The 144,179-nt window shown below is 41.0% G+C and overlaps 1 long non-coding RNA gene across 1 annotated transcript; it reads right to left on the bottom strand.

The window, feature by feature from the left end:
* Positions 1-59,370: 59,370 nt before the first annotated feature.
* LOC132652392 (uncharacterized) lies at positions 59,371-129,684 on the bottom strand. The gene is made up of 2 exons (XR_009589926.1): positions 129,541-129,684; positions 59,371-60,544 (listed from the first exon to the last, which is right to left on the bottom strand). It is a non-coding gene; the product is annotated as an uncharacterized LOC132652392 (long non-coding RNA).
* Between the last annotated feature and the right edge of the window lie 14,495 nt (positions 129,685-144,179).

The following is a 144,179-nucleotide window of genomic DNA, read 5'->3' as shown; positions in this document are numbered from 1 at the left end:
TCTTGGCTGATTAAAAAGGATAAACAGGGGAATGGGGTTGGCAAAGGGAGGCTAGGTTTAATTAGTGCACACGGCATAGCTGTTAAAATACTACACTGAAATTCACTAATATGAATAATTATTCACCTTCACCATATTTTAATTTTGATCTTTCTAGCTCTGTCTCTTTCTCTCTCTGTGTGTGTATGTGGTATGTGTGTGTATGTGTTCATGTGGTGTGCATGTGTGTGCGTTTAGGTGAGAGAACAGTTTGTGGGATTCAGTTCTTCAGTTCTTTCCTTCTATTATGTAGGTCACTTGCTCTTCCTGAGGATCTAGGTTCAATTCCCATTATCCACATGGTGGCTCACGACCCTCTGTAACTCCGGTTCCAAGGGACCTAATAACATCCTCTTCCGGCCTCCATGGGCATCAGACAAGCATCTAGCGCACAGACATACACTCAGGCGAAACACCCACACACATAAAATAAAATATAAAATGAAATAAGAAAATGAAGTAAAAATGTAAGCAGAAATAAAGGACCTAGACATCCTGACACGGAGCCAAGAAAACAGTAGTTTGGAGGCTCTGAGACAATACTGATAGGTTCAGAACATAAAGACCAAGGCTGGGTCAGAGCGAAAGAGGGGAAGATGAGCACAGGACAACAGGCCAGGCTGTCTCACAGGTAATCTGTAGGCCGAAGTGAGATGGTCTAATTTTACTCCAACTGAAATGACCAGAGACCACTTAATCTTTGAGAAGAGAAACATCTGACTTATATTAACAACTTATCATCCAACTTCCCCTGCATCAGTTGTATTGCCTACAAAATTCTTAGACTAGCAGCTGATACTCTGCATGTTTTTGAGAGGATCTGATATATTTTTGACAACTCAATGTGTTAATTCTGTCATTATTAAATTATAGACATAGTAGAAGACACTTTTAAATGCAAGTCATGTCTATGCTTTCAATCATTTTCTTTTTCACAGAATTTAGTCTTGCTATTCATTTCTTTCATTTTCATTTTATAAGCACATCTATTTATTATGTGTGTGCATCTGTGTATGTGTGTGCACATGTGTTTAAGAGGGGGTGCTTGAATGCTATCGTATGTGTAGGAAGGTCAGAGGACACCTTGAAAGAGCTGGTCCTCTCCTACCACGTGACCCCCAGGGATTTCCTTTAGATACGAATATCGTCCTGATCACAGTTGAGAATCCTGTTATGTTATTAAGAACTCTCCAGCTCCCTTCAGACCTGTGTAATGATACAGGGGTGAGGGTATCAATGAGGCTTAGATGAAATAAAGATGAATCAACAGAGTGATTATTCTTCAAGAAGATAGAACATTCTTATTGTTTATCAAGTGTGTATTCTGTGCTGTACTCTACCAGGCTCTGTGACTATGGTCCCTGCTCTGGAGGATAATAGAATATCACTGTACTGATAACACACACACACACTGCACACACACACACAGTGCATATACATATACACAGCACATACAGCATGCACACATAGACACACACCATACCCCCCACAAATACACTCATGCATCACACACATGTACCACACACCTGCACACATATACCACAAATACACACACACACACACTCACACACACACACACACACTCATGCCTCACACATGCACCACACACACTGAAAAATAATATGTCTCCATTTCATAATGTTACCAGCAAGAAAAATAAATCCTCCAAACAGGAGAAACAATGGCCAGCTTAGATCCGGTGTCCTCCCAGAATGTTAGACTTTGTTTCAGTCCATCTGAAAACATATTGTCATATTTGAAGGTTATTCCAGTGAACACCACATTTCTGCTGTTACTTCAAAATGTTGCAAATCCACCACCTCAAAAACATGTAGCCGACTATAACTGGACTGAGATTGTATTGTTTCCTAATCGGCTTAGTATGCTCTAGGAGGCAATCCACATCATCACTGTGGTGAGCATCCGTAGCTATTGGTACCCTTGGGAACTGATTTTTCTTCTCAAAACCAAGTTTATTTATTATTTTTCTCTGTGATTAAAGAAATATTCATGATGGAAAATTGCAGAAAGTAAAAACAAGGGAAGGTAAGCACTTGAGAATCAACTTGTCAGTCATCTATATGACATATAATATACAGCTAAACAAAATAAGATGCCACATAGCGATTTGCAACTTGACGTCATTTCCTACTTCATACATGATGGCTACTGTCCCATAGTGGCAACAGTCCTGCGAAATGTTAATGTGTAATATTTAATTTTCTGTGGGTTATACTAGATCAGAGCCAATGCCTTATATACAGTTTGGTCTCAGGACTTCTGAGTCCACATCTGTGGAAAGAAATAAAGAAGAACATTTATTACAGGGAAGACATGTATGAAGCGTTGCATAGGAAGAGCAAAGGAGAAGTTAGCAACCAGATACTTTACTGGTCGCCATGAGCAAAGATGTGCATTTCATTTTAAGCGAAAGGTTTTCAATGTCCACAGTTATTTTCTTAGTTCCCCCAAATCCCCTTGCCTCCCACCATGATACATCTTCCTCTCAAATTCATGTTGGTTTTTTGTTGTTGTTGTTTTGTTTTGTTTTTATGTAACACGCTGAGTCCAGTTAGTGCTTCCTTGAGCACATGAGTATGGGTCATTCACTGGGCTTGGGCAACCTAACAAATGGCCAATTCCCCCCCCCCCCCAAAAAAAAAAGGAAAAGTGACTCTCCCTCCCTCAGCCAGCTGTCAGTTGCCAATAGCTCCTTAGCTAGGGTAGGGGTGGGTCTCGTGAGCCCCTCCCTACCCGACCTGTGATGGATTTTAAACTCTTTTGATGTTGTACAGGTTTCCTGCAGATAACCACACCTTCTCCAGGTTCATGTACACAACAGCCAATGTCATGTTCAGAAGACAGCATCTCACAGCACTCTCCCCCCACCTTTTCACTTTTGCATTCTCTCACTTTTGCCGCCTCTTCCTTGATCTTCCCTGAGCCTTGGCTAGGGGCGGGGGCTTTATGCAGAGGCCCCACTTCAGGCTGAGAACTCTACTCACTTAGTCTCAGAATTCTGATCAGTTGTGAATCTCTGTATTAATTACTGCCTGCTGCAAAAAGAAGCTTGTGTGACCAAGATTGAGAACAGCCTTGGGCTATGACTATAAACATAAATAATTATAAAGCATTCTGACAATATGACCATTTAGTAAAATAACAATAGCAGGTTCCCACTAGCCTCTATGACCTCCACAACTACATGCTTTTTGTTTAGGTTTACAGCACAAGATACATATTCTTTCCCAGTAGAGCAGGCCTCAAATTCATCCAGAAGAGGCTGGTTACGCAGAGTGGTCCTGCCACTACTGCACCACCAGCATAGCGTGGCTTGAAGGTCAGGATTGCAGCGTGCAGGGTCCGGGGCTGGGTAGGACTACAGTCTGTTCTTCACAGGGAACCTAAACCTAGCCAGCAGGGCAAGTTCCCCAGTTAGTCCGAGATTTATTCCCCTATCTCCTGTAACCAAAGTGTGCAGCATCTTCCACACGTAGGCCCTAGTTCCGGTTGGTAAGAGAAAGCAATGGCATTAGGCTGCGTTAATTTGCAGACTTCTGGGACCCCCCTCCCCCCGCATATTTCCTTAATAAATTCCTATGACAACACTGAGGCAGAGCATCTTCAGATCTGGTTCTTATTGTTTATTTTTGAGATTCTATTTTAATCGAACCATTTCTTTTTTCCTTTCTCCCTCTAATTTTTTTTTCCATATATCCCTCCCCACTCTCCTTCAGATCCATGGCCTCTTTTTGAATCAATTGTTATAGCTTGCATATATAGAAAAATGCTCAGAAAAAGTGTCTGTGTTTTAACTTAGGCCTTTCTAACTGGAAAACACACACTGTCAGCGGTAACTGTATCTACTTCCTCCATGAGCAGGTGGCATGGAGGGCAAAAGGCAAATGAACAGTTAAGCTGGGTAATATAGAGGAGTATGATTTTGAAAATAAACATATTTCTTAGAGATTAACTACTAATTGCGAAAGTATTATTATTTAGAAAGTTTTAATTTCTCTACTAGATACTTGGGTCATCGAACATACAGCAGTGAGATCATGACAATGACATGCAATTATCTGCATCATACATGTCACTTTTGCGTAGATGAGTTCTGCTATGTTGTTCTTGTTTTTACTGTAATGTATTTCTATTCATGCGTACAAGTGTGTTTTATAGAAATAGGTTTATTGATGCATTGGTGGGACTATAATCACATGCAATCGCTTCCCTTTTTGAGAGCTATTATATGCATCATCGCCACTTATTCCTTATGAAAATTCCATGAGGGTAGGTGTTAGCACCATTTTACAAAGAAACTGGGGAATAAAGAGGAAAGTTAAATAGGAAAGAGGCTTAAAGTGGGGAAAAAGTAGGACAAGCCAAAACCTATATCTTTTAACTGCTTTCAGCTGCAAACATGAAGCTTGCTTTTTCTTCACTTTTTTTATGCAGCACAGCAGAAAGAAGCTATCCATCAGACTAAGTGATTGGAATGGAATTGATACAACCAGCATCCCCAAGAACCATCATCCTGTAGCCTGAAGTCTGTGAATGCTTCCCACCAAGGACAGCAACTCTGGGCTCAGGTAGCATCTGGTCAGTGTCCTTCTCCTGTCCTGGGACAGTGACAAGCCAGAGCAGAACAGACATTGTGTTCTAGAAAGCTTCCCTTTCTAGAACAGTATCAATCATTTCAGAAAGGTTGGATTATACAATATGTTGGAAATACATAGCACTTATTTCTAGAGTTGATTCTGACCATTGGCTTGGATATCAAGTTCTGGCATGAAGCCGTGTTTGTAGAAACAGAACAATTTCCTGTGAGAGCATTCAAAAAGTAAGCTTTGGTCATAACAACCTCATGACAATTATAGAAGATATACATGGTGCTTCAAGCATAGGTCACATTTTATAAAATATATGTAATGTGCTTAAAATGAGACGAAAATTCAAATTTGGAGATAAGGTTTTGTATAATATAAAATAGTTTCATGTATAAAGCCAGAAGGAGAGCTCATATATGTGTACATGAATAAGTATGCATTTTAAAACACATGGGTGAAGTGTAATGATGTGATAATCTATTTAAAAATAAATTACATGCACATGTACTCAATATCATCTGACCCTTTGCTCCTGGGTGGATATGAACCAATGTGATCTAAACCCCAAATCTACAGACTGCAGAATGTCAAGTAATGAGTTCACATTGTCTGTGATTTGGAAAACATCCCATCAGTCCCCTCTCTTGCTTGTCATACATATCATCTCAATTTCATGTCAATCCAGGCACTAAGCCCTGTCTTTCTGGACAATTATCTCACCTTTCTTCCCTCCCCTTCGCATCCATCTACACACAGCACTGTAAATATTAGCACCTTTTCCAATGACTTAGGACTTAGGCCTCTAATATTACCCACCCTCTTTATTTCTTCCTTCTCTTCTTCCAGATTCAATAAGGAAAAATATTCCTTTTCACATGATAAACAGTTATACCCAAGCTCTCTCAGTCTGTCTGTCTAACACTAAATCTGCTTTTTATATAGCAACTGGGGGAAATGAAATAATCCCTTCTTTTTTCATGGGTACTACACTGACATTGTAAGGGTGATTGTCAACTCTTTAAGCTTTACTGTTTGCGGGATGACTGATTTCCTGAGGATTAGAGACCTGGCTCTAACTGACAGAAGCATATAGAGGCACCTGTTGTCTCACAAGATTAAGAAGTTCACTGTGTGCTAACCTAAAGAACATCTGATGCAGGGGCTCAAATGAGTGTCCAGAACCTCTCTGTATCGTGCAGCTCTGCCCTCCCCAGGGAAGGCCCTTACTATTCAGAGGCCTTAAAACATCCAATCCAGTCCTGAAAGGAGGTATACCCTGTTATAAGGATCTAACATTTGGTTACATACTGCTTGCATCGTCTCGTACAGAGTTTAAGATATTGCTTGGGGTGTAATGAGAATCCAATAAATATTTGCCAAATTTAATTGTTTACTTAGCTGATGTTTATTTTATACCTGTAGTACCTTATACCTTATAGTAAGCTGCATCAAGTCTCTGGTGTCTCCTGGTGGGTGTTACCTTGGAGGATACAGGTAATAAAGTTCAAATCTTCACATGGTATAAAGCCTACATTAAACAAGACACTGGTGACAGTCATTGAGTAAGGCGCAGCAGAAGAAGGGCTCCCTTAGGCTGATCAAGGAGTATGTTTAAGAACAAATATTTAAGCTTAGGTCTAAATGGACAAGAAGAAAGCATCTGAATGAAGATAGAGGAGGACATTTCAGCTAAGGGCAAAGCGCTGTGAAGACCCGGTAGCAGGAGCGGGGTTGGCAGGTTGAAAACAGAAGGGAGAGGTATACAGTGGCCAACTGTGGAGCACATATATTGTAAAATCCACTCGGATTTTACTCTGGTAGGGAAAGAGAAGCTACCAGAAAAGTGTGTATGTGGAAGTGATGTGATTGGACATTTACTTTTTTATTCCTGATAAAGTAGACATAGCATAAATCTAACTTGCCATCTTAACCCATAAACCACTTAGTACCTCTAAGTGTGTTTATTCTGCAGCCAAACCCTACGACTGTTTTATCTTGTAAAACTAAAGCCCACATCTGTTCTATAACTCACCATTTTCCTAACCCCTGGAAACCACCATTCCTCTTTCTTCATAGATGTGCCTGCTCTGTACACTTACTGCTCATTACTGGGTTCGTACAGCCCGTGAGTTTGGGTTATTGCCTTATTTCATTTAGCATGTCATCAAACTTATTTGTAGCCATTCCATTGCAAGTAAGGTGGTATCATTTCCTCAAGGAATATATGCACTTATTTTCCATCTTCAAATCATTTGATAAGTCTGTTCTAATTCTTTGTCTCCCTTTTAACAGGGTTATTTTTTGTTGTAGAAGTTCTTTATGTGTTCTGGATAGTAACCCTCATGGGACTCACGATCTAAAAGTATTTCCACCTTCCTGTGGGATGCCATTTTATTCCATTAATTATGTTGCTTGATCCTTAAACGGTTTTCATTGGATGTACTCTGATTATTCTATTTTTTTCTTTAGTTGGTGAAGTTCTTGGTGTTATATACAAGAAGTGTTATTGCTAAAGCCAGTGTCCTGTAGCTTGTTTTTTCTGCCTCTCTGTATCTGTGTCTCTGTCTCTCTGTGTCTATCTCTCTGTCTCTCTCTCTTTGTGTCTCAGCAAGCCCCAGCGTCTTCCTATTTCCAGCTTCCAAGCACTGAGATTGTAACAGCATACCACCACACCTGGCTCTATTTCAGGTCCTCACAGTCAAGGTCACATAGCAAGGACTTAACTAACTGAACTATCTCCCGACTCCTCCCCCACTGCACTTTTGCAGGAATGTTACAGTTTTAGCTGTCACATTTAGGTCAACTTACATTTTTAAAAATTCTCTTAGACTAGAATAGATGGAAGGGGAGAAGGACCTCCCCTATCAGTGGACCGGGGGAGGGGCATGGGAGGAAAAGAGGGAGAGAGGGTGGGATTGGGAGGGGATGAGGGAGGGGGATACAGCTGGAATACAGAGTGATAAACTGTAATTAATGAAATATAAATAAATTAATAAAAAATTCACATAGACTCTGTTGGGAAACAGACTGTAGAGAGGGAGGCCAGTACGGAAGATCTCTTTGTAGTAAGAAATGAGATGATGGTGACTTAGATCAGAATAGCAGCATGGAGAAGATTCAATTCAACTTAACATGAAGCTTTGAGTTTATTTCCGTAGCTGTATCAACTGCGGGTGTTGTGTGTCAGGCTGTAGATTACTGGTTGCTTTTCCTGCTTAGGATGCCTAAACACCTCACCAAAATATTTACCTGCTCAAGTCCCTTGCAGTTTGGGGAGGTCACGTGGAAAGCACTTGCACATGAAACAAGAAATCTAATAGCAGTCTTGCAGTTACGTTTTGCTTCCTTGATAAAAGTGCCACATTTGCATTCTTCCTGAACAAGATAAGATATAAGACTGGCAATGGAACATCCGTTTGTGATAAACTGTAGGATGTGAAAGGCAAAGCAGAAAGGGAGCCAGCCCAGGATGCTAGCCTGGACATCGGATTCTACACAGCACTATGCTCTTTTCTCTGGACCTTCTAAAATCCAAGGATAACAAAACGCAGCTGAGTTCAGCCACCTGTGTGGAGTTGTGTGACATGCATCTGGACAGAATTCCCTCTACGACACAGGCATGTGCTAAACACTTAGACATATTGCTTCTTTGAAAAATTTCCTCCTTTTTAAAGATGGTAACACTGAAAGTTAATGTGTACAGCTCTGTCCCACATGTGACACACTGGATAGAAAACAGAAAACTTAAACATTAAAGAAAGATATAAAATCCAGGCATATCTTAAGTTAAAATAGAAAAATTAAATAATGAAAAAGGGGGAGGGTGTCATCCTTTCCTGGGAAACTACTACTAATCTGTTAGCTCCACTTAAAAAACTTACCCATCGCTTAGTAAAACCTCCTTGGGTGTCTTGAGATGACATGAGCTCCCCAGTCACCCGATTACACATCTTTCTGTAACAGCATTTTGCTTTCTTATAAATGATTTTCTTATATGTCTAAACTGTGGGTGATTTGGGGTAAATAACCAGGTCTCAGTCTTTCAGAAATGACTGGTGTAGCAAGTCTGGTGCATGGCTTCAAATTTGTGAAGCCCTCGTTAGTAGCCTTAACCAAAATTCCTGAAGTTTAATTGTTGTTAGACCAGGAACCACAGAAAATGATGGTCTGATACAAGCAGCTCTCAGAAATGAAGAAATTACTAAAACAACCACAATAATGCAAATTAGAACATCACTGGATTTATTTGACAAGATGGTGGCCTGTAGAATTTCCAGGAGCTTGAGCCATGTCTGCTTTAGTTTTTGTTAGGTTGTTAAAAATATCTTTTTTGTCCCCCAGATGCTTTAATAAAACTAGAATTTTGAATACATTTCTGCTTTTTCTTCTATGCAAGCTCTCCAAAAGTAAATATTTGAATATTTTGATGTTAAACAAACATGGAAAGGTAGATCAGGGATCATCCATCCTGTAGGATATACACAGGCTTATTATTCCACTGAGAATATCAAGGCACATAGCAGAAGATCCATGCTAGTTGGCATTGATCCTTCAGCACTGTGTGCACTCTAGCCTCCGTCTTCTCTAGTTCACCGGAAGCAAAGGTGGTGTCGACCTCGAGCCTGTGACTCCGCTTTCAGACCATGTTTCAGCCATGTGGGAGCTGGAATTCCTCCACAAATGACCTCAGTCCTATTTCTAGGGTTCAAGTGGCTCACTTGGGTTGGCCCTTTTTTCAAAAGACTAGGTTATATCTTCAGGATAGCCAAAAAGTAGTTCCTGATGAGGTGTGGCCAGATGAACATGCTTCTACATGAAGGTGAAATGTCACCTGGCCAGCTCTGAAGATGCTTTCTGGGGACATGAGGCACCAAGAAACACATCTGATGGCACCTCCAAGCTGCCACGTTCAGCTTTTCTTCAGATGTACAACTAAAATCTCAAACCCTGCATTCTAAATTATTTTTGGAAAAGTTATATTTTTTTTTCAAAAAAGGAAGATAGTAATAGTTTACATGGTTTACTTAGTTGGTTGTTAAGATTTCTAACTTTCAAAGTGGGCAGACATAGAAACTAGACTTCATTTGTACCCTTGCCTTGGGCACCAGTAACATTAGGCATGAGTCATAACAGTAGTTAGTAAATATAATCGAGAAGGAAGAAGATAAAAAACTTATAAAAGAGTATTAGACTAAAAGTTCTTTCCCTCCAAAACCACAGTAAACATGTACTCTGGGATGAGAGACGATCTCAGATCCTGCCCAAGAGCCATGACATAATATAAATGTTTATTAAACACTTGTCAATAAAGTAATGAAGAACAAGCACGCTCACTGCTGTTCACATATATAAATAGCACTAGAATATGACATAACTTGAGGGATGCAGGCCAAGATCAGCATGGCCAGCCAGGCCCCCTCAACTCTCTCCTACAGGGTCTGCATACAGACTTACTTTGTGCCCAGCCACACTGGTTCTCTGAGTCCCTCAGTGCCTGATATCTCCACAGTGTCTTTGATCTGGTCCTTCATTCTTCCTCACCCTAATCTAACAGCAGCCAACCCCTGGAATTCCTAGCCCCTAGAAACGACCAATTCTTGCACCAATCACCACTTCACCTTACCCATCCATTACAGTGGCACTGAGAATCCTTCTCAGACATATGTAAAAATGATGGTGTTTGCATTCCCACAGCACCTAGCACAGGAGTTTACACCCGGCTAGCATGGAGAAAAAAAATGATTGAATAGTCACTGAATGGAGTTTGAATGCAATAAAACTATTTCCAAACGGGTTTTTGTCCATGAATTTGTGTCTGAGTGTTTTATGCTAAGGACATAGATTCTGGCATCAAGCTGCCTGGATTTTTATCTTTGTTCTGCTGTTTCCATGTATGTGATCTCAAGCAAGTCAGTCTGTCTCTTTCTGATATCAAAACCAACACATTTTAAACTAAAAGTCTTGATACATTGATAAAAAATAAAGTAAATATCAAGAACCAAAACGGCATTCTTGTTTTCTTTACGTTTTTCATATATATTTTTTTTATAATTTATTTACTTTATACCCTGATTGTAGTCCCCTCCCTCATCTCCTTCTGGTCCCACTCTCATGCCCTCTTAGACCACAGAAATGGAGAGCCCTCCTCCCCTATCATTTGACCCTAGCATATCAAGTCTCATCAGGACTGCCTGGGTCCTTTTTCTCTGTGGCCTGGCAAGGCTGCCTGGAAGTGATCAAAGAGTGGGTAACAGTGTTCATATCAGAGATAACCCCTGCTCCCCTTACTAGGGAATCCACATGAAGATTGAGTTGCCTATCAGCTATACATGAGCAGGGGATCTAGGTTCTCTCTCCGTGCATGGTCTTTGATTGGTGCATCAGTCTCTGGGCCCAGATTTTTTGGGTTTTGTTGGTCTCCTTGTGAAATTCCTTTATCCCCTGGATCCTTCTATCCCTCCACTCTTGCATAAGACTTTCAGTGCTGTGCCCAAACTTTGGCTATGAGTCTTGGCATATGCTCGATCCCCTGCTAGGTGGAGTCTTTCAGAGAACATCTATGGTAGGCTCCTGTCTTATTCACTCTCTTTAACCACTCCTAGTATCTATTCCATTTTCCCTTCTGAATGAGAATTAAGCATCCACCCAAGGGTCCTCCTTGTTATTTAGCTTTTTTAGGTCTGTAGATTTTAGTATGATTATCTTGTATTATACAGCTAATATCTGCTTATAAGTGAGTTGATACTATGTGTGTCTTTCTGGTTCTCAGTTACCTCACTCAGGATGATCTTTTCTAGGATCTTTTCCATCCATTTGCCTGGAAAATTCATGATTCCTTGTTTTTAATAGCTGAGTAGTATTCCATTGTACAAATGTACCACAATTTCTGTATCCATTCTTTGGTTGAGGGACATCTAGGCTGTTTCCAGATTATGGCTATTACAAATAAAGTTGCTATGAACATAGCTGAGCAAATGTCCTTGTTGTATGGTGGAGTGTCTTTTGGGTATATGCCCAGGAGTGCTATAGCTGGGTCTTGAGGTAGAACTATTCCCAATTTTCTGAGAAAGCGCCAGATTGATTTTGAAAGTGGCTGTACGAGTTTGTACTCCCACCAGCAGTGGAGGAGGGTTCCCCTTTCTCTACACCCTCTCCAGTATGTGTTGTCACTTGAGTTTTTTTATCTTAGCCATTCAGATGGGTGTAAGATGGAATCTCAGAGTTGTTTTTATTTACATTTCCCTGATGACTAAGGATGTTGAACATTTCTTTAACTGTTTCTCCACCATTCCATGTTCCTCTATTGAGAATTCTCTGTTTAGTTCTGTATCCCACTTTTAATTGAAAAATGCAAATAGATCCATACTTATGACTCTGGTCAAAATTAAAGTCCAAGTGGATCAAAGACCTCAACATAAAACCAGACACACTACATCTGTTATAAGAAAAAGTGAGGAAGAGCCTTGAATTTGTTGGCACAGGAGACTACTTCCTGCACACAACACCAACAGCTATGGCTCTAAGATAAACAATTAATAAATGGGATCTCATGAAACTGTAAAACAATGGACACTGTCAACAGAACAAAATGACAGCCTACAGACTGGGAAAATATCTTCACCAACCCTACATTTGATAGAGGGCTAATATCCAAAATATATAATCAACTGAAGAAATTAAACACCAAAAAACCCCAAATAACCCAATTACAAAATGGGGTACAGAGCTATAGAGTGTTTTTATGCGGTAGAGAAGACATGACTGAGAGGACAAGAGAGCAACTGAGCAAGGGGACTCTGAGTTATGTTTGTATTGGCTTACATGATGCTGTGATAAGTTTGAATGCTAAGAATGGGGTTCAAATAGAATTTTGTCACCATGTTCACTTAGCAGGTATTGGGAACAGAATACATAGCTGGTATTTACATTACAATATTTTCCCCTGGCTGTTGGGGTTAACGTGTCTGCTAGAAGCTTAATTGTAACTCCCACATTTATATACAGGCACGCAAACTCAGAACATCATAAAAAGTATATTTAGAGACTGAGTCTTCAAAGAGATAATTTATCAGAAATGAGCCCATTAAAGTGGCTCTAAGTCCCACATGACTAATGTTCTTAGGAGAAGAGGAAATGAACATTTGAGACCCTTGGAATATAGGTCTTGCATTAGAGGTGTGACCATGAGGAGACCCCATAAGAAAATGGTAATCTGCAAGCCAAGGAGAGAGGTCTTTGGAGAAAACAAACCTACCTACCCTTGGATCCTTGAAATCTAGCCTCCAGTATAGAGAGAGCAAAGTTCTGTTGGTTTAAGTCCCACAGCCTGTGCTATGTTGTCATAGTTCAAGCTGACCAATATATAACTAAGAATTGTGCTTCATTCTATAGTATGAGAAAGTCCATTTGTTCTAGAATATAGGTATAATTACTTCAATAGGGAAATACATTGGGCCGTGTAGGTAATTGTGTTTTGTGACAATAGTTCTAGTTTGCCACCTTACAGCTTTTAATTAATTTGTAACTGTAGAAACGGTGCTAAAGGGCAGATGAAATTTTGTTAATTTCCTTTGCAATTCTTGAAATAGTTCAGCAGACTAAAATGTCTGTGCTCTTCTGTTACAGGTTAAAAAGTACAAAAGCAAGATCATTAATCTCTGCTTTAAACAGATGTTTAAAATAGCATGTGTAATAAGGAGGATTGGGCAGAGTCTTTAGCAATTCAACTTGCCTCCCCATCTTATAATGGGGACATACAGGTACTTGTTCAAGCTGGCCTTTGCTCTCACAGCCTGGAACCCAACATGAGGTGCTTTGGCTCTCAGAGCAGTGCACTTGCAACACCATAGTCAGTGAAATGCATGTTGGGAGCCCTGGCTTTAAGAGTGCTGTTCATCCTATACCTGTTCCCATGCTTTTCTTGCGTCATAGGCTACCTGTCAGTCACAGCCATTGCAACATATACAGATTTCTTTTTGGTTTGCTGATGTGTATTTTCCATTGCCCAAATCATTGCCATGATAGACATTTGCATACAGAAATGACCATAAGCCCTTTGCAGCTGTGACTTTGCAGTATGAGTGAAGTTGGCACCTTCTGCTATGGTCTCAGATGACCCTATGACAAGTGGCATTCGAAGTTACTCCATGCTGTTCTGTCCAAGCAGATTAAGGGTGGAGCTCAGTGGAGGTTGTGGTATTTCTGTACCTGCTTTGCTTTGTTTTACTAAGTTCCTGGGTGTTCTTTGCTGGTGGTCTTTTCTGCTAACTCATTAAGAAACACCCCAGTCTTATTGCAAAAAGAACATCATGGACATACTTTCGGTTATGGGGACAAGTATGATTATGAAGATGAAAGATGAGCTTCACAGAATTCTCATTAAGCTCTTCTTACACACAGATCTTATCTCGATACAGTCAAGAAGTTACAGAATATAGGTCATTAGAACAAGCTACAGAATTCAAATCATTTTTCTCTTTTTTGTGTGTGTGGTCCACCCACACTGACTAAAATTATTGTGCACAGATGTCTCTACTAGGTCTTCTTCTCTTTGGAGCTGTAGCACCCAGCTTGAGACACTGTGCAACAGTCATGGGTTGGGGTATATTGTCCTGGGTCCTCAAGTACTGGTGTCTCATTATAAAATCTTGGTAGAATAAGATATTCTTAATTCAACGATTCTTGAATAGTCATTAGACCTTGTCCAGTGCCTCGTGACTGAATAAACTCATGAAGAGAGTCACCTTTGAAGGCAGGTGACGCATTCCAATGTTGGAATGACTCTGTGTTCAAAAGATCCTCCATACACCAAGCTCATATTCTAACCTGCAACTTCAAATTGTTCCTGTGTCTCTTCTGCAGTCTTCTCCAACTGGCATGAAACTGGAATTTTGGCCCATTTAACATGCAGCATGTAAACAACACCAAACTCCTTTTCTTCTCTGGTGTAGTGACACCTAAAACAAACAGCTGATCCACAGAAATCTTAGTGACTGCCTGGGAAATTAGAAAAATTCAGAGAAGCAAAGACCCAAAACCATGAAAAAATATCATCAAACACCACAAGAATGTGTTTTTTTTTTTTTGTTTGTTTGTTTTTTTTGACTGCAAATACTTTGGTTGTGTCTGTTGTATACTAAAGGGCAATTTTGGAAACTCTTATGTTCAATGCATGAGTCTGACCAAAACTTGATGAGCCCAAATATGGAGGATAATGGAACCAAAGAGAGGTCACATGTGGGTAGTGGGTGAATCAGGCAGCAGTGGCGGCTTCACTTGGTAAGGGTTACAAGCAGAATGAAAGGCAACCTCCATACAAGAGCCAACACATCAAATAGACAGTCTGGCTACAGACAGAAGAAAAGAGAAATACTAGAGAGAAGTGGAGGTCAGAGAGTATGGTGGAAAAAGCAGAGACTGCAGCATTTGCACACATATCTCTCCCAGAAGCTGGCCCTGGTTACCCTCCCCGCATCAATACCAGTGTAGAGTTTGGATGGAAGCCTTACTCCATGTACTCCCCAGTAGCAAGAGCCATGGTGTAGCCTGTGCCTTCCCCATCACAGCACGTTTTGGGTGAGTTGCTTAGTCTGCAGAGCATTCAGGGTTTTTGTTTACCGGGAGGCAGTGGATGGAGGATGAAAAGAGCGGTAGTTCAGCTATGACAAAAGACCACAAACTAGTATACATCATTTTATCAACAAAGTGAAAACCAGTCTCCTCTTTTTTAATAGCATTTTCCATCCTCCTAAGGCCCATAATACTGTGTAACTTAGATGGTTCCCCAAATCACTCAATCTAGCACAAACATGCCAATTCATCTGTAGGTAGACAAGAGGGTATGGAAAGTAGAGGGGGTAGAAAGGAGATTAGAGAAGGGACTCAGAATAACACTGTCCTACAACTTGATATTGTGCCTTTGTAATCAGGTTCAGAGTCACCATGTACGCTGTTTTTCCATAATTGAAAGGTACTTTACTGATTTTACAATTTCTGTTTTGAACTAGCAACTTAATCTAATGTTAAAATAAATTTGCCAGCCACAGATTCTAACAAACCAGCCTAAGAATGACTTTTGCTCCCCTCTCCCCAGATCCCAGTATTTACCAAGTAAGGAGAATCCCTGTCTAACATATATTATAACACAAAATTAAAGGGATGTGATATTTTAATTCACCTGCCTTCAAGCCTCACTGGTTCTCTGTTGGGCCAAGGTCTGTTCTGGGTCATAAATATTCTAGGTCAGTGGAAAATTAGATCATTTGAAGCAAGTTAGGAAATTGAGTGAATTATGGCTCTTTGCCAAATCACATGCCCAGGAGACAAACTTAGACTAACCAGGATGGCATTAAGTCCTTTAAAATTGATCATTAAAGTACTCACACTTTGCATTTGCCTGTCAAATATGGCAAAGGGATAGTTTCCTCTAGGCTATTATATTCTGAAGCAGATTCTTGGGAGAAATGGTTGCACCCTCCATTAATACCAAATGATGAACTTCTCCAAAGAGAAGCCAGCCTTTGATCTACCTCTAAGCCCTGTGACCCTGTTTGTGGTTGAATGCATGACACTGGCATTCTCCTACTGTGCCACTGAGACCAAGTAAAGAGCTGCCAACAGTATGACATTTCTCCTGCCAAATCACAAGATACAGCAACCTTACACTTTTTCTTTCCCTCTCTCCCCAAATGTGTTATAATCCAATAGACTATCATAAAATATTCAAGAACATTCTTTTCTTCCCTAACATGAATTAGTGATCAAAAAGCATGTCTTACCAACTGGACAATCGCTTCTTTGGAAAGCAACTGGACAGCCAAATCTCTATGATCTCAGAACAGCTGCATGTGCCTCAGAATGGGCTTTAAAAGGTGAGCACTCTGGTTGATGAGCATCTGCTAAGCTGTTCTGGGTCACCTGCTAAGACCCTTCCTCCCTACTCAAGCCTTTTGACTATGAATCTTTCAAATTTTCTGTTCTCATTCTCAAGAGAGCCACTTCCTTCTGCCTCCTGAGTGCTGGGATTAAAGGTGTGCCCACACCACCACCAGCCTGTCTGCTGTTGGTGTGTTTGTTTGTTTGTTTTTAAAGCAGTCATCTACGAAAAAATGAAACACATAGAACAAAAATAGCCAAAAACTCTCTCTCCTTACTTATCATAATTATATGATTTCTATTTCTAGGACTCCTTATCTACCTCCATATGCAAATGTTCCTGTCTGTCTGTAGATAGTCTTACTATGCTGTAGAATCCCAGGAACATGGGGAATTAACTAACTTATCTCTGTGTGTGCCATAGAAATCAAATAACAACTGAAAATTTAAATTACATACAATTATTTGCCACTGGCCTACAGGCCAAAACCCAAGATACAGATTGCCAATCATCTTCCTAATACTATTATTATCATTACTGATTAGTTTGATTAGAATAAATATAGTCCTATGAAATTACAACACTCAACGTTTAACAGGCTACAACAAATATTATAAGTAATAAAACAGCATGTGAGCAGACTTTATCATTTTATCATTCAACCTATCATGCCCCCTTTACATTAGAAGACAACACTTGGAGAGACTAAGTGTCCCGTCTTAGAAAACCAAGTGAGATGAGTCCAGGATCATCTGAAGACAGAACACTATCTATGCAATGCTCCCAGTAAGATTCAGGGAAAACATCCATTGATGTCCTGTATGGATCCAAATGTATCCTGGCTTTATATAGTTAATGTATTTATATAATCATTCTTTCTAAATGTTGAATATTATGGGCTATTTCTAAAGTGGGGAATTAATTTATTACCTTAATATTTTCTTATAAAACCATGAGTATTGCTAGTGCTGTGTAACAGAAACAAAGAGGGTTATTTCTATTTCCTATCACTTGTAGTAATGGATACAATAAGGAATTCTTGAGGGTTATATCTACATAAGAAGTACACCCATAAATAATTATTATTGCAAGGCAAGATAACTTTTCCAAGCCAAGAAACTACTGGGTGACTAGTGGGAAAACAACCTGTGGGTTTGCAATAGTTCCTCAGGCACAGACACTCTTTGTCGCCATTCAAGCACACAGCGCACAGAGCTTCTTTTTCTACCCGGAACCTCGCCTTCAAACACTCTGCTAGTACTTCTAGCTACTGGAGCCAGACGGATTTTAAACTGTAGATCTTAATGGAAGACTGTGATGAGTTTTGCCTACTGGGATCTGCCCCACAAAAATTGTATAAAACTTGAAATTCTAACCTTCTGCATAGAAAAACAAATGAAAGCATTTGTAGAAAAAGTGCTGGCAAGTTTTATGTTGCTGTGACAGAGAGCATAGAGAACAGCTTAAGGGAGGAAGAATTGTCACCTTTCAGAGGATTTCAGCCCACCATGGTGAGGAGGGCAGAGTGAAGGTCGTGGTGGTGGGAGTGTGTGCTGTTTACATCACGATAAACAAGGAAGCAGAAAGAGAATGAGCAGCATCCGGGGCTAGCTGTGGTCTTCAACGCCTCATCCTTTTCGACCTATTCCTGCAAGAGAGGCTCCCCTTCCTAAAGCACCAGTTCTCAATCTTTCTAATGCCACTTACCCCTTTAATACAGTTTTTCATGTTGTGGAGACCCCGAAACTTAAAAATTATTTTCATTGCTTGTTTATAACTAATTTCGCTATTGTTATAAATCATAACATAAATATCTAGTATGCAGGATGTCTGATGTGTGACCCTGTAAAAGAGTCATCCAAGGGGGTTATGACTCACAGGTTAAGAACCACTTTCTTAAAGGTTCCACGGTCTCCTAAAAACAGCACCACCTGCTAGGAAGCAAGTGTTCAAAACATAAGCCTATGAGGTACATTGTATATCCCAAATGCACAATGGGTCCACGGTGAATTATGAGAGAAAAGTAGCTACTACAAATGTTAGTTCAGGAACCACAGAGTAGAGAAAACCATGTAAAATAACAAAATCTATCTTACTTGAAGGAAGGAAAATCTAATAAGAAACTGAAGCCAACCCAGTTCTTAGGAGTTTGGGCAAGTCTATCCTATCTATTCTATCACTGTTTCTCATTGAATTTGTTGCTTTTTTAGTGAGTGAGATAATGACCTCCAATGGTATTTCTAGGTCAGTATAAGCATCACTTTATTTGGAAAACAAAGGTATATTGTAGATCTAACTACATTAACTATCTTGATATAAAATCATCCTAGATTACCTCAGTAGGCCATATGTCAAAGGTCCTTGTAGGAGACAAGAGAGAAGATGACAAACACAGAGAAGAGTGATGATACGATTCACCCAGATGAAGAATAGAAAACAAAAAAATGCCCACAACTAACAGGAAGATGAGAGAGGCAAGGAAGGATCCTCCCCACAGCTTCTAAGGGGGACATGTGGCCCTGGCCACACACACTGGTTTTTGTGCTTGTAGTTTGGGAACTGTGATACAATGAATTTTTGCTGTTTTGAGACACCAACTTTGTGGTAATTTTCTGGCAGCCCAAGAAAGCTCAAACAAACTATGAACAATGTTTGAAAAAAAAATTCCAGAGGAAATTGTCCTCAGTAGCGGAAGTGTATTGGAACAATTTAGACTACTAAAAGTGACAGTATGACCTCCCCCAAGAGCTACCCTCAGTTTCTTGGCAAACAGGAAAGAAGTCAATGTAATTCTTAGAATGGAAGAACAATGGTCATGTAAATAGACACAGGGTCTGGAAGGCCTGGAAGAAGCCCTGCCAGATGTCTTTGAAGAAGCTGTAGTCCTCTCATTCAACTATAGAAGCTTTGTAAGTTGCATAAAGGAACATCTTAACCTGCAAAATGCATGAGTGTAGACACTAAAGTGCCCTGTGGACAAGAGCTGATCCTGCTGAAGAGTACCTGAGACGAGGGTTAGAATGAAGCCCTGGGACTCTGAGGTAGCCATAGAAGACTGTCACAGAAAACTCAGGGAAGCTCCACCTAAGAACACAAAGAGAGCCCCAAAGGGTCTGCACATGCCTTTAATCTCAGCACTCAGGAGGCAGAGGTTGGCAGATGCCTATGAGTTTGAGACCAGCATGGTCTACAGAGCAAGATCCAGGATGGCCAAGGCTGCATAGGGAAATCTTGTCTTGACAAACAAAACACAACCCAAAGAAACAACAACAAAACAAACACAAAGGGTTACAAAGCAGTGCAAATGCGGGCTGGAGCCAGGTGGGTTTGATATGTTTCTTATTTGTGTGGGGAAAATATCCTAAATGCGTTTCATGTGAATGTCTTTACGAAAGTGTTTTGTGGCTTGGGATCTTGCAGGTACTATGCATCATTTCTTCATTCCACTGCAAAGCTGTCAATCACTTACATCTCCTCAGTCTCCCTTATAAGCAAAAGACAATGCCTGAGGAAACTTGTCCCATTTCCTTCTATAATGATTTATCTTTATTTTTAATTTTTAATGTTTAACATTTTTTTTTATTAAAAGTTTATTCACTTTGTATCTCAGCTGTAGCCTGCTCCCTTGTCCTCTCCCAATCTCACCCTCCTTCACTCATCTCCTCCCATGTTCCTCCCAAGTCCACTGATAGGGGAATTCCTCCTCCCCTTCCTGCTGACACTAGCCTATCAGGTCTCATCAAGAGAGGCTGCATTGTCTTCCTCTGTGGCCTGGTAAGGCTGCTCCCCCCTCAGGTGCAGGTGATCAAAGAGCCAGCCACTGAGTTCATGTCAGACACAGTCCCTGTTCCTATTACTAGGGAACCCGCTTGGACACTGAGCTGCCATAAGCTACATTTGTGCAGAGGTTCTAGGTTATCTCCATGCATGGTCCTTGGTTGGAGTATCAGTCTCCAAAAGATCCCTTTGCTCAGATTTTTGGTTCTGTTGCTCTCCTTGTGGAGCTCCTGTCCCCTCCAGGTCTTACTATCTTCCCCTTTTTCATAAGATTCTCTGCACTCTGCCCAAAGTTTGGCTATGATGATTTATCTTTAGTGAAGCTCAAATATTTCTGAAATTTAAGAGGGTTGCTCTGTAACAAATATGACCAGTCTAAACTGTTACAATGTCCCAGCTTTGCCCAGTTCAGCCTGTTAGGAGTTCCCAGTGTTGAACAGCATATTCACCCTTTCTTTCTTGCATATTCTGGATTAACAGCATTGATGACATCATTTGTGATGAATGGTAAGCATATCTGAGGAAAAAAAAAAACAGCTGTTAAAGTATATTGGGAGAGGATTTGGTTAAACCTGTTGTCACTACCTCATTGTTGGGGGATGGACCAAGTGGAGTTCAAGAGGCATGGCTGGTCTTGAAACAGAGTGGTCACCTAGATGTCAATGCAAGCTAATGTGATTTTCAGCCTAAGACAATGGTGGGGGCCTATCAGTCAGAAAAGCCATCTCAGGTATCAGAGCAGGAATTTCCTGCTTATGGACAAGATGGGAAAATAGAAATGGAGAGTTTAAGACCATTTTTTACATGGTGCTTGCCACCTGTATAGGCCAGTTCAACTCAACAGCGTCAGGACCAAAACCAAAACCAAAACCAAAACCAAAACCAAAACCAAAACCAAAACCAAAACCAAAACCTTGAGTAGCATTCTAGTGTCTGAACCTCACCTAGAAATAAATAATGCTACCTTTATTTTTGATAATTTCTTACTGGAGGACAATGAAGTTTGATCATACTCCCCATCCATCTACTGTGTCAAAGATGGATGAGATAATATAAATTGGCTGACTTTTGAATAGAAAATAACTGATGTCTGATTCAGGAACTAATAAATCTGAATTCATTTTAATTATGTGTATATTAATAAATAATTCTTATATCACCCAGTTAATGCTTACTCTTCATACTAAGCCAATAGATATCTATTATTATTTTCACAAGATTAACTTGCAAATGCCTCTCATTTTTCCCAGTGGTCAATTTCAAATTCTCACAAACTCGAGTAACGGATAATGACTCTTAGTTGACTTGTAAAACAAGAACAAAATCTCTCAAACCAAGAAAAAAAAGTGCTTTGTAGAATTTTATAGGATTCTTTTAACTGTTGCTATTGTTATCTTTCTGACATGTACCAAACATGATGCTCCAAGTGCTTTTGAAATGCGATCATCTTTGACATTTTCGGAAAGTAAAAAATCAAGATACATCTCGTCTACCCTGTCTAGCTCCTGTAAGGTGCCCCTGGAGACACTGAACATGCTAATCCAAATAAGGGTGATAATCCGAAAGGATCCTGAGGCTAGAAGTGCATAGATCAAGCTGGGAAACAGAAGCTGTAGAGTAAAATGATGTAAGATGTGCAGCAGAGGGAGGGATGCAGCTGGTGGGCAAAGGAGTCCTGACCTATTAGTGTTTAAAGCTGCTGGCCAGAGAGAAGCTAGTAACTCAAAGCCAATGTTGGATCAGATTTGCCTCTATGTCTTCAGTTGTACCACAGGTCAAAATTAGAGGAAAACATACAGCTCTAATCCAGGTTGAGGGATGGGTAGCTCTTTGTGTTACAGAATGACCCCAGAATAAGAAAACTCATGGAAAGAATGATTATGGAGGATTTAATGGTAGTCCATGGCAACAGTCTCCTAAGTATTTGTCTAGTTTTAATATATTCTTTAAAAAATTGTGTGTGTGTATATTTGTATGAGGGTATATGTATATGAATGCAGGTGCTTGAGGAAGCCAGGAAATGTTATCAGATTCTCTGGAAATGAAGTTACAGGAGGTCGTGAAATGCTGGAGGTGAGTGCTGGGGCCCAAGGTCCTGCCTTATGAAAGAGAAGCATGGTATTATAACCACAGAGCCACCTCTCCAAACCCTTCTCCAGGTTTTGCATTCTAGGGGTCCCCTTGCCTATTGTTTGAGTTGCATCCTGAATTACATTAAGTAACAAGTTTTTTTTCTTATTTATTTATTTATTTTATTAATTACAGTTTATTTGCTTTGTATCCCCCCTGTAGCTCCCTCCCTCTCCCCCTCCTAATTCCACCTTCCCTCCCTTTTCCCCACCTGTGCCCCTCCCCCAGTCCACTGATAAGGGTGGTCCTCTTCCTCTTCCCTCTGATCCTCCTCTATCAGGTCTGCATTGTCTTCCTCTGTGGTCTGGTAAGGCTGCTCCCATCTCAGGGGGAGGTGATCAAAGAACAGGCCAGTCAGTTCCTGTCAGAGACAGTCCATATCCCCATTACTATAGAACCTACTTGGACACTGAACTGCCATGGGCTACATCTGTGCAGAGGTTCTAGGTTATCTCCATGAGTGGTCCTTGGCTGGAATAGCAGTTTCAAAAAAGACACCTGGGTCCAGACTTTTTGGATCTGTTGCTCTCCTTGTGGAGCTCCTGTACTCTCCAGGTCCTACTATCTCCCACTTCTTTCATAAGATTCCCTGCACTCTGCCCAAAGGTTGGCCATGAGTCTCAGCATTTGCCTTGATACCATGCAGGGAGGAGCCCTTCAGAGGCCCTCTGTGGTAGTCTCCATCCTGTTCCCTGTTTTCTCCCTCCTCTGATGTCCATCCTCTTTGCCTTTCTGAATGGGGATTGACATGGCTTGGCAGGATTAACATAGGAAAAACGGCCATCTTACCAAAAGCAATCTACAGATTCAATGCAATTCTCACCAAATTACCAGCACAATTCTTTACAGACCTGGAAAGAAAAATTCTCAACTTCATATGGAATAACAAGAAACCCAGAATTGCTAAAACAATCCTCTACAATAAAAGATCATCTGGAGGTATCTCCATCCCTGATCTCAAGCTGTACTATAGAGCAACAGTTTTAAAAACTGCATGTTACTGGCATAGAAACAGAATCGTGGATCAATGGAATTGGGTAGAAGACCCAGAAATAACCCACACACTTATGGACACCGGATTTTTGAAAAAGATGCCAAAACCATGCAATGGAAAAAAGATAACATCTTCAACAAATGATGCTGGTCAAGTTTTAATATCCCTGTGAATAGAAGACTTTTTCAATTACGACACTAGTAGGAGTAGACACTCTCTGATAAGTAATATAGAACATGTAGAATTCCAACATTAGCTGGAACAATTTCTTAATGAACATCCTGTGTCCCGGGCCCTGATGTACAACAGTATAACTATAAACAAGGTTATCTCCATATAATATCAAACTATCTTTAAATTCTTATTGTTTTTATCTATCATCTATCTATCATGTATGCATGTATATATGCATTTATTTGTTTGCTTGTTTGTTTTCAAGACAGGGTGTCTGTGTATCTCCTGGTTCTGGATGTCCTGAAACTTACTCTGTAGACCAGACTGGCCTTGAACTCAGAGATCAACCCGCCTCTGCCTTGTGAGTGCTGGGATTAAAGGTGTGTGCCCTAAAGAAACTAATCAAGAAGGAGGATGCCCACTAAAATGCTCAATCCCCATTCAGAAAGACAAAGAGGATGGACATTAGAAGAAGACAAAGGGAACAGGACAAGAGCCTGCCACAGAGGGCCTCTGAAAAGCTCTACCCTGCAGGGTATCAAGCAGATACTGAGATTTATGGCCAACCTTTGGGCAGAGTGCAGGGAATCTTATGAAAGAAGTGGGAAATAATAGGTCCTGGAGAGGACAGGAGCTCTACAAAGAGAGCAACAAAACCAAAAAATCTGGGCACAGGGGTCTTTTCTGAGACTGATAACTCCAACCAAGGACCATGGAGATAACCTAGAACCCCTGCACAGATGTAGCCCATGACAGTTCAGTGTCCAAATGGGTTCCATAGTAATGGGAACAGGAACTGTTTCTGACATGATCTGATTGGTCTGCTCTTTGATCACCTCCCCCTGAGATGGGAGCAGCCTTACCAGGCCAAAGAGGAAGACAATGCAGCCACTCCTGATGAGACCTGATAGACTTGGATCAGAAGGAAGGAGAGGAAGACTTCCCCTATCAGTGAACTTTGGGGAGGGACATGCACGGAGAAGGGAGAAGGAGGGTGGGAGTGGGAGGGGAGGAAGGAGGGTTTTATCAGGGGGGGGGATACAATGTGAATAAAGTGTAATTAATAAAAATTTTAAAAAAGAAATACGAAAGAAAGTGTGTGCCACCATGCCTGGTTCTATGTATTTATTCACATGCTCATGCCTCATCAGAATATTATTTTTGCAGTACATGCTGGTTAATACAGAGACTCGCAACTGGTCACAAAGCATAGTGTACATGACTGTGGAGTGATAAGCCGTAAGGAGACACCTAAATCACAACTCCTCTCTCTCAAGGCTCAGGAAACATCATAGAAAAAGATTAGGAAGCCCGTAAGAGTCAGAATTTGGGGATGGCTGCTGTAAAATGCTGTCTTCTGGATATGACAGGACCATTGCATTTCTGAACTCATACCAGACATGGTTGTCCATTCAAGATTGGTACAAGATCAAGCCAGACAGCACTTCAGAATGGTTAAGTGGCTCATGTGGCTCCATCCCTATCTGAGTGCTATGGTTACTTGACAGCTGTTGGGGGACAGAGAGCTAGTTTTCCTCAGGATTACGGTCCATAGTAAATTTCCCGTGCTCCTAAGATGGTCCTATCTACATGGACATGAATGAGTTACACTAATTGGACTCAGTCAGTTCTATGAAATAGATAGAAGAGGGCATGAAATAGGCAGGCGTCAAAGCAAGGTTGGGAGGGAGTATAGAACGCATATGAATAAAATTATATTGTCAACATATATGAAATTACAAAGGAAGACAAAAAGAACTATGGTCTTCATCACTGAAGAGCTCACACAGCTGGAGTGGGAGACAGAATAGAACATTTCAAGTACGTTTGCCTGTCTGGAGGATACAGTGTGGATAAGATGAAAGCTGACTTGGAGCCATGTTTCTGGGTTTGTCCTTTGGCTCTGTCACTTCCTAGGGTTAGTAACTTGTTGTCTTTGGACCTCAGCTTCCTCTGCCATGAGGAGGGATAGTGAGAATACTGTATATACTGGGGCAAAGGATGAATCAATGCAGAGACAGCACTCAGGGCTGGTGTGGCACACAGAAAACATATGTGTGCTAGTCCGTTGGAGGATAAACTATGGAGGCACACAGGAGATGCAGAGCCACTGATACATGGGAACCAGAGAGCTTCCTCCCAGAAAATGACATCTCAATCAAGAGGTCATGTGGGGAGCTGAGACACTGTGGCTTGAAGAAAGAGCGAGACAGCATACATAAGCCTGGAAAGGCATAAAACTGGCACACCTACCTTCATATAATTTAATGTTCTCATGTTGCTCGATTCATTTGGCAAGAAAAATAGTTCATAAGTTTGCTGCCTTTGCAAGATGACAGATGATCACTTCTCCAACACCTCCTCTGTGAAATCATACTTAGAGACTTGCTTTGTTGCTCTTGAGGCCATGTTGCCAGTGCCCTTGATGATGTTCATCATACAACACAGCAATCATATTTTTCTGTCCACGCTGTCATTTCCAGGATGGTCAGAAATGTTTTTAATGCATATACGTTGGTGTCCTCAGCATCAGAAGCAAGATCTGATTTATAATATATTCTCATAAAATCGTCCTGAGTAAACAACCCGGCATACTTGTGCAAAACAGAGCCTCACTGAAATGCTACCACTGAGCTTTAGCCTTTGACCAGAATGATATCAATCTGTCTAGTTCCAGAGGCTACATCCTTTTCAGAAAGAACATTTAATCTCTTGCAGGTGTAAATGTATGGGCATGGTGTTCCATTGTAATTAAGCAATTAGCATTTTATTGCAGTGAGGTAAGCATTACAGAAGCAAAAACAATTAAGGGTATGCATTCAACTCCAACAAGTCTTGAGTTGTTGGGAAACTTGTCACTCATGAAAAATAGTTTTTCAGTATTTGGCAGCAATGTAGAAGAAAACCTCCCACTGAAGTCTCTTGTGAACTTGGACCCATCATTCAGGAACCTTACTTTAGCATCCCTTAGGTTGTCTCAGTTAATTCCCACTCAAGAATTTTCCAGGAGCCAGTTCAAAGATCCCATGACCAACACATTCATGGATATTCTTTTGGATCTTTCTCCGTTCTTGAAACTGGATTTGGGAGTTCAAAGCCGGGAAGCATTGTAAGACAAGGAACATTTTCTTCTGACTGAGACAATGAAGTGCCTTCATGAAATTTCCTAAGAGAGCATTCAAGGTCCAAGAATATCCCCATTGTATAATTTTAAAGTCCATTTTAATATTATAAATACTAGATCTTGTGAAAGCAGGTGAAGATTATATCTGATTACATGATATATTTACACTGCTCTGAAGAGGGAGAAGCCTCCTTAAGACCTTGTCATTGGTGGAGTTAGGGAAGTGGCTGTCTTTGCATACATGGATGGTGTCTCAAGACTGCCAGGGAAGGAAGATACAGAACTGTTCTGTTATTTACTCATGCTGTACTTGGTGCCTGCTCTGGCCAGATGCTGAGGATACAGCACACAAAAGAGAGACGAGAATTTTATTCTCAGGGGGTTTCATATATTGATAAGACAATAAGCACAGATGGAAGATAAACCAACAAGATAATTCCAGCTCGAGACAACTGTTCTTAAGCACAATATTCAGAAACATTAGTTAGTAGTAAGTGGTTAAGCCAGAGAGCTGTGAAGCTAGGGTGATTGTGGAAAGCATTTCTACATAGGTGACTTTTCATCTGAGAAGGAATGTTGAGCTGGGTCCAGTGATATGAAGAGGTGAATGAAGAGAAGGTCATCGAAGGCAAAAGACTGGGCCAGCTACACTGTTTGCTCATTCCAGCTATGGTACAAGAATCACAACCTAACCCATTCCCATAGTAACAATCTCCTGTAATGCTATGCATTCTCTGTTCTACCAGTCTTCTTTCCTTTCATCAGTGGAATTAGGGTCCCAGTAGGAGTGGTTGTCTTTGGGAATGAGGTAGAAGAGAAGGCTTCTAGAAGTGTAGCAGAATAAACAGCAGGGAGAATGATTTGAGCTGTTGCTGCTATTGAGACAACAATAACCCAATTGTTATATCATTGAACTGATCCCATCAAATGCACTGACCCATTAAATAGGTCTATCATGCTCTCCTTTTATAGATGAGGGAATTGAAACTTCAGCATAATATAATAAAAACTCAAGAGGATGCAGAAAGAAAAGGAACTATTGGTGTGGAGTAAAGAGTATAGTCAGTATGGAAATCAGTACAGTGTTTGCTCAGAAAATTAAAACATAGGGCTTATTCATAGCTCTGTGCTAGAACATTTGTGGAAACCTGTGCTGAGTCATTTATGCCACTTCCGGGTATATATATCCAAAAGAATAAGTCAGTACATTGTGGATACACCTTTATAGCCATGTCATTATAATGGTAACTATATCATTATCGTGGTAACTAAGCGATTAAATCAGGCTAGGGCCCATCAATGTCCAAATAGATAAGGAAAATACAATACAGCTGCATAATGGAGCTTTAATCAGCCACAGAGAAAAATAAAATCACATCATGTACAGCGAAATGAACACAACTGGAGATCATCATGTTAAGCAAAGTAATCAAGAGTTAGAAAGATATATACTGCATATTTTCTCTCAAATGAGAAAAGGAGTTTTATTTTAAGGACATGGAAGTTTATGAAGAGTCATTTTTAGGAATGTGGAAGAAGAACAGAGAGAAGAAATCAGGAAGAAATATATATGTGAATGCCATGAAACACATTTCTTTGCACAATTAATAGGCATGAACAGAAAACAAATGGAACCTGCAGTGAGAGACAATAGTAAGAACACACAACAAAAGCACTGAGCTGGAGCAGCAGGCAGTGGCACTCCTGACTGGCTTTCCATCATCAGTTTATGGAAGTTTTTTTCTTGTCTTACAAGGACTTTCCCTTCACCTGCTTCCTTTAGCCTGGATGCATCAGAATGAATCCTGTGGATAACACTTTCTGATTTGACTTAAGAGTCCAGCATCATTGTATGGACCATTCTTACTATTTTTGAACTCTTTTAGATATGTTAATACTGACATCCCTTGGCACATCAGTCAGCCAGGAGACTATGCATGGGGGTAACAGGGAAGTGTGTAAGTGTGCGTGTACATGCATGTTTTATGTCTAAATAATTATATTCATATTCCTGCAAAATTAAATGAATGTGCTCTCATTTAATGCCCAATGTGATCAGTGAAAAGGGCAGTTTATTCTTTCTGTTTAGTATTTTATCCTCTGCCACTGTAAAGTTGAGGGTAAATTTCAAAAAGCCAGGGCCTGTGTGCAAAAATTTCATAAGGAAGAAACATCACAGGCATGCATCTTCTCCTCCTGACATTTGTAATCAACAGTCACACATCCTAGCTATAATTCATCTGAGATTCAGGATACTAAGGTAAAGAGAGAAAAAGATGTCTGAGTTGTACTACAAACCATAGGCTATAATTTCACATCCATCTCATTCTACAGCTAGTTAACAATTCTAATTCAAGTCTTGTATCAGTTATAAGTTAAAGCTATTTATTATTTATGGAATACTTTGTATTTAAACATGGATTTGAAATTATTTTTTCCTACTTGTACAATATGCTTTGCTCATGCCTCACAGAATACTTAAAATATCTAGAAATGTCTAAAAGAAAAGCAGACCTTGAACAAGTCTACACAGTGTTGGAAACCACAAAACCTGCACACAGCCTTGTGATAGGCTATGCTTGTATTCACATACATCAATTCCTTTACTTTTCAAACTTCCCCCATCATGTGGGTGGTTACTAATGAGTATTTTAGAAAACCCGTTTTATAGATGAGAACTCAAAAGCCCCAGGGTATGACAACATCTGCCTGAGGTCTAGAACCACAGACATTTGAAAAGATGTCACTATCTTAATTCTTCTAACTTCAAAGTCTAAGTTGTCCCCAAAGATGTTCTGTTGAAAGCCGGGTCAGCTGAGCATGGTTAACTTGCAAAGAAATCCTAGTGCTGCCACTGTCTTCCTTAAATCCACACTGGGACCCTGTAACAATAAGTGGCTTACAGTTGCTATAGCAACAAGGCCCCTCTGAGTCCCCAGCTTACCCTCGGAGACAACTATTCTCTTGTTTGCTCAAAGCAGCCTAATTGAAGTAATGTTTGGTGAACACTTAAGTGAGATAAAGTTAATTAGCTAAATTGGGCATGAACTTGAGAAGGGTTTCTTTGGCCTCTCGGAGATTCACTGAAAGTTCTAGTCTTGAAGACCTAGTAGGACAATGTTATGAAGTACTTGTCACATTTACTCAGTACACAGAAAACATGATACACTTTTTCAGTCTGACGTCTTTCAGGTGGGTTCAGAGGGCAGTTTCTTTGTAGTCTCTAACTACTGTCTATTGCCTGAAACCTCAGCTATGGGAGAGTGATACACAGCACAAGTGATCTACACAGACTGAGCTGAGTGAAACCAAACATTAAGAAACACAGAATGACCCAGTAATTTAAAACAAGGAAATCATGAAATTTGCAGGCAAATGATGGGAACTGGAAAAGATCATCCTGACTGAGATATCCCAGAAGCAGAAAGACACACATGGTATAAACTCACTTATAAGTGAATATCAGACATATAATATAGAATAAACATACTAAATCTGTACATCTAAAGAAGCTAAACAAGAAGGAGGACCCTAGGTAGGATGATCAATCTTTATTCAGAAAGGCAAATGTGATAGACATTTGAAGAAGGTGAAAATAAGGAACAAGAGAGGAGCTTACCACAGAGGGCCTCTGAAAGACTCTACCCAGCAGTGTATCAAAGCAGATGCTGACACTCATAGCCAAACTTTGGGCAGATTTCAGGGAATCGTATGAAAGAAGGGGGAGATAGAAAGTCCTGGAAGGGTCTGGAGCTTCCCAAGGAGAGCAACAGAACCAAAACATCTAGGCCTAGGGGTCTTTTCTGAGACTGATACTCCAACCAAGGACCACTCATGGAGATAACCTGGACCCCCTGCACAAAGGAAGCCCATGGCACCTCAGTCTCCAAAGGGCTCCCTAATAAGGGGAGCAGGGGCTGTCTCTAACATGAACACAGTGCCTGGCTCTTATATCACCTCCCCCTGAGGGAGGGGCAGCCTGACCAGGCCATAGAGAAAGACAATGCAGCCAGTCCTGATGAGACTTCCTTCATAGGTGAGGGTCAGAAGGAAGGGGAGGAGGACCTCCCCTATCAGTGGACTAGGGGAGGGGCATAGGAGAAGAAGAGGGAGGAAGGGCAGGATTGGGAGGGAATGAAAGAGGGGGCTACAGCTGGGATACAAAGTGAATAAATTGTAATAAATAAAAAAATTATATTAAAAAAGAAGGCAAAAAAAGAAACACAGAATGATGATGGATATAGTTTTATGTAGGTACTTGTTGGCAGGATTGGCTAGGAGTAGGATGCTATAGTATCAAATAGTTTGACAAAGGAAAGATTAAGTTACTCACTTGTTTTATCCCTTGTTACTAGAAGTCTCATAGGCAAATGGCTTTAACACTAATTGTAATTTTAAGCAACAGTTTTGTTGGCATTTGGAGGCACAAGGGCGGGAACACAACATCAACCTCAAGAGTTTTAGTTGCTACAATAAATGGTTTAAAAATTTACGTGGAAGAGTCAGGGGAAGGATAGAAGGACCTAGAGGGGACAGGAACTCCACAAGAAGACCAACGGGGACAACTAACCTGGGCCTAGAGGGGCTTACGGAGCACCAACCAAGGACCATGCATGGACTTGACTTACGCCCCTTACACATAGGTGGACGATGGGTCGCTTGGCCAATGTCGCCTAGAAAGGGAAGAAGAGACTGTCTCTCACATGGACTCTGTTGCCTGCTTTTCAATCACTTCCCTCTGACCAGGCTGCCTCAACAGGCCACAGGGGAAGAAGATGTGCTGAGTCCTGATGTGACTTAATATGCTGGTGTGAGTTAGTCAGGGGGAAGCTCCCCTTCTCTGAGGAGTAAGGGGAAGGAAGATAGGGGGAAGAGGGAGGGGGGATGGGAATGGAGAGGAGGAAGGGCCTATAGTGTAAAGTGAATAAATAAATAAATTAATTAATTAAGAAATATGGGCTTGAGTTCTTCCTAATGACCACTAAATCTGTCAACTAATGAAAAACAAAGATCACATAATTGCCTAATATAAGGAAAGCAATTTGGCTCCTGATTTAATTAGATGGGTAGCTTTGATTTTGCATTCAACTGGCTCCAGCCATCCTTATTACTAACGGAGCCCAGTCTCCAATGTGGTTAGACAAGTGGCAGGCAGAGATCTGGGTACTAACAGAGATGCTAACCACATGGCAATTAGCAGGAATCTGGGGGAGGCTTCAAAGTTATATTTGTGGTTAAAGTCTTGTGTTTGGGTTTTCACAGGCCATCTCAATGCCTGGATGAGCCAAGGCACATATATTATATCCTCACGGTAATCACAACAAATTGCTCATTTGCTCATCACCGTGGTGTAAAATTCTGGGTGCTAAAGAACTGTCTGAATATTAAAACACATTAAATGACAACTTAGAATGTTCCAATCATATTTCCTCATTACAAGAGCCTAGTTTTCCCCAATGCTAACAGAATAATTATTTTAAAACACAGATGTGTGTTGGCAGATCCTGTGCTATCCCAAAAGACAGTGATTTCAATTGCCTGACAAGGGTACTAGTCCCTACTCTGCTTAGCTATCATAAATGCTAACAAACCAGAGTACCTGGCCCAGGCCTAGGACGGATTTGTGGGATGTAGGCCAGAGAAAAGCAATTTGAGTTAACTAGGTGCTTCTGGCTTCGTCTCCCTTCTTCTAACTTGTATAGTAGTGGTACTAGAGATAAGCCAGGTATGGTGGTACGCACCTCTAATCCCAGCATTTGGGAGGTGGAGGCAGGAAGATCAGAGTTCAAAGCAAGCCTTGGCTACATAGTAAGTTTGAGGACAGTGTGGGCTTTGTGAGACCTATCAAACAAACAAACAAACAAACAAAAACCCAAGTTAATTAACTAATTAATAAAAGTAGGGATGGTATGTAATTTGTGGCCTGCTAATCTTCATGAGTCAGGTAAAGCATTTAATTTCTCTGCAGAGATCAAGAACTTTAAAGATTGTACTCACCATTCATTATTTGTTAAGAGATTCACATAAATCATCTCATTCAGTCGCTAAAATACTCTGTGAGTAGAGGACTATGGAAATAACAATGGAGAAATGTTACGGACCTTGTCCAAAATCACATGGCTGCTTGGCAGACCCAAGCCTGGAACCTGAGCTCAGGTTTCTTACATTTCAAAGTTTAATGTTCTTAACTCCAGGCTGAACTGCTCTGAGTTTACAGCCTAGTGACCGTTATGCACTGAAGTGTTGTAAAACAGAATGGCAAATAGCTCTGGGGCCTCTGGCTGTCTCTCAGTGCCAGGAGATGGATCTTTGAAACAGACCTTGTGACTTCCAGAGGGAGTATGCTGTAGTCATGGGTCATCCTAATGAAAAGCTTGCCTTTCATCTTTCCCACAGGACTAATGGAAGACCAGGAGCCATGTGCACTCATCCCTGCTTGGCCAGGGCCCTCAGAGTTCCTGGAGGAAATATTGGATGGCCGGGGCTTGAGAAGTTTCCTAATCCCACAACTCAGAGCTTCACTTAGGTCCACAGCATCTGTCTTTATAACAGGCTCTTTCAGCCTCTGAGGGGTGGGGAAATGGGTGGGGGTAGGGAGTTATGTCATGTTCTGTTGCTACCTGACTGTAGTTTCTAGCATGTGGGCCCCCTCTTTCTGGCACATCACCACTTCTGTCTACTCATTCATAAAAGGTAATATGTGACCAGGCAGGGGCCCTTTGATCTTTGAAGATATTCTTCCTTCTTGTTCTTCAGAAGGAGAGCATCTATCACTCTCTCTGGTCCTCCACGAGGCATTCAATGCAAGCTCTTCCTAAATGCACCCTCCTAGGCATTAAGCTCCTTCCTGTCCATGCTACTTGCTGGTGTCTGGGGGTCTAGTACCAGGGGAGGAGGAGACCGGTGCAGGAGGTGAGATTTCATATGGACTGACTAAATCCTGACGGAGACTCAGCCTTTTAGAAGGTGACAGCTCCTGTGCTTATTGAAGAAAAGTCATTCCTCATCCATCTATTTTTAGATTCTCTGAGGACAGTCAAACGTCATTAGAAAGGGGATGATCTCTGTCCTGCAACTGAGTAGCACAGAAAATAACAGAAGCTGCAGACATGTCAGGTGCCTAGAAAGCACTCCCTTTCAGAGGCAATCTTTCTGAGTTGGAAACGGTTAAATGAATACCGTTTACATTCATAACACTACAAGAAACCCTGAGACCCAGTGTGCAGTTGTGACAGCTGGAAAGTATTTGTCAGCCATCATCGTGCATGAGACCTGTGGGCCCTTGCTGGTCCTCCTCTATCCCTATAAGCCTATAAAATACATTTTCTTCTGCTGACACCGCAATGTGAACTCTCCATCGCTGCTTATTCCCACACCACCTGTTAATAATGCCAAGAGTAATGCATTTCCCTCCCTGCACACTGTGCCAAAATGTTTACACAATTCAGCTTATTCCAGAGTTTAAAGACCAGACATAAATCCTAAGCTAGCTGTGTCCTTTCCAACTACTCCGGGAGTTTGTTGCAACATTTTCTCTTTTTTTTTCTGTAAGCAGAATCAGGCAGAATTTTTTTTTTCCTTCCAGCCAGTGTTTATAAAGAGAGGGGTGTTCCTTTGGAGCTGCTCTGCTCGTTGTTGGGGGGCGGGTCGGTTATCAAAACTGAACTGTTTTGCAGAGTATGCCCAAGTACTTGAGCGTGTTTTCAGTGGTGCATCAACTTTATACTAATGTTCTTAAAATAAGAACAAAAATGTCCACATTCACTGTTAATGTGAGTATCTTAAGATTATGTGTTTATAAGTCATGTCTGAATTCATAGCATGAGTCAATGTGTATTTTATACTTTATTGATTATATAGTTTTGCTTTATATTTATTATTGTGTCACTTAATTCTCATGAGAATTCTGTACCTCCCTTAGCAAAACCTGTTTTACTGCTGATAAACCCAAGATATACTATTAATCGATCTGCCCAAGAGCACATAGTTAATGGGCAAAGGGGATGGGATTTACACTCTGATGAATTGCACATAAAGGCAAGACTCTTCCAAAGACACAGTCACTTCCTTTTTACTTTGTGGTATTAAGGATTGAGTCTCCTGAATCCTAGACAAAGCACCCCATCATTGAGTTACATCTCACTAAATTGCCCATCCTGACTTTTACCAGAAGATCCTTCAGTTCTGGCCTCCCATACACCTGGAATTACAGGCCTTCACAATTAGACCAGAATCATGATTCTTCTAAAACAGTTTTCTTGGGAGGCTACATGAGATCTTGATAAGAAGCTATTGATAAGGGTGTCTAAAGGAGACTGTTCCTTGAAAAGGTCATCTTTGGAGCTTACACAGTCACAATGCATATGAGTATACCAAGGGGCCAGGAAGTCCTACAGTAAAGCGACCGACTTAGTAAAGGAAGCTGCTTCATTACACGAGCCCAGACGTCTGCAAAACCAGTTGAGGGCAGTGCATATCTTGTGCCAGGCATCAGCTAACACTCACACACGCAGAGCTGGAACACAATGTGGAGATACTGCACTCACCGAGGCTGCTTCCCAGCCAGGCTGGCTGCCCTCCCTGCCAGTCCCTCTTCTCTCTTCTTCCCCGAGTTTCCAAATGCTTTGTAAAGATGACAAATACAAAGCTATCTCATCTCCCTCCACCCAAGCCATTCCAGATTCATTCATGCCAGAAATTACTTAAGCCACCAGGGTCATCTCCTAGCAGGGTCATCTCTCTCTCTTCTACACATTTTGAACCTAAGTAAGGCAGAGATTAATCAAAGTTCTACTTGTTTATTAAGACAGAGAGGGAAACATTGTATTTTCATCTGAAAACCCCTAGTCAGTCCAGCATAACCCTCTGCTTGAACAAATGTTTTCTTGAGACCCCTACATAGTAACAAAGCCAAAGCGAATTGGTCGCTTTCTCCAGAGAGCTTCTGATTTCATGTACACGTGCCATGCTTCTAAAATGTTGTAACTGCTCAGCAGAAGAGCCAAAAGAAAAAAGAAAGAAACTAATCATCCCAAGAATGGTGAGTATAAATGTTTTCCTGAAAGGCTATTGTTCACTAAATACCAAGCACTTACACACAAAAACAGTCTTGCTTACAATCTAAGTATTTGACAGTTTCTTAAATTCTAACAGCCTTTCCTTTTCCCCCGGATGCCTAGATTATGTAGATACAGGCAGGGAGCTGCCGATCAATTTCTTCCTTTCATTCAGGTTCATTCCATTTGACTTACATGATTCTGAGGGTTTCATATTTCATAGACTGTCTTTCTTAGTTAGCTTCCGGTCAGGTACCTTTAACTATAATTGTTATCTTTTTAATGCCAAGTGAAATGACAACATACACTCACACACAGATGCATGCACACATGCACACATTGGTACACACACATAGCTACACATAGCTAAACTTTAAAAGAACTTCATAGGTTCCCTAGTAAGGGGAGTGGAGGCTGTCTCTGACATGGACTCAGTTGCCTGTCTTTTGATCATTTCCTCCTGGTAGGGTTGCCTTGCCAGACCACAGGGGAAAAGGATGTGGTCAGTCCTGATGCCACTTGATGAGCTGGGGTGGGTGGGTAGAGGGGAGCTCCTCTTTTCTGAGGAATAGGGGAGGGGAAAGAGATAAAGAGGAAGAGAGGGTGGAACCAGGAGAAGATGAGGAAGGAGGCTATGATGGTGATGTAAAGTGAACAAATAAATAATTTATAGAAAGAAATTCATAGTTAAATCTCACTAAAAGATGTAAACTTCTGTTCCAATCCTTTTCACTATTAGCTACTAAACTTACACAATTTCTCTTCCAAGGGATCCTAAAACAAGATTTGAATTGAGAATCGAGGAACCACAGCTTCACAACTTAGAGTGTAAAGAATGAGCAAAACCTGTAAAGCTCTTGACATGAGCAATTTAAAGCCATGAAGGGAGAAGTGAGTTGGCGAAGGAAGATATCAACAACTGACTCAGAGTCCAAGACAGAACGTGAAAACCAAGCATCTAAGAACAGACAAAGGAATCGGAGACAAGGCTGCCCTTGTGGACTGGACTCCATCCAAGTCAACACCAAGTCAGTAAGAAAAATTAGACTCTCAGAGGACCTCAGACTCTGTGTACTGTTTTTGCCAATAGCCCTGGCTCAGCAATCCCTATGGGGTGTGGCCACTGATGTTAAGAGCTAGAGCCCAGAATAGCCGCGTCTGTTATGTTTCTGGTCACTCTGCCTTTTCCACTTCAGAGTGGGCAAATGTGATTTAATTTAATAATTTTTTAATGTTTAGCTTGGCTAGAGTGTTTATAAAAAACCAAGTGCAGGGAGTTTCATATGGGACTATTGCTGTGAGTTCACGGTCAGCCTGGGCTACATAATGAGTTCTAGGTCAGCCTGGACTACTGACTCAAAAAAACACAATGCACCGCAACAAAATGATAATGAAAAGGTAGCTGGAGGTGTGAAGCAAACATTGGTTTCGTAAATGCGAACAAAACTAAATATTGTCTATCAGCTGTACTAGTAAAAAAAAGTGACGTCAGCCATATAGTATATGGATGGTATCACTACATGCTGTGATAATCATCATGGTCATCTCACCAGCAGGGCTGTGATGAGTCCAGCATAATGACGGGGCTGCGCCATGCTGCTGTATGCTTTTGGCTGAGAAGGCAGTCCATCCTTGTAATTTAGGGCACTGTGGAGTTTGCTTTCATTGGACAAACCTGCATTTGCTCTATTTGGAGAGAGAGCAGCATCTGTGAATACATCTTTTTCTTTTTTTTCATGGATATTTGGCTGGCTTTTTGATGCACAATTTACTGAAGTCTGCTATCATAGCATCCCAGAGCCAAGAAGATCCCCAAGGGCTATGAAGGCTGCATGTCCACGCTGTACACAAACAGGGTCATGATGGTCACATCTGGCCACTGCAGCTCATTTATACAGCTGCGGCACAGAAACAGCAGCTTCGCTGTGCTTGCTGTGTCAAACATTCCACAGAGCCCGGGCCTGAGAGAGATATGAGGACCCCTGTGCACAATGTAGGGTCCTACACATCCAGGTTATTCATGGGTGAGCAGATGACCATGTGTTATGATTGTGGAGGAACCACAATTTGCTGTGACCCTAGACTATTCCCATCTGATGGCCCTGTGCCTGGGTGTCCAACCCTCGGAGTTACTCTGCTGGGTACAGGGTGTGGGCTCTCAACCCTTTTGTCCTTTTTGCACAAAGATCCCTTTTATACATCAAAACATTTTACAGATCTCCCACACAATGGTTATATTTTTAGTCTCTAATGACTGTTAGAAGATGCAAAATGAAAATATCTATCGGAAAACTTAGTGGTGCTTTCAGATGGATCCATATCTAATAAATTTTATTGCCTCCTCATACTTGAAGGACAGTCACCCATATATTTAAGGGCTGTGTTAGGTCTAGTGACAAACATGGATTCAAGGATCCCTAGATCCACAATCTTATTTCCTATTCTCTCACTTTATACACTTTTATCAAGATTGATGACCCACTGACCAGGGCTACTAGGTTGACTGTGTTGACATTCTATAAGCTCATATTCAGTGGAATGCTATTGCAAAGGTGCAAAGTAGGCTTGCGGAAAAAAAAAAGAAAGGAAGGAAGAAAGAGAGAAAGAAAGAAAGAAAGAGAGAGAGAGAGGAAGGAAGGAAGGAAGGAAGGAAGGAAAGAAGGAAGGAAGGAAGGAAGAAAGAAAGAAAGTAAGTAAGTTTGGGGAAAGTCGCAATAATTCAAAACCATTCCACTAATGAAAATAGACACAAAAATTCTCAATAAAATACTTACAAAGTATATTCAGCACTCTGTTTATAATGGTCATGTATCATGACTGAGTTGGTTTTATGCTAAAGATGCAGGATAGGTAACATCTAAAAACAATAAACATAATATAGCCTATGGATATAAATTACACAATCATCTCAATAGATAACAAAAAAGACCTTTGACAAAGTTTCAATCCCTTTATGAAGGAAGCCTTGAGAAACGAGGAAGTGAAGGAATGTATCTCAAACTAAACACGTCCACACAGAACAAACCTCCTGCTGACATAACAGCAAACTGGGAAAGAACCAAAAGCATTTCTTTTAGAATCAGAGAGAGACAATTGCACCCCATTTCCTCATTGTGCTGGATGTGGCTCTAGGGATAGATATGACTGGTGTTGTCAAAGAATAAAAAGACAAATACACACAGACACATAGTTAGCATTGGATGGACTCAGCTCTCTGATGGAGAAACTTCAGCCACCCAGAAGCTCAGAATGTTTATTATATACAAAACCCAAATGCATATGAAAGTCTAAAACAATCTGAAGGGCCAAAGAAACCCTAGAAAGAAGTACCAGTGATGGAGTCATCACAACGCCTGATTTTGAATCATATTTTAAAGCCATAGCAACAAAACACAGCATGGGGCTGGCACAAAACAGACCCAACTGGCCAGTAGAATGTAGATACCCAGAATCAAAGCCACATAGCTAGAGCCACCTGATTTTTGACACGGGCATTAAAAACACATTGGAGAAAACGACAGCTTCTTTAACACACTGTTCTTGGGAAACTGAATTTCCACGTGTAGAAGAATGAAATTAGACTATCTCTTTTACCCTGAATAAAAAAAAAAAACAATTAAATATGGATCAAAAGTTTCCAGATAAGACTTTGTGGGTCACCAAGAACTAGAGACCAGATTACCCAGAGACCTTGAGTAAGAGCCGAACACTACAGCTCAAAAAGAACAAAACAAAACAAAACAAAAAAACAGTGTCAATGAAATGAGTCCTGATTATTTTCTACTATTCTCATAGATTAGTGTCTTGTCCAGCCATCATCGAGACCCTTTCTCTGGCAGCAGATGCAGAAACCCACAGCCAGACCTTTTCTGGAGAGAGAGTCTAAATGGGAAGTCTCCATCAAATCCCTCCCCTCAGAGCTCGGGGAATCCCATGGAGGAGGAGGTAGAAAGACTGTAAGAGCCACAGGGAATGGAGAATGCCAGGAGAACAAATCCCCCTAAATCAAATAAGCATATGAGCTCACAGAGACTGAAACAGCAAGCCACGGAGCACACAAGGAGCTGCACCAGGTCCTCTGGGTATATGTTATAGCTGCTAGCTTAGTATTTTTGTGGGACTCCTGACTGTGAAAATGAGAGGGTCTCTGACTCTATTGCCTGCTCTTGGGACTCTGTTCCTCCTGTTGGGTTGCTGTGTCCAACTTCAAATATGATAGTTTTGCTTCAACTTGTTGCATATATTCTGTCATGTTTGGCTGTTACCTCTTAGAAGCCTGTTCTTTTCTAAGGAGTGACAGACAGGGAGTGGATCCAGAGGGGAAGAGAAGTGGAGAGGAACTCGAAGAAGTAGAGGGAGAGGAAACTGTAATCAGAATATATTATATGAGAAAAGAACCTATTTTTCAATTAAAGAAATAAAAGACCTGAAATTCTGACCTGCCAGAGAAAAATGCTAAAGGAAGCATTAGAAGGTATAGGCAAAGGCAAGACTCTTCTAGAAAAGACTCCACAGCTCAGGAAATCACAGTGATAACTGACCCATAGGACTGATAGAGAAGGTTTCTCTGCACACAAAAGGAGCCATCAGCAGAGTAAAGAGAAGCCTAGAGAATGGGAGGAAGTCCTTGCCAAGTGCACCCCTGACAGAACTGAAGGATCCATAAAGACTTCAAAAAGAATTAAATACCCACATCTCAAATAAACAACAAGTAAAAGGGACAGACAGCTCTCAGAGACAAAATATAATGCCCATAAACATAAGATAAGATGTTCAACATGCTTAGCCAACCAGGCTAAATTGCGCTGCAATTTAAACTACAGTGAGAGTCCATTTCAACTGTTCAAAATGCTTGCATCAGGAAAACAAAGAACAATTGGAAAAGAGAAATCTCTACACAACACCAGTGGTAACACAAACTATTCTCAGTCGCTATGGCAATCAGTGTGGAGGTAGCTCAAAAACCTAAACATAGAACTTCCATATGATTTAGCTATACCACTCTTGGGTATGTACTTGGGATATTCTAAGTCACGCCCTCCGCCCCCAATACTCGTATAGTCACTCTTCACAAGATATGGAACCAGCTTACAGTCCACCAGTATATGAGCAAATAAAGAAAATCTGGTGCATATACACAGTGGAATTGAAGATTGGTTCCATTTTTACTTATGTGTCTCTGTGTGGGTCTGAGCATGAGTGTGCAAGCACCTGCCAAGGATGCCCTGGGGCTGGAGTTATGCAAAGTTATGAGGCAACTGAAATAGGTGATCGCAAGGGTCCTCTGAGGAGCCTCAAGTGTTTCTTCCTGCTGAGTCATATCTCCAGCCCCATAATGGAGTTTTATTAGGCAACAGAAAAAGAACATTGCATTATTTACAGGAAAGGAGGTGGAACTTGGATTGTCATATCAAGTTAAATCAGCCAAACAGAGACAAAAGCCACAAAAAGACAAATGTGTGTGTGTGTGTGTGTGTGTGTGTGTGTGTGTGTGTATGCACGTGCCTGAGCACAAAGCAAATGGGAAGAGAGGGAGATATTTGACAAATGTTCTTTGGATGTAATGTAAGATCACTGTACACAGACCGTCCACTGCCTCCTGGATGCAGGGCTGACCTGGCTGTGTGTCCCACACTCTCCATACACTTCAGAGACAAGGCAGAGGTCTTTCCTGGCGCTTGTCCATCATAGCAAGAGTATCACAGCAGACGCAGGCTATTTGAAGGTCGCCTTTTGATGACCTTACCAAGTGTCCCCAGGTTAGAAATCTCTCTCCTGATCTACATTTTCAATCCAGACACCCAGCAGGGCTTCATACTCCTTAAACTTGAAAGTTGGATTCCTGCCTGGGGGAAATTCTAATATTCTCAGAAAAAAACAACAAAAATCTAATTTTGATGGGTCTATCACAACTTGAGTGTGGTACCCAAACAAGCTGTTACAGGACTGTGTGATGAAGCAAAGAGCATTCAGGACTCAGGGAAGGCCCACTGGAGACAGGACCCCTGAGGGAGCCTGTTTTGTCCCAGTTAAGTGGCAAGCTTACACAGCCAGATTTGTTAAAATGAATCAAAGCGTTGGCCATCTGTGTTTACAGACACAACGAAGCTAATGTGAGAGAAAACAGGGGCAATAAGTTAGAAATTTCAAACCCTCGGGCAATTCTTCCTCAGTCGAGTGAGGAGCTGGGTGAGGTTTGGGGATGTGGAATCACTAGCAGATTCCTTTCAATTTGTCATTCTCCTCCTGCATGAAGGCGATGCTAATGAGCACATAGCTGCCGCTCAGCTGTCTCAGTGGAAACATCATTTTGCTTTACAGCCCTCTCACACAGCATCACATTGATCAGTTAATAATTCATCGAGAACCCCCGCCCGAACAGTACAACAAATGTGTGCTATAACACATCACTCCATCTTTTTTCCCAATCATGTAGAGGGCCTCACGGAAAGCCAAACTGCCAAGCATCTGTGCTTCTTCATGGTCTCATTATAATGTTTTTAAGCACTTTACCCACGATTAGAATGAAAGCCATCCCAATTAGCAAGGCTTGAACCAATGTGGTGCTCCTATCAAGGTGTTATAAAACATTTGTTCTGTCAAATATGGGGGTGGGGGAGGACTTATCCTTTGAGACTTTCTCCATTAAACTAGTTTCCTAATTACTACATGCTATTTAAATAGCGTTGACTGTACTTTTTATCTCAGCTGATATAGTTTAATTAGCTTGTAAAAAAATTGTAGGTCCCTACAGACAATGAAATCTCACAAGTCAATCTCCATGAGAGGACACATTTATTAAAACATTCTTATTATCCACTTTTTTCTCTTTCCATCTCATTGCCCCAGACTCAATTCCATTTATTTTTTTTTGGGGGGGGAGGCACTGAAGCATTACAATTCATGTTGAAATCAGCATCTTCTACAATTTATTAAGTATCTACTGAGTACCAGGTAGATTAAAAACATCATTTTACTTAATTATTTCAATAACATTTTAATGTTACAGATATTGTTAGTATTTTACTAGTTAGAAAATTAGATTGGGAAGCAGTTAGAAAGACTTGCCATTGTTCAGCAGATGAAGTGAGATTTAAAGCAGGAATCCATCACCAAATTTATGCTCCTTATTAGAGTATTTGCTTGTTGACTCTACAAATACATTTCTTCAATTTTCTTCCTCTTAGCTAATTAAACAGATAATGTAGGGTCAGAGAAAAACTGTTTTTATTATGTGATTTCTTTTTCCTGAATATACATAAAACTTTGAGAATAATACAGTGAATTCCTGCAAATATGTATTGTCATGCAATCCCAGTATATTTTCTTAATTCATGTATACATTTTATTCATCATATTAAAGGTCTAATTTCAGCCATCACATTACAATGTCATCTGTGTATGCTTCAGTGTCTAGTTCTACCTGGGGAAGTTTTGTTTTGTTGTTTCATTTTGAGACCAGATCTCTCTCTGCAGGGCAGGCTGGACTTGAACTTGCTTTGTAGCGCAGACTGGTCTCAGGGTCCAAAGTTATCTGGAGATAATTTCAACAAAGTGTCCCTGTTGCTGCCATATTTAACCATCTTTGAATACTAGTTTGTATGAACCAGGGGTCTGGCAGGAAATAGTTGGTCTATTTAATAGAAGTAATCAAGAAGATTGTAATACATTGAGTGATTCTGAAGTATAACCTACTGATAGAGTATGTGGAAACGGACATCATCAGAGAAGCAGTAAGTCTAGAGGTAACAGAGAAAAAGGCTTCCTGCAACTCAGAGAGAATCCTTTGAGAGGAATGAAGGTATAATATATAGACCCTTCTTTCACCCATTATCATTGTTTATTTTTTTTCAGCACTTTACATGCTATGCAAGCATCCTACCATCAAACTATAACTTTATTCTTAATGGAACTTTTATTTCCCAATAATGTCTTGCTAATTACTAAAGGTGGCCTCAGAGTTGTAATTCTCTTGCTTCAGCTTCCCAAGCAGCTGAGAGTAAAGGCTTGTGCCATCAGTCTCTGTATTCCTTCCAGCTAGGTGGACGTTGTTGATTGGTTAGAGAAACAAGGTTACCTGTCAACAGGACTTGGCTCATTGCTTCCAGGTTTTGATCCTTCACCCTGTAACTAACAGATCACATGGCAAGGCTAACTTTAGATCCTCACTTTGCAGACATGATAATTGAAAGGTAGCATTAAAACCTTCCAGTTGGACTCATGAAAGGGGCCACATCCTGACTTCATTTTTAAATTCCTCATTTATTGTTTAACTACTGTGTTATGACATCTATTGATAACTGGTTCCAATATTCATTATTTCACCAGGTTCATAAATTGGGGACCTTTTAATTTCATGATTTCCTTCTGAGTTTACTAGACAAAAATTTAAGTAAAGTTTTCTTCCCTTCATTAGCTAGTTATCCTGTCTTACAGTTTACATCAGAAGGACAGGAAAAATGCTTGATTTTAACCGAATGCCTTAGTGGTTAAAAGCAGGATTATTGTGAGTTTGTGAACATAATTTATATTTGATATTTATATATAAAACCCACAAACTGACAGTTTTAGAGCATACACACATACACTACGTTACACTATTAATCTATGTCCCTACTACAAACCCATCACAGACAAATGCACCTTTCTCTCGTTAGTGTTAGGATATATCTGGTTTTGACTTAAGAAAAAGAAGTATATTCTCCCACAGTTCCTGGGTCAGCACACCAGCCCTGACGCGCTGCATCTAGGACTTGTGAGGATATTTATTGCCCCGCCTTTTCCAGTGCCTGGTGGTGACCGATTACTTGGGCTGGTGGACATGTTACAGAATGACTATCTCTGTCTTCCCATTTTCTTCTCTGCTTCTTCATTGCCTCATCACATAGACACTCACCATTGGTTCCAGGGCCCTCTCAATAATACAATACGACCTGAGCAAGATCACTAAGATGATTACATCTTCAGAGAACCCCTCCCCTTTTCAAATAGCATCACATATACATCATCTAGCCATTAGGGTACGGGCTCAAGTTTTGGGGGACCCACCATTCAAAGTACTTCCCATGTGTACTTGTGATTTGCTGTGTGGCGATGGATCGGTTGATAGAATACTTGTTTTGATGACCATAAAATAAAATATTACAAATTTGGAATCATTGGCTGGAATTTTCAGTTATGTCAGTATCATACCTGGTGTGATATGAGACCGTCCTGCTCACCGAGAAGCGTCACACAGAAGATAGCAGTGAAAAGCTAAGAACACTGTATTACCTTGTTCCCACAATCCCTTGATTCTAATGTCTATTTATGGGGGGATGAGAAAGGAAATTTTTGTCAGAGACTGGCAAAAAATAAAAGAATATATCGAGAGGCTATAATTGCAATGGTAATAGGCACCTGAATTGGCTTCTTACAGCTTCAAGGATTCACTTTTCCTGTCTGTTGCAACTTTCCTACTGCATTCGCAGCCCATCTCTTTTATCTAATTGTAGATCAGCTCATCCATTCTGTAATAGCGTAAGAGTGGGGAGAGTCAGAGCACCAGATGCATTTTCTCTGTATTTCCTTGTTCTTTCTCTTTGGGCTTGAAATTCACAGATTTAGCTTCAAAGAGTCATCACGTTTAAGAGACAACCCCCCTGAGTGCATTACAAGCCTGCAGACAGAGGCACTATGTGCTGTCTAAAGCCACACGACATCCATCACAGCCATTACAGTGACAGCAGTTGTGGGCTCTTGTGCCCTCCTAATAGACCCCCCTCCCCTTTTCTAGCAGGTCCAGACATCATGGGCTCATTTTAGTCACTTCCTGCCCTACATCTGAATTTAGCTATTTCTCCCATCAAATTTCATGTCTTGGAGTAGGAAATAAATTAAATTTTTAGAGACCAGAGTGTGAGTGCTATGGATACTCGCTCTAATTGGCAATCATTATTTTATAAACTTCATCTTCTTTAACAGCATGTTAGTGGCTCTTTTTCTTGTAATTGGGTCATCTTATGCCTCAATTGGCCAGGAAGAGTCTCTCTCTCTCTCTCTCTCTCTCTCTCTCTCTCTCTCTCTCTGTGTGTGTGTGTGTGTGTGTGTGTGTGTGTGTGTGTCCACAACACAATTATTGGTGACACCTCTTAAAGACACAATTTGGTTGATAAATTTGATGTGGTTTTATTGGATGCTAAAAGTCGTTTTTGTTTTTGAGTCTTATAGTATCAGAAACATATGCCTTAGTGTCAGACACATAAACCAGCTTCCCCAAATACAAGCTGTGTGTTTTCAATATGTAGCCTTAAGTCATCTTTCATTTCAGGAAAGCTAATTTTTATTGTATTCCTTGCAATTCATAGGACTTCTTTTATGTCATTTCTTTGAATATTTTTTTAATGATTCTAATGACATTATGTTGAATTTTTCTTGTCCATATTTCATATCTTTTCCTGCAGGTTCTTAATTTTTTTTTTTGCTTATGTTCTTTGTTGTCTCCATCTTTAGTTTATCTTATTGTATGTTCTGTTGTCTACTTGCTCACATGCCTTTCATTGTCATCCTTACTCTGAAGTGTTTGACTTTCTCCCCCTCCCCTTCCCCAAGTTCTGAAAGAGCTTGCACACATCCACTGGTTTTTGCTGATGACATTCCCGAGCTTCTCTGCTTGTTCACTGTACTACATTTGAAAGGTTTCAGTGCTGTTTCTTATTTTAGCTTCTTTCTAATACTAATGCCCAGTTTTAATCATCTTAGTGTCTCAATTTTCTCTTCAGCCTTCAGCCCTGGCTCACTTTCCTCTGTCTATATAGAGTTTGAGTGTGATTCTTTTTCTTCTCTTGTCTCTGAGAGACGCTCTCTGTCCTTGCCCTGTTAAAAGGAGGCTCTCATGGAGTCAGGATAGGCTAGTTTCTGAGATTCTGTTTTGTTGCTTTGAAATAGTAAATAGTTCAGGCTTTTAGTGTGACAGTCCTGTTTCTTCTACATTCTTCCTGGTTCTGGAAACACCTCATTATTTTCAACCACTGTTTCTACACTGTCAAACAGCTATATGCCCATATCAGTTTTTCTCATAGTCTCACAACACTCTTACCATTGCAGAGAGTATCATCTATAGTGGCTAGTGGTCCTACAAGGCTCTTACTATGCCACTCATCTGCCTGGTATAGTCTATGGCATTTTACACCATTGCCAACTGGTTGTTTTCATGTCCAGCTGGTGAGAGTTTCACTCAGAATTATGTCACCTTATTTGGAAAATGAGCTTTTTTTGTGGTTCTTGGGACCACCAGAAAATCTTTTATTCTATTTCTGCTAGTGTTTTACAATGGTTAAGTCCCACCTGCTCTGGGCAGGTTCTGCTTAGTGGCTTGGCTTTAACTTTCTTTCTTTGTTTCATTCTTCCTTCTCTGGGGTCTTCAATTTTTTGTCATATCGTTTTGTTGATGGTATTATTATTTGGTATTATTATTGCTTGTATTTGGTGTGTTTTGTATAATAATATTTTCATAACACATTCAAATACTATGCTGCCACAATGATTTGGTTCTGGCTGGAGTTGAAGGTCACTTTTTAAAGGTTCACCTTCACAGTTAAGTTTACAAGCATACCAAACAAGGCTGGATTGCCCAGAATTCACCCCCAAGGAACACTGAGCAAAACACAATCCAAATGGAGAATTGGCTTGCCATACCAGACACAACACAAGTGCTCGCTGTAGTGACCACACTATTTCCAGCAAGATAGGAGCAATGCCAGCTTGTCTCTGGCTGCCTCCCCCTACTCATTCCCATTTCACCGGGGTCTTCAGAGTTTGGGTCTTCAGAGCCTTGCCATTATTTATCATTATTAGGCTAGCCTTATGGGATACAGACAATGTAATCAAAATTGGGTGTAGATGAGAAAAGTTGGGAAGTTTGCCAAAGGCAAAGAGGGATACATCTCCATGCTCAGGTATTCATGAAGGCATCCAGAGGCAGGGTTAGCAATTACTTCTGAAAGCCAATTACCCAGAGTCAAAGTAATGCAAGTTGCTGTCCTGCCAGAAGCCATTTATGTCCCAGTTTGTCCCTGTCTTGGAGGCTCCAATATACAAAGTTTAAAATTCTCTGTGTCTGGTGCTCTGAGGAGTTGTTTCTTATTTTAGCTCCTTTCTAACACTAATGCCCAGTTTTAATCATCTTAGTGTCTCAATTTTCTCTTCAGCCTTCAGCCCTGGCTCACTTTCCTCTGTCTATATAGAGTTTGAGTGTGATCCTTTTTCTTCTCTTGTCTCTGAGAGATGCTCTCTGTCCTTTCTGTCCTTGCCCTGTTAAAAGGAGGCTTTCTTTCTCTAAAGAGAAATAAATGGAGCATCTTTTCTAAATGGAGGTGTATGCTTTGTCCCTAAAGATGGACCTGTCTTTTTCATTTCACTTAATTACACTGTGTACAACACAGCCATGATGTAGATGCTCTCAGGCTTAATATCTGAAGGTCCAGTGAAGACCATCCAGAACAGGAGACTTTAGCTTCCTCCTTTACTCAAAGTACTCCATCCATCTCTGACTACTCTGTTTCATTTCTGATAGGTTGGAGAAAATGGCAAGCTTCCTTCTTAGCAAAGCTACAAGCAAGCGTTTTATAGAAAATACATCCCGACGATCAAAGGAAAAACAAACCCCCAAACCCATGGTTTGCTAAGGGCTTCTGATTGGCTGGGCTCTAGAACATAAGCATCATTCATGTGGTCTAAGTTCACTTTTGCAACAAATTGTGCAGCGAGTATTCTGTTAGGTGTATTTGTTAGTAACATTAACCTCGTTAAGTGAGAATAAAATTAATATAGGGAATGAAATGTTCATGAAGTCATAGGAAGTGTGAACAGAAGAAGCAGGCTATGGGCTGCTCTCAAATGGAGAAGGGATCTCCTTATCACCTAATCAATTATAAAACGTGCAGTCCTCATAGCAGCCTCTTGATTGTTACAGTATTAACAGTTCCCTGGTCGGAGTGTTGGTTGTGTGGCATATTCCTGGGAGGTTAGCTTGTAGCCTGCTTCTTCTGTTCACACTTGCTGTGACTTCATCAACACTTCATTCCCTATACTAATTTAATTCTCACTTAACGAGGTTAATTTCACTAACAAGTACACCTAACAGAATACTCACTGTATAAGAAGCTGCTATGAGGACTGCAGCTTCAGGTCTTCCCTCAGATGTCTTAGGGGATCAGGAAGCCATTGTTGAAATTACTGGAGGGTCTGAGAATGTGTTGCATGACTGTGCTCCACGAGCCAGGGCTAGGCACCAGAAGGACATGTCTAAGGCGCTGCCTCCTTCTCCTCACTAAATTCATCTCCCAGTTCACATCTCATCAGTGTACATCTGATTAGCACAACCCAATTATAATCAGGAACCTTGCTAAAAGGGAGCCATAGAGATGAAGTTTTAAGCTTTGTGGCCTGAGCATCACCGACAGGCACACCAGGAAGGCCTCACCAGTGACCACACTGGGAGAAGTAGGAGTTAACCTAGATTGAAGACCATGTTCTCAAGCACCTCATTCTCTGCCTTCCCTAGAAGGATCTCTGGACAAACACGTGTAGTAGTTAGACTCTTAAAGGCAGGGTAAGAATTTCTACACCAACCTAGTTTTCTCTAACATTCAACTGTTGGTTCTACTCCACATCAGCCTTGCACTAAAGCTCTCAAATGGAGAAGGGATCTACTTATCACCTAATCAATTATAAATGTACAGAACCAACTTTCAGTCTGCTGCACACATATAGGTTCCTACTTGCACCAGTTTATACTGGTAGCAAATCACATTGCTTCCATCTGTCATGAGAAAGTAATTATTTCCAACAGAAAAATTAAGTTTGACCTTAGGCAGGGAATGAAATGGAAGCACAGGTTCCTTCTATAAAAGGGTTTCAGAACATTACAGTTTAAGAAAAAGTGTCTTCAGGATAGCCATTAATGTATTTTAATTTTTTTCCTATACAAGTGCTTATTCGGAGGTTTACTGTATACCTGGACTACACTATCCCTACCTTAATGATGTGTATAGTCCAGAGGTAAAGTCTAATATTAAGTGACAATGCATAGAGAATTAAGATAGGAGAAGAAAGGATATTATAAGAATAACAAAAGAGGCACAATTTTTTCCCATGGAAGCTCTAAGTAGGATTCCGACATGCTGTATAGAAGTTACCAAGGCAAGTGCAGAAAAGTTCAGTATTGAGGTAGAAGGGACTTCAATACCTGAGTCCCTACAAGTGAGAACAAGGTACATTTGGAATAGTCAACTAAGAGGCGTCTGGTTGGAGTATAGAGGCAGGGAGGACAGTCAGCCAGCGCGAGCTATGAGGATGATCACAGGGAAGTCTGATGTGGGAATGTAGGATGATTAAACAGAATAAGATTCCTGCATTTCATTCAATATATCCACTATCAAGTTGGGTCTATTGCCAAATCATGTTGTTGATTAGGCAAGACTGTAACAGAGATTAAAGTAGTAACTGTCAGTGGGTTGGCAGATTTATATTAATGAAAGAAAGCATCCTGGAATTTGAGGTTATTTCCCATATTTTTACGTTGCACCTGTTACCGAGACAGCAAGCTTTTATTAAGATGCACTCCTTGCAGAAGCAAAATCCTCCTGTCCAGAGCAACAACAGGAAATTTCCAATTCTTGTAATAATCTCCTATTTTTTCTGTATTCTAAAAACCAGACTTCTGTTGTTCAATAGTAAGGAATATAAATTTGGATCTTTAAAACGGTTGAATCTTTGCCTTTTGTAATTATTGAAAGTTTCCACCCCATGTTTTTTATAGAAGGTGAACTATATCACAACAGTATATCACAATAGCAGTATGACTGCTGCAGCCATAATGCTTGGCGGTTACTTACAGAGGGGGTGAGAAAATCTACGCTTCTTTCCTTCTGGAGTTTTGGGTTTAGGACTGTCTAATACTGGAGAGGTTCTGGTGATGCAAGGCTATGGATTGCTCCACTTCTAAGCACGAGGAAGAACTGGAGGGAAAATGTGCAAACCAGGGGCATAGGGTAAAGGCCGTCTTCAGCCTGAACCCGAGTGGGACACGCCCTAGAGCATACGATGCCCCTCCCCGCCGAACACCATAGCTCAACACAGCGCTCTGCAGCGCCTCGTTTCCTAAGCTTTGGGGGCTAATTGAGACTGTTGGTTCACTGCCACTACTCAGCAGCTCAGAATTGTAACAAACTGCTTATTGCTGATGCAGAGAAAGAGCAGCAGTCAAAATTCAATGGCAGTCATAATGATGCATACCTCTAATCTGAGGACCGAGGCAGGCTATAAAGCAAGTTCTTGTGATAAACACACACACACACACACACACACACACACACACACGGAATGGTTTCTGTTGAATAGGCACAGGGTTTTTTGTTTATTTGTTTGTTTTGGTTACACCATCATAAAGCCAAAAGCATTGCAAGTCGAGGACTTTCTGTATGTGTAGAGCTTATGTTCCTATTGCAATCCCAGTGAAATCACTGTTTCTCTAAGGTAGACTTTGGTGGAGTCACTTTTTCTTTTCTCTTTCACACAGGGGAGGCGGCATGGTGGTAGGAATATGGTGTCTGCGATCACGAAGCAGATGGCACAAAAGAAGATCCACACGGAGCTGTCAGGAGCCGCCTACGAGAAACCTCCGTTTCATAGAAGCCCCATAACCTAGGGGTTCCATAACCTTCCAAAGCAGGATCATCAACAGGGACCGAGTGTTCAGACTCCGAGTGTTCAGAGTGTTCAGGGACAATTCATATTCAAACACAATGGGGAGGATAAAAATAATTATAAGAAATATTTAAAAGTGTAAAGTACTAGAGTGAAAAATGTTAATCAGGCCATATAACGGTAAAATGGCAATTAGAGGAGATTACCCCGATACTGAGATCTGAGAGACAAATAAGCAGCTTGATAGGGTGCAGGGAGATGGGGTTTTCTGTAGGAAAACCATATCTAGTGCTATCTAGCAAGTGCAGTGGTTCTCAACCTGTGGGTCGTGACACTTTCGGGGTCAAAGACCCTTTCACAGGAATCACATGTCAGATATTCTGCATATCAGATATTTACATTACAATTCATAACAGTAGATAGATAAATAGATAGAAGATAGGTAGGTGAAAGCTAGAAAGTTTTAGAATATTGGAGAATGACAGATGAGTACAATAGAACCATAGTTCTTACTCATTTTACTTTTTTTTTTTCTCAGCAGCAGCATGCACATTCCTGTGAGTCACCAGCAGCAACATATTCTCTGAAAAGGGAGATTCCTAGAGTGCAGTCCGGTTCTGAATTAGGGGCAGACATCATACAAGTACTAAGTACACATTTATTAGAGAGATAAATTAGCAAGGTTAGATAAGTTATTAATAAATCATCTTAACCTGAAGAACTCCACTTCTTTCCTATGGCCACTCAGTGTTGTATAGAGACATCCATTGCAGAATGCCTGAGAGTCACCTTTACGTGACAGGGCAATGACAGCCTATATTCATTGATTCTTACAGGGTCCCTTAGGGATGAAGGATAGCAGTCTGGGTGGTGAAGAGCTCTGAAATGGTCCCAGACATGATGGCTAAAAATGGCAGGGAAGCTGCTTCCAGCTAAGATAGGACTCGGGGGAACATAACTAAATGCTATTAAGCCCATAAAGCTCCACCATATAGAAGACAGAACACATTTTATCTTGCTCCAGGGAGAGAGGCAGGAATTAAAGGTGTCCACAGCCAATATAAAAAAATAATTTTCTACAGCTACCTACTAACATAATAAGCTTTCTTGTGAGATATTGAGCCCATTGTCCCCAGAGATAGCCAGAGAGAAATGAGCTAATAACTTGTTAGGGACACTGCAGAGGTGACTCCTGAAATCTGTAATGATAAGAACACCCGCCATTGCTTTAACACACTGGGCCTGCCTCTCTGCTCTGAGCTTCAGCAATGTTGCCTTTCTAAATTTTCGTTAACAACCCACTGTGGAAAGAACGGTTTATTTTTAAATGAGAAACTTCCGGCTTAGAGAAGTTAAAACTGTTTTATTAGGATGCACAATTAGAAACCAGAGGAAGCAAGGCTAGGCCCATTTCTCACTGACTCTGAATCGTTGATCCTTTACCATGGTGAGCTCTAGTCAACTTGGGGAATTCCCAGACTGTGGCCTCTTTCGTTAGCATTCTTTAAGGCTTTGCTAGAGTTTCTTATTCTACTTCATCCCTAAGGACTAGGAACAGCACTTAAAAGAAATGACTCCTGCAGGCCAAGGTTTGTGAGTTTTCCAAGATGGATGTAATGCAGTCCTGCTGTTTCTTTTCTCTCTATTGCTAGGCAGAGATAGCTCTGAGGTAGACCCCTTTTCTCCCTTTGGCTTTGCCTGCTCCTTTCTAATTTTTACTTCTACAAGCCAGACCCTCAGACTGACATGCACTGGCTTTGCCTGAGGCTGCCAGAGGCAAGCTTATGTCCTTTAGGGATCTATGAGGAAATGAGCAGCCAATAACAGGGTTTGGGTATTCTGACTCCCCAGTCCAAAGTCATCCTGGCCTCACCCAACACTGAACACACATTTCACTCCTTTTTTTACTAAGTGTCTTCCAATTGAAGGACTTTGCATTCTAACATTCTTTGAGTATAGATTATTTCATTTTAGAATCCAGGATAGGGGATCTTTTTTTGATGTGTTTGCCTCCCTGGAACTGAGAGAGAGGAAGTTTGGTTTGTCCTGAACTCTTGTTTGCTTTGTTTCCTGACTCCGTGCAGGAGAAGGGGATATTGCTTATGATCTACACACAACCAAGAAGTCCTCACACTGTGCTTGAGTGTGTCCTATGACGTAACAACCAGAAAAACCTTCCCAAATGCACACGTGATTGATGGCTTGCCGAAACTGTCAGGATCCTGTCTCTTCCACTTCCCACAGTGCCCAGGGCTTCAAGCGGACAGCGCTGGAAGAGCACACACACAGCAGAAGTGTGCTTTAGTCAGTGGTACAAGCTAGGGTGAGCTCTCCAGCCAATGAAAACTAAAGAATCTGTTTCACACAAGCTAGAGAGAACCTGGGCCCATGTAAAAACACAAAATGATAATGTTTATTGAATAAAAAGTTCCACGTCATTCCTTTCACTTATTACATAAGCTCATAAACACTAGCACCAGTACTTCATAGTCATCCATGGAGGCAAAGACACGGGAAGGAGGATTCACCTGTCAGGCCACAAATCAAGCAGCAAACAGCCAAACCAGTGGGTTTTAACACCAAGACTCATGATCATAACCTTACCCTTCCTCCTTGTCCCACAAGGAGCAAATCTGGATGACAAGGATGAAGAACACATCATCAATGATGGCCCAAAGTGAGATGTGGGTCCAGCCTCACCTGACTTTAAAGCCCATGCTCTTTTATTAATGCGCTTTCCTTACAGAAATGCTGATTCTCTGGGATTCGATCAAATTGCATCGCATTTAGCTCCCACCTACATCATCAGACATTGTCTCCAATGTTGACAAAGAGCAACACATAATTTAGGGAGGATGGCTCTGTGGTAAATTGCCTTGAACCTGACGGTGATAACAGAACATCCTTACCCTCCCTTCCTGGCTTCCCTCCTATCTTTATGCCTCCTTCCATCCCACAAAATGCATTGATTGCCTTGTAGTTATCAGAGACAGTGATAGTTGCTTAATTCATAAGCCATATTCAAAGCCTCTTTAGATGCTTTGTTTCTGGGTTATCAAGGGCCGAGGAGGCAGAAGATAAAAGGATCCTCACTGGCCAGGGATTTGGTCAGTACTTACAATATCTGTAACATTTTTCTAGGACATTTAGAAAACATGATTTGTTTTCCCCAGCAACAGACAGGTTTAAACTAGCAATTGGGACTCTTCCTGTCTTCTATCCCTTGGATGCTTTAAAACGCAAGCCAAGTCAGCAAGAATAAAGTTGGTTTTCCTTTTATTCTCAGAGAGGTTTTCTCCCAGGGATAGGGCAGGAATCACACATTTTGGGACAGGGATTTCTGGTTCAGCGTGTGTCTTAACCGGCTCCTGTTACTGAGAAGCACTGAGCAGCAAAGTGTCAAGTTTGAGGCAAGGGTCTGAGTTTACATTTCATTCTGTTGCCCTCACCGGAGTGCACCAGTAACTTAAAAGTCAACCAGCATGCTAGGTGAACTAGCAAAGTGACTTGTGAGATGAGACAGACTGTACCTACTCTGTCAACCTACATTTATGAAGCAAGGCAAGCCGTGCCAAGGCCTTCCTCCTATACACGAAAATAGCTCTGCAGTGGATTGGCACTCCCATGGAGGACACTAATCATGGACATGTAATGATCTGGGAGAACAGCAGGAGGTCAGCAGGAGGTTTTTGGGGAGCCCTCCCTCCACTTGTTCCTCTGGCACTTTAAGGGCGATCTGAAGGAGTGGAGGGATCCTCATCACAGACTTCTCTGACAAGTTTAATATACACAAAATTCCTTCCACCCAACAGTGGTTACAGATGACTTCAAACCCTGGAGTGGTTTACTACCTTGCTTAGGACAGCACAGATATGGAAGATATTTTTGCTCTTTAATCTGACCTGGAAGTATGGCTTTCTGGGGTCTTTGTCTTTGTAGTTTCTCTTTCTCTCAAAGCCTAAATAGCACTAATGGTGTAGTATTAGAATTTATGTTGTCTATCTTAAATCTAGTTGGGTGCATTTTCCCAGTGGAAGTAGGCTGCTGATACCTCTATTACTGTTTATATTTCCAAACATCATCTCATCTTTCTCAGGTACAGCTGTAGTCAAAGCTCTTCCTCCCAGAGTTGTTCTTCCTTCATCTGACTGTAGCTGTGCAGAACCCAGTCTATAGCTGTAAAGCATTCATAGCCCACAGCTGGGCAGGACTTGGTTCGTGACCGTGGAAACTACATGGAAAGCAGGTTGAGGACAGAGATTAGAGCCACGTGGCCCGGAGAATAATAGTTCTGTTAATAAAGATAACGGCAGATATGACAGACACATAAGAGAGGAAAAGAGTTATTCAATGACATGGAGACTTACAACATATTCGGTTGGGACCTGACTGAAGTGTGGGCCAGATGAGGTCAGAATGGTAGTCCTGAAATTTAGAAAAGGAACAGAAATGCAGAGGCTGGTGTGACAGAGCTGTGTTGAGTCTGAGAGGAGATTGAAGACAGAAGGACAGAGTCAAGAGAAGCCTGGGTGTAGCACTGCCATGGAGGAACAAAGTATCGGAGAAGCAAAAGATGTGCCAGGATTATATCAGGTCCCTGAAGAAGGGGGAGAGGAGAGTTTTAGAATACCTAGATCAGTGTCCAACTGTAAATACAGGCAATTAATTAAGGGCAATTATTAAGAAATAAGGAAGCTATTAAAGAGCCACAGAGAAGGACAATAGGAGAGAGAACAACATTGTGACTTAGATACTTCTGTGTACCTCTTACAGATTGCAGACAGTAAAGTTGATGGGTAAGACAGTATCACAAGCTCACAGAATATCAGTTAGGCTTGGTATGATGTTCCAGAAGCCTGGAGTACAGGCATGAAAGATGCGTTGGTCAGAGAGGCACAGCCAAAACTCATGTACAGGACAGGGAGGTGACAACACAGAAAAAGATTGATCTTGATGTATCTACACAAACCTCAACAGAGAAGTTTTGTAGAACATTTGGAGAGAATAAACACATCTTAAATATCCCAGGAGTGACTACTGTGGGTGTCGCATTCCCTAAATGAAGCCAGGAATTTGATGCACAGACGGAACTTTGAGAAGCAGCAAGAACATTCCAATTAGGTGAATCTCTTCTTCTATTTTCAGTTTATTGAAAATCAGGAGCTAAAGATTTTTCCCCCTCACAAGTTGAAGCTGGTATTAATTTGGATTGAACTCCTACTAACAAATCACTCACTGGCATGCAAATCTCCCCCTCCCCCCAGCAGGTAACCCTCTTCTCACATCAGCCCAGGCACATCGTGACATTTCTTCAGGAAGCTTACCTGGACCAGTTAGATATGATTAGAATATTTATTAAAATAATCTATAAAGAAAAACACATATTTTGTACTGTTCTTCCGACTTTGTGAATCATGTCCGGAGGGCTCTGACATGTAAAAACAAACCTGATAGAGACATATTTCAGATCAAATAATTTGAATATGCTAAGCAAACCACAGACTTTTCTAGCATAAACCTGGCCAGGATTTTTTTTTCAGCTGAATCAATAAATTACTTGTTATATTTTGTTATTATCAGTTTTAATTGTTATTCCTCTCATTTGCTCTAAAGCTTTGTAATTGGGCCTCCTCATTCTACCTGTCTAGACCATCTCTTATTTCAAGCTTGCCAACAGTTTCATCTTAAAATCATGAATTTTAAAACATCAATGCCTTATTCAAACACCTCTTCAGACTTAGCAATTATTGTATGAATTTGAGACTTTCTTAGATGTTACAGAAACTGTTATCATTGAGGGTTAAACTATTGATCTGTTGGCACTTCTTCCCTCTGAATTTAACTAGAGTTAAATTGTAGTAGCAAGAGATGTTGCTATTTCATTTTGAAAAGTTATTTTTTTATTTTCCCAAACTCATCTTTTTCACCATACTATTTTGATCTCTCAGTTTAGTAGTTCACGTTAGAATGGAGTTTGTGATTCTGTATGATGAGCTCATCTTTAAAGCTGCTCATTTCCACAGTCGGAGTTGAGTGAAAGCTAGGTTGGTCACAGGTTTATGCTAACTGTTGTCACTATTTGACGAGCATGAATCAGTCTGAGTTCATCTTCTTTGTTGAAGATCTTGCACAGGGAGGAAGTGACAAGCTTTGTCCACAGCTAACCACAAAGCAGAGAATTCCCTACCCATATGTTGTCATGTAAAGAAGAAAACTTCCTGGTGGCTCCTAAGAGTAGGTGGAGAATTTCTTTTAGCCTTTTTCCTGATAGTGTGATCATTAATCTTGGCCATGGAAACAAACCTCTGGGCTTGTCTGTTGTAATTTTTCTAGATCATGGTAACTGAGGGGCGAAGACCCATTCTAAATGTGCGTGGCATCATTCCATGGGCTGAGGTCCCAGACTGGAAACCACCACCACAACAAAGAAAGATAAGTTTGAGTGCTTGGATTAAGCCAGGATTCATAGTTCTTTGACTTTTTTCCCATTTCTATCGGTAATGTGTGTGTGTGTGTGTGTGTGTGTGTGTGTGTATGTAGTCAAGGTTGATGTCAGATATCTTTATCAAGTTCAGCCAATCACCACCTCACCGTATTTTTGACATAGAGTCTTCCACTGAAGCTCACTGCTTTGGCTAAATGCTCCAGAAAGCAAGCCCCAAGGATCTTCTTACCCAGTCCTGAAGCTACAGGCATGGACCACATACAGTTATTTATGAGAGTGCTGGGACCCAACATATGCATGAGGATCACCATCTCAAGCTTGTGTGGCAAGCGCTTCATTGATTTAGCTATTGCCATAGCACCAAAGTCTTCCTTCCTCACTTTTTCTACTCTTTACCTCATCAGTCCCTTACATATTTGAAGACAGTTGCTATAATCCTGTGTCTTTCCCTGCTTAGATGACTTTTCTGACTGTTCTTCATATCAACTATGACTTTTTCAGAGCCACTCTCAACACCACCACATGGGCCACTTTCTTGTGGGGACATTCTGTCTGGATATAGTTCAACAAGTAATGTATACTGTAAACCTCAAGTCATATTTCTTTATCTTGTTTACAATTAGAATACAACACCTTTTCAAATGTTTCAGTTAAATCAAGAAACATTGCATTTATGTCATCTCCCAGTCTACTGGAGTATTTTCCTTCTATAATTAATTAAATTTTAATTAAAAGTCCTTTATACTGTTGCTGTCCCATGTCATGGAATTCCTGTAGTTTTGGATCTGTAGGATGGTCCCTTCATGCACTCCAGATGATCATCGATGGGGTAGATGCTGCCAATTCAAAGCCCCGAATCTGGGCCTGAGACTCACCAGCAAAACCCTGCCACCAGGGCCAGTTCTACTGTGCTGCCCAGGCAAGGTGAATGGCTCACTCCCCTGAGAGCTGCAACCAGTGGGGGACATGGTCATTCCTCCCATTCTCATGACCCCAGGGCCAGCGCTCCTGCCTGCCATAGATCACAAAGGATGAGGGAGGAGAGGAGAATGTCTCTCCCTCATCCCTGCTACAGCAGGGTGGACAAGAGGCAGGGCTGGCTCTCCCACACTCATACCCTCTGGGGTAGCTCACCTACAATGCCCACATCCAGGGCCAGCTCTACAGTGCTGTTTAGGTGAGGTGCAGGAGCTCTCTTGAGTGCTACAACAGGTGAAAGTGAGGTCCCAATATCAATAGTGTAGTAGAAGCCAGAGGCCTCGGACAAGACCAATGAGCCATTGCAATAAGCATTTGCCAAAAGGAAGTGTGGAAAGAGTGTGTACTGTTGGACACGCTGGAGCTTTCATAGCAAGATTTTATTTTTCTCTTTTGAGGGGAGGTTGTAAGGTTGGAGGACAGGTATGCGGAGATGAGGTATGCGGGGTACACAGTGTGAAATTCACAAAGAACCAATAAAAAGTTAGTTTAAAAAGTTGTTTATACAATATACAGTATATTTTTCAGTAATCTAAAGCACCAGCTTTGTGACCTTCAATCCTGGTCACTGATACTGAATACGTGGACCAGTTCTTTTTCCAAAGGCTTACAAACCAGGTACTTTAAATTTTATTCCCGAATTGGAAACAAATCGGTATCCAATAATGAGCCGTAGTTTCTGGAACTTTCTCTTTTGAATTCAGAAACAAAATGTGCCATGTCCTGCTGCTATGCATTTTCACTGATGGCAGATAACTAAGGGCACATGGTGGCTATGAGTCCGTGCTCTTTTTCCAGACCTGCCCCTAGGTCATCATGTGATCCCATGTAACTTGTGCTACAGCTTCATAGAAGGAGTTTGAAGTATGAATTTTAAGAGATTTTCCCACTTAAGTTTAGGCTCATTTCTTCTTTTTCATAGTTATTTTTTATGTGATAGGGCTGATTAAACTCTGGGATCAAACATGTTCTGCCACTGAAGCTGTCTCTATTTCAGGGGAAATAGCCAACATCCAGCAAAGGATGGGTAATGACACTTTTACAAAGTACGGGAGGATGTTAATCAGAGGCCTTGGAACTTAAACCTGGTTCTGTCCTGCGTTTGGCCATATGACTCTGTCCAAAAACTTAGCTTCTGTAAACCATGGGTTTCCTATTTGTACAATGGAGACAACATTACCTACTCCCAACACTGTTGAAATAACTGGGCGGCCTGACTTAAGAAGAGCTATATTTCTATTCTCTTTATCTCTAACTTCTGTAGACCATTTACAGTCCATAGGAAGATTTGGGAGCTTCTGAATATGATGTGATTGTCAGTCAGAGCAGAAATGCCACAGGCCAAGCATCTCAGCAGCCTAACAGGTTTCCTCTGGATTAAACCTAGCCAGAAAAATAAGCTCTTTGGCCTGATATCCACTCTGCAAGGTCAGATATCCAAAAGCAATGTGCTTATTTTCCAAGGCAACGGCAGATACTTGGTACCAACAGAAGGAAGAGGGACAAATGGTTTAAAATAGAAAGCAAGCTCAATTTGGCCAGTGAATACTGACTTCTTAACAAACATTTCGTACTCCCCAAGTGTAGAATTGGCTCATTTTCATAAACTCTGCTCCAGATGTTGTTTGTTCTCACTGGGTAGCCAGGCTGCGTGCCCCCTAGGAACATAGAAAATGATCAAATTTGTGATCATAATAAAACAAATATTGTATGCAGTTTGAATATTTTTAGTCTGCTGGCCTCCATTTGAATATTTGAGTGAATTCTCACCACATGACATATTTCATTCCAGCTCCAACTCAGTGGGTTGCTACAGGGAAAGCGTTCATGATTAATTCTGTTCATAAACACATTGGAAAAATGTGTGGGGGTGGGGAGGGATCTCCAGTATATTGGCATTTTAAATGCTGTGACTTCAATTCAATTTAATTATTTCTTCCCCATGGCTTTAAATTGAAGAGCTTCAAAAACCAGAGTTTCTTCTCATAAACTTAATTACTTTCCCCTGTTAAAAACGAGAATGAATTCACAAACAAAGGGCTCCAAAGTCAAGGCAATGTGGGGAGAGGGAGCGTGGCATGCTGGGCTGAGTGTCTGAAGTTCCAGGCTCAGGGTCTGTCACCACAGTCATGATCTACTCATCTCTGCCTCAGTACCTTTGTCTCTCTCCATTATTCATAATAGGGTAAATAATCTTCAAAAGCTTTTCCACCCCTAAAAGGGTATGATATACAATTGTGGCAACAATATTCAGAGATTGCCACTCTTACCCTGGATCATAAATCTCTCAGTGACACAAGTGCTGGGACAACAGCAGATTTCTGCATTCACAGCCTATTGACCATGACCATGGGGGACGAAATTAACCTCACTGCCATATGCTTTCTTCTCCATTGTGATGACAATAACTGCAGCCTTCTCTAGATGACTCTCAGGACTGTTGTGAGGATCAAAATCAAAATGAGGCAATGTAGGTAAAACAGTCAAGCAGAGAAACACTGTTAGGATAGGAGGACACTGATCCTATCTGGACAGGTGTATGAAGTTTAGGCTTAGATGGTGGTTAAGAGGGTCAGCTGGTAGGATTTTAAGCACATGATTAAATAGCAAATACTGTATTCTCTGCTTTAGGCAAAAAGGGTACATCAGAACCAACTGGGGCTCTTTGATTCTATCCTGCCGTTTCCAGTATCACCTGCTGTGGCCATCTGTGAAGACCCTGAAGAGGGGTCTGCCCAGGATTGCTGTGCACAGTGAAGATGCACCAGGAAGGATGTAACAGGACCAATAATTTTTGCTTGAATTCCCCATTTTCTGTTAGCAGTCTGGGCCCTGGCTTTTGTTATGATAGCCACCTGTCTCTGTAGCTATTTGTAGGGAAGATGGTTCCATCTCTAGCTCAAGGATAGCTTCAGCTGAAAGCTGACCATGAAAATCCCATCCTTTATCTCAGTGATCGACATGGCATGACTCCATCCTGACCAATAAATTATAGGGGTTGAAGGATCCTCCTGGGATTGACTTTCATCTTAAGCAAAGGGATGTGGGAAGCAAGGATTGTTATATTCTTCTGGGTTTTAAAGTGTATATGTGCATCTATGGAAGTGCAGCAACCACCTTGTGATCAGCAAGGGAACTAGGCTAGAGCAAAGCGTCTGTGCTAAGAATGGCAGAGTTGAAAACTACCAAAGCCTTGGACATAATCAAGACACCCTGAAGCTCTTCTACATGCAGAATTTGTATAAAGCTAGAACAAATAAGGGTTCTCTTATTTACTGCCAGAGAAACTAAATCTTTCCAAAAAGGGATACCAAGGCAGGTTTCATTCGACCACAGGAGCATGGGGAAAGACAGGATCTGTTTCCTGATCTGATGATACAAATGTATGAGAGGATCACCCTTGAGTAGAGCATGGCAGGGAACACCACGTAACTCAACCAAAGTATCGGCTATGGTTTCCTGAGATGGAATGCCTGCCATAACAAAAGGTTTCTGTAAGACCTGGGGTCTCACAGCTCAGGAGTTCAAGATTGTGCCCTTCCCAGAAACTCCCCCAGACCAAGACTCGTTGCAAAAGCAAGAGGTTTATTAACCATTGCACAATGGGGTCACCCCTGCTGGTCAGCAAAGAGTGGCACCGGGAGACAAAGGCCTTTAGGTTTTTAAAAGAAAAATTGCGGGAAATTTGAAGTTGTAGTTTTGGCAATTTAGGATTGGATGAGGAAGCTATAAAGTAAGGTAATTGGTTAGTCTTACGTGCTCAAGCTTGGCCAGTGCTGCCAAATGTGGATGCAGCTGCAATTGAAGGTGGGGGTGGTTAGCTCATCCTTGAAGATTAGAGGCTGCGGACTTTTGGCTGGAGTCAAAAGCTACTCAGAAGAAGTCTGGGTTTGTTGCTAAGAAATGCTATCTCAAAGACAAGGGTCTGATCCCTCTTTTTGCTGAGTGAAGGTCATTGCTTGCTTGCCTTTTTTCTATCTGTCCTCATAGATAGGGTCACATTTTTCCATTCTCTGGAAAGGTACTAAGAGGTTTTAGCTTAACCTGAACCAGCCACTTTTGATGAGAACTGATAGACTAAGATCAGAAAGGAGAGGAGAACCTCCCCTATCAGTGGACCTGGGGAGGGGCATGCATGCAGAAAGGGGAGGGAGGGTGGGATCAGGAGGGGAGGAGGGAGGGGCTTATGGGGGGATACAAAATGAATAAAGTGTAATTAATAAAAAAAACTATAGGCTTTAGAAGACATACAGGTTACAAAGTTGGTCTAACCCTTTCAGTTTCAAAAGATGTGTGACATGATTCCTGGGGATATCTCAACAGATATCTTCCCACCCTAGAGATGGAACCCACCATAGATCAAAGCACACCATCCAAATCCAAATTGGTAGAGCAGTAAGGTTTGGGGTGGGGGTATTTATTGGTGAGATGTTACATGCAGGAGCAGAAATGACTCAAAGACAGTTGCACCAACAGACAACCACTCCAGCATCTTATGAATGGTGGCAGCTTATGAAAGCGATAAACCTGCAGCAACTGCACAGCCTTCAAGCAGCTCAACACATTGAGAAGTGTGCTTTCTCGGTAGTTTATTTGGGTTGAGCCAATTCCAGGCAGCTGGCTGGTCTCTCTGTTTCTTCTGGGCAGTTCAGCTTATCTCCGAATCTTCCAGAATTTAACTGATCCCTTTCTTCCGGGTGGTTTTGCTGACCTCTGGTCTCTGCTTCTTTCATGCAGCTCAACTTGTCTAAGAGTGTCTTTCAGTAGACCTCACTGCTTATGTATACTGGGCAGATGAAGGGGCTATTGAACCTGATCAATTTCAGGAACTTCCCGAGGCAGTGAGTTGTTTATTTCCTAAGCTTAGCCCGCAGGATAGGTTGTTTTGTTCCCTCTTAGAACAGTGGTTCTCCACCCAACGGTCATGACCCCTTTGGGTCTCCTAAAACCATCTGAAACACACACACACACACACACACACACACACACACACATATCTTGTGTCCATATGAAGTAGCAACAAAAGTAAATTTATGGTTGGGAAGAACTATATTAAAGGGTCACAACATTAGCAAGTTTGAAAACTACTGCCTTAGAACATCCTGTATCTTAACAAGCATTACTCAAGATGGAATGGTTTCAACCTCACAGGAAACTGCCATACAGCAAGAAACCACATGGCTACTATGACATCCATGGAGGAAGTGGGGAATGTGCTGTTCTGTAGATCAGGATGATTGCTGCTGTTTGTGCCAGACAGTTTTAAAAAGGTGAATATCAAGTTTATAACTAAGGCACAGGCTAAAAACCAGGGATTTTCTAAGTCTGATCTTTACATTTGCAGTGGAGAGACAAAAGACAAACACTAAGTTTGACTCTGCAGGGAGCTGACTAAGGTCATTGACACCATTCCTTCACCAAATCTCTTAAATGAAAATGAGGACGTGTAGGAAGAGGTGAACTTCTGAGATGTGCATAAGCAGAGCTGGACGGCACATTCGTTAGTCTTGGGTGCTCCAGGGAACCAATACTAACAGGTAAGAGATGATAGACAGATTAGGTGGACAGACATTATGAGGAATTACCTCCAGAGGGAGAGAACTGTATAGCTTGGCAGTGAGTTGGCTGAAATCTAAGTAGAGCCCATATTATGTTTGCCAGTCTGAATCCAAAGGCAAGAGAAAAATTAGTGTCTCTGTTTGAACACAGGTAGAGGAGGTGAATTCTGCTTCAATTAGCCTTTTGTTTATAGTCAGGCCTTTGGTGGATGGCATCCACCCACACTGGGGAGACAATCTAGTTTACTTCATCCACCAGTTCAGATGTTAATATCATCTGGAAAAAAATCTCATAGATCTATGTGATTAAATGTTTCTGAATATCTGGGAATCCTATGCCCAATCAAACTAACACATAAGCCTTGCCATTGAAGGCAGCTCAGAGGTCTCTAAGCCTTCATTTTCCCCCCAAGTCTGTCCTACTTTGCAGATCATTCCCCACCCCCTCACCTGTTGAAGCTGTTACTTCAGAAGAAGGCAGTTCTTTTTTCCCACTGTACTGGTGTCCTGCACTCCTGCCAAATTCCATAGCAAGAGTCATATCCCAGACTGAATCACTGAGCCTGTAACAAAGCTAAACTCAAGGCGAGATTAGTTCTATCCAACTATAATGATAATAATGTACTAATTGATTTAGTAAAAATATAATAAAGACCAGTGGTAAAATATTTTTGACCTTGTGAAATTAAGGAAAGAGAAACACAATTCTAAATGAAACTGAATTTTATAAGAACTGATACTAAGTATGCGTGGACCAAACAGCAAGATGAACTTGATATCTGAGCCTAGCAGAATGGTTCAGCTGGTTGCTGAATTGCATAAACCCAACACAAACTTACTGGATAAATCCAAATGAAAAGAAGTTGCTGGAAGTCCTTAGCTATGATGGTGATGAATGTAAACAGGGAGACAGCAAAATGACTGGATTTATCCCTGGAAGCTTATAAAATCACACTTCAACTGTGTTTCTTCGGGGGTGACACAGAAGATATAGCCTTCATTATAAAATATGCTGGCTAGAATACTTGGTTGCTCACTGAAATATTCATGGATGCATACACACTATACATATATTATTCCTTCTTTGTTGAGAATACCTATCACTGTAAATGGAACTGTCATGTACCAATTCCAGGTATGGCCCAGTGATCACTCTCCATATAATCCTTCTTTTCTTCAGCTACTTTGAATAGCATACACCGAAGATGACATGGAAATGGGAAGCCTTGTTATTGAAATATTGCTCTCTGAGAGCGGCCCCCTAATGATGTGTACCACCATGCATTCTAAGATGTGGAGAGATAAATTTATTCTGCATTAAAACCCTGAAATGGTTTCTTTAATCTTCTGAGAAGGTGGCGTTTGAGAACAAAGTGTGATTCTCAAGTAGGAAATTTCAGAACTAACATCGTTTCTATGGATAATAAGGACAAAGGGGCTGACATATAGCTGAATATCACCAGAAGAGAAAAGAACCTAGGAGTGATGGTTTTGGGTATCAACATGGATATGAATGTCATTAAAGGTGATTATAGGAAGTATGGAAGAATACTGTGTTATCAGTTAATATTTATTGGGTGTCAACCCCAGATTTAGTAGGCATTGTTTCTAGTCTCTTTCATAAATTGGGACACTGAGAATTAGAGGTGGTCAATAAACTGTTATTTCCAAGCTTAACTTTAACTCAGTCTATTTGACTTAAAGGTCCATATTCTTTTTTTATATTAATATTTTTTATTTTTAAATAATTTTATACATTCACTTGTATCCCAGCTGTAGCCCACTCCCTCTTTCCCTCCCAATCCTCCCCTCCCTCCCTCATCTCCTCCCTGTCCCCTTCTGAGTCCACTGAGAGGGGGTGTCCCCCTCTCCTTCTGTCTGGCCCTAGCTTATCAAGTATCTTCAGGATGGTTGCAATGTCTTCATCTGTGGCCTAGCAAGGCTGCTCCTTCCTCAGGGGGAAGGGGAAGCTCATGAGTTCATGTCAGAAACAATTCCTGTTCCCCTTACTAGGAAACCCACTTGGATACTGAGCTACCATGGGCTATGTGTGAGCAGGGGTCGTAGGTTATACCCATGCATGGTCCTTGGTTGGATAAACAGTCTCATAGAAGACCTCTGTGCTCAGATATATTTGGACCTTGTGGGGTTCCCTGTCCCCTCTAGGATATACTAATTCCTCCTTCCTTCATATGATTCCCTACACTCTGCTGAAGGCTTGGTTATGGGTCTCAGCATCTGCTTTGATACACTGCTAAGTAGAGTCTTTCAGGTGCCTTCTGTGGTAGGCTACTGTCCTGTTACTTGTTTTCTCCTATTTCCAATGTCCATCCCCTTTGTCTTTCTAGATGAGGATTGATCATCTTACCCCTGGACCTCTTTCTTGTTTATCTTCTTTAGGTGTACATATTTTAGTATGTTTATCCTATCTTATAGGTCTATATAAATGAGTATATACCATGTGTGTCTTTCTGCTTCTGGGATACCTCACTCAGAATGAGTTTTTCTAGGTCCTACCATTTGCCTGCAAAATTCATGATTTCCTTGTTTTTAATTGCTGAGTACTATTCCATTGTGTAAAAGTACCACAATTTCTGTATCCATTCCTTTACTGATGGACATCTGGGTTGTTTCCAGGTTCTGGCTATTACAAATAAAGGCCCATATTTTTAACTACACTACAAGAGCTTTTATCCTATATCTGGGGAAATGGCTCAGTTGGTAAAATGACTACTGCTCGAGAATGAGAACTAAGTTCAGATCCCCAGAACCCACATTTAGAAGATTGGGATGGGATGGCAGAGTACGCCTGTAACCCAGTCTTGGGGTGGGAATAGGTCTGAGAGAGTAAGGTGGGATGGGAGTGGACACAGGCAGATCCCTGAAGCTCATTGCTAGCCCAGCCAAGTTCATAAGCTTCACGTTCAGTGAGAGGCCATGTCTCAAAAATAACAGTGGGAAGCAGTTGAGAAAGATTTTAAAAATTGATAACCGGGGCCTTCGCACGTATGTGCATCCACACATGCATGAAACATACATACACACAAATACACACATAATTACACACACATAAAAACACAAACACATACAAGCACACACACAGAAATACACACACAAACACACACACACACAAACACAAACACACACATATAAGTTTTAAAAGACCTTACCTTAATAATATGTATTTATACCAGAAAAAAAGCATCTATGCCATTGACCGTTATCTCACAAAATAAAAGGGCAAAAAAAATCTTCTAGTCAAATAACATGAAGATATAAATCAATTTCTCTATGTTATGGCTACATTTGGTACAGACCCCAGAGTCAAGGCCCTGACAGTCTTTGACAGCTGCCTCTATAGTAGTGTGAATTCTCATATTTTACCAAGGACTTCTCACTGAATACTTTTATTGGCCATATCATTTTATCATCTGAGTTTCATTACCCCAAGGAGCAAGGTGGGAATGAAGAGATTCCCACCAAGTTCATGTAACACCATCAGGTTCTTCCCTTGATCCTAGGTCTTCATTTTTTTCCTCTACAGGAGCCATACCAGAAGATCTACATAAAAACAAAACAAAACAAAAACAAAAACAAGCAAACAAAACTATGGAGACTTTACATAAAATAAAAATATATAAAGCCAGTGAATAATGGATAAAAGTGATTGAGACATTATCCTCTATACTCAAATGCATGCAAACTATTTCATAATACCAGTAAATATTGTTCAGATGAAAGACGCAAGGTTAACGGCACATTCTGACTCCTACCTCCTCCTCAGCACTCCCAGAAACACTCATTGCTCTATGTAGCCTCTGCACTCTCTAGAGAACATAGTTTGATAACAACTGTACCTTTTAGAATTTAAAAAAATTTTAGCAACCAATATAAGGAGAGAATACTGATTATTTATGAGAATATCAGCACCAAAGAAGAAAAGCTTATCCAGTGATCAAGAAAAGCACAAAAAGAGTATTATAAATGTTTTGAATACTAGTCCTACAGAAATCTATTTTCCTAAAATCATAGATATCCATATATATATGAACCCATGTGCATAAATATGGATAAGCATATATAAACATATACATAAACATATATATACATATATATAAACATATATATATATATATATATATATATATATATATATAATGTTTAGGAAGAATATCGAGAAGGGAGTATAGTGACACAAAAATGCCCAGTCACTAAACTGTACTATTTCAAGTGCTCTTCTGTACATGTTATTCCCTAGTTAAATTTTTTTTGAATGTCAACCTTGCATAAGAGAAATTATTGATGGAGTTCCTAGGCATTAATTTACTGTAATATTCAAATAGGCTTTAGAGTCGAATTCACATTAAATGCTCTTTGCTCACGGATACTCCTTGCACTGGCTCAGCTGGTGAAGGCTGAGATCAGAATTCACAGACCTAGAAGAGGGATTCCACATTGATCCTCTGTGAGAACTTTTTCTCTACCTGAGTCTTGAAAGGTTTCCTGATGTGGACTTGGAATCATGTGTTCTGACACGTTCTCAGGGTAGACCTGCTATCAGCTGTCAGCCACAAGGAAAGACGAACTCCTTCCTCTGAACCACGAGGCATAAGTGAGTATAAATGTGGATAGAAGGCCATCTCCAGCTACAACTGAAGAGATGAGAATCAACACTTTCAACTCAGGGCCATGATTTCACTCAGAAGATAATCTTCAGCCGGTTGGGTCTCACAGAGGAATAGAAAAGCCGAGATGCTGCAATTTATAATCATAGGAGCATGGCCATAGGGATTTCAGTGGAGATAGAAACACCCATAGAAGGTCTACACTTCAGAAATCTGGTTTCCTGGAAAATCCCTCAAGACAAAATAGTTGTGGAATATTTATCCAAACATGCCAATATAGCTAAGAACTCTGGGGTTCTAAGCTCTGTGGGGCACCTTCCTAAAATGGCATCTTTGGTTTTCACAAAATTGATCCAAAGACTCTTCTCATGGTGATGATTAAATGTCAGAGGCAGTTGTCTGCTAACACCAGAGGTAATTAACAACAACAAAGCTGCCTCAGAGGCTAAGGGTCTTTAACATTCTGTTTCTTATTGCAGGCACATATGTGCCAATTCCTCAAAAATGACATGAAGTTATTAATAGGTACCTTCAAAAGAGGAAGAATGAGATCAGGTTCACCCTACTCTTTTATGTCACCATTATTGGGTCTTTTAAAAAAATATAATCTTCAAAATGTGTATTCATGCCATCTTTCAGACTCAAAATGTATAATTTTATAACTAGGACTATTGAGGAACAATAATGAACAGTGATTAAAAGTGGCATGATCCACCACTGGGGCCTCACCGTACAGTCAGTGACCTGGAAGTGTTGGCTGTAGAGCAAACACTGAGTGTACCTAGCCTGTGCATTGGTAGCCTTCCCCAAGGTCATCTTCCCACTGCTCTAGCCCTTTCCCAGCTCCAAGGAATGTGGCATTCAAGTCCATCAGGAAGGGTTCCCTTAATTCTTCTGCCTCCATCTACACTGACTTGGTCTAATTCTACATGTGTCAAAAGTGGAGAAGTTAGGAAGACAAGGTTGGGGACGAGCCTCTCAGTTACAGGATCCTCAGTCTATGTTCCTGCTTCCTGAATTCAGTATCACTCTGGAATTAGAAAACATTATCTTTAAGAATTCTCCTAAAGGGAATTTTGTATGAATAACTTTTGTTTATTATTTTTCACCCATTGCAGCAGGCATTACTACTGAATGCTTCTGATGGCCAGATAGTACTTTTCTTATAGTATCCTGCACTAGGAAACCACTGTTTCGGATCTGTGACTTCCAAAGCCGTTTGCAAAGTGGCAGTGCATTGGAAACAACGAGCACCAAGGTGAAGTGCCTCGATTTGACACTCTAATCATTCTAAGTTACAAGTCATTAGTCACTGACATAGATAACTAGTCTCTGGGGGGGGAGGGTAGGCTAAGCAGGAATTTTTAAATCCTCTTAGGCTTCCTTTTTCATTTCCTATTCTCTGTACGTTGGTGTAATACTTGGCCCAGTGTGGGCAGCAGACAACCTTTATTTAGTATATGTGTCTTCTGATACGAAGGATGCCATCCCCGAGTCGGGTAAAGAAAAACAAATTCTCCCTCAGATGTATTAATATATCAGACGTGTGCAACTCTCAGCAGATACGCTGGAAGGAAATTCCACCTGCCAGGATAATTGGCATGTAACAACCACTGCCTGGGGATGAGCCACAGGATAAGGCCGTCCTTAGGAGAAACATGACTTTTATAGCCTGAGTAGGAACATGGGTAAATAAGGAGTTTCTGATCTATTTTTATGTGTCAGCTGAAACTTGTACAAGAGTCTTCTGTCTTATCTTTTATAATATGTGAAAATCTAACTCTCTCTCTCTGCCTCCCCCCACCTTCATTCCCTGGTTACAGTGCAGAAGCCTCATCCCTTGGCTCCCATGAGCAAATCCCCTCTCCCCTGACTGGGCTCTCATTACTCCCCAGCTCAGTGAGTGGACACTGCGATCACTTAAATTAAAAAAAAAAAAAAAAAAAAGCTGTTGTTTTGGTCTTTACTTTCAAATATGGAAAGATAAACTTTATTATAATAAAACAAAACTTTACTCCATGGTGTCAACTTGTTTCAACTTGTTTCCTCTTGTAGTCATATTTCTGGAATCCTCCACACATGGCATTCCTATTTATATTTCAGGCCTCAGCATAATTTGGTGGCTTCTTTTTGTATTACTATCTTAATTCAGATGGCTCAACGGTTGTAATATTCATCCAAGAAATTCCTTCTGAGTCCCTGACTTAGAGAATCCGCTGATTCCTGGGCATTTCCACATTGGTGGCTCATCACATTTTCTTCTGCTCCCTGTCCTCCTGTCATACTATATTTTCATGACCCAGAGTCTCATCTGTTCTAGAGCCCTCGTGCCTCATTCACCTTAACCTAGGACACCCATCCTCTTCTTCATCATCTGGTGTATCTTCCTAGTTTCCAGAAAAATTGCCCACTCCTCTAGGCAGCCTTCTGAGGTCTCTGACATTGTGTACCACCCTGTCAAAGTGCTATGTACGATTACAAGTTTAACCTTCTGCTTACACAACTGTTCATTTAGGTCTTTCTTCCACACTGGGCATAAATCCCACTTTTATCTGTTTAGTATTTCATACCCTGCTTTGTTAACTCTAAGATTCTGACTATAAGATCCAATATTCTTGATGTATTACTAACAGAAAAAGAAGCAGTGTTGACACCAGGCGTGGTGGCACACACCTTTAACCCCAGCACTCAGGAGGCAGAGGCAGATGGATCTCTATGAGTTCAAGGCTAGCCTCCTCTAAAAGCAAGTCCAGAACTGCCAGGGCTACAGAGAAACCCTGTCTTGGAAAAACAAACAACAATGAAAGAAGCATTGTCAAGTATGATGACCATCTACTTTTAAAGGAAACATGGACTTTTAGATCTTAAAATGCAAAATGAAAATGTGTGTCATTGCAATGTTACTATAACTTCAACAAAGCCTAGTTCATAACAGAAACATAGATACTTCTTTTAAAAGTAAAAAAAGAAATATAAAATAGAGCTTATAGTATCAGTCAAAGATTTGTGGGGATAATGAGTTGCTTTGAAAGCTAGAAAACTTAGCTTTTAGATGCCAGTTATTTAGGAGAAGTTCATAACTGTAAATGATATTTTATCATTATTATTATTATTATTATTATTATTATTATTTATTACAATTTATTCACTTTGTACCCCGGCTATGGCTCCCTCCCTCATCTCTTCCCAATCCCACCCTCCCTCCCTCATCTCCTCCCATGCCCCTCCCCTAGTCCACTGATAGAAGAGGTCCTCCTCCCCTTCTATCTGACCCTCGCCTATCAGGTCTCATGAGGACTGGCTGTATTGTGTTCCTCTGTGGCATGGCAAGGCTGCACCCCACACACACACAGGGGGAGGTGATCAGAGAGCCTACCATGGAGTTCATGTCAGAGACAGAGCCTGTTCCCCTTACTAAGGCACCTACTTGGAGACTGAGTCTATGGGCTACATCTGAGCTGTGATTCTAGGACCTCTCCATGCATGGTCCTTGGTTGGGGTACCAGTCTCTGCAGTACCCCCAGCAACCTCCTCTCTCAACAGATGAATGGATACAGAAATTGTGGTATATTTATACAATGAAATACTACTCAGCTATTAAAAACAAGGAAATCATGAAATTTGCAGGCAAATGGTAGGAACTAGAAAAGATCATCTTGAGTGAGGAAACTCAAGCAGAAAGACACACATGGTATATATTCACTCAGAAGTGGTTTTAGACATATAATATAGGATAAAAATACTAAAATCTATACTCCTAGGGAAGCTAAAAAACAAGGAAGACCCTAGGGAAGATGCCCAATCCTCATTTAGAAGGGCAAACGCAATAAACATCAGAAGCAGGAGAAGACAGGGAACAGGACAGGAGCCTACCACAGATGTCCTCTGAAAGACTGATCGAGGTAATGAAGCAGAGGCTGAGACTCATAGGCAAACTGTGGGCAGAGGGCATAGAACTTTATGAAAGAAGGGGGCATAGAAAGACCTGGAGGAGACAGGAGCTCCAAAAGGAGACCAACAGAGCTAAATGATACTTTTTAACAGACTTTATTTTATACAGTTTTAGATTCACAGAAAAACTGAAGAAGAAATACAGAGTGTACTCTCTCTCTCTCTCTCTCTCTCTCTCATAGTCTCCCTTACTATCAGAGTATGCATTGCAAGTGGCCAACCTTTACTGACACACCATAATCACTTCAAGTTCTCATTTTACATTAGGATTCACTTCTGGTGTTCATAAAGGTTTTAAACAAATACAGAATGAAATTTACAGCACCATAATTCTACAGTCCTAAAACATCTTCCCCATCCCTTGTTTATATTCCACTACCCCAAATCTCCTCTCTATTTACTGTCTCTATGGTTTTAATTTTTGTCAGACTATCATACAATGGAATATTATGTGGATGGAATCAGAGGCTAGAAAACCTGGCTTTGCTTATTTCTCTCTCTCTCTCTCTCTCTCTCTCTCTCTCTCTCTCTCTCTCTCTGTGTGTGTGTGTGTGTGTCTTTTCATTGCTTGACATTTACTTTTAGTGCTGAATATACCCACATGGTCTAGAATACATCATATTTTAAAATTCACCTATTAAAGAGCATTTTAGTTCCCTCCAAGTTTAGGCAATTATAAATAAAGTTGCTATAAACATCCATGTATGTGTTTTTGAATAGATATAAGCTTTCAACTTTTCTGAGTAAGTATTGTAACAGCTTGACTGTTGGGCTGCATAGTAAGAGTATATTTAGTTTTATGAGCAGACAAAGAAGTCTAACTGTTTTCCAAAATGAAAGTACCATTTTATATTCCTGCCTGCATTTGCTGTTACCCTACATCTTTGTCAGCATTTGATGGTAGATTTTAGATTTTGGACATTCTACCAGGAGCAGTATCTTTTTATTGTAATTTATAATTGTCTAAACATCTTTTTCAATCAATATATCTTCTTTGGTGATGTCTCTATTCAGAACATTGGACAGTTTGCTAGCTGTTTTATTTTTGTATGAATTTTGAGACTTCTTTCTAGAATGTGGAGAATTAATCTATTTTAATCATCTTCACCCAGTCTTCCTGTATTTCTCATATCATCTCTCAGAGATGTCAGTTCTTCACAGATTCTCTACCCTCTTGTGAAATGGGAGCTTTCAAGCTTGCCTCCAACTTAAATAAGAGGTGACTTTACTCCTTCCTTTGTTCCTTCCTTCATTTCTTCCTTCGAGCCTTCCTTCTTTTCTTCCTCTCTTCCTTCCTTCCTTTTCTCTCATTCCTTTTCTTTCTTTTTTACTTTGAGAGTGTATACTGGGTTACTTAAGGATAATTTTGGTATTTGTTTGGTTATTTTGTTTTGTTTTTCAAGACAGAGTTTCTCTGTGTAGCCTTGGCTGTCCTGGACTTGCTTTGTAGACCAGGCTGGCCTTGAATTCACGGAGATCAGTCTGCCTTTGCCTCCCTAAAGTGCTGGTATTACAGGAGTGTGCTACTATGCCTGGCTGGCATTTTCATACATATACATACACACATACACATATACATAATATACTTGGAGCCTATCCCCATGCTGCCCTCCCCTTCCCACTTTTCTTATTCTGTTTTTACTCCTTTCTACAGACCAGTTTCCATTTCCATGCCACATATAAACAAATAAACACAGTTTCACCCTTTGCTATAAAATCCAAGAACCACACATAAAAGAACACATGCAGATCCAGTGCTCATGGGAATATAAACTAGTGCATTCACACTGAGGAAAGTGTCAATGAGTCTTCCAAAAATAAAAACAGATCTTCCAATATGACCCAGCTATACAAACTCCTGGTATTTAGCCAAGGACTCCAAGTCAGCATGTCACAGAGATAAATTGCAGTAGATACTGTCAATAGTACCTATTACACATTAGGTTGGTTCCATAATTTACCTACTGTCAATAGGTAAATTATGGAACCAACCTAACGTGTAAGTCCAGAAGAATGGATAAGGAAAATGTGCCATCAGCACATTTGATGGGACTTGTTTAGCCATAAGGGGTAGGGGGTGTTCCTTCATGTCTGAGTCACCAAGACAGGGCCTCAAAGGAACCAATTTGTGATAAATGACAGTGGTACAGGAGCCCAAATCAATGAGGTTCTACATCTTTGTGCCAACTCCAGCTTGTCTATTGGAAGCAGCCCATTCCCACATGCTCCAGACTCACAGACATCCTCAGATAGAAGGACCAGAGCTCACCTCCCTGTTCTAGGCAGGTTTTACCTTTCCCAGTTTCCCTGAAATGGCAGACTCTGCATTTCACTTCTTACTGCCTTTTAATTTCCACTTCTGAGTCAACAAGAAATGGGAGGAATGTTAAGACTGTCTCCAGCTTGCTGCAGTCAAGTTGCAGCCCAAATAGAAGGCTCTCCTTCCAGCCTCCAGGAGAGAAAAGACCCTTCTGTTCTTTTAGAGTCGTTCAGAAAACTACAAGATGTGTAAATTGGTGTCGTCATCTTAATTGGTGCGTTGAGGGACTACGCCAATGTTGAATGGGGAAGTTTGGTAGTTCTGGATGAAGTCTTTTTGTGATTAATTGAAGTGAATTACCAGAAGTTCTGTACGCTTGTACTCATTTACAAATATGAGTTTAAAACACTAGGTCAGATGTTACTGCTTGTTTCTATAATGGCCTATGCTGATCCTTTCTATATTGAAACAATAACATGGAATTTCCTGGGAGTTTATTGATGACTTTGCCATTCAGATTTTAAAAACAAACAAACAAACAAACAAACAAACATTCCAGGTTGCTCACCTAATGCAATAAACAATCCGCATCAAAACCTTATAGGAAACAATGATTGCCTTATAAATAATCAATCCCCTTTCCTTCCCTCATCCTTCCCTTCTCTCCATTGTTCTTTTTGCCTAGAACACTGACTATTCACATCCACAGACGATACATTTCTTTCAAATAAGAGAAGTACATTTTGAAGTAGCCCCTCTGGACATTGAAAACACACAGAAGAAGGCAAAAGTTCAAGAGGTAGAGAGAGCCGAGGAAGCCAGTGGGAGGACAGTCATGTTTCAGCAAGCTCTTGTCAGCTGTGAATATTTTTGCTTCTATCTATTCTCTCCTCTGTCTATTTGAGAGAAAGAAGATTGTTAATGTGTAGTGTCTTGTTTTCTAGATACTAATTGTTTAACCAATGCTTCATTTTCTGGAAATTCAGGATAATGTTTTTTCCAAATACTGTCCTATGATCACAGGTCATTTAATCCTATTTGTAAAAGCACTTCATCAAAGGCCTGTAGTGAGGCTAATGTCTGACTTTCCACCCACTTCGGTTCCAAGGATGAGGTGCTGCTATGGGAGTCACCCTAATACTTCATAACTTGAAGCATAAACGTTAGCTTATTACTTATAGTCCATCCCCACTGTGGGTCACAGAGGTGACTAAGGATCATAGACTCTCAGAATCAGGCTGAGAGAGGCGCCATCTTGATTTGTATTTTCATGATATTTAATCTAACTAGAGAATATCATGTCATCCACCACCCACTGGCAAAGTAAATAAGAGGGTGATGGTATTATGTCAGCCACTTGTAAACATCTCCTAGCAACAAATTGTACATGAAGAGCAACAAAACCATGACACCTTGCAGATGAGGGACCTGAAGCTCAGAAAGACTAGCTCAGGGGCTCAGGAGCACATGCTGGAGGGGAGTATCTTTTGATCCCCATGCTGGATGAAAACTAAGCTTAGCTGAATCTTCCCTTCTGGAAGACGTGAGGGATGACATTACCTGACTCTTTGGGTATCATTTCCAACCAATGGAATAGCAAACCCTTTTATTTTAATGTTATACCTTAGATTTTCTTAAAACTTTCCAGAGCACATAGGGGTTAGGTGGCTATTTGGCTTAATGGTGACTGTAAATGTGACTCTGGGTTATATAACTGAGTAGGCAGCTGTCTAGTCTAATTTCAGAGAGCTAAAAAGACTCCATGAGCACGCCTTCACCCTTCTCTTCCACGCATGAAGCTCTCCTAACAGCTACTATTTTTAATAGCTCTCATTAATTAGCTTATGTGTCAGGAATTGTGCTAAGTGTTTTCCTTCTACGCTCACTTAAGGTGAGAGGCATTAATGCCCCATTTAACAGACTGTTGCTGTAACTTAAAGCACCACAGTCAGTGAGGAATTAACAGCTCTTCTTTCTCACCACCAAACCTATACTTTTGACCTTTCTATTTTATTGCTTTCCTGAATGATGGGCAGGACAAATGCTCTACATTGCACAGCCCCATGTAAGAGTTCCACTCAGGCACTCCAGGAGAGAATCAGGCCTCTGTAGAATAATAAGGTCCTCTATGGAAAGACTACGTTTAGCTGGGTGGTTTGGAGTATGGGGGGTGCATATTTAGGCATATTCAGAAGAAACGTAGGGTGGGGATGCCATGGAATAGAAGTAGGAAAGGGGTCCTTGTCATAATCCCTTAGCAAAGTTGTGTACTGGGTGACAGATATGGCAGGAATTTATTGTCTCATAGCATGGGAGTTAGAACTTGGAGGTCAAATTATCAACCATTGGTTGCTTCTGACATCCCTGGCATATAAATGATGATCTCACTGCCTGTTAATATTTTATGCCCCCTGTGTAAACCTGTGTTTAATTGTCTCCTTTTTAGGAAGACCTTAGTGGTAGTGGATTGGGAGCTTGTACTTATATGACCATTATGCTCTATCAGTGGACCTGGGTGCCATCACTGCTTCTCCTAAGGTCACCTGGAGTGGTGCTGACCCAGGCCCAGGAGAAAGGGGCAGCTAACGATATACCAGAAAGAAGGTCAGATTCAGACCCTGGAAGGCAGCCATGGAACTGAAGGTTGATCTTCTGGCTCTCCAGCCTTGGAGGCAAAATAAGTTACTGCCCATCACACAGCCCTGACAGCCTAGCAACTGTGCAGTTTGGGAACAGGAAAAGCTTCCTAAAACTTCTTCCACCTTATTCCACAAGGCTCTGTCTATACTAGTCAGGGTTTTTATTGATGTGATTAAACAACATGTTTAAAACAACTTGGGGAGAAAGGGTTTATTTCACTCCCACATTTGCTTTCCATCATTAAAGAAAGTCAAGACGGAAACTCAAACAGAGCAGGAACCTGGAGGCAGGAGCTGATGCAGAGGCCTTGGAGAGATGTTGCTTAATGACCTGCCTCATGGCTTGCTTATACTGCTTTCCTATAAAGCCCAGGACCACCAGCCCAGGGAGGGTGCCACCTCAAAAGAACTGTCAATCGCTAATCTAAAAAATACCCTACAGGCTTGCCTACAGCCAAATCTTATGGAGACATTCTTTTAATTGAGGTTCCCTCCTCTCGGATGACTTTAATTTGTGTGAAGTTGACATACATTTTTTTACAGGAATTCAGGATGCACTGTCTGCAATGCAGAAGGGAACTCAGGGTGCACTGTCTCCAATACAGAAGAAGAAGACATTGCTAATCTAGAATACATTCTTTGGGCTTTTAAAAGCCATTCTGTGTCTTTTAGACACTTGCCTTCCTTAGGGATAGTATCTCACCTCTCAAATAATTGCTTTTACATTTTATCTTAAACAATTCACTGTTGGAGAACTGAAAAATATTCAAGCAATAAATTAGTATTCTTGGAGGAACTTTTATTTTTCATTACTGAATACATTTTCTGTTCAAAATCCATCATTCTTACTAATAAGGTGAAGTTATTTTGTAGCTATAGCTAGCAGCAGACTAAGGAAAAAAACTTTCTATGCTAGCTTTTGTACCCTCATTTCCTTCCCAACCTTGGTCTCTGACACTGTATACACTTATTTAAGACTTGATGAAAAAAATGGTTTAAAAATATACTCTTTCTTCTTAGGCTGAAAGGATTTTGCAGGATTTTGAGTATACCCAAGAAATTGCAGTCATTTTCCCTAACAGGCTACTTTTGTAAAAGTGTGATATGTGCCTAAATTTTGTCCCCTAATCTGAGACTAATACCCAACTGTTCTAGTTTATATGGGTTTGTGGTTGGTGAGCAGGGTGTTGTGGCAGACTGAAACACTGCACCTCTGGGCCAGTCATGTGATGAGGTGGTGTGGACCGGCTAACAGGCACTTTCCACTACAACTATTCTGGAACTTTTGATTCTTACCAACTACAAAGCTAGTCAAGTTGTTGGTCTATTGAGAGAGGACTTCATGTGTAAGGGCAATTCTGATCCCCTACTTTGGTATCAGAAGCCAGCTTTACCAGAGGAAGTCTCATCATAGAGATGAAGTCTCTCTGAGTACAGATTACACAACTGGCTGCTTGGATTAATGACAAATGAGAGCCACAAGCCAGACCTCAGAGGAATTGCAACTTGAGAGAGCCGGTTCTGCCTGGGAGCATTGCCAAGGGCATGCAGGAGCTGAAAGAATAGACCTCAAGTTACCACAATATTGGAGGGCATGAGGATGCCCCAAACCAGGCAGCCAACATAGCTCACTGACAGACCATCGTTTCCAAAAATAACACCTAACTATTTACACCCAAAAATCTTTTACCCATTGTGATGTCTACACAACTTTCTTTTATCATTTCTCCATAAGATCAGCTCTCCTAACGAGGACCCCATCATCCACTGACCAAACAAACTAAATTAATCTTATGAATCTGAATTGGGCTATAAATTTTGTGAGCATTAAATGAAATTAATCCTACCACAGACAGATGATAGTTGATAATGAAGATAGATATAGACAATACATAAATATGCAGATATATAAAACTGATAAAAACCAATAGATGAGAAATAGATGCATAGAAGGCAGATATAGATAGATAATAGATATGATATAACTAGATCATATATGGATATGTAAATAGATACATGGATAACAGTTATATAGATGATAGAGACATAGTAGATGATTGATAGATAATAGAAAAAAATACAGAAGATGCTCTGCAAAAAAATGGAAGTTATTCCTGCAACCAATCCATCCTGTTACCCCATTTTCCCCCAATATCTCAGAACTTCTGAAAGGATGATTTTAAAACACTGGTATCAGGGCCTCATAACTAAGTGGTTCCTGTCTGGTGTTACTCCTACTTTTCTCTCTTACTAGCTGTACAGTCGCAGGCTTGTCACTCAACCTACGACAGAATTATTGTGAGGTTTAAATCAGAAAATGAACATGTGTACATAACAAAGAGAGCTGTGTTTTCACAGAGATGACTCCTAAATGAGGTGAGAGGACAGCATTGTACTAGGAAGCATGAGGAGAAGGGTTATGGTCATCGCTTCTGCAAATTACATTTTACTACCCCTGAGGACCTGACTACTTCCCAAGTGATATAGCCAAATAGCCCAAACTACAGGGAAATAACTTATTCACCTTCAAGGATAGTGGCATTTTGTTCTCAAAGAACAATTTTTATATAAAAATACAAAAACAATCATCCCCACCAAGCAAAACAACTTGAGTTCTGCTCTGTTGAACTTGCAATTGGCAAACGTTCCTATGTAACACAAGCAAATGGCCAGACTGGGAAATAACTTCCTTGTCACATTGCTTCATGCTCCATTGCCTCACAGTGGTGAATAAAGTGATCATCCTGAATACCACCACTGAAACGTAATTTCCACCTTGGCAGAACTGTTTTCGCACCTCCATTCACAAAATTTCTCAATAGATACTTAGACTACCAGCAAACATTCCGTACTGCTCAGGCTCTCTAGGGAAATACTTACCTTGTGGGTCTCAGCTGCATTTTAAAGTAAGTCATTAGTACTCAAGGTAGTTGCCTACCATCTGGAAGATAAAAGTTTATTAGTTTATTAAAATCTATCACTTACATGTATAAAAGGGTTTATAATATCAGTGTCAGAGGATTTTAAGTTTTCAATGAAGAAAGCTGAATTTAAGGAAGGAAAGTATATAGACTGTAAAATTTTGTTACTTGCTATTACTCAGATTGCACTGAAAGCCATTGGCCACTCACAATTCCTTCAAACCATTGCTAGTTAATATATATAATGGACCTCTGGGTAAATTCATGTATTTCAGGGACTTTTGCAGTCTCTAGAGTTCAGGAATAATTTATTAAGACAGTTTGGCAACCATCTTCCTTCCTTGTCTGTTGCTGTAGCTTCCTGGATCTAGCTACCACAAATGCAGCAGTGAGGGACCTAGACTTCACATGCAGCATGGGAAGAAAAGTCCCTTTGAAAGGTGGCAAGGCACTGGAGTACCTGGCCTCGTCAGCATCACTCAATGCAGAGAGCCTGGGAATCATTTTAGTTGTTAGCTGATGTCTTCCTTGTTCTTAGTTTGGATACGGAAAGCTGTTGAGGCAATGGTAGAGCATATCCACCCTTTTCTCTTGGTTAGCATAGTTACCAGCACAGAAATGGTATAAAACACATGCCAACGAAACAGATAACACGTGCCAAATGACCATTAAGTAGTACACAGTAGCATCACCCCACTTTCTTCCTTTAGTAGATTATTTCTCTCTTCTTGGACACTTGTCCATAAAACCCCAATACAGACACTTTGATTTTGTTTCCTATGATAATCTCAACTGCCAATTTCATGAGATTTAGAATGAGTTAAGAGATGGACCAGGATACAATGCTTAGGGTTGACTTTGATTAATTGAGGTAGAGAGACCTTCCAGTTGTAGATGGTATCACTCCTTGGAGTGGGGTCTGAGACTGTATAAAAAGGAGAAAATGAGTAGAGGACAAATATTCATCATTCTTTGTTTCTTGACTGTGGACCAGCTGCTTCTAGCTCCTGTTGCTGTGATTTTCTTTCTATGATGGGCTGTAACTGAGAACTGTGAAGCAAATAAACCCTCTTTGGGTTGCTTTCTTAAGGGTATTTTTTTATCACGGCAACAGGAAATATAACTAAGACATTTACCAGCCTCCAGAAGAGACGCATTCTGCCTCATATCTGTTTTAAAAGACTGATTTCAGTTCTGTTACCAGACCACAGGTACTCAGTTAATACATTGGCTCACTGGTCCATAATAGCTGTGGTGGTTTGAACAGGAATGGTCCTCATAGACTCATATTTGAATGCCTGGTCATTAGGGAGTGGCACTACACAACAGGGATTAGGAGGTATGGTCTTGTTAGAAGCGTGTCACTGAGGGGTAGGCTTCAGGGTTTCAAATGCACAAACCAGTCCCAGATCTCTCTCTTCCCACTGCCCAGGATCTCTCTCTTCTAGATCCAGATATTGAACTCTAAGCTCCTTCTCTAGCACCAGGTATGTCTGCATGCTGCCATACTTCCCGCCATACTGATAACGGAGTAAACCTTTGAAATGTAAGGCAGCCCCAGTTAAATATTTTCCTTTATAGGAGTTGCTGTGGTGATGGTGTCTCTTCACAGCAACAGAACACTACTGACTAAGACACATTTTTAAAAAGTACTATATACTTTTTCTATAATAAGCAATGTTCACAGTGACAAAAACCACAACAAAAAATAAACCAACCTTTCCTTTGCACCCATTTGAGAATAGTCCATATGGCCACGCTAGCTCAGAAAGGAGAGACTAGGAGCACCCTAAGTCTGAGATTCTAGTCCAGACCCATAATCTGAAATGTGCTTAAGTTATTCTCTGTTATTGAGAAGGTATTGTACCCTTCTCTCAACCTCAAACTGATAAAAACAAGCTTGGACCACAATTAATGTACTAAGAAATTATTCAGAAAAGTAGAGAGAATGAGGGCAAGAGGGAAAATATAAGAGACACACAAAAACCCAGTGTTTTTATTTATGACCTTATTAGAGAAACAGTTGTTGATCAGACTGCTTGGCAGCTTCCTTTTAAACCTAGCTCCTTTTCTGCTGCAACCATTTTCCTTTTATTGAGATAAGTGATGAAGTTGTGGACTTGTGTGTAAGAAAGCTCTTTCCCACTGTTGTTCCAGGGGTCATTAGAGAATATGGACTCCAAGCTGACCAGGAGACCAACAAGAAGGCCTGAGACGCACACAGGCCATTGTGAAGGGTGACATGAAGTAAACAGCTTAAAGATTGACTTTGCTAGAGACTTCTAACACTTGTTTCATAACACATCTGCCACCATTAACCCCTAGAAATCAAGGGAAGGTGATAGAGGCAGGGTTGGCTGGCTAGGGAAAGAGTGAGTTTTATTGATGTCTGGGAAGTGTGGCCTCCACTCTGATTCCAAGGTTTAGGAGTCAGACCTTGTAGCTGATGATCTTGGGTTTGCTCTTGTGTTGGTTTTTAACATCTTGGATTAATTAGCATCAACCCAGTGGTCCTAGGAAAGTACCTGGAGAAAACATAGCTTCCCACACTTCATCAAGCTCTGCCCAATGCTTGGCAGTGAGTGTCAGCATCTGATTCGATCATCTGTTGGGTAGAGCCTCTCAGAGGATTGTTATGCTAGGCTCCTGTATGTAAGCATAGCAGAGTATTGTTAATGGTATCAGGGGTTGGCTCTTTCCCATGGGGTGGGTCTCAGGTTGGGCCAGGCTTTGTTTGGACATTCCCTTATTCTCTATCTTTATCTTATTCTAAGATTTTGGCTTCTTTTATTTCAGTGATCCATAAACTTCATAATGCTGTGATCCTTTAATACAATTCCTTATGTTGTAATGACCCTAGCCATAAAATTATTTTTGTTGCTACTTTATAACTGTAATTTTGCTACTCTTACTACTGTTATGAATCATAATGTAAATATCTGTTTTTTCCCATGGTCTTAGGTGACCACTGTGAAAGGGTCATTCGGCCCCAATGATATAATGTTATGTAAAAAGGGTCCAACGGGACTTAGATGATGTAGTTATTATTAAATCAAGAAGGAGACTTTAAATGCCTCCATGATAAGCAAATATTTGGGGTGTCACTGACATCCAGTAGAATTTCTCTCATTCTACAAATCCTGGCTTCTTCTTTTAGAATAGTATATTGCAAAGGATAAGGAGCCGGCCTGAAAGTGTGTCAAGATGTCTTCACTGCTGTTAAGCACCAAACCAAATTCACAGCTCTAAGGGAGGGTTTGTTTGACCCAGGACTTCAACCCCAGGGCCAAATATAGAACAATGTTAAACAAGTATTTACCGACAAAACCACAGTTATTTAATAGAGTACCTAGTGAATTTTAGCCTTTCAGTGAAGGTTATACTGGACCTGAAGACAATTCTCGCTCCTGCAGGACATGCCCTCCAGGTCACAAACCAGAAAATGAGGCTCATTAATGAAGGGGCAGCAGCTGAGATGCTGGGCTCTAATGAGCAGATCCAGGTGAAGCTTGGTCAAGGCTCTGTTGTTGTCAATATTTTAAGATCTACTTGAACTCAGCAAGAGCCCCTTTTTACATCACTCATCAAATTTGTTAGACATGACCACCAACTGCTTTTAAATCAATTTCCTTTTCCACTCTCTGTGTTCTGCAGTAAGAAGTGAGGAAGACGGAATACAAACAGCCCATTTCTCTCTGCTCTTCAAACAGAAACAATATTCATCACAATAAAATAACAAACACTAGGTCAGTTTGTGCTGCTCTGTCTGAAATATATAGTGTAGAACAAAAGCAAAATGGGCAATGTAGGAGGTACAGGCCTCACAAATTCTCCTATGGTTTAGATATGCAGTGTCCCCAAAGGCTGAGAAGAGGGAGTATGTGGATACTATTTCAATGACACTTCATTTTGTCCCTGGTACCTGTCCAAAGTCTGGTCCAGTTTTATGATAAGAAATAACTTATGACTAGAAGCATGTTCAGACTTGTTCACAATCTATCTACTTGTTTTCTTTCATCTCGATTGAAAAAAATCAGATTAGAAAAATTACAGAAACCAGAGGGAATTTCAACACTACTATGTTTGGGAATCTAAATTGCTATTTATCTAATCCACAAAGCCTTTTTCTATAAGAAAAAAAAAATGTCAATTTTCAAGTAGTTGGAAGCATATACTCGACATGATTCTGGTTAGGAAGTTAATAAATGACTTTCATTACATATAAATATATAATGTCCTAACTTATTTTTCTGGAAATAGTATTTGTATGTGTGTATACACACACACACACACACACACACACACACATATATAAGCTTAAGATAGCCTGAATATAACTCCATTTTGAAATAAAGATCTTGACTGGAAACTGAATTCAGGTACCAGGAAATATCACAGAATGTACACCTAGCAGAAAACAAAGTTAACTCTCCTAGCAACAGCCTCCAGGAAATATAACAGAATAAATGCTTCATAGAAAATAGAGACAAACTCCCTGGCAATAATCAATGGGAATCAGTTGAGAATTGGGTGGGAAAATTCTCCCCAATGTTTCAGATATGGTTTAGAAAAATAGCCATTGTGATTATATGCCTTAGCCATTGTGATTGTGTGCCTCAGAAAAGGTCACCCCGCCCTGCTAAACTTCACCTAGTTCTGTAACGCCTCGGCTTGTATCCCCCTGCTTGCTGCCATGGAAACCCCCTGATCACAGACTTTCCCTTTAAAAGTTCTGTTCACTCAGAGCTCGGGGTCCCACTTCTCTACTGCTGCATCAGAGACTTGGGTCCCGAGTTCGATCACTCTCGTAATAAAGCTCTCTTGCAATTGCATCGAGTCGTCTCCTGGTGGTCTCTGAGGGTCCCGTGCACCTGGCATAACAATATATACAATACATAAAAGTATATATAAACACACATATATATACACACATATATAAAGTTATACACACACATACACACACACACACACACACACACATATATATATCACACACATACACAAACACACAACCACAGGTTCCACGAGTATACTTTGTTCATCATTACAGTCCCAAACCCACATAGGATACTTAGCACTAGTGCTAAGTGGCAACAATCAAATGAATTATTTCCTGTATGTCTGTCCACATTCTCCCACTGTCTAGAGTTACCTCCTTGACCATCATCAGCCATTTCCTAATTTAATGAAAATGCACAAAATGGCTTACTCTACTCTCACTTATTAAGCATTTATATTATTAATTCATATAGGACTCATACTCTCTAATTTAGTTTCATTTCTTGCCAAAAACTGTTCTCTGCTTTCTCCCAAGTCTACTGCAAGTCAAAAACCTTTGTGCACCTATCAGACCTAACAGTGCCAAGCACTTAGAAGGACTATCATGAATTGCGGCAACTTAGAATGTAAATGACAAAAACCTTCAAATAGAATATACCAACAGTGGAATCTGCTGATATCTGGGGTCATAATCTCCCGAAGAAGACCCCCCCCATCCTATTCATGAACTACTTTTCCACACGGTCTTCAGTGTCCTGGTGTTTATATAATTAGAAGCTAATCATTATCAACACCCTCTGCTGCAGTGAAATATTTATGTGATTAATAAAGATTATGGGTTAGAGTTGAAATATTCCCAGAGGTTCATGTGCAGAAAACCTGGTCCTACAGCAGTATTCGGGGGTGACTACATCATGTGAGCTCTGTATTCATCAGTGGAGTAACTCACCAGCATACAGCTAGGTGGACTGTTGAGATGGTGCCTAATTGGAGGGGTAGGTTCTCTGGGGACATGGCTTTGAAAGGACATATCTTGTCTCCAGGCTTAAATTCCTTCCATTCCTCTCACTCTACTTTTTTTGTTGTTGTTGTTGTTGCTGTTGCCAGAGGTAGGCAGCTCTTCATCATGTTCACCTCTGCTGCAGTGTTCTCCTTGACCTCTGGCCCAAAGAAATAAACTACAGTGTCATGACTGAAACCTCTGAGATCATGAGCCAAGAAAAACCTTCTTTTTTTTTTTAATTGATATTTTTCAAGCATTTTGCCACCATGACAAAAGTGACTAACGCAGTAGGAGAATTCATTTGTCTGCTGTGTCTACCAGGGTGCTACAGATTGTAGAGGATGGCTGGGTTGAGTTTATTAAACACAAGAATTTGATTTCAAGTGTTTAAAGAAACAGCCAAACTAAAAAAAAAAAAAAAAAAAAAAGTCCATCGATGAAAAAGAACTATTTTATGTGTAAAATTACAAGTGTTTGGTTATCTGCAAGAAAAAGGAATGATCGTAATTGTCCTTGAAATCTGTCTTAGATCTCCCACTAAGAGATGGAAGCAAATGGGTAGGCTTATTTTGGGTAACAATTCTGGGGAGTTGGGGAGTTGACTCAGCCTGTATTGTCCCCAAAGCAGTCTGGAAAAGGCTTGTATGCAGAGACTTGACTCAGAGAGTCCCAAGTGGCAGGAGAAAAACAAGGAAGGACAGAAAAAAGAGAACAGTGTTGAATTGGAAAGATTATCCTCCATCCCCTGGGACCTTCTGAACCACAATTACCCATAGAATGAGAAATAGGTGTCAGTTGCCAACCAACTCTTATACCATGCCTCCCCGTACTTCCAGAGGGCTTCTCTGGGGCAGGTAGCAAGGAGGGAAGGGAACAAGTTGCGATCAGGTGGAGCCTAAACAGAGTCTGTCTAGAAGTGTCTTCATGTCAGAATGAAGCACAGCAGGGTTGAAGCAAGCTGAAGCAATGCAAAGACACCTGTGTTTGGGGATATTCTCCTTGCTGCTAACTCACCCGGCACGTGGGACATTCCCGGATATTGCAGAGAGACCTAGCTTCTAAGATGCAAGGCTCACCTTCTGCTATGACAGGCTAGGTAGAGGTAACTCACACACAGACCCTGTCTAACACTTTGGAGATTGTTTTCTATATCAAGGCTTTCTTATCTCAGCTTAAGAATCAGCGCAGCTTGGAGAGGAGGTGACTGAGCACAGCTCACCAAGAACCTGGCTCCCACGAGACACTGACAGATGTAACATCTCCTTGGAAACCACGCCTGCGTTTGAGTATCAGAGCATTGTGGCACTCCCGCTACATCAGAGGCTGGTACTAATAAGGATAACAAATGACACAAATCAAAGTGCTCACTTCAGGTGGCATCACATAAGATGCTTATTAGACGTTTGGTCTTTATTGATTTTCCTCCGTTATATTCATCCTGCTGCCCGCATGATTATGTCCTTCATCTATTCAAAATTGATTTTAAAAAAATCCATGCTGTGTTTTGACACTAGAGAATCTTGTGATGATTTTACAATCAATAAAACTGAAAGTAAAGCAGATTCATCTTCCAGACCAATAACTACAGAAAATTAACATTGTCATATAATATTTAGACTTCTTTTTATCTTCTTTTTTATTTTTATTTTTTTTACTTTTATTAATTACACTTTATTCACTTTGTATCCCCCATAAGCCCCTCTCTCCTCCCTTCCCAATCCCATTTTCCCTCCCCCTTCTTCACAAATGCCCTTCCTCAAGTCCACTGATAGGAGAGGTCCTCCTTTCCTTCCTTCTGATGATAGTCTATCAGATCTCATCAGGAGTGGCTGCATTGTGGTCTTCTGTGGTCTGGTAAGGCTGTTCCCCCCTCAAGGGGAGGTGATCAAAGATCAGGCCAATCAGTTCATGTCAGAGGCAGGCCCTCTTTCCATGACTATGGAAGCCACTTGGACACTGAAATGCCATGGGCTACATCTGTGCAGGGGTTCTAGGTTATCTCCATGCACGGTACTTGATTGGAGTATGAGACTCTGGAAAGACCCCTGTGTTCAAATTTTCTGATTCTGTTGATCTCCTTGTGAGGTTCCTGTCCTCTCCAGATCTTACTATTTCCCACTTCTTATATAAGATTCCATGCACTCTGTCCAGCAGTTGGCCATAAGTCTCAGCATCTGCTTTGATAGTCTGCAGGGCAGAGCCTTTCAGAGGCCCTCTGTGGCAGGTTCCTAGGTTGTTTCTTGTTTTCTCTTCTTCTGATGTCCATCCTATTTGCCTTTCAGGATGGGGATTGAGTATTTTAGTCAGTGTCCTCCCTCTTGATTAGTTTCTTTAGATGTACAGATTTTAGTAGGTGTATTTTATATTATATGTCTATATGAGTGAGTATATACCCTGTGTGTCTTTCTGCTTCTGGGATAGCTCACTCAGGATGATCTTTTCCAGTTCCCACCATTTACCTGCAAATTTCATGATTTCCTTATTTATCATTGCTGAGTAATATTCGATTGTGTAGATGTACCACAATTTTTGTATCCATTCTTCAGTTGAGGGGCATCTGGGTTGTTTCCAGCTTCTGGCTATTACAAATAAGGCTGCTACAAGCATGGTTGAGCAAATGTCCTTATTGTTCTGGTCTTCTAGGAGACTGCCTGGAATCCTGGTTCTTACAGTCTTTTCTGATGTTCAATCTACAGAGGCAGGGACTCTGATGTAGATTTATCTATTAGGCCTTGGCTCCCCCACAGTCTGTTTACCTCTGCCTTGTGTCCAGTTGTGGTTTTCTGTGGTGGTCTTCATGTGCTATAAAGAAAAACTTATTTGGCGGGGGGAGTAGCTACACTTATCTCGGGGTATACAGATGCAATTTAGAACGTAGTAAGGAACTATGCTGCTCTGGCAAAGTGGCGGCAGTAGACTCTTTTCTAGGCCCATGACACCACTAAGCCTGCAAAGAAGGCTAGTTTCCCAGGACCAGACATGACTTCCTCCTGTTGAGTCACCTTAAGTCCAACTAGACACCAGTCAACTTTTGGTTGCTACTGACACCTATTACATGTTTATGCGTAACTGTCATGGTTGACAGGTGTTGCAGCTGGGTAGGGTTGTTTCACTGCTTCCCTCCCATGAGAGCTTGCATAGTATTTTGTGGAACCATGGAAATTAGACCAAAGGAAAGAGGTTTTCAGGTCTAATCCAGGAAAATCAACTGAGTCCTATGTCCTAAGCGTATCTTTAGCAATAGTGGCCAATTCTCAACCTCTGAAAGGCAACTAAGGGCTACATCAATTATCTATATTGTCTGGAGAATCACTTGAATTACACTGACCAACTATTCAAAAGATTTCTTGTGTCTGGTACTCCAATACTGGGGAGTTTGTTAGTCTATGGTTCTTATGGGGAACATTGTCAACCCAGCTGGCTTAACTTCCATAAATAAATAAATGATAGATAGATAGATAGATAGATAGATAGATGAGTACACAGCATGCATTAAATACATAAGGTGTTCTTACGTTCTTAACCACCAAATAAAACGCAAGTATGCTATGAATACAGAATATGCCACTCTTATGAACAGCAACACACACATATGTATACACATATATAATATGTAAAATACATACATATATATTATATGTATATACATAGATATTATATACATATATAATATGTATATAATAAATAGCTATAGATATATGAATTATAAGTATAATTTTAGGTAAATATAAAATAAGTTCTTGAAAAAAATGCTTTAAAGATTTATTAATTTATTTATTCATTCATTCATTTAATGTATATTAGTGCTCTATCTGCACGTACACCTGCATGCCAGAAGAGGACATCAGATTTTAGTACAGATGGCTGTGAGCCACCATGTGGTTGCTGGGAATTGAACTCAAGATCTCAGGAAGAGCAGACAACACTCTTAACTGCTGAGCCATCTCTCCAGTCCCAACTCCTTGAAATTTTATCAAATAACTTTGCTGTTAATTGTCCATCTTCCCTCCCCCTCCATATATGTATATATGTATATATATATATGTATACATATATATGTGTGTGTGTCTCTATATATGTGTGTGTGTCTCTATATATGTGTGTGTGTGTGTGTGTGTGTGTGTGTGTATCTGCCATGTGACCCAGAGCTACCACTCTTTGGCATAATGCCAAAGACCAACTATCTTCCAGAGACTTGCTCGGCACTGTTAATTGCCAACCTATTCACAATATCCAGGAAATGGAAGCCACCTAAGTGTCCTTCAACAGATGAATGAATAATGAACAGTGGTGCATATACACAATGGTTTTACTAATAAGCTGTGAAGAAAAATGTGAACTTTTCAGGTAAATAGGTAGACTTAAAACAAACAAATAAACAAACTAAAACCTCTTTTGGGTGAGGTAACCCAGACCCAGCAAGGCAAACACTGCACGTTCTCCTACCTGTGGTTTCTTGCTCCAAACCCTCAGAAGTGAGTATATAACATGGAGTAAATTCAGAAGTTCTTATTTTCTTAATCACTAAATCAAGGGCAAATACACTCTGAGCACAGAACAGTCAACTCTTATGAACAGCAACACTTTCAGCTGCCTACATCCTCCAAACTTAAGACAATCTCACTTTGATGAAAAATAGTGACAGTTGTTACCCAAAGCCACTCCTAGCCAGTAGGAGGATAATTGCTTTCTCTGTATTACTCAGAATACTACCCAGGAAAACACTCATCACCACAAGCGTTTTCAAGCTTTCCAGACTCTCAGCCACACACTCTTCCTCAAGGACCGGTATTTCCCTCCCTTGAGAGCTGGTTGGCCCTTTGTTCAGATCTGAACCTCCAACTTTCCCTTTGACTTTCTGTGTTGCCCATTGGCTTTCTGAGGCATGTTTTGCCAACCTGATTTCTACTGGTGGCATCCTTGGTAATTAACAAATCCCATTTCCTTAATAATTCATCAATAATCATTTAAGCAAACACCAATGAAAATATTGGGTATGCAATGGATAGAGAAGGACTGGGCTCAGCAGTTTGCTGGGAATGGACTTGACTCCTCTGTCCAGGCCACTGTTGTGACTTGTCAGGTGAGTAGCAGCGTGGCTAATTCTGAAAGGCAGCCCGTCACACAAGGATAGAAGAAGGCACAAACATCCTGTAGCTGGTCCTACACACCTGTTATCGCCAACACTTAGCGGTCCCAAGTGCAGCGCTTTCTAGCACCCATGTCAGGTGGCCTTCAACCACCCAGAGGATCTACCACCCTCTTCTGAACTCTTTGGTCACCTGCACTCACCTATCCCATCACACACCCACATATGCACATAATTAAAAACAAAAATAAATCTTAAAAATATAAATAGCATACAATAACATTTTAAAAACCATTGATTTGAAATTCAGTTTTATTTTTAAATAATGTGTGTGGGGCTGTGGTATGTGTGGGCGGTGTGGTTTTGTGTGTTGGTGTGCTGTGTGTGTGTGTGTGTGTTGTGTGGGTTTTTTGTGTGTGTGGTGTGTGGATGTGAGTGGTATGTGGGGGGGACATGAGTGGGGTTGCAAAAAAATGCTTCTTTGCAGAAATGTTGTAATGCACACTGCTACGCAGTCTCCAGGCACCGGCTAAATATTGTACTAAGCTAACTCGAGTCCATAATAACTACTAATCTTCACAATGGACACACCCAGGTTTACAATGTTAAGTGACTTGACTAATACCATTTTTTTTTTTTTTGCTGTTTTTTTTCAGATTGTTTGATTCTGGGTCTCTAACATTCCTAAGTGTTCATACTCTACACACACACACACACACACACACACACACACACACATCAAAGAAGTTTAAATAGGGACAAGAGAAAAAAGCAGCTGCATTCAGAATAGCCAGTTTTTACATCTCTATACAGTTTTGATTTAACTAAATGAGAAACACATTTTGTCTGGAATCTCTACTCTTTAATTGTAAGACTCAACATAATGCAGGAGGAATGCAGCCCACAGACCTCTAAGCTGTTTACCTTAACATCAAAATATAACATGCCAGAAAGTGCTTGGGATCTGAGATACCATCATCTTTTAAGTCCCAGGTTACCCCCAAGTTCCAAACTACCCTCCATTAAAGAGTGATACTGAAGTATCGAACATGATTAAAAACTTTCACCCGATTAGAGAGAAACAGGCTGTAAAGTTTGTGAAGTAATTGTTCCCTTTCACATGTCACCTTCATGCATCTGAACATGAGGACTCCCTTGAGCCAGGCTGGGGTTGGCCCCTTCCTTGGCCTCCTTTCTACCAATGAAAATGTTTATGGGATCAAATCCATGTCTGAAAGAGAATTTGAAAGAGTTTACTATCTTCCAAATTTAAAACCATAATTATCTACTTCATCTAAGAAGGTACCCAGACTTCTGAGGATTCCCTGACAGTCAATGAAGAGGTACTCCGGTTACCCCAGCTCCAGTGTTAAGAGTCTTCACAGCCAACAAGGTCATGGCACCCTGACCAGGGTCAGCTACAACTAATCAAGAACCATTCTGAGGCTTTGCTGATTGGTCATGGGTTATCTTTTGGTGTCACATTTGACACACCTGAACATGTCTCTAGGTGGACAAAATGAACTTAAAATGCATTTTTAGCATGGGTGGGGAGTCTAAATTAGAATTACATGAAGAAGCAGAAGAGAAACACGTTGGTTCTCTTGCTTTTCTGGAAGAAATGTGTGTTTGGGGCTCAGGAGAGAAAATCTATCTTTCAGACCCTTGAGGGAGTGGTAAGAGAAATCCTTTCTAAAGGAGGCTTCAAGGCAAGTGCTAAGTGTTGGCGATGACAGGATGTTCGTGCCTTCCTCTGTCCTTGTGTGACGGACGGGCTGCCTTTCAGAATTAGCCACGCTGCTACTCACCTGACAAGTCACAACAGTGGCCCGGACATTGCCTGTGAACAGGGGAGCTCAATGTGCACACTCACGCTCCATCTGCTACTCAATCACAGACCAAACAACCCACTGCACCAACAGAAGGCGCGTTTCAGATTAAAAGGCCAAAACAAACATTTGCTCTTCTATATAACAAAGAATTTTGTACATTAGCCAAGTGGCCCAGAGTTCCCTCCAGTGCAGTTCTTCTCAACCTGTGGGTCATGCTCCTTTGGGGGGTAGTCGAACAACCTTTTCACAGGGTTCACATATTAGATATCTTGCATATCATATACTTACAATTCATAACACTAGTAAAATTGCAGTTTTGAAATGGAAATGAAATAATTTTATGGTTGGGGGTCACCACAGCATGAGGAACCATATTAAGGGGTCACAGCACTGGAAGGGTTGAGAACCACTGACTTCACTCTGACATGCTTTCTCCCAAGTGTCACACAAAGGACAAACAAGCAAGCAGACAAACCCTGAGATAATCTCTGTGCACATCTGATACACACAAGGCATGAACACTTTTTTCTTCACTGGCTTATTTACTCCTCACCCTAACACCAAGCGGTTACTAGCTCCTCATTTTATGGAAGCAGTAACCGAGGAACAGGGGCAATGGATCACTTGGTCTGCATGGCTGCTGGACAGAGGCAGGAACTTGCAGGTCGAGAAGTGTAGCCCTCTAGAGCCCATGCATATGTATCTTACCAACCATGAGCAGAAGGGGAAAAGAGGTTTTGGGGGTCACATGCAACATCTTGAGGAATGGTTGAGGAATGACCCTGGCCTCTGATAAGAACTGATGGATATGTCTGAGAAGTGAGAAGTATTTTAAAAGAGGAGAAATACAAATATTATTCTCCAATTAGTAAAACTCGGATTTTGACAATACATTCCTTAAAACATTTTTTAATGTACCACATCCTAGAAATAGTTTTAAACAATGACCTATTTATTTCAAGAAAGTTCGGGTGCAAGAACACAAGTTGACAATTGTTAGTGTCTAAAGCCATAATGATGTGCTCTAAAGAGCCGGAATCCTTTGCATCAGCCAGTGACTAGTGCTGTGGAGAATGTAGGGAAAAGCCCTCTGCTGGGAAGCGGGTCTGAGCCTACATCCACCCTGACAGGGTGACTGGATCGGGCTGGGTGAGATGAGGCGTGGAACCTAGGTCAAAACATAGGGGGTGTTTGGTTCACTTTGGGACAAAAGATGACCTTCTACTGAAATACTCTGGGCAACTAATTCATTTAGAGCAGGGCAGAGGAGGACAGTCTGGGCGGGAATACCTAACACTGAAGACTTAACAAAGCCATAGGAAAACCTACTATTCTAGAAGCTTCCCAAAATATATACAGATATAAAGAGTTTAAAATGAGCTAGCCTACATTGAGGGAGACAGTGCCTCTCCCAGATAACATAGGTATTAAATAAATAAATAAAAAGTCCAGTGTTTGTCGTTGGGCTCCTACAAAGCCCTCAAATATTGAAGGCTATTTTAACTGCATTTGCTTATCTTCTAGAACTTGATGGTACCTATTGATAAAGACACCACATACTGCACCACCATTTTCAATAGCCAGGAAACAGGAACAACCAACAGGTCCATTGGGAAGGCGTGGATAAAAAAAAATTGTGGTAAGCAGATAATGGAGTAAAACTCAGCCTTAAAAAAAGGACAAAAATCCCACCATTTGCAACAATACAGGCAAAACAAGAGGGCATTATGCTAAGTAGAATCAGCCAGACGTAGAAAAGGTAAATATTTCAGAGTTCCTCGGGCAGAGTCTAAACTCATGGGAACAGAGGGTGGAAGGCAGATGCCAGGAGTTATGGCTGGGGAAACGGGGATGTTGCTCAGTGAATATAAACTTGAAGTTGTGACTTGACTGATTTCTAGAAGCCTAAGGTATAGCATAATAACTATAGTTAATGTTAGTCTATCACACTAGGTGAATAAACAGGAAAGCTCCATTCGCAGTGGTCCTCTTGGTCCTCCTCCTCCATGATTCTCCCTGAGCCTTAGGTGTAGGAATGGTGCTACAGATGTCCTGTTTGGAGATGGGTACCCCACAGTCACTTGTTTTCTGCACTTTGACCAGCTGCAGCTTTCTGCCTTCTGCAAAAAGAAGCTGTGTGGATGAAGAGTAAGAGATGCACTTACCTATGGGTAGAAGGAAAATATCTGGGGACAGTTGGATAGTATAAAAATTTAGCAAAAGAATAGCAGTAGATTCTCCTCTAGGGTCTACAATCTCTCCAGCAATGGTTCTCTGCAAGTACTAATATGATTTCTCTCCTTTTGAGGTGGCCTTCAGATCATTCATACAGCTGTTGGTTATGTCCAAGGTACTAATGGCATTGTTGCACATTTGGGCATATCCTGTTAGGGTCAATCACTATTTCAGTCTTAAGTTTACAGTTGAGTTGGAGTGGTGCTATCTTTTCTTCCCAGGAGGCCTACATGGCACCTTATAACACTGAAAGCTAGTCATCAGGGAACAAGCTTCTGAGTTAGTATCAGCTAGATTTCTCCAAGTCCTTTACCAAAATGTGTGGTGCCTTCAACAATGGAGCCACACCTTCAAATTCTTGCAGACAACAGAAAGCAAGGGAAACAGCTTGTATTATTTGGGGAGTCTCTCTAGTCACCCTGACCAACAATTTGAAGGGAGTTATCCTATACTTGGTGTTAGGATTTTTGTTTGACAAGTCTATAGCTTCTGGATAGAACATTCACCATATTTGATAGTTCAAAATAAAAATATACATATGTATTTAAGAAAGCCTAAAAATGGGCTTCCTTATGACTTCTCAAGCATCCTTGGTATTATTTTCATGCAAATATGGGTAACCATTCATTTCTCCCTATATCAATGCCTCCACCATTTTGTCTTACCCCTTCATAGCACTTGTGTCCTACTATCTCCGTCTCTCCCCCACCTTGCCAATAGCCCCCTTTTTTCTTTTCTTCTATAGTTAACTCCGAGTTAAGCCTAAATTCTCCAGACACATTTCAGTCCTTTGCTTTCTTTTGCATGTGTAATTAATTAGACCTCATGCTTATTAAAATCTGAAACACACACACACACACACACACACACACATACACACACACACAACTCCTATTCCCCTGCAGTGTGCAGTGCCTACAATAGTCATCATTAGTGAGCATATTCCTGGTATCTGGATCCCAGCCCAACACTTGCCACTTCCAGTAATAATTTGTTTGGGATAATTTTCCTGTTGAAGTTTGTTGTGTGATAGGTGCTCCGACACCTCTAAAGGCAAATTCCAAACTCTTCTGGAAACTATTTGGTAAAAGAGAAACAGTCCTGAGGAAGGATTACCAAGGGGAATTTTGGAAGCTCGCCACCCAATTAGGCAACTTTTCTTCTCTAAGGACCTGTAACTTGTGCTCACAGATTCAGTATTTATATGGACACAGCCCTCACCCTCTGACATTTTTAGAAGAAACTTAGCTCTACTAGAGATCTGGGCTCAGTGACAACCACATTGGTTTCCTTGGAAAGCAAGAATACTCCCAGGAAAAGAGAGGGGTTCTGCCCTTAATCATGCTGCCAGTCACTTCTCATGAGCAAGATTGCTAAATGGACAGGAAAACACAACCTTCGTTCTAAATGTAGAAGATGGAGGAGGAAGAGAGTGATGGGGGAGGCTGGAGAGATGGTTTCTGGCTGAAAATTTAGGTGAGAATGAGAGAGATGAGGAGAAATGAGCTAATATGGAGAGGTCAGTGAAAGGACTCAGCCTGTGGAACATCTGGCAGTAACCAGTGGGTACAAACAGGGGGACCAGCGCTCTTGAACATATTTCCCTTTGACCACGTGAAAAGTGCAGATGCCTTTGAATTAGAAAGTGTTGAGTTTAAGTTCTGCCTCCATGGCTTTCCAGCCCACAGGTCCTGGGCATTTTACTTCACTTCTATGAAGCCTATAAAGTCAAGCTAACATGCCCCTACCTCAAAGTGCTGTTATCACATCCCAGCTAGGGAGGTATACCGCCCTGGAGGGGATACACTGCTCTTAAGAGAGACTGTTTTGGGATGTTTGAGGCTGAACTCTGGTCCTCCTATAATTTAGTTGTCCTGATGAAAGCCAGAGAGTAAAGCCACACCCCTGAGAGTCAGGGTGGAGCTTCCTTCATGGTTAAGATTTATTATTATAACTAGCCAAGGACAGTCCTGAGTCAGGACATCTAGACAGTGGATGTAGGTAGATGGAGAAGGTCTCCTTAATAGGTTAGAAGGTGTACTATAAGGTAGTTCTGCTGGTCAGAAGAAAGATCATGCCTTCAAGATGGTGCCACATAGCGGTAAGGCTGGGAGAGTCTTTTCCAGGACTCCTTAGGCCTGGCAGCTGTGAATATCATAAAAGCTAGTCTTTGTTTTATTTTTCACTGCCAGTCTTGACTTTCCTGAAGCTCCTCAAAAGATTGAAGACTACTGATACCATCCTTATGGACAAAGGACCCTAAAGGAAAGATCAAGGGGAGAAGGTGACAGTGGCAACCAGAAAGGAACAGGGAACATGTATAGGGTGAAGGATTTGGGGAAGTATTGGGGTACACAGGTCCTGGCAGGAAGTAAGTATTATAGGGTCTGAGCTGCTGTGACTACCAGGAAGGACTCTTGTGGACACAGTTTGTCTGCTCCATGATCCTCAAGAGAGGAGGAAGCCATTCTGATCAACACTGGGCATTGTGCAGCTATTTAAAAGGAGGAATCCGATCCTTTTAACTGATACCTTTTCCAGTTACCATTTACTCCAGTAGAGAATAAGAAGTTAGTGAATTGTCTTCCAGAAAAAGATTTTTGAAATTTTCTGTTTACTCTTTGTGTTTTAATGAGAAATGTCTTCCATAGAGTCATACATTTAAACATCTGTTCCCCAGCACAGGGCAGGCTTTGATATACTGCTTAGCTGAGGAAGTAGGTCAGTGGGGGTGGGCCTTGAGGTTTCTTAGCCCAAGCCCACTTTCTGTTTCCTTCCCTTCTTCTTTCCACTACCATGATTTTCTCCTTTAGGCCTCACTGCAGATAAATAATAAAGAGGTTTGTTTTTGTTTGTTTGTTTGTTTTGTCTTGTTTTTAATGGAGTAAATAGCTGTAGAGATAGAGAAGGAAGCCTTTAGGGAGGAAAGTTGTCACTGGCCCTGGGGTTGCTAAGGCAAACTTCAGAGCTTAAGATAATTTAGCAAATTAAAATATATGTACTAGATGGGCACATTAGATTAAACCCAATTACTATATGTTAAACAGCTGTCATGTTCTGGGTCCAATATACAATTGATAAATACTATATAAAGGAAATAACTCTAGCCTTAGCTAAGTGCAGTGGTGCATTCCTGTTATCTCAGCACTCAGGGAGGCAGAGGCAAGTAGATCTCTGTTAGTTCAAGGCCAGCCTGGTCTACAAAGCAAGCCCAGGACAGCCACGGCTACACAGAGAAACCCTGTCTTGAAAAACCAAAGAGTAAATAAATAAATAAAAATAAAATAGATAACTCTAGCCTTTATTCAAGTTCTTTGTGTTTGTGTTCATATGTTTATGTGGGTGGGTTCATGCTTAATTCCTAGGGAGGCCAGAGGACAACAGAGAAGTCAGAGACAAGGAAATCTTTGCACTCACATTCCAGCCATCCACTTTGGTTTTTGAATCAGGGTCTCTCCATGGCTTTTCCCTAACTCCTCTTTTCTTTAAAAGCACATGCTGTCACACCTGGCTTGTTTTCTTTGAGTCAGCAGCCCAGATTCTAAGGCCCATTATAAATAAACAAAAGCCTGGGCACATAAACACACACACATGGATATGTAATATATCACTAGTAACTCCAAAGACTCATAACTTTATGGGAACTAATCCATTATGGTATATTCATAACATGTAATATTATACAGTCATTTAAAAAGGAATTAAACTTCATGAATTGTCTTAGCACCTTGCTTGAGATATATATTAAATGAGCATAATAATTTTAGGGGAATATGTGTAGCATTTGGTTTCTGGTTCTATGAAAGAGTACCTGAGACTTGGTAACTTATAACATTTTTTTTAACTTGAAAAATTAATAAACTTTCAATTTTTCATTTTTTTTTCTAACAAGTATTTATTAAGGCCTTCCTAGGTCTGTATTTCCTTAGTGAAATCACAATAACCAAGTGGGGTGAACTAGGTTTCACAAACCGCTTGTGGGAGGGTGGGTTGTTTAATCACTTCTGAAGGCAATCTGCTAAATTGTCATCCACCTTAACGTGTCCGCATCCTTCACCAGAGATTTGTCATTAACAGATAATACAAACTAAAAAAAGTCACTCAACCTTACTGGTAATAAGAGAAATAAAACATTAAAGTGCAATTCTTTCCTATTTTCATTCACCAGATTGTAAAAATATAAACGGTTGATACAGTAGGTAGGGCATGAGGAGATGGGCACTTAAAAAAATTATGTGTATGTATACATGCCTGTGGGGGAGGGGAAATGTGCACACATGTGCAGCGACCATGGAGCTCAGAAGCTGGTGTCAGTTTCCTGGAGTTGGAGTCATAGGTGGTTGTGAGCTATCTGACAAGGGTGCTGTGAACCAAACTCAGGTGATCTGGAAGAACAGCAAGTGATCCGAGCCACCTCTCCAGCCCTGAGATGGGCACTCTTATACACAGCTTGTTTGAATATGAATTGGCCTAGCAATCCAAGATATTATTCAGTTATTATATATAAAAATATATTTTCTTTGAGTGAGCACCCCAAATTATAAGGTCTACTATACATAAATAAAAACATGGGCACATAAAGATACACATGGATATTTAATATATCACCCCAGATCTACTAAGGTAACTTGAGACACAAAGGACAGTTCTGTGGTTTAAAACAGGATTGAGAGGATGTGATCAAGGCATGTCTTCCAGCGCTTCACCACACCAGACGGTTGGTTAGCCACATATGACTACTTGGCAGCTCTGTTTCATTCCTTTTCTGATCTAGCAATTACATACATACGTTTCTCTAGCCTTTTTGTTGTACTCAAATTATTCTTGCAAGGAGCAACCGAATGGCAATGAGTGAGTTAGAAATCAGCTTCCATCCCTAACCTAACTAACTGAAGTGGCCTTTCCTAACCCCCTGAAAGCTTGTTACATGTCTGCTGAAATTCATGTTTTGTTCTAGTATAAATTTGCTGTTTCTCATCAGATATAATAGATATCTTGGTCTAAAGGAGAAATAAAAGGCTCAGCATGTCTGTCCAGAGGCTCCACAGAAACCTCTTTCCTGCCTGCTCTTTGTCCTTCTGATCTGGATTGGTCCCATGCTCATTCATTTTCATCAAAGGATTAATTATGTCCCAGGATTCTGATCACTGGTTTATTAAATGTTGAAGCCCGTGAAGGCAGAATGATGATTTCTCAGTAATGAGATTCATTCAGAAGGAGAGGAGAGGGTCAAGCCTGAGAGTAATCTCCACGAGTTTGGCACCAGCCCCCTCATCTCTAGCTTAATCATGGTTTTGGCTTCTCAAGCACTCGGCCTACTGGATTGTCTAAGGTCAAAAGGGATGCCCCAATTTAATTTTAAAAACACATGGCTGCTAGTAGTTTACAGTGTTTGCTCACAATATTAAAAACAGCTCCTTTGATTTTTCCTCAGATTATAAGCCAAAAACACGTTAGCTTGAAATGGTAGGAGTGGCATCCTATTGTAAGAGAAAAATAAACAGGCACTGCTATGTTTACAAGACAAAGCAAAATCTTGGAGAAAACCTGCATTAAAACCAAACAAAAAATACAGCTGTGGTGGTGGTGGGGTGATCTTGGAGGAGTTGGAAGAAGGGAAAACAGTATGACCAAATATATATTATGTAATTTTTAAAAATAAATAAAAAGGAAAGAAAATAAAAGCATTTCCTAGCTAACACAAAAACCTCCACAGATACAAGACTGAATGAACACAGAATGAATCATAGTCTATGGATTTATTTAGTGTCTCCTCTGTAGGAAACATAATTTTAGATGTTATGGGGAGTAATCACACACAGGAGCACACACACACACACACACACACACACACACACACACACAGGTTTGGTTTCCTGGTAGGGTTTCCAGCAAAAGCCAAAAGATGAGAGAAATTATTAATACTATCAGTGTTAACAATTGTTAGGATTATTGTTAGGACAATTGTTAGGATTATGACAGAAGCCTACTATCTTTGAGTGAGAATCTCATTTGCATGCAGACATCAGGAAAGGCCAGAAGTGGTATTTTATATAATCTTTTAAATACAGATTTCTGGCGTTCTGTTCAGGAAGCTGTTTTCTGAGTTTGAGGCTCTCTTCCCTACTTTCTCTTTTATTAGATTCAGTGTATCTGATGTTATATTGAGGTTTTGATCCACTTGGATTTGAGTTTTGTGGAGGGAAAGAATATGGATTTATTTGCATTTTTCTTTTCTTTTTTATTTTTTATATTAATAACAGGTTATTTACTTTGTATCCCAGCCATAGTCCCCTCCCTAATTCCCTCCCAATTCCACCCTCCCTCCCTCATCTCCTCCCTGCCCCTTTCCAAGTCCACTGATAGGAGAGGACCTCCTTCCCTTTCTATCTGACCCTAGCTTATCAGGTCTCTTCAGGACTGGCTGCAATGCCCTCTTCTGTGCCCTAGCAAGACTGTTCCTCCCTGGCGGGGGGGAGTCGAAGAGCTCACCATTGAGTTCATGTCAGAAATAGTCCCTGTTCCCCTTACTAGAGAACCCACTTGGATACTGAGCTACCATGGGCTATATCCGAGCAAGGGTTCTAGGTTATATCCATTCATGGTCCTTGTTTGGAGAAACAGTCTCATGAAAGACCCCTGTGCCCTGATATATTTGGTCCTTGTGGAGCTCCTGTCCTCTCCAGGTCTTACTAATTCCCCCTTCTTTCATATGATTCCCTGCACTCTGCTGAAGGTTTGGTTATGAGTCTTAATATCTGCTTTGATACACTGCTAGGCAGAGTCTTTCAGAGGCCCTCTGTGGTAGGTTCCTTTCCTGTTACTTATTTTCTCCTACATCCAATGTCCATCCCATTTGTCTTTCTAAGTGAGGATTTGTCATCTTACCCCAGGTCTCTTTCTTGTTTATCTTCTTTAGGTTTATAGATTTCAGTATATTTATCCTATCTTATAGGTCTATATAAGTGAGTATATACCATGTGTGTCTTTCTGCTTTTGGGATACCTCACTCAGGATGATTGTTTCTAGGTCCCACCATTTGCCTGCAAATTTCATGATTTCCTTGTTTTTAATTGCTATATGTTGTAGACACGCAGCTAGACAAGAACCATTTGTGAAGATGCTGTTTTTTTCCCCTCCTTATAGTTTTTGGGTCCTTTGTCAAAAATCAAGTGACCATAGCTCAACCGCCCAAGCTCTAAGATCAGCAATTAACAAATAGAACCTCTTGAAACTGAAAAGCTTCTGTAAGGCACAAAGGACACTGTCAAATATCCAAAATATATAATGAACTCCAGAGTTCAAACATCAATAAACAAAATGACCCAATTAAAAATGGAGTACAGATCTAAACAGGGAATTCACAATAGAGGAATCTCCAATAGTGGAGAAGCACTTAAAGAAATGTTCAGCTTACTTAGTCATCAGGGAGATGCAAATCAAAATGACCCTGAGATTTCACCTCACACTGGTCAGATTGGCTAAGATCAAAACCTTCCGTGAAAGCACATGCTGGTGAGAGTGTGGAGCATAAACTTGTATGACCACTTTGGAAATCAATCTGGCACTTTCTCAGAAAGCTGGGAATAGCTTCACCTCAACACCCATCTATACCTTTCCTGGGTATATCCCCAAAAGACACTCGACCATATAACAAGGACACTTGATCAACTATATTCGGAGCAGATTTATTCATAAAACCATAACCTTGAACAACCTAGATGTCCCTCAATCAAAGAATGGATAAAGAAACTGGTACATTTACACAATGGAATATTACTCAGCTATTAAAAACAAAGAAATCGGGAAATTTGCAGGCAAATGGATGGAACTAGAAAAGATCATCCTGAGTGAGGCAACGCAGATCCAGAAAGACACACCTGGTATGTCCTCACTTCTTTGTGGATTTTAGCCATATAGTACAGGCACAGATCCAAAAAGAGTAAGTAACATAGAGAATCCAAGGGAGAATGTATAAATCTCACCTGGAAGAAGAAATATAATAGACAGAAATAGTGACTGAAGAGAGGGAACAAGGTAACAGAGGGGGCAAAGAGTTAAGAGAGTGGAGCGCAGATCTGGGCAGAGCAAGGGTGAGACACAAAAGGCCTGTAGAGAAAAGAGAAACTGAAGGTTGGGGTATCTCTGTGACAAGCTGGAAGGTAGGTTCCTGGGAGGATATGAGGAGGACTCAAACAGAGACTCCTAGTAACAGAGGCCATAGAGACTGAAAAGGACACCTCCTAACTAGTCTAGTCTCCTAGAAGAGGGAGAACACCAACCCATCAACAAAAACTTAGACCCAAAATTTACCCTGCCTACAATATGTGAAGGAATAAAGATAGAGCAGAGATTGAAGGAGTGACAACCAAAGACCCACCCTATCAGAGAGTGCCACTTTGAATGATAGTCTGCTAAACTTGCAGACAGGAGCCTGATAGAGTTGTCCTCTGAGAGGCTCTACCCAGCAACTCCTCAAAACAGATGCCGAGACTCACTGCCAAACATCAGGCGATGCGTAGTGAGGCTTGTGAAAAAGTGGGAGGAAAGAGAAAAAGACCTGGAGGTGACAGGAGGTCCACAAGGAGACCAACAGAGCCAACTAACCAGGGCCCAGAGGGGCTTTTTGAGACTAAGCATCAACCAAGGACCAAGCAAGAACTGGACTTAGGCCACCTACAAAGATTTAGCAGTTGGGCAGTTGAGGTTTCATGTGAGTCCCCTAGGAAGGGAAGTGGAGACTGCATCCGACATGGACTTTCTTGCCAGCTTTTTGATCACTTCCCACTAGTGGAACTCCCTTACCAGGCCACAGGGGAAGAAGACATACTCAGTCCTGATGCAACTTGATGAGCTGGGGTGGAAGGGAAAGGAGGGAAAAGGAGAGGAAGGGAGGGTGAAACTAGCAGGGTATGTGAGATGGGTCTAGAAAAAGGATGTAAAGTAAATAAAAAAGAATTAAAAAAATAAATATTTTTAAAACTTACTACCCTACTTATACAAGCAAAACACATAACTGTAACAAATAGGTTTTCTAATAAATTGAAACATTTAGAGATATACTTAAAACAAAATCAACACTGAGAACACCAACTGGCTATCCAAAACCAAACATATATGTCTGTGTATATAACTGGCTACCCCAAACCAAACATATACATCTATGACTATAACAACAAAAAATGAGGGTGGAGGGTAGAGGAGGGGATGAGAGCAGGGCGGAGAGGAGGATAAGGTAGAGAGGCCTTTCTTGTCTTCTGTGACTCTCTCATGTCTGGTTTGTAACCCTATGTTGAAGCCTGGCTCCTGCTTGACCTTGACTCTGGAAGACTTCTATATTAGCTAGGGTTTTATCTCTATGAAGAGACAGCATGACCCAGGCAATTCTTATAAAGGAAAAGATTTAATTGGGACTGGCTTACATTTTCAGAGGTTTAGTCCATTATCACCATGGTGGGGAACAGGGCCGTGTCCAGGCAGACGTGGTGCTAGAGAAGGAACTGAGGGCTCTATATCTTGATTTGCAGACAGCAGAAGGGGGCTGTGTCCAGATAAGGAGGAGCTTGAGCACAGGAGACTTCAAGGCTCTCGCCTCCAGTGGCATACCTTCTAACAGTGCCACTCCCTATGGGTCAAGCATTCAAACACATGGATCTATGGGGGCGGAACCTGTTCAAAACACCACAACTTCCTTCTCATAAATTTCTTTATCTAAGCATATTTCAATACAGATTTTGTTTTGTGTTTGTTTGTTTGTTTGTTTTTTATCTAATACCATGCTAGCAAGTGATCCTTGATTGAACATCTGACAGGAACAAGGCTGAAAGAAAGTCATGATTTTTCCACTAAATTTAAACTGAAAGAGACATAACATAGCTGTTTTAGTCAGAAATATGCTGGCTTATCATATCCTATGATGATTACACATAAAATAGCAAGATGATCATTACTATTGAATATAACCTCTTAGTGTGAAGATCAAGGATTTTCTATTTTCAATAAATTCTTTCTCATGAGATATGGAAAAAAGAAAGAAAGAAAAAACCAATAAACAAAAGCTCACCTGTGGCATTATTTCTAGGGTGAAGGAAGCCACCAGAAAAAGAAAAGAAACTCCTATTCTGGCATCATGGAAAAAGAGTGGACTTCAGAATCAGAAAGGGCTGGCTTATTTCCTTCTGTGTCCTGCTATGTGGCCTTGGAAATCAGAGCCTCATTTTGAACCATGTACACTAGTATCAACTGTGTTATTGAGGTGACTAAATGAAATAATGTAATGCATGTACATGGTAAATATAGCCAAAGGCACTAATTCTCCCCCTAAACTCCTAGTTCATTGCTTCACTCTGATTTAGGAATCAGGTGTCTTTGATTTTCTTATTTTCTAAGACTGGAACTGTTCATCACTTTTTCTTTCTTTCTAATGCCATAGAGTCCAGGCAGAGGCCCAAAAGAGATCATGAGGACCTGTATAGAAAAAGTACCAGGAGAAAGCCATGCAGCCCTGGGGTGTGGGAGGGTAGGGAATCTGACTCTGTATAGAAGAATCCTGAACATATAAAAGCCATCAGAGAGCAAAACTCAAGACCAAACATTGAGATCTTTTATGACTCCAAATACCAATTCTTCAAATAAGTCTCTGTGCTGTTCTGACAGCCATAGATAAGGTCAAGCAGTAGATCCTTGAGCTGTTTGTGCATTAGCTAACGGTTTTTCCAAGGATAGTTCTCCGGGCTGACACTGAAGCCACTTACAAGGTGATGTTGATTAAACATGACCATATTTTGGAATTATATAATTATAAAAGCTGACCAGTCCTCTCTCTGAATAACTTATAAGCTGGTATAAAGTGATTAAAGGAAAGGCAACTAAAATTTTTAACTATGAATGAAAGCACAAATTATTGTGAAACAATGATCTTATGTAGAGCAAATGAAATCATTTTATCTTCAATTTCAAGATCATTCATTCTAAAAACGAGCAAGAGGCTTCTGGAAGGATTAATGCTGATTTCCTGCTGAGAAGGAGGAAGTGGGCTACATTGGAGGTTGTCACTATTTTGTCATTGTTGTTACTACTACTCTTACTACCACTACTACTTTGGTTTTGAGCCTAGTCTTTAACAGCTGAGCCATCGCTCCGGCTTTTTTTTTTTTTTTCCTTTTCTTTAATTAAATCACACATCCATGTCCTTTGGAGTTGAGTTACCCCTTAACAATACACTTGGTTGATTTGTTGATTCATTGGTTGGCTTATCATTTATTCCATGCAACAAGAAGCTTTTCATACTGTATTCCAAGTACTGGAAATACACAGAGGAAGTCGCTATGAGCTCTTGCGCACATAGAAGTTTGTAGATAAGAGGATTTCACTTAAGTGTTAGTTGGGGGTGAGCCTGGCTTGGGCTTTTGAAACCCCCACCCCTACCTCCAGTGATATTGGGAGCACAAAGGTACTTGCACTCACAGATATGTGCTAGGGAAACCAGAAATATTAAACACGTAGAGTTGTCTTTTTAACAGGAGAGATGTATATCCTGTTTTTCCACTAGAAGGCTGGAAAGGAGATGGTTAGGAGCCTGTGCTATCTGTAAGTCCAGGCAATACCAGGCTCCTACACCAGGACTGGAGGTTGCTAATATCCCAAATGAGTTCTCCAATATCGGTATGGCCAGAGTGTACTCTTTCCATGATTATTTTTAATCCCTTTATCTACCAAGGAAATGACTCATATTCATTTAAGGGTGAGAAAGGTGAGCTTTAGAGGAATTAGATTTTTCCCTATGCCTATACTACCTTATAGTCTAGAGCTGAGACAAAATTGAGGTCCCCACCCCATTATAAGAGTGAGGCAGTTTTCCCCACTTCCTGGAGCACAGTAAGCAGAGATCAATGAAAATTCACTCGAGGTGAGATAGCCAGCGAGAGGTATGGCCAGCTCTCTACTTATTAGTTGTATCCCAAACCCAGTAGAGAGGCAGTAACAGGGAGTGGTGAAGGCCAGGGGCTACTATTCAGGGAATAGAATTGTTTTTCATCTTAAAGGGGTGAGGAGAAATGGGAAGGGCAAGAAGAAGAGCTACATAAGGTTCAATGCAAAGTTTTGCAATGCTTGGACAATTTTATAATTGTCCAAGGCACCCTTCCAAGGACAGAAAACCCATGGACTGGTGTGATGTGGAGCTGTGGCAGAAAGCCAGGCTGCAGAGGTCAGCTCAGTGTCATGTCATGTCAGCTGTGTGACCTCCCGTCTCACAGTCCTCTCCTTATCCAGAGAGTAAAGTGATGGTGCTACTTAGGCAGATAGAGAGAACAACAGAAACATTGCTGAAAATGTCCGTGAGCCTCCCTGCTCTATGATCTATGATGTCAATAAGCTGTATAATGCCAGGAGACCCTGGACAGTTGTCTCTAGGGCTGCACTCTCACCCATTCCCAAGGGCGGCAGCAACTGTGATTAGAGTCATGTTGCAGATCTCATTCTCAGTAGGGAATACCAAATAGTCCAGCATGTCCTGCAGAGCTGGACTCTGCAGTAACGGTTGATGCCGTGGTGGTTCTCGCCTCATCGCTAGCACTATAGACACAGGTTTCTGTTTGACTAGGAGTGATCTCACTCCCAACAGATGGTCAGAGGAGCAATAGGCTGGCCAGGCATGACTCCTGTACATAGCCCTAGCACGTTCCTAAGAGCATCAGAGCATTTGGAAGGAGTTTGGTATAAAAGTTAACAATACACTGTAAAAAGAAGGGCAAACTTAACAGTGGTCAGGACATTTTCTTATTTTTGATATTTCCATTTAAAATGTTTTTTTTTTTTTTTGAAAGACACAATTCATTCATTTCTGGCTCACTACCTGAGTTGATTTTAAAGGATTAACACACCTAGAAGCTCAGCTCTGGCCTCAAGTGGGATCACATATGGCCCTAGCTATGGAGAAATGAGCTAGCTTGGTGGAGAGGAGAAGCAGACTGAAGTACGCACATAACCCTGCCCATCTTGGGTGAAATTTTGGGGTAGGAGTGCTCCCTTAGGTCTTTGATTGGGAAGGCAAGGAAGGCTCCCTGCAACAGTCTACTGTCTGTGCATTGCAGCCCGCCAGAGAGCACAAGGTTTATCAAGGAATGGATGGCCCCACCTGAGCAAGGCACCCTTCTTTCCATGCTGTTGTTACCCTCAACATCTAGGCTTGTCAACTCTGTCTCTAATACCCCTACCCTTTTGTCACTACTCTGCTGTGAAATTAATCCCAGCCCAGCTCTTTATCCGTTGCTTGCTGTGACATGTAATTTAGTCCCATCCATGATCCCAGCACGTCAATCCCTCCCTGTTATGTTCTCCCACTTTCTGCAGCCCTTCTCAGGGCAGTCACTAAAACCCCATAAAAGGACAGGAGAGAAACGTCAGACTCTCTCTTCTGGAAGTACTGCCATAGTTTGGTGACCAAGGCTTTGTCCCTTTCCTTGTTCTGCTGTGACCGCATGGTTTGTATGTTGTTCAATTTGTCCCCTCCTCTGTCACTAGTCCCTGAGCTTGGTGCCTATGTTGGAGGTCAAAAGCTAATTTGCCATGATGCCAGGGGCCTTTGTCCCCCACACCACTATACAGCAACCCCTCTGGCCTCTGACCTTTCATGGCAAGCAGTAATGACATGTACCCTACAGAGTACCTACCTGAAGATCTACCCAACTTCTTTCTACCCTTGGGTCCTCCACTAACAAGTGCATCAACTCTGCTGCAGGTCTTTGCATCACCAGTAACTTTCCAGGCTAGACCCTGGGTGGGTACCTACACTAACAGTGAAAATGGGGGAACTGTGTTTATTTCTGGAAACTTTCCCCACAGTCCTCAGAAGAGCTGCTTCCTAAATAGAACTGCAATTTTTCTCAAAGGACTTTAAAATGAGACATCTGTTCCCCAGTGCAAGGCCCCCTCCCTGCCTCGTGATTGCCTCATGATGGAGGCTCCTATCATTTTCCCCATCCCAGGTGGACCATAGAAACATTCGCCTGTTTAACTTTTCTTTTTAACAGGTAAAATAAAACATAGCTGTTTCTACCAGCATTTCAGGCTTTCGGTTTCTGCGGGATTGCAAAGAACAGACAGGCCACAACGTTTAAAAAGAACAGGCTTAGAGATAGACGTGTGTGTGTGTGTGTGTGTGTGTGTGTGTGTGTGTGCGCGTGTATGGGTGGGTGGGTGGGTGGGTGAGTGGGGAGATGTTTGTGTGGACGTACATCCATGCATGAGCATTGTTATGACATAAAAATATGCCATGCATACAACAGAGCTGTATGAAAGACATTTATTTGGGGGAAGGGAAGCAGAAGAGAGTTAGGGCCTGAGTGAGCCATGAGGGCAGACAGAGAGAGACAGAGACAGGGGGTGTTCAGAAAGAAAAAAAAAAGGGAGAGAGTAGAGAGGAACAAGAGCACAAGAGAGGGCGTGGCAGACCTGAACCACCTGGTCCAGAAGACGTCATAGGACATCCTAACACACATCCCTATTCTCTTGCCATAAAATTTATTCTTAAACCATAAAAGTGAAGGCTAGAGACATTCTGTCCAGGGGTCTCGAGGGGAATTTCGACAGCGGGGTACTGAGAGAAGGAGATGAAGGGCACTGGTCTAGAAGGCAGCAGAGAGAAGGCCTGCCGCCAGCCAGCAGCCGCACAATTGCCCGCGGTGTGGGTGGGGTTACAGATCTTTAACAATGGCACCACACCCTGGGCATCGATTTCACAGACCTCACCTTCTTCAAAGATGGCCAGTTACCAAACATACCAACTTAATGCTGAATTTATGACAGGTTAGAGGGCAGAACTGTTTCTTCTGTCAGGCTAGAAATGTGTAGGCTATGAGCCACTCTCCACTCCTCAGCCAGGTCACTTCTTAACCTCACCCAGCCAGGTCAGTTTCCCATTCCCAGACAACCTTCTCCCCACTACCTAAGGTTCCCCCTTAGTGCTTCCGGGCCACATTACACACTCTGTCAAATGCCCCACCTTCTATGGGTGAAGATACTAATTTTTCTTGATCATTTTTGGGAGGGTGAGGAGCTTTAAGCATAAAATATGAAATCTGTGATGGCAGAGATGGCTCAGAGCCTGCATCAGTGAAGCATGAAGGAGACATGGAGCTGAAATCTCCCTCACTTCATCAGCACTGTGCCCTGGGGACTGAACTCAGAAAACTCGTACCTTGAAAAAGCCACCATAAATATTTAGCGAGCTGATAATCGAGGCAGAGCTGATGTAGAGCAGAGGCAGTAAATTCTACTGTAAGACGTAGGAGAAATATTTTTCTTGGTTGAAATAATTTATGAGCACTGTGGGGGTAGAGGAGACGAGGAGTGAAGAGCTGAATTTGAGGTTTGTTAGGATTCTTATTTTCAGGACTTGAATTTATTCCAGAGTGCTTTCTGCCCAGTGCAGCATTGTGTGTGTGTGTATCAGTGTGTGTATATGGATCAGTGTGAGTGTGTGTCAGTGTGTGTATATATTTTTGTGTGCATGGGTATGTTTGTGTATCAGTGTGTTTTTATTCACATGTGTGCATGTATGTACCTGTGTGTACATGTGTGTTGTGTCATGTGTGTGCACAAATCATCTGTCATAATCCTAAACTATGGAAATAAAATGCAATGCAATGTCATGAAAACTATACCCTGGGTTATATTTCAAGGTCTGATTGATTTTGTTTGCATGTTGCTTGCTCTTTGAATAATCAGTGCAGAGATCACCCACTGAAGCCTTTTAAAACCTTCATACTAAAGGTTTCTGTCTCTGGTTCTAGGGTTTCAAAAGCCTGAGAAGGTAAATTGGTGGCAGAAAAGGAAACTGAGCACTAACCAGTATAAATACAATTACCAGAGGCAATCGCCAGCACAAAACTAAGTCATCACACTCAGGGGGTGCTCCCATAGACACCCACTCGGGAGAACCACCTCTAAGCTACTTAATAGCCAACCATGAGCTTCTAGAAAAAGCAGGCCTATCCATAACTTTGCATAATAAAGATATATCTTTATCATAAACATATATGGTATAAGATACGCTGCCTGGCACATATCAATAATGGTCAGAACCTATCTGAATAGCGCAGTGTTTCTTCAGTGTATTCCAGAGTTTTCATTTCCTACAAAACTGCCCTGGAAACAAAGGATCTCTACACCATGACGTTAGGCAATGTAACTCTTCTGATAGACTCATATGAAGGAAAACATTCCAAAGACTCTCAGATGCTCTGAAAAAAGTTGGTTTGTGTCTGGTCCAAAAGAAACCAGAACAGGTGACTAACTGTGCTGCCTATTTGCCCATCAATGTGCACACTGGCCTCAGGCTCTCTCAGCATTATAAGTTCCCGTTAGAGTCCATGCTCACATCCTGACTCCTCTCAGCTCTTCCCAACATGTCCCCTACCCTTCCCAACATGCTCCCCTTCTCCCAGCTTCTCATTCCTATATAAGCCTGACATTTTGGCCATGTGCTTTCTTGGTTCTCTCTTTTGAGTCCCTCTCTTGGGCCTCTCTCTCTCCTTTTCTTCTCTTATTCAGCCCTGCCACCTCTCATGGCCCCTGTTCAGTCTACTACCTGCTCTGCCTGGTCTGGACTCTCCCTGATGTCTCTCTACAATAAAAGCCTTCCCTTCAGCCATACCTTTGAACAGTCACGTCCTCATTTCATTTAGTCTGTATTCACTTAACCCAGAACTTCCCAAGTCAAATGGACTTCTAACTCTCCTTGTTCCTCCCCTGTCCAACAGACCTGTACAAACCATTCCTAATTCTGAGTAGCTGCAAGGAAAGTTGTCAACTCTCAAACTTCCATGCCACTGCTCACCAAGTTCCCCACTTCCCGCACCCTCTTCCTCGCTCATCTTGCCAAGCCCTATGCTTTCTTTGAGATGCCCTAGGATAGTCACCTGTTCAGGAAGTTTTCCTTATTCCTTATACTTTTCTGTGTTATTTTAAAAATATCTATATTTCTCTTTTAGCACATGGGATCCTGAATTGAGATGTAATTCCAAAATTACATACCTCCCACAAAAGATTGTTGAGCAGTACAGGGCAGAGGTCAAACAACACAGCTGTGGTGTGCACAGAGCAGAACTGACTGGATGGCGTGTATGAAGCATTAGAGCTGGCCTCCCCAGTGCTTCTCCTGCTGTGGAAGGCAGGGGTTGTCTTCTCTCTGGGGCGTCATGACGTTTCTGTGGACCTCCCCTATCTTGCTGTCCTGCTCAGAGGATGCTTCCCGAAGAGGTGAATAAAATAACACTCATGTTGACTAAAACTCTGTACATTAGCCAAGCAACCAAGTACACTGGAACCTATATGTTCTGACAGAAATGAAAGATGTTTTGTGTGCAATTAAAGATGGGGAAATACTGCTCCAGGCACAATGAGGTGGGATACACTCCCCAAAACTTCAGTAAAAAGAACAGACTACTTGTTGAAGAGAACACAAGAAGTAAAGTAGAAATAATTTAACTGTGTTTTTTTTCCATCTGCCAGAATTGTTTTAAGCATTTTTGTTATTGTTTTGTTTGTTTGTTTTGTTTTTCATGACATGGTTTCTCTGTGTATCCCTGGATGTCCTGGAACTCGCTTTGTAAACCAGGCTGGCCTTGAACTCACAGAGCTCTGTCTGCCTCTGCCTCCCAAGTGCGGGGATTAAAGGTATGTACCACCATGCCCAGCTTAAATTTTTAAATTTATTTTATTTATTTTTTTTTTGTGAGATAGGGCCTCATGTAGCCCAAGCTGGATTTGCACATAGCATATAGCAATGGGTGATCTTGAACTCCTGATTCTCCTGCCTCTGCCTGTCAAGTGCTGGAATTACAACCACTCCTGACTGATTCCAGTAATTTTAAGTGAATTTACTAATTTAATTCTCACACAAATCCACCAAATACAAACAAAATAAGATTAAAAAATCTCCTCATTTGATGCTTGACCCACTAAACAAAACTAATTTTGAGACAAACATAGCCCAGAAAGCCACAAAATTAGCTTTGTATTTCCCCAAAGATGGCATTTTACATAGCTAATTAGGAAGTTGACATCGGTACTATTTGTAGACATTAAGCAGAATTAATTGACTTTTATGTGTATGTGTGTAGCTTACTGCAGGTTTCTCATGTGTAGACTGGTGTTACCAAAATACACACACACACACACACACACACACACACACACAGAGAGAGAGAGAGAGAGAGAGAGAGAGAGAGAGAGGCAGAGCAAGTATTGCTCATCAGAGCAAAGATCTCTTTTTGAGATTAATGTGTAGCCACCAAAACTCACAACATCATGTGGACATTATCTGCAGGATAGCACAGGTGTCACTGAAGCTCCAGGGCACTGCCACCCAGGAGTGGTCAGTGGCTGCAGTCTACTCCTTACCAGACTAGAACTTACCTGGCTTTTAGCAGTGTTAAAAAACAAACAAACAAAAAAAACCAAAAACCCACCTCAGGACAGCGCCTCCAGCAGAGCAGGGACTAGCCAGACCTCCCCTTACCCCTTTCAAAGGGCGCTTCTTCTTCCACAGCCCGAGACTGTAAGGAAAGATATCCTACTTCTAGGAAAGGTTTCTGTGGGTGAACAACACAAAGGAAAACCAACAGTGCAGAGTGATCAATCCAGTCCTGGGGTCTCATTCACCATTGCCACTCTCATTTCTCAGGTAGGCGATATCCAGCTCGCTCTTATCAGCTGAAGAGTGAGGATGAGAAGCCCATTCCCAGCCACTCAGCATTTAGAGGCTGAGAACTGAGAGGTGCATCTTCCAGCACTGTGCCTGGCCCAGGGGTAAGCGAAGAGTAACAGCAGTAAGAGGGTCTACTGTCCATATGGCAGGAAGCACCAAAGCTTCAAATCTCATTCAGTCCCCAGAACCAAGCTCTGTCTATCTCACCCCACATCTCTTAGTCACTTTCCTCCCTGCCAGGCATCTACTAATTGAGATGCCTTTCACATATGTCATCAGCCAGTGCTATTCTATCCCAGTCCAGACACAAAGCATTTCGGGGCATAGAGATCTTCCACCTCCCTTCTGTAGGTTCTGAACACATGCCTCAGCACCTAAAGGGACAGGAAACATATTCCAACAAAACTACCTTTTCTCACTGCTTTGTTCTTTTCCCTTCCTATGTGACATAAAAGTACCTCCTGTTTATTCAGCAAAAACAAACCCAGAGGTACATTTGACTTCATCAAGGTCATGGGCTGAACTGGTTCAGCCACGCTAGATCTCAGCTTGGCCTAGCTGGTCAATCGAGGGACCTTTACCTGGAAGCCTCTAGTTTTTAGTATAGAAAAGAAAGTTCTTATTTTATATAACTCCCCGACCTTACACTGATGGGCTTCTCCATCTAGGACTGATGTCAGACCCGTGGGTCTGAGAGGGCCACCCACAGATTGGCAAGGCTGTGCAGCCTGCTGCCTGAAGCTCCAGGAACGAGGAAACAGTGGTTTTCCCTTTACAACTCAGATGATCCTCCAACCTCCCAGCCTCTGTGGCAAAAGTCGCTGTGTAGCTTACAGCCTGGTTGGATCCTTTGGTTCAGCTGGCCATGGCTCATGACTCACACCTTCATCAAACTGTCAGATTTACCTGAGATTATCTTACCCCGATGCATCACAATCCTGGACATTACTGAGCCCTGCTTGTTCACTTGGTTCATTTGAGAAAATTAAGACCACAAGTAATCTTAAGGGTTTTTGACGATAAAGGTAGCTTCGGCTAGAAGTGGTCACTGAAGTCCCTTCCCCGATTCACTCTTCATTTCCATGTAGCAGAACCTACTGTAGCTTTAACAAAGCCTTGTGGTGTGTTTATGTGGCCAAGAAACCAGGGTTTATAGGAGTTCAGCATCAGCTGGGAAGTACTCTAGCTCTAAATGCCATGTGGTCCTGTCATGAATAAAGTAACCAAGTTTCCAGGGTAGCTTCGAAAGGGGATGTATGAGGAAGAGGGCTGATGATGATCATGATGACCCTACCCCTACAATGATGAATAACAATATCAACATAGAAACAAGCCCATAGCCCTGGTCTTGTATTAAAAATAGTCACTTTCAGTTACAGGAGCTAGATGTTCTCTGCTGTTAACTTCAGTTATTGCATTTTATGATCATCGCCACTAAGCTTTCCTAAGGAAAACAATGCTAATGCATTTCACCTGCATAGCACCCCTAGCAGAGAGACAGGGTAGATGAGGAAGGATGCCAATTTATCATTCAGACTGGACACTTGGAAGAACAAAGGGAAATATTATTGGCTACATCAAGTTAACAAGCATTAAGCTGTCCCCAGGGAATCTGAAACAAGATTCACCTCCTCCATCCCCCACAGCACAGCATGCAGAAGCCTCACGAAAATCTTCAGAGAGTTTAGACACATATCTAAGGCCACAGGGCTGCTGAAAGGGGGGTCTTGTATTGGTGTGAGGAATACTCAGCGTGTGAACTTGAGCTACTAGGCTGGCTAGGATGTGTGGCTCTATTTTGCTGCAGACATGGTATGAAGATCCTCAACCCCTTAACGCCAAGCTATCAGCACAGACACGAGCCCTTTCATAGACAAGAGACAGGCAAGATTTCCAGCAAATTCAATCAGGTGTCATCAAGTACCTTGGCACCAATCCTACAGTACACCTGAGGACTGCAGGCTGGCTGGTGTGTGAGTTGGGGGAGGGGTACCAAGGGCAGGAAAGCTCTTTGACTAGCACTGACTCTTTCCATCTCTCACTTTCATATGCATTCTATTGATGACATGTACCCTGAAAAACTGTATATCCCTTAACTCACTGCCTCCACAAAGCCTTTTTCTAGACAGATTTAAGTCCTCATCTCCTCTCTGTATCCACAGTCTCTCAGTGAAACGAAGCCCAAACTTAGCTGTCATCATTAGTTTCAAGGTCACTTTGTTCACAGGGAGCACACTGAGCTCTGGCTGTCTGGGAAGGCCCTGCCACATTACCCTAAGTAATCTCCATCAAATGAGCAGCATGTCCTGTGGTATTCTCTGGGCCTGCCGCCACCTTTCTCTTTTAGTGCTGGTATTCTGACAATATTATGAATTAATGGGCAGCTGAATCACTTGGCAGCGCCTCCCGGTAACTGTTCTCTCCAGCCCATACACGTCTTAGGAGGGGGGCAATAGTAACGCCACTAGACAAACAGGGAAAATGCACTAGCCTCTTAGGGTCAGGGTGGAGCTAGATTGGAATGAAAATCTGTCTAACTCTAGATGTTTTGTTTTGTTTTTCTCAGCTCACAGGGAGAAACACATGCAGCCCTTACTATCAGGGCTTAAGACAGCTCTGGCCCCTGATAACAGCATTTTCTCACAGACCTCTTATTCTAACCCCAGGGGCCCCTCAGTGTGATCTGAGGGTCCTGAGATGTAGGCAGAGAATTTGGGTGCTCCTGTGCCTGTATCCCCTAGCCCCACACACTTCCTTCTACCTGCCTGGTGCCCCAAGCCCTCTTCAAAGCCACCCTTCTGGCTAATTCATGACACTGTGCCAATGGCCTCATGGGCCCTTGGGAATAGCTGCAGCCCAGAGGCTTTATATCAGTTTTCCTAATGAGCAGATGGCACAGCCCCACCTGGGCTGCCCCTACATTGTTCTTCCACAGCTAGGGTCACATCCATCACCAGTATGTACTGGCAACAGATTCTGAAAGATCCGGATTAGAAGTGCACTAGTCTCAATTTGTATCACTCTATTTAAAAAGAAAAACCACAGGGTGTGATGGTGTACACCTATAATCCAACTTCTTGGGAGGCTGAATCAAGAGGATCAGGAGTTCAAAGCTAGCACTGCCTACATAGCAAGTCTGAGGCTAGCCTAGACAACATGAAACTCTGTAAAAGAAAAAAAAATTGAAAAGGTTGGCATTATAAAAAAGATGACCATTACTTCATGTGAAAACAGTCAGATTGGTGTAACCAGGAATGATGGCCATGCATATAAACACGCACACATTTAGGGGGTGGAAGCAGTAGAAACAGTGGTTCAAATACCAACCTACACTACATAGCAAGTTGGAGAACAGCCTGAGCTACATGAGACACTAAGAAATAAAGGAACAAAGTGAGAAAGAGAAAGGGAAAGAAAGAAAAAGAAAAGAGGTTCTTCTGGCTACCAATGTCCAGTCTTTGCCTTGTTCTCCACTGACTTCCTGCTTTGGACTTAACAGTTAACCTGTGCAAACCTTAGGTTTGGGTGAGTTATATAGGCCAAGATTCTGCTTTGACTCTTTCAGGTCACATGACACTATTCAGTATTCAGTAGCCCTCCTGCTCATCCTGAGAACACTGGCCTATACACGTCAATGCTGGCATTCTGCTCCCAGGCCAGCCTAAAGTTACAAAGAATGAATTTGGTAAGTCCATGTACATCTTCTCTAGATGACGGATGTCGACATATGTGTCCTGGAAACAGCTCCTTTCACAGAGGAGCAGCAGTCTAGCCAGCGAGTCATCATAAGAAGCAAAAACCATGAACATCAGAGGATGGCCATGTCATCATGGACTGGAGTGACTGAGAAAGACTGTGTGGACAAGGAATCTTGGGCAAAGTGCTGGAGAGCAAATGGATTGTGGATAAATAAAGATTGAGGAATAATAAATAAGTCAAAGGCTCCAGGACGGAAATGTGGAGGTGGACAAGGAGGCAAACAGAGTAATTCAGGAGGGTGGAGTGGCTTGGCAAAAGCCAAAGCTTCCTGCAGAATACTGATGAGGAACAGGACCAGGGAAGGACACAGCTGTTTGGCATATGACTCAATAACATTTACTTAACCCAGTTGAAGGAGAGATGGAATGTTCTGCATCTTGAAATCTTAGTGATTCAGGTCACAGGGAAAGAGTCTGGAACCATACCTGTGTTCAAGGAAAAACACATATTCTCATTTGTTGGGTGAATATTCTACTGTCTACTACTTAGATATCAATTTATCTCCAGAACCAATCTTCCCCTGACTCATCCTTCTTGAATCCTCTCAAGGTAACTGTAGTCACAGCCATGCTTTCAACTACAAAGCATGTGCTGAATCTGCCAAGAGGATAGCTTTGCCTCAGGTCTTACATTTGAGATTTAGATCCTAAATCCAATTGTTTGCTAACCATCTCAGTCTCTCTTAAACTTAACAATATATTCTTGTCAAATGTGTCTTACATGTTTCTGCTACTCATAAAGGTTAGCTTTTCTCTTTGCTTGCTTCTTTTCTTCCTTCCAACTTTCCTTCCTTCCTTCTGTCTTTTCTTCCTTCTGCTATCCTTTCCTTTTTTACTACCTTCCCTTTTCTTTCTTTCTACACTAATTAAATATATGCTAAATTTTACATATCACATGAAATAATCATCTTTGGAGAAATCTTAGTATAGTTAAACATGTTTTTTTTTATTTTAAATCAATTTATATATAATTACTCATGAAACAAATATCCACAATGTACCAACATAGAGATACAAGTTTTTGAGGTACCCATTCACTTTTATCCAGAATAGTATGTTCAAAACTGCCTTTTTCTCAAATAAAATCTGAGAATAGCCTTAGATCTTGATGTTAATTAAGCGAGGAATAAAAGGCAACAGAACTAGTGTGATGAGACAGAAAGAACAAATGACTAGATAATATTTCATAAAGGGAGCTCATAATACCACGGTAACAACCCTCACTGTCTACCATTCCTAGCAGAAGCAGTTCACATGATTTTATATGACCTTCAAATCATCGTAGAAACAGGGAGTACAAATTAGAAGTTGAGCCGAAATCCCATGAGTCCCATGACTTATGAACCTGGAGAAGGATGGAGAAGGATGAGAGACAGAGCTGGGGCAGTGAACAGAAACAAGAGCTCACAGATTCTGAAAACAAAACAAACAAACAAAGGAAAACTGAGCCATCGTGCTAGGCTTCTAAAAGCAGAGACGTTACCTGGGTAGGCCTTCCTTAATCAAGGTCAATTTTAGAGGAAGCCCTGGATTAATTTAGGGATGGGAGGCCTCATGAATCAGGTGGCATGAGAGGGCTATTACAGTATGCAGGAGACTCCTGTAGGACGGAGCAGAACAGAATGACCTTGTCATAACATGAGTTTTGGCGAACGGCTGGGCTGAAAACATTCTGGGATTTTAGAAGCCTTGCTTTTCAAATGCTACTATGCACTTGGTAGTTCAGGTACATATTACTGAGAGTCTGCATTCCAGGCCTTTCTAGGTATGGTAGGTAAAATTAATCAACAAGACACAGCCTCTGGGCTCAAAGGGTCCTTAATGTAATGATGGAGATATAAAAAAATCATCATAGAGAATAACTATGAATAATCTATATGGACACATCACAGTGAGCTTCATCAGAGCTAGGCTCCTTAGGGAAGGGTAGCCTTTCTTTCTCTGCCCTCTTAGTCTCCAAGTAAACAGCTGATGGTAAGGTCTTGCTATGTAGCCCAAGTTGATCCCCAAACTCAAGAACCTCCTGTTTCTGCATCCCAAGGGCTGGTATTACATATGTCACAAGGCAGGCATGGTCACTGCACTTCCTGACCCCTAACTGTGTCCAGAATTTTAACTTAACCCTGACATATGGTCCTTTTATTATGTATCATATTTAATGTCCTAATGGACTTATTCATGCAATCAGTGTATTCTCACGGTACCCATCAAGTGTAAGGCACTGCATCCAGCACGATTCTTAGAGAACTCCCGAAGCCAGTTAATAGTTTGACTTTGGTTTTAAAATAACAACAGAGAAGTAGAGTTTCTGAATGATACTTCAAACTAGTACAGTATAGGATGTATAGTATAATATAGTATGTATTGTATGGTATAGTATAGTTTAGCGTAGCGTAGTAGCACAGAGTAGAGTAGTGGTAAGAACAACAGCTTTCAAGTTTCTGCATTTTGCAGTGTGGTTTAGTTCATGCTCATGGTTCTCAAGAATCAATGTCGCGAAAGTGGTTACTTAGCCAAAAGCACTCAACAATGCAGTCCCCACCGAAACGTTAATGACATTTTCCACAGAAATCATGCATGGTAAATTGAAAATAGAGCTAAAAATATCTAGGGAATCAAAGGGAACTCATAGGAATGAGGAAGAAGGAAGAACAAAGGGGCAGGTTACGCGTAGATGAAGCGTTGTTATACAACTCAGGACCACGTACAGTGAATATATACAATGAAAATCTCAAACAAAATTTGCTTCACCCTGGGACCAAATGGATGAACAAGACTGAGGCAAGTTTTCCCCTGTGGTAAAGAAGTACCACCTTCCTGTGTTACACCCAGTTCATGAGCCCCCAAAAGATCTACAGGAATCGACTCCGTGCAGCTTGGGCCCACAACACCCTCTGCCGAAGGGGTGGGAGCTGAGCGCGCTGCACCCAGGTTAGTTGGGTGATATATAGATTCTGGTCCATCCCAGCATGCCCAAGGCAGGGGCGATTCCTGCCTGGCAAGCATCTATTGGTCAAAATGCTACATTTTGAATTGATTAGTTATAGGAAGGTTCCCAGACCATTAATGACCAGGTGTCCCTCCCTAGGGGGAGGGTCCAGTTTCCTAGCAACTGTATCTCTAGTGGGTGGGGAAAGAATGCAGTGAGGTGGCTCTTCCCCTCCCGGCATTACTAAACTTCTTTACGTAGGTCTTTACTTTAGGTCTTAATAGCTGCTCATTTATCTTTTGGTCTCTCACCTGCTACCCTGGAAAAGACAGCTGTGAGGTGAGAGTGACATTGTTAACCCTTCTCCAAGACCTAACTCCAGGAGACAGAGCAGCGGTGTCAGACAGGTGGGTCCCACAGTGCTGCCACCCTCAGCGTGTCTGGAGTGCGGGTGATGAGATCAGCTTACAATGAGCTTGTGATAAAGATCGAGAGCTTTAATAGACCATTTCTAGGGAGCACAGCTTGAGATCTTTCACAGGCTTCTAACCTTCTCTGGGGGCTGTTCCATGTTGATTCTCAGCAGGAGCTTTGTGAATCAGCCAAAAAAGGAAGAAGGGTGTTGGTGGGAAAGGCTCTGGGGAAAATCAAAAGTCCCAGCGAGGGGCATCTCCCACAGAACTACAAAGGCTTGGGCCCAACATGCAACCCAGCAGTGCTCACTTAACGAAAGTTAGAGAGAATGTGTTCGGAGAGGCTGACAGGAAGGTGAGTTCTTAGGGAGTTTAGAGGCTGCAAACCCATTAGCGTTCACAAAGGTGTTTCAATGCCACACCCCGGGAGTTGACTCTTTACTGTTTCAGCCCTAAAGATCCTGGGTGAGAAGAACAGAGACAGGAATGACATAATTGGCCCAATTAGATCCCCAAATAAAGACCCCAGAGAACTTCTGCTGCATTTTCATCCTCATGGCACCATGAGAGCTCGGAGCAGCTAAAGATTTCTACTCGGAGGAGCTGCCAGTCACCTGAATCACACATCTATTTCCAGTTATAGCAGAGGAGGGAAGTAAAGAAGTCAGTTTCCAAACTTGAGACCCCCTATAGATGTTTTCCAAACTCTACGTAAATCATAAGACCCAAAGCCCCAACTCCACTCTCCACAATGCACGTGAATTTCGGTGCCAGCACATTAAAAGCTTATGCCAAAGTACAAAGGATCTCATTCCTACATCCAGTGAACTATCTGATCTCTATCATCTTATCCAACCATTGAATTGAGCCCAACTGGAAACCTTTGCTGTGTTCCCAGCCCAGAAAGAATTTGAAGTTCCTCTTCATTTCTTTGTCAAATCTACAGCCAGAAGTCAACGCACAAACTTGCCCTTAGAAAGCAAAGCCTTGACTCTTAGGCTCCCGCTGAATGAGAAAGGGCTGTTCTCATGAGCAAGCTTGTTCTCACAAGTTAGATAATTGTGATAAATCTCTGGGGTTTGGAAACATTTGGAGAACCCTCTGCAGGCCAGGGCCATTGAACAAACTGAACTGTTTAACCTCACAGAGTTTGCACAATTCTCACCACAAGTCTGCTCAGGAGATGGGAGCTGGATTTCCAGATGCAGAGGTTTGGGGATGTGGGCCCAGTGCCCGGCCACAACAGTAGGAGTGGTCATTAAAAGAGGCTCTGGTACGAGCAGGGTCCAGAAAACATTCCAGTTGGAAAGACCCAAGTTATGACAGGAGGTCACAGCCCAGTTTACAACTGAAACAGAAGGGGGAGGCAGACACATCTGAAATCTCACAAGTGTTCTAGGCTATTAGTTATTAGTCCTGGGTACAGCCTTTGAGTTGAAGTACATGGCCAGTCATTTCCTCCTGGCCTGTCTTACTGGACCCCAGCTGCACAGTAAGCCGTGTTTTCCAAAGTGGCCCATTTGCTGTTGCTGTTTATCACACGAAGCTGGGCAAAAGGCCAAGAGGGCAAGAACAGCCCCTGCGCCACTGAGCCCACCAGAAGAAAGAAGGGCCAGTGTGCAAGCCTGGGGCCCAGGTTCATGTTCACAGTTAGCTCTGCTTTTATGCCCACAGAACAGCATGGGTGTTTTTCCTCTCTCCTTCTTTTCTTTTTGTGCATTTTCTAAGGCAGGTTTTGATTTATCTCTTTTTCAATTAATTGCTGTAAATGATGCGCTGTGCACCGTCATCTCAGTATGAGAGACCTGCAGTCTCCAGCACAGCAGCTTCAGAACGCCGATGGTTTTGGTGTAGCGTCTGTGGTTGTATTTGTTTACAGCTCGCTGTTGGATAACTGATAGTGTGAGCACTCGGTCTTGATCTGAGAATGCTTTTACTTAAGCATCCGGCGGAATGTGGCATGAACGGGTGGGCACTACTTCCCATGTGTGAGCTGTCACTGCATCTCAGTGCACTCACTTTTGAGTTGGCAAGTGAAAATTATGGTGCCCCACGTGGTACTCTAATATATGTATGCATTTGTGGAAGTTCTACCTTTATGGTAAAAACACCTGAAATATACTCTTTTAGTGACTTCAAATACATGGTATATTCATATTAACTACAGCCACTATGCTGTACAATAGATCCCTTGAAATTATTTTCACACATATAAGGTTCTGTGTTCTTTAACCTCTTCCTCATTCACCCAGGCTAGCCTCCAATGGCAATTATACTCTCAGAGGCTTATATTCCACATACAAGTAACAAAGAGGTGTTTGTCTCTTCTGGGCCCAGCTTATTTCAGTTTATGAAATGTCCCATGCGTTTCATCCATTTTCTTACAGATGACACAATTTCCTTCTTTTCTTTTTTAGTCCTATGGAATGAAGAGTCAGTTGATGAACTTCACTGTTACTTTAAGAAATGGTCATAGCAACCCCATGTTTTAGCAGACACCACTGAGAACAGTTAGCAGTCATCTACACCAAGACCAGACCCCCACCCCCACTAGCAAATCCCTTCTTCTTAGAGGCTGTATTGTAGTCCATGTTGAACCTGTGCTGAATTTTCAAATTCCATTCATGCACTAATGGAGATTTAGGCTGCTTCCTTATCTCAGCTATTGTAGAAACTGGCAAAATGAACATAGAAGTATACGTAAATTTTTGATGTGCTGATTTCAGTTCCTTTGATTATAAGTCAAAAAAGCAGAAAATTGCTGAATCATGTTATAATTCTATTTTTGAAATTTCTTTGGAGGAGCTTTGTACTGCTTCCCACATACTTGTATAAATATATGGTCTCACCACCGTCACACACACAACTTCCTCTTTCTCCATGTTTTTATCAACATTGCTTATCTTCAGCTTTCTGATAGTAGTCAATCTAATAACTAAATATCTTTGAGCCCTTTTCATACATCCAATAGACATCCCTATGCCTTGTTTTGAAAAATGATTCTTTAGAGCCTATGTCCATTTTTAAAGTAGGTCATTTATTGAAATATATTTGAGTTATTAGAGAATCTTATAGAGTCCAGATATTAGTTATTAATCTGAGGTATAGGTTGAAAACCATTTCTTCTCTTTTATAGGTTATCTCTTTGCACATTACTTCCTTTTTGTGCTAAGGGTTTTAATTTGGCACAATCCCATTTTTCTATTTTTGTTTTTATTGCCTGTGCTTTAGAGTCACATACAGAAAAAAAAGAACTGTCCAAGAGCGAAGTTACAGGACATTGCCATGTTTTCTTCATGTACTTAACAGTTTCACGTTCTATATATGAATGTTTTATTTAATTTTGGGTTGATTGCTGCACATGATATGAGATGAGGTTCTAGTTGCGTTGCTTGTTCTGCAAAGTGGACATCCAGTTCTTGTAGCACCATTTACTGAAGACGCCATGTTTTCCCAACTGTAAATATTACATGATTGTTGAAGATGATTGACAGGACATGTATGAGTTTAATACTCACTATCCTCTGTTCTATTGATTTCTTCTATGTATGTTCCTACATGCTTACCATGCTGTTTGATGGCTGTAGATTTGTACTCAATTTTCAAATCAAATAGATGATGCTTCTCATTTTTAAAAGCTGATTCTCTCTCTCTCTCTCTCTCTCTCCCCGTGTGTGTGTGTGTGTGTGTGTGTGCGTGTGTGTGTGTGTGTGCGTGTGTGTATAGCAAGTGCCATGGCATGTGTGTGGAGATCTGAGGACAGCTTTGTGAAGCTAGCTCATTCCATTCACTTTTATGTGGATTGAAGAGTCACCATGCTTGCAGAGTAAGCTCCTTTGCCTGTTAGACATCTGGCTGGTCCTTTGTTGTTTTGGTCAAAGATTATTTTGACCATTTTACATCCTTTGTGGTTCCTTATAAGTTTTTAAGAGATTTCTACTCAATAATAATGAAGAGATTTTGATACACAGTAAATCGAGTCTGTAGATTACTTTGGATATTTACAGACAATTTAACAATGTTATTCCTTCCCATACATAACATAGGATATATTTTAATCCACTTATTTCTTATTCATTTTTTATATTCTTAAAATCTACTTTTTATTTTCATGATATGATTGCGCTGCCATTATCATTCATGGGACAGCTGACATTAGTGGTGCCATCTAAGTATAAAAAGGAGGCTCACCACCGCAGGGTGATAGAATCTTCACTGTGAATGCAGCATTTCATTTCTATTGATTTACATATGCTGAACCAGGAATAAATCATTTTATTGTGGTAAATAATATTTTAACATGTTATTGAATTTTCTAGTATTTTTCAGTAAGGGTTTTAGTATCTATATCTATCTATCTATCTATATATCATGGGTATTGGCTTATACTTTTCTTACAGCATCCTTTTGTAGCTTTCATAGAACAAAAATATTGAGCTTAGAAAATGAGTTTGGAATGTCATATTAATGTCCGGTAATTTTTTTTCCAACACAATATTTTTATTGATTCTTTGGGAATTTCACATCATACACCACATCTCATTTGCTTCTCAGTCTTCCTCTGTCCCCTCTCAACCCTAGTTACCTCCCCGCCCTTAGGGAAAAAAAAATTCCAAATTGTGTTGTCTGTATTCTCACTGAGGAGGCCAAATTCTCTGTGGCCTGCCCCTAAACAGAGCTGGCTTCGTCTCCTCCCACATCCCAGCTGGAAGTCATTTACTGTGGAGGACAACACCCCAGCATTCTATGGAAGTTTGAAAGAGTTCTCTCTGATGGCTTCCTATCTGGGCTGTAACTGGTTTGGGGGATGGGAATTGGGATGAAGGTAAAGGTTATCAAAGAAGTCTTCCTTGTCTTTCTTTATCAACTGTACCTCTGTAGTCATCAATATCACTGCAAAAAGAACCTTATTTGTTCTTTATAGATCATCAGAGCATGGCTTTAGGCATCAGAATAGACCACTCCTGGTTGCAGTAGAGCCATGGACCCGGATAAAGCCCCCTGATGCAGCTGGGATCACAGACAACAACATCGCTTGAAGCCACAGCATAAACCACAGACCTCTGCACAATATTCAGTGGCAACACAGGCCAGAGGCATCAACACGGACCCAGCTACAGTGGGAACAGGGACCCAGAGATGATCCTCTGCAGCAACACGGACCTGGGCATCACCACAGCCTTAGGTGGCAGAGCTGAACACTAAGACAGGGATGGCTCCGGAAGGTGTATGGCCCCGGAAGGAAGCAGCACAGCCTATGAACATCAACCTAGCGTCAGGCTGCAGCCCCGATCACAGACAGCTGTGTGGCCTTGGTGTCCTTAATTTTTGGGAAGCGTTTGAGAGGACTGGTTCTAATTCTTTTAGGGTGTTTCATAGAATTCAGCATTACGTGTTCATTTTCTCTGGGCTAATCTTTGTCTTTGATGGGAGATCCTATTTTAAAAAGTTGTTGGACAGGGCTTCATATAGCTCTGACCTACTTTAAACACAGTAGAACCTGAGAGATACCTGAGCTCCTGACTGCCTTGCTTCAGCCTACAGAGTGCTGAGATTCCAGCTGTGGGCAATCATGCCTCATTGGCGATTTTTCATCACTAATTTACTGTCCTCATTACTGGTACGGTTTGATTTCCTGTTTTCTCCTGATTTTGTCTTGGAGGGCTGTACATCACGAGGAATTTATCCACTTCCATCAAACGTGCACACAAGTTTTCACTGAGGCCTCTTGTGACCTCTTTTGTGTCCTTGTGGTGGCTCTTCTAATTCCTCCTCACATTTCTGATTTTCTGTGAGGTTCTTAGTGTAGCTAAAGGCACACTGATGCATTTAGCTCAGGGCCGGCTCCCCTATTAAGACTTCTATTACTCTTCTGCTTTTTGCATCATTTCTTTCTATCTGACACCGACTATTTTCTGCCTCCTGCTAATTTTATGCTTTTCTCAGTTAGGGTTTTTTGAGTTTTAACTTTAAGTTGTGCATTTGGAATCCTCCATTTTGATACAAACATTGACTGCTTTAAACTTCACTCTCGTAACTGCTTTTGATGCTTCCATTCATTGTAGTGTGTCCCCCCCCTTTTTTTTACTTGTTTGTGCTTTTTGTCTAAGATTTTTTTTCTTAATTTCTCACTTCTATGACATATCAGTTGCTCTGGATTGTTTAACTTTTCACATATTTATGAACTTTCTGAAATCACTCCTCCCACTAATACCTACTCTCATGAAACTATGTTTTCCAGATTCCTAAATTTATTATGGCCTTTTCTGTGACCAACCCCAGAGACTGTTCCTTGTGTGTTTTGAGAAGAACATGTTTTCTGCTGTTGCTGACTGTGTATAAAGTCCATTTGGCATAAAACGTAAAGGATGAAGCTGTGCAGGAGTGAGGTGACGTTAGCACAGCACAAGGAATTCTAGGCCATGCTAATTGAATTTGAGTCTCTATGTGATTGAGTTCTATTTAAGGGACTGGAGAAAATGTACATTTCAGAAAGATTCTCTGTCCTGATTGGGAGACTAGCCGGGGGGGCAGGCAGGACAGAGAACACCTCCGAAGGTGTTGCTATAACCCAGAGGAGAGAGAACACTCATTAAGCAGGGGACACATTCGGAGATGGTTTAGAGGAGTAGATGGACCCTTGAAACACTTCATGAGACTATAACAATAGGCACATCCCAGAAAAACGTAATTGGTAAAACTCCAAGCTCTTTAGTGAGGCATCAAAATGGCTCCTGGTTTTCCATGCACGGAGGTAAATATGTCTGAGACCATTGAGAGTAAGTGCTTATGAGGATGAAGGGCAAATTTTGATGGGGAGTAGCTACAGTATGCTTTTAATATCATTAACATAATGAGATTACTGTGACTCTTATATACCTTGCTACTTTTCGGCTGAGCTTAGGCCACATATCCCAGCCTGAATTCCGTGTCTATATTGAGTTTTATGCCACCAGCTTGTAACCCAGATCTGGCCTCTCAGCTCTAGATCTCAGTGTACTGGTGATGGGAAGCTAATTAGGTGGCTGACTTTTCTCATATCTTTTGCCCTGAGTCAGGGCATTTTTTTTTTCTTTTTTTTTTCAATGACGTCTTTCTTGCCTGTGGCTCTCTGTAAATCCCACTGGAAAGCATTGTACACACAGATGCAGGTATCCACTCCACACCCAAGGAAGGTATACAGGTAATTTTAAGTTGTGCTATGGAAAAGAAATTTGGGAAGGGAAAGAGTATTTACCTGTGATTCCTCATTACAATGAAAGTCATAGCGTGCCTTCTGCTTAAGCAAGTGTTGCTAATCATGACAGGAACTGAGGATTCAGATTACTATCCTCTTAAAATTACTGTATCTGAGTGTGCATGAGTGATTGTGGTTGGGGTCAGTATCTATTTATTCACTCTAAATATACTCAAGGAAGGTCAGAATCTTGGAAGCAGGAAAGAACATTTGTTTCTTTTAAGGTATTGGAGAGGATATGTGAAAAACAATTCCACTGAAGAATGTGGTCCCCTACTCAATGCCTCTACACCTGTAATTTCCATGGGCTTGACCAGATGGACTACCTAGACCACAGCACGTATTGTTGACGGTGTTAGCCACAGACCGCCCAACACAAGGGAAAGGATGGATTCTCTTCCAAGTTGTGCTCAACTAAAAAACTTGAGAGAATAGAGAAAGTAAAGCCATTGCCATCCTCTGATAGTGATATGCAAGACAACCAAAAACACCACCTGCTTCTCCCCCTTCTGAAACCCTTGTCCAGCCACTTTCTCATTCAAGGAAAGTCTTTCTGGTGACAATGTTCTCCTATATGATAGTCATAAAATAATAGTCAGCAACAAAGATTTTCTTTTAAGAGAAAGAAGAAAGGAGGAAGAAGAAAGTGATCATAGTCAAATAGAGACATGAGCAGGTTGCCAGTACACATGGGTGTTGGAAACATCACTTACATAGTAAAGATACTCATGGAGATTTTGTCTGGAAGTTGCCACCTCTTCTCAAAGCTGGGTCAAGGTGTCATTGCTGTCAGAGGCTTTAAGGGTCTATGAGGTTGAGCATCTGATACAGATGTGGATCTCAGGCAAACTGCTTAATCTTACCATGTAGCAGGGACCCTGCCAGAAATGGAGATAATAAATGTACCTACCTATGAAGTTCCTTTTAAACATTATTTACTGTAAGACAGGTATGGTGGTGCATGCCTGAAAGCCCCAGACATGGAAGGTTAATTTGGGAGAATCAGAAGTTTGTGGTGAGCCTGGACTACAGAGTAACTTCCAAGCCAGCTTGAGCTACATACCCTGTCTCAAAGCAAAGCTATACATTAACAAAAATATTGTGTGTCTCAAAGTAACTATAATCAACAAAACTTCACACACAGAGTGCTGCAAGGTTTGTTCAAGGGGGCCTGTTAAATGACTAAACCCTACTCTCATGCTAAGTCCAGTGATGCAATAGAAAACTGAGTTGGATATTCAGGGCCCACAGACTTGCCTGGTGAACACTTTCTGATGCAATAGACCACTGGCAACGTCTGAAGAGGGAGACAGGGCCTGGCTAAATAAAAAGTTAGAAACCAGGTCCATTCCCAGTGGCTCCTTTGCATTCTTTTTCTACAAAGCATGATGTGCATTAGGAGTTAGAGGGCTGTGCTTCTTACTATTTTACAAGAACAAGAGCTTGAGGTATTCTACAGCCTCAGGCAGGGGCAACCCTGCAATCCTCAGACCATGCCTGGGTCCCTGAGCTAATCTCAGGGCAAGCTATGTCTCTGCTCCATGGCAGCACCTCTAATCTGCCTGAGCTCCTTAAAGACTCTTCTGGTTTCAGAGTCACTCTGTGTCCACTACATAGGTGCTTACCAAGCACTGGCTGAACTCTGCAGCAAGCATCCCTGTCCCCTATCATCCGGTCTATTTGATGTCTGGGCTGTTACTCAGATACTGTCATTTGGGGTTCACTTTTTAGCTCCTTTTCCCACCTCATCAACAGGGCTTCATCTTTTCCCTAAAATGTTCTCTCCTGCCTCTCCCTTTTCTCTCCCCTCCCTCCCTCTCTCTTCTTCCTTTCTCCCTCTCATTCTTTCTATTCCATGCACGTTGCAGCAAGGATACCGGCATCAGCTTCTGAGGCTCCCTCCTGTCATCTTCCAAAAGCTCCAGCAGTGCTGCTCTCTCCTGAATGAAGAGCCTCAGTGACCTTTCAGTGACCTCTCAGTGAGCTCACTCAGTTAAAGCCAATAGATCATTCACTGCACTGCTTCTCTGCAGTATGCTTTCCCAGTTCTCAACCCGATCAATACATCCTATTCTCGATCCTATACCTATCTATACCTGAACAGAAACAGTCACAAAACTGTCACATTTTAACCAAAAAACCTCTCCCATTCCCAATCTGAATATATAGCTCATATCAGAGGACATGATATAAACTCATATTGAATAAATGATGGCCTATGTCAATTTTTCATTCTCAAATACTGATTGGAAAGCAGGGTTATTTTGGTAGCCAGGCTCCTTCTGCTCTGGAATTTAAAAATAAAAAGAGAATTCAATTAAAAGTATACATTCAATCTGCCCAGAGCTGTGCCAGATCGTCTGAGAATACCCTATATTCCAACCAATCAGAAACTGCAGTGTTCATATGCTAATTTAGGAAGTCAAATTACTTTAATTAAATAGGGACTCATTGGTATATATGCAAGACAGCAAAGACAGCTTCTAAGGCAGCATATCTTGCCTCCAAACTTCTTGCTGTTATTTTCCTTATTTGAAAAACTTAAAAGGATGCAAAGAACCTGGCAATGTAACATCTTCTATTCCAGTTGTCTCCGTAAGGAAGAACAAGGTCAGGATATGGGTCTTGGCAGTTCCTCAACTTTCTATATGTAGTACTCAATCCTAAAACTCAGTAAGCCTTGGACTTACCCTTGATTTCTTTGCAAACTTTGACTTGGTTTACTTAGAAAAATCTCTAATCAGTGTGAATAAAGTTCAAGGTCTTATTCAGATTTTGCTAAGACTTCTGAGGAATCATTTTCCTTATAGATAAACTGCTTTCAAGACAGGGACTAGTTCACAGAGTAGAATGCTTATATAGCATGAACAAAGCCCCAAGTTTGATCCACAACACATCATAAACCAAGGATGGTGGCACATACCTGTAATCACAGCATTTGGGAGATAGAGGCCAATAGATTAAGAGTTCAAGTCCAACCTGGGCTATATAAGACCATATCCAACACAAAACAACCTAAAAACAAATTAATAGGTAACATTCCTATTTTTTCATTGATCTATTTCTGCTTTTGAGACAAGGATTCATATAGCCTTGGCTGACCTTGAACTCACTGTCTTGCTAAGGCTGACATTGGGTTTCTGATCATTCCTGAATGCTTTCAAGCATGCATTACATGCCCAGTTTGTGTGGTTCCAGGGATAAAACCCAGGGTTTTGTGCATGCTGGGCAAGCACTCTACCATCTACAGCCCTAGGTCACTAACATTTTTTTAAAGATATGTTTAGTTCTGTTCAAAGTCTGTGACTAAAAGAAAACATTGGATGGCATTATGCGTCAATCCCAATACTTTGTCATTTTGTATCCTTAACATTTGAAATCGGAGAAATGATTATATAAATGAGATGATGACAACTTTCTAGTAAATATGTCAAGACTTTGTAAGTGTCATCTTCATGGTTCTGGCTTTACAGTAGTGAAGGATACATGAGGAAAGGGGTTGTGAAATATTCCTTCATGGTTTCATAGCCACTGAGGCCACTTGTATAGAGGAAAGTCCCTACATGGAGGAGATAGTATCCTTTGATGATGGACTTTCAGCTGTAGGCAGAAATAAAAACCCAAGTTGTTTTTGGTCATAGCCTTTCTCACAGCGATAGAAACACAACTAGGACACTAGGGAAGAGGTATTTCAACTAAGTCACCCCTTGGGTATTCTTGGGGTCAGGAGTAAAGGAGAGATACAATCACCCCAAGAGAAGCTATTCCATGATCCTTAAGTTTATTTACCATTGTGAACCTCAAGAGAGTCTCTGTCATTCTTTCAAACATTCAGCAAGAATTGGTTGAACATCTGTTTTATGCCAGGGAACATTCTGGAATGTAGATACTAAAATTGTATTAATTCTTCCTTACTAATATCCTTTTCCTTACTTTATGGTTTAGGTATGGCTTGAGTGTCTCCCTAAGGTACACTGTGACTGAAGGTTTGGTCTTTGAGGTTTTGGTATTCAGAAGTAGTTCTGGGAGAAGATAGATCTTTAGAGGTCCATGGGTTGTTGATAACGTACTGTTGGAAGGTCCTCTCATGTAACCTCTTACGTTTTCTGGAAAGGCTTGGTATAAAGGGAACAAGCAGGGCCTCTCCACCTTTCTGCTTCTGTTTGATTTGAACCTACTTGCTCCTGTATGTTCCTGCTATGATATGCCACCATTCCTTGTACTTACCACAGGACCAAATAGAGATACATGATCTTAGCGTTTAAGGCTCTAAAGCAGAGCTAAATCCCCCCTTAGTTCCTAAGCAGCAGCTTACCTGCAGGTTGTCTTCTCAAACCATTCCCATTGCCTTTGCTGCTTCCCACTAGAGTTTCTGCCATAGACTCCAACTGGTCCACAGACATCTGCTATTAGGTCCATATACTTCAATCTTTCAGATCCTATAAATACCAATGAAAACCATCTTGCCTTCTTTCCTAATATCTTCTCTTGGATCTTCTGAGGAATTCTGTCTTCCAAGTAGAGTTCGTGTCCCGATACAAGCTGGTTGACACCATCTGAGGTAAATTAGGCGAATGGTGTCTGTTTTTAACACAGTAAAACACAGCACACCATTTGAGTCAAATCAGACAGAAAAGCAAAGTTCCCACCCACTGTTATCTCTCAGTGCTTACTCAAGATATAGACCTCACTGACTCAGACAGAAATGAGAACGTCATACTTGCAGCTGCTGGGCAGCTTAAAGAGCAGACGATAAGCTGGTCACTGTTATTTGTCAACAAAGCAAAACAATTCTTAATACTCAGAGATCTTCTTTGGCATGAAAGATGACATACCCATGTAAGCCAGTGAATAACGTCACAGAATATGGTTTGGGGGCCTTGGCTAGGATAATGTTACCCCAAACCATACTGCTTTGACACAAGAATTCTTTCGTATAGAAAGTATTTGAGCTCGTTTTCTTCCTCCCCCCTCTGCTCTTTCTCTTCTTCCTATTGCTTTTCTCCTGTTTGTCCTCCTCCCTGTTTGAGACAGGATCTTAGTGTATACTCAGGCTGGCCTAGAACTCATGATCTTCTGTCATGTTCTAAGTGTTGGTACTATAGGTCTGGACTGCCATGTCAGTTAAGCATTTTGGTCCTTTATTTAACTGAAAACAGCCTCTCAAAAGAACTCTATTGTCATAAATATTTTCCCTGGAAGCAACTCTAAGCAACCCTAATCTTCTCTTTTAGCATTCTACTATACACATAGGGTAGCACTGTCATAAACTATCATAGTTCCTGTGCATTTTCTTTAGGACCCATTTAACTTTCTCCAAGTCACATGCTAATATTTCACTAATACCTTCTGCTTCTACATTAGATATGCACACTGAAAATGCTAACCACTCTCCACCAAGGTGTGCATCCATGTTCCAAATTTTAACCACCATTCTATGTTATCCATCACAGAGTTTCATGTGTGAGCATGTGTATTATACATACTAATAAGCTTTGTTTTAGTTTTCTGACTCCTGTCAGCCTTTTTTATAAGCTACAACCACTGAACATAGTAGAAAAGAAGGAAAAAGGATCCTGTTTCTCCTCCACAGTTGAAAGAACCACTGTAATTAACTATAGCACAGAAAGACAATAACAGCAAAGCAGAAAGTGGACCCAGAACTCATACCCACAACTTGTAAAGCTCAAGTTCCTCTCTAATGATTTCCTCCAGTAAGTATCATTAAGTGTGGATTGAAACTCAAAAATATCAGAAATATTAGCCAGAAAACAAATAAGTTCTAAAGAAAACAAAATCCACCAGGGACTTCAGGCATCTAATTTGTTTTGCTTTGAGTACTACTGCCCAGGGAGCAGAGAGCTAAGGGCACTTGGAGTAACACACTTTGCATTCAATGGAAATGAACACATCACAACATCCAGAAGGGTCGGTTTAGCTGGTTCAAAGCTTCCTTTACTTTTTATTTTTTTAAATAATTTATTTATTCACTTTATGTCCCAGTCACTACCCCCTTCTTTCTCTGCTCCAGATTCTACCCTCCCACTGTCTTCACCCATACCCCCTCCCCTTCTCCTCAGAAAAGGGGAGCCCCCACCACCAACCCACCCCAACATATCAGGACTAAGCAAATACTCTTCTCTTGAGGCCCAACAAGGCAGCTCTGCTGTAGAAAAGTGATCCAAAAGCAGACAACTGTGTCCACGTCAGAGACAACCCCTGATCCAATTGCTAGGGAACTCACATGAAGACCAAGCTGTCCATCAGCTACATATGCGTAGGGGAACCTAGGTCCAGCCATGCATGCTCTTTGGTTTGTGGTTCAAAGAGATCTGGGTGGGAGAGGTACCTGATACAAGATGGCGGCACCTGGAACAGTCTGAGTGCCAGGAGCGCAGTGACCAAGCCTTGCTGCTGACTCTAAAATGCTGTTGGTGTTTCCCTGGAGAAAGGAGAGGACCCCTGTGAGCAGACTTGCATGGTGCCACCCTCAGACCTCCCAGATACTCCTACCGTCCTGAAGACAACTCTGGATTCCAGAGACATGCAGATCCAGCCTAATGTGTACAGCTCTACTAGCTGTCTTGAGGATGCCTGCAGGACCTCACAGGATCACACAAGTTAGAAATCCACACCCTAGTTCCCTACCTATAGGTCCAACTGAGATGCAACTAGTGGAGCAGAGATGTAGGCTATGAGAGGAGGTACAGCACCCCTGCTCAAGATCTAGGGCTTCTCTGGCAGGCCTGAGAAACCCAGCAGATTCGAGGAACAACCAGCCAACACCAGGGACAACCAGATGGCTAAGGCCAGCATAAGAACACAATCAACAAAATGCAGAGCAATATGGCAACAAGTTCTGTATATGCTAACACAGCTGAAACACAGGAAAATGACATTAAATCTATGATTATGGAGCTGGTAGAGGACTTCAAAGAGGAAACAATTAAATCCCTCAAAGAAATACAGAAAAATACAATCAAACAAATAAAGCTCTTTAAGGAGGAAATGAATAAATCACTTAAAGAAATACAGGAAAACACTATCAAACAGGTAAAGGAATTGGTTCAATGAATAAAATGGTTCAAGACCTAAAATAGAAATTGAGTCAATAAATAAAGCACAAATCAAGAAAATCCTGGCGATGGAAAACACAGGGAAGAGAACAGGAACAGAAGTAAGCATCATGAACAAAATACAAGAGATAGAGGAGAGACTCTCAGATGTAGAAGATACAATGGAAGAAATCATACATCTGTTAAAGAAAATATTAAATAAGAAAAAATCCTGATAGAAAACATCCAAGAAATAAAGGACACCATGAAAAGATGAAACCTAAGAATAACAGGAAGAGAAGAAAGAGATTTTCAGCTCCAAGTACCAGAAAATATTTTCAAGAAAATGACAGAAAAAAATTTTCCCAACCTAAAGAAAGAGATGCCTTTAATCATACAAAAGGCTTACAAAATACCAAATAGATTAGACCAGAAAAGAAATTCCTCCTGCCATATAATAATCAAAACACTAAATGTATAAAACAATGAAAAATATTATAAGCTTCAAGGGAAAAAGGCCAAGTAACATATAAAGGCAGACTTATCACAATCACACCTGACTTTTCAACAAGGACGATGAAAGCCAGAAGGGCCTGGGCAGATGTCATACAGATCCTAAGAGACCACAGATGTCAGCCCAGAGTACTATACCCAGCAAAGCTTTCAATCACCATATATGAATAAAAGAAGATATTTCATGACAAAACCAAATTTAAACAATCTCTATGCATGAACCCAGCCCTACAGAAGATACTAGAAGGAAAATTCCAATCCAACAAGGTCAACTACACCCAAGAAAACACAGGATATCAATAAGTTCACAACAGCAAAACCAAAAGAAGACAAATAAATAAACACACTACTGCCACAAGCATCATAATAAAAGTAAGCAATAATCATTGGTCATTAGTATCCCTCAACATCAATGGAATAAACTCTCCAATAAAAAGACACAGGCTAACAGAATAATTGCAGAAACAGGACCCAACATTCTGCTGCATACAGGAAACACACCTCAGCAACAAAGATAGACATTACTTCAGAGTAAAGTGCTGAAAAAAGGGTTTCCAAACAAACGAACCCGAGAAGCAAGCTATAGTAGCCATTGTAATATCTAATAAAATAGACTTTCAACAAAAATTAATCAAAAGAGATGAGGAAGGACACTTCATACTCATCAAAGGAAAAATTCACCAAGAGGACATCTCAATCCTGAATATATATACCCCAAATACCAGGGCACCCATATTTGTAAAAGAAACATTATTAAAGCTTAAATCACACATCTATCCCTACACATTAATAATGGGAGACTTCAACACTCTACTCTCACCAATGGACAGATCATCGAGACAGAAACTAAATAGAGAAATAATGAAACTAATAGATATAATGAATCAAATGGACCTAATAGATGTCTATAGAACTTTTCACCCAAACACAAAGGAATATACTTTCTTCTCAGCACTGCACAGAACCTTTTCTAAAACTGGCCATATAGTCGGTCACAAAGCAAACCTCAACTGATACAAGAAAATTGAATTAACAAACTGTACTTTATCAGATCACCATGGATTAAAGCTTGACTTCAGCAACAACAGAAATAACAAAAAAGCTGCACATTCATGGAAACTGAACAACTCCTTACTCAAAGAAGGAAATGAAAGACTTCAGCTCCCCTATTCTAAAAAATAAGGGAGAGGAATTGCAAGAAGGAGGGTGATACTGGGAGAAGAGGAGGAAGGGGCCTATGAGCAAAATGTAAATTGAATTAATTAATAAAAAAAGAAAATGAAGGCACAACATACCCAGACTTATGGGACACAATGGAAGCAGTGCTAAGAGGGAAGTTCATAGCACTAAGTGCCTTCATAAAGCTATTGGAGATATTCCAAACTAGCAACTTAACAGCTCACCTGAAAGCTTTAGGAAAAGAAGAAAAAGAAGAAGAAGAAGAAGAAGAAGAAGAAGAAGAAGAAGAAGAAGAAGAAGAAGACGACACACCCAAGAGGAGTGAATAGCAGGAAATAATAAAACTCAGGACCAAAATCAATAAATTAGAAACAAAGAGAACAATACAAAGAATTAATGAAACCAAGAGCTGGTTCTTCAAGAAAATCAACGAGATATACAAACTCTTAGCCAAACTAACTAAATGTCAGAAAGACAGTATGTATCCAAATCATCAAAATCAGAAATGAAAATGAGACATAACAACAGACACTGAGAAAATCCAAAGAATCATTAAGTCTTACTTCAAAAGCCTATACTTTGCAAAATTGGAAAATCTAAATGAAATAGATAATTTTCTTGCTAAATTCCACTTACCAAAGTTAAATCAAGATCAGTTAAACAAGTTAAATAGACCTATAACCCTTAAGGAAATAAAAGTAATTATTAAAAGTCTCCCAACCAAAAAAAGTCCAGAACCAGATGGTTTCAGTGTGGAATTCTACCAGACCTTCAAAAAAGAGCTAATACCAATACTCCTTAAACTATTCCACAAAATAGAAACAGAAGGAACATTACCAAACTCATTCTGTGAGGTCACAGGCACCTTGATACCTAAACCACACAAAGACCCAACAAAGAAAGTTTTGTGGCTTCTTCCTATACAACATTATCACATCAATAGTTAATGACTAGCTCAATATTTTAAAGGAAAAAGCAGTCATTATAATCACTAATACTACATTCACTTATGAACTATTTTCTCCACATACATGTACATAAAAATAACTGACCAAATATTAATAACTCTAGAAATATAAAGTCATATGGGTAGATGAAAAATAAATTTCAAAGACATTAAGTGGGTTCATAAGCCATTCTGATGACAGTGGTCTCAAATCAAGAATCAGCTGATTTCAAGGTCTGTTTCAAGTTTTCAGCTCTAAGAAGACAGCATCAGAAAGAAAAAGTGATGATGGTGCTAATGTAAAATAAAGAATGATAGAGTTATTTTGTGATAAGGATGTGGTGATGATATGAATGATCATTGGTATTTATTAAAAATATGTCATGTGCCAGATGTACCGAATTAAAAAAAATATACTTTAGCTTTCAAAGTGGTCATATGAAATAGCAACAATTTTACATATAAGAACCAGGGTTCAGAATAGTTAAGAAACTTGACTAAGACCATAAAGAGAGTTGGCATATGGCAGAATCTGCATACTGCCCGTTACATGTCATTTAATTTTGCTTAATTGTTTCCTAACAATTGCTCCATCATTTCTTATGCAGTGGGCCTTGTTTGCTGGTACTCTTAGCATTTGTCAGGTACCTTGCAAATAAGCCTGGAACAGCTCTCTGGAAAATGAGAGATTATGTAAGAGAAAACTGAAGTCCCCATGTTTATGGCCCTGGACCAAATATTTCAAATCAAGTAATCCCAGTTGAATCATCAACCAACTACCAACCCATGGTGAGCACTGCAAACCTGATTTCAATAAGAATAGCCCACCAAAAGCCAATGGCTTCCTCTTTAGAAATATAAGGATTTGGGGCAAAATTCTAACAGCACAGACTGATGAAAATTCAAGGCTAGGTGTCTGTCTTCCACAGCTATTTGCTATTATGATCTTACTAGCTAATAGTAAACAACAACGACTCAATCATGAACTTTACAATTTTCTATTCAATGTTCATAAGAAGAGTTAAAACATAGTGGCACTTCCATGTAATTAAATATTACATTGAGATAGCACAAGCAGCACAGACTCTGTGCTAGCCCCTCGACTACAAGCTCCTGGAGGTCAAAAAGTTTACATATTTTCCTCCAAACTACATTCCCAGAACCTAAAGTGTAGCAGGAGCATAATTAGTACCTGGTAATAAATATGCATTAAAGTAGCCAATGAATGGAAACATATAATATGAGAGGGTAATGCTTGAACCAGTTCCCAACTGGTACCTAGTTTTACTCAGGTAACAACATTGAGCAGGTGAAAGGAATGGAGATGACTAGAAGCTCTTTCATCTTGGCCCTGTGGTTCAGAAGGGGTTCTACTTGCAAAAGGAGGAAACAGAATTTGTAAGCAGAACTCAACCACATGGCCTGAACCTTCCTGGGAAAGAAGCTAGAACATGGATTTTAGCTGCATCCAGAAAAACACTGGCAATGTCAGATTGCTAAGTAGCTTCTAAACGGGATGGCCTATATCTTTAAGAAGGTGGAAACTAGATGACATTTTATCTCCTAAAAGAAAAATGTTTTTCCCCACATAGAAAATGTGTCAGTTGTATTATACTCTCTTCTTATTATATAGACAGAATCATGTGTATGGACTCACCTTAATGTGAATACAACTATATTGGTTGTAATTTTTGTTTTTAACCACCAGATAACACCAGCCCAATAGAACAAAGTCATTAAGATAGTTGAGTGACGTGATGGACCAGGCACTGTTGCCACACTGCTTCTTAGCTGACATTAAACATGCTAATCACTGAGAAAGGGCAAACAATTCCAGCGGGTCAGAGCCAACTTTCTCCACTTGCCCCTATCCCTTTGGCTCCAGAACTCTACCTCTTCTTCTTTTCCAAGTCATAAATCCATAGTAAGTGGCCCTCTGTGCATTACTAGGACTGCCCACCTCTTCCTCTGGGCTCACAGCACCCTGTGACTGGCTCTGACACAAAAGACCACATGTGAAGGCAGCATGTGAAACGAACACTTGCATAGCATGGAATAGAGTGTTCTTTTTTTCATCAGCTCACTGTACCACCATCTACTATGTCATCAGAACTAGAAAAGGGGACGTCACCATCCTCTCCCATTCTATCCCCAGGCGAAATCCTCACACAGGACCTTTCATTCCTGCACACTATTCTATCTCAGCATAGAACTGAATCTGGCTTCTTTGGATGTTGTCTCTTCTCTCTATGATGTCTCCCTACTTCTAGGTCTAGCTCATTGACTTTAAGTGATGTAGCTCATTTTGAAATGGCCTTCAGTCCAAATAGTTGTCTAGTATAATTGATTAAATTTCCTTCCTTCACTAAAGTTGTATTTCTCCAGACAAACTTACTAGATTTCCATCTCAGTTTAACAAGTGAAAACACACAAAGGCAAGCAATGACGCCTCTTCCTTATTTCTATAGATTCTCAGTTATACCCCTACCTTATCAAGGCTGGCATTTCAATTCACCTCCTACTATCATCCCATCCCAAATCCCAACTTAACTGTCTCCAGGGTCTTGTGGCCACTTTCCTGCCCCAATTATCTATGTCATGCTGATTTCTGACTCAATGTGCTTGGTGTAAGATTTACATATGACTCTCTTCATTTTATCATATCCCATTATCCACCATGCTGACCTATCCACAGCTTTTTACACCTGTAAGGCTCTGCTCCACTTGATATTGTCTTGTTTGTGTGATATCTTGATACCTGTAACAGCTTATATTATAAAACCCGGACTCTTTTAACTATCTCAAAAGAATGTGAACTCAAAGTGAAACAACCATGCCATGAAACTTTTCTCCTGAGGAAAAAAAGACTGTACCAGAATTGGAAGCAGAAATAAGAATGTCATATTCTAGTACCACATTTCTCTCCATACAATAATCTAGAAGTTGTCACTACCAGCACCACCATCATGATCATCATCCAGTTAGTTCTAAACCACCTTTAATTTCCCACACACATACTTCAGTGCTTTCTTTGTTTGCTTTGCCTCAGGAATGTAGCCACCAGACAGCCCAATGTTGTGAGATTATCTTGTTTCCCAAAAAGTTCATCGAGTGTTTCAAAACTTTTTGCTGGAATTACTGTTTCATCTTTAAGCCTTTAAGCCAAGTCACTCTCTAGCTTCTGGCCACAAATGATCTTCCTGAGACAAGGTCAAGATGCAGTGGAGTTCAAGGGTGACTTTGCGTCATCAGACTCATCACATACAGGCTCTATTGAGCAACTGCATTTCAAAATGCTGATGTTTAGCTCTGACTCAGAAACTGGGGCTCCAGTCTGGGAATCCAGGGGAGCGAGGCATGAAGATTCCTTTTGACTAACGTCCCCTCCATTTGTAAATCTGGTAAGTTGTTCAGTATCTGTTCAGACCGTCTGAATGTCTGACCTCTGCTTTTCCTTCCCACTTGACCTCTGCCAGGTCCTTGTGGCCAGTAGTTTACCTGAGATGTACTATCCTTTCCACCCTAAAAAACATGATTTTTGAGATGTTTTTGTGAAACACAACTTATTTTCTGCTTTAAGAAGTTCTTTTGAGGGCATTATAAGACCTTAGCTTTATTTCCTCCTCTCTATTTAACGAGGTATATATTGGCCCTTACAGTGTTTCATTTTATAAGGAATTCTAAGGATTTTTATTAATTCTTTGGTAATTTAATACACTGTATTTTTTTCATATTCACTCCCTTTCCCAATACCTCCCAGATCCACCCCTTCCATAATTACCCAACCTTGTACCCTCATTTCTTGGTAAGTTCATTGTATCCAGTTTGAGCTGCACATATAGTCTGGGAGTGCGGCCTTCTGGTGGAGCGTGGTCAACCTCCCAAGGGCCACGCCCTGAGAGAACGTCAGCTCAGGTCTCTCAGCAGCTATCAATTCCCAGCAGTTTCTCAGTGAAGGGTAATTATCCCCAATCCCACCCGACTTCAAGCTGGAATTTTATCTGGCTTGACTACATCTTACTTTTTAAAAATAATAACACTTTTCAAAGCCCATACTAATCATTTATCTTTGGGGATAAAAAAATGAAAACTGAGAAAGTTTTCATTCCCAAAGCCACACAGGCAAATAAGTGAACTGCAAATTACCTGAGCCTGGAACACAAATCCAATTCTACTGTGATAAAGACCTTTGGATTTCCCAAAGTGTTCATTTTATTTTGACATGGCCCCTTGGATGTCAGAGATGTCTTGAAGGGACTCACAGGCTGAGAGAGGGAGCCAAGTTTACACACAGTAAAGGAATGTGCTGGATATTTCTTTTGTAAATATTACTGCAAATATAAAACACACTGTTTTATATATATATATATATACTATAAATAATATATAAACCTGTTTATAAATGTATAATAAACTTATTTATAAACATAAAATATATATGTAATTGTGTAACAAATATATGTTATATATAATAACCTGTATATATGGTATATATATAATGGTATATAAATATATTAGAACACTTTTATGTTTATGAATGTATAAACAGTTATAAGTATAAATAATTATTAAAAAGCAGTGTTTTTAATTTTTATTTATTTATTTTATTAATTAGAGTTTATTCTCTTTGTATCCCAGCTATAGTTTCCTCTCTCATCCCCTCCTACTCTTCCTTCCTCATCGCTTCCCATGCCCCTCTTCAAGTCCACTGATAGGGGAGGTCCTCCTCCACTTCCATCTGACCCTAGCCTATCAAGTCTCATCAGGAAAGGCTGTATTGTCTTCTCTGTGGCCTGGTAAGGCTGCTTCCACCTCAAGGAGAGGTAATCAAAGAGCCAGATACTGATTTCATGTTAGAGACAGTCCCTTTTCCCATTACTAGGAACTCAGTCTCCACTTGAAGACTGAGCTGCCATGGGCTACATCTGAGCAGGGGTCCTAGGTTATCTCCTTGCATAGTCCTTGGTTGGAGTATCAGTCTCAGAAAAGACCCCCTGAGCCCATATTTTTTAGGTTCTTTTGCTCTTCTTATAGAACTCCTGTCCCCTCTAGGTCTTTCTATCTCTCCCTTCTTTCATAAGAATCCCTGCACTCTGCCTAAAGTTTGTCTATGAGTCTCAGCATCTTTGGTACATTGCTAGGTAGAGCCTTTCAAAGGCCCTCTGTCGTAGGCCCTGGTCCTGTTCCCTGTTTTCTCCCTCTTCTGATGTTTGTCCCGTTTGCCTTTCTGAATGAGGATTGAGCATCTTCCAGGGTCCTCCTTCTTGCTTAGCTTCTTTAAGATGTACAGATTTTAGTATGTTTATCCTATAATATATGTCCACCATCCACTTATAAGTGAGAATATACAATGTGTGTCTTTCTGTTTCTGGGATATCTCAGAATGATCTTTTCTAGTTCCCACCATTTCCCTGCAAATTTCATGATTTCCTTGTTTTTCATTGCTGGGTAGTATTCCATTGTGTAAATGTGCCACAATTTCTGCGTCCATTCCTCAACTGATGTGCTTCTGGGTTGTTTCCAGCTTCTGGCTATTACAGATAAAGCTGCTATGAACATGGTTGAGCAAATGTCCTTTTTGTATTCTTGAGCACATTTTGGATATATGTCTAGGAATGGTATAGCTGGATCTTGAGGAAGCACTATTCCTAATTGTCTG

Source organism: Meriones unguiculatus, chromosome 1, assembly GCF_030254825.1.
Source record: "Meriones unguiculatus strain TT.TT164.6M chromosome 1, Bangor_MerUng_6.1, whole genome shotgun sequence".
NCBI lineage: Eukaryota > Metazoa > Chordata > Mammalia > Rodentia > Muridae > Meriones > Meriones unguiculatus.
The sequence above is the reverse complement of the archived record's forward strand: the minus strand, read 5'-3'. Positions and strand labels throughout refer to the sequence as shown.